At 43.5% G+C, this 144,179-nt stretch overlaps 1 protein-coding gene and 1 long non-coding RNA gene across 3 annotated transcripts; one reads left to right on the top strand and one right to left on the bottom strand.

Moving 5' to 3' along the window:
• Window positions 1-47,225: 47,225 nt before the first annotated feature.
• NKX2-3 (NK2 homeobox 3) lies at window positions 47,226-51,053 on the bottom strand. The gene is made up of 2 exons (XM_019459098.2): window positions 50,310-51,053; window positions 47,226-48,827 (listed from the first exon to the last, which is right to left on the bottom strand). The coding sequence occupies exons 1-2, from the start codon at window positions 50,668-50,670 to the stop codon at window positions 48,082-48,084; spliced, it is 1,107 nt and encodes a 368-aa protein (XP_019314643.1). The 5' UTR covers window positions 50,671-51,053; the 3' UTR covers window positions 47,226-48,081.
• Window positions 51,054-51,310: 257 nt separating this feature from the next.
• LOC109272752 (uncharacterized) lies at window positions 51,311-119,683 on the top strand. 2 transcript variants are annotated; one of them, XR_002082588.2, is made up of 3 exons: window positions 51,311-52,857; window positions 100,673-100,716; window positions 118,051-119,683. It is a non-coding gene; the product is annotated as an uncharacterized LOC109272752 (long non-coding RNA). The 2 variants fall into 2 exon arrangements; XR_002082589.2 differs by having other exon boundaries at window positions 118,048-119,683.
• The last annotated feature ends 24,496 nt before the right edge of the window (window positions 119,684-144,179 follow it).

Here is a 144,179-nt window from a genome sequence, read left to right as displayed (position 1 = left end):
CTTTTTTAAAAAACCATACAAGTTGTACATAGTTAATACATTCTTATAAAGCCAAACAATTCAGAGTAGGATGAAAAGTAAGACTTCTCCTTGACATTCTCTATAATTAAAGAATAAATGTAACAAAAGCATATTGGGGAAAAAAAACTTTGAGAGAAGAAACAAAATCTAGAGTCCTACCACTTTAATGGAGTAACTGGGAGTAATCCAGAATATTACTTTTTTCTACATATGGGGTGTTTTGTTGTGTGAAATACACTCAGTGTATTTTGCATCCTGCTTTCCTCCTGTTATGTCTTGGGCATTTCTATGTCATCTGTCTGGTCTTCTTATTCCTCAGAGTTAATGACTGAGTAACATGGAACTGAGAGCCAGAGTTTGCTTAACCATCCTCCTGCGGCTGAGCATTTATATTATTTCTAATTATTTGCTATCATCCAGTGTTCTGTGATTAAAATCTCCATGCATTTTTTTTTTCTTTCTCTAGTTTGGATTATTTCCCTAGCATTCCCAGAAAGTAGAATTACTGGGTCAAAGGGTGTGAACATTCTTAAGGCTCTTGATCCATAGCGCCAAATTGTTTTCCAAAAGCATTGAACCAATTTTCACTATTTGGAAGCTTGCTAGTTTCTCTGTGTGAGAAGTTCCGGGGAAAGACTTTGTTTAAGGCTTCTTATTCTGCTTAACTGAAATCACTACACTTTAATTTTGCTGTATCATACGGCCCCTTTCAAAGTCTGTTGACAGTGTTTGACCATCTGATTACTGGGTGGAAGATTTATACTGGTCTCCCTGTCTCCAGGCTCTTCCTGCCTTCAATCTGTTTTGCATACTTCAGCCAGATTCATTCTTTTGGAAACATCACTTGCCTTGTGCCGCTGCCCCCTCTCAGTAGCTCTTCAGGACTCTCTGTTTCCTCCGGGATCAAGTCCAAACTACTGGGCCTTGAAGACCCTCCATAATAGGGCCCCACCCCACCCCCTTCCCAGCTCAATCTGATCTCTTACCACCTTCAGCAGGAGCCTGCAGCCACTTCCCATCTAGTCCCCAGTTATGCTCCATCAGCTCTTCCCTCCCACCTGGAGTGCTCCCCCCTCTTTCTCCCGAGTCCAAATCCTCCTCTGCTTTCAGGGTACTTTAGTCCCACCCAGTCAGTTGAGAATTCTTCAAGAAGAGCCATGGAAAGTGGGGAAAGACCTAGAGTCAGGAATGCACAAAGAAGGGGAAGCAGAGGAGGGAGAGCAGTGGGGATACCATGCATGTGAGTCAACGGGGCCAGGATGACGCAGCGGCCCCCACATTAAAGGCATGAATGGATCTGGCAACAGAGATCAGAACCAAGGCAAAATTTGTCGTGCTATGGATAACATTTAGACTGTTTCTAATGGCCTAAAAAACGAATCTGTGAGGGAGCAGGGTTGTGGGCTGGTGCTAATAAAATGGTGATGACAATAATAATTATAGTATATTAGTTAGGATTAGCTTCACTTAGAGAAACTAAGACCTAAAAAATAATGGTTTAAATATGAGAAAAATTAATTTCTACTTTATGAAAAGAAATCCTCAGGAAGTCCAGAGCTGGAATGGCAGCTCCTTACTCATCAAGGACCCAAGCTCTTTAGCTCTCTGCAATCCCACCCTCGGAGTGCGACCCTCCTCCTCATGCTCCAAAATAGCAGTTGGGGCACAAGCCATCATGTCCAGAGTCTAGACCAGTAATAGGCAGAAGGATGATGAAGGGCATCTCCTCTATGTAGGGAGACTTCCTGGGAAGTCCCATGCAATGCTTCTGCTCAGAACTCATTGGTCTAGTCACATGGCTGCACCTACCTGCAAAGAAGTCTGTATGTTCAGTTGAAAATCAAGGTTATGTTACTAAGAGAAAGAGAATAGGTATGAGGGCACACAGGTAGCAGTCTGTGCTACTATTTATTGAAGCGCTGTGGTAAAAAATTTATATCTATTATCTCTTTTAATTTTTACACCGATTCTATGAGCAAGTACATGGTGGAAAGGAGAATAAACCTGGACTGTGTCTGAGTCCACAACCTGGATGGGCTTTTTTTTTTTTTTTTTCTTTTTGGGTTTCACGGAGACTTATTTTTCATGATATAAAATATAACAAAATAATTGGTAAATATCTTTTTTTTTTTTTTTGGCTTGGCCAAACACACACACACAGAGTTCACCTTTACAAGACTGAGTCTTATAACCTCCCCATATAGAACTCTGGAGTCCTTCCTCTAGTTATGTGTTAGTTATATTTTTTAGCATATTGTAGGTATTATTTGTGAAGGGTATATAAGATTTTCTCCATAGGTTGTAAAACACAGCAGTTCTCAATAAATAATATCGAAATGATGTACAAAAGGGAAACAATAGCAACATATTTCTGAGGACATTCAAGGTAAATAGTTCCCACGAATGAGAGGTTAACTACCAGTTGTGAATGTGAAGGAGGGTAAGAGAGATGAAATTCTTTCTCCTTCAGTTTGTATTGTTTTGGATTGTTACTCCAGTGTTCCTGTAAAACAAATGAATGGAAAGACTGCCAGATACAGAGGCTGGGCAGGTTTGCTAACGCTAATTTTGTGATTAATTGGTATCCATGACACTAGGAAGCATGAACCCTTGGAGTTGGACGAGTATCCTGGCTCTGGTTGGGAAGGCAAGGTGAGGGCAGGGCTGGATGGTGGGGGCAGGGGGCATATTTGATTACAAAAGGAAAGCTATTTGGCAAAAGAGTTTCATACTGATAGGGAATGCTGACAGAGAAGGAAGAGAGAGCCTAGGGCCAAGACTAGTTTAAAAAAATACAGTGGACATGGAAGCAGGGTGGGTGGAGGGGCCAGTTCAGGGTTTCAGTATTTGCAGGTAAGGCAGTGTCAGCCGTGTACCAGGGGCTACCCTTAGTTTCTCCCAAGGCCGAATTACAGTCAACGAGCACAGCTGAAGAATGATCAGGCCCAGTAAGTGTCAACATCTTGTCTTTGTGCACTGCCTTCTGTGGCTTTGTGAGCCTGAGTTGTCTGCATGCTGCAGTAAAGGGGCTTTTGCATTCTGGACGAATGACTAAGCCTGGGTGTTGCCGAGGAGGAGAGCCAGAGAAAACCACAGGGAAAGGCTAGTTCCTAGAATTTAGGCAGCTGGAGGTCAAGGACAATGTCAGTTTTGCTCTGTGCTATATCCCTGTACCAACCTCAGTGCCTGGTCCATGCTTCCCTCTACCCTTACCCAGGGAAGTTTTGGTGAATGAGTGAAAGAATGAATGAACGAATAAATGAATGACGGTGGCCCCAAAGTCACAAGCTAAGAAGGATCCATAAGCACCCTCCCTCTGGCCCTTTAAGATGACCAGTTGGGAATGTCAGGAAGCATTTTGTAGGAGGCCCTACTTCATTACACAGGCAGGCAACTGCCAGTCAACGCCAGGGGCTCGGTACAACAATGTGGTGGGTCTCCGGTGTAGGGTCTAGGGCCTCAAAAGGCAGAGACTGAGAAATCATTGAGATAGGATAAGGCAAAGACTTTGTACTTTGTGTCTCTTTTTGTCCTCTTCCTACCATATAGTAACCCCTTACTAAGCCTCAGGCATCATCCTAAATACTATATATGTATTATCTCATTTAATCTCCCTGTATTCCACAGAAGTCAACATTCACATCCTCATTTTCCAGATGAAAAAAGACTGGAACTTGAAGAGGGTTAAGTAACCTGTTCAAGGTATGACAGCTCTTAACATGGGAAAGCAACAAGCAACCCCCACTGTCCCTGACCCCAAAGCCCTCATCTTAACCACTTCACTTCCTGCCTCTATCTGCTCCACGCTGTTCCTCATGTTCTTGCTTACTTACCCAATCAGTTTGCAAAACATATTTTGTTTATCTAAAAAACATTTTATTTTGAAATATTTTCAGATATCAACAGATATGTTGCAAAAACACTATGAAGAATCCCCATGTACTCCCCATCCACATGCCCCAAATGTTGGCCTTTTACTACTGGGAGTAAATATTAATTACATTTTCTGACTGCCTTTTTATATTCCCTTGGGCTTAAATTTTCATTCCCTTTTTGAGGATGGCAGACACTTTCCAAGGGTGATGAGAAGGAGCAGAGTGGCAGCTGGCTGGTGGGCAGCAGGCTCCACCGACCATGTGTCAGCCCTGAGCCCCTGGAACAGATGTGCCTACTCCCAGCATTCCCCCAAAGGACAAGAGGGTCATCCAGTGACTTGCCTAATGGGGAGGCTTCTGAGGAATGTCCCAGACTGCAGGCTTGAAAGATTCCTCAGCTACAAAAGATGTCTAAACAAGGGAAACATTAGTGATGACAGCCCCACAGAATAATTCCGCCTCTTACTCCCTTGCACTGTCAATTCAGGGCAGAAAGACTTAATGTGAACCTACTACTCATCAGGACTGAATTTTAAGTGCTGGGGCGAATGAGAAGACCGTCCATGATGCTGCCCTCTATCAACAGGCAAGCAAGACAGTTGACTAGAAAAGACAAGGGAGCCTTGGTAGGAATTTCCCTGCTAGTAGTCAACCAGGGACCCTCAGTTGGAGAAAAATCTCACAACTATTTTGGAAACAAAATTAGAGGCTGGGAGGTTGGGGGAGGGAGGCAGGAGAAGATGGGGCAAGTTCTTGCTTGAAAACAAGATGATCCAGCTCCGTTTCCTGCCTAATGCTGGTGGTCTTTGGAAGGGGAGGGGGGGAGCTCAGGGGGAAGGGGGCCCTTTGGGTGTGGCCCCAGAAGCCAGGGGACCAGAACACGGCAGTTCCAAAGGTGGAACTGACTAGCAATGCAGGTAGAGCCCCAGTTCAGCCCCCAAGCAAATCTAAAAACTTTAAAAGGAAAAGGGGATTTGGCTAATGCTTCTGGGACAATATTCGCATGCAGAGTAGAGGCGAGAGCCAGTGGAGAGGGTGGAAGAGGCTCCACTAACCACCCCCACTCCCCAGTATCATTCATTGTCCCTCTAAGCCTTCTTGGCCTTTTTTTCTTGCATGTTTTCTGTGCCTCCCTCATGCCCAGTTTCATCCTGCTTTCACTGACCCCAAAAAACCCCAGTGGGGACCTGCTGAGGCTCTCAAAATCAGACAGATTTGAAGTCCCAGCTCTGCTACTACCCAGCAGAGTGGACACCCAACCTCTCCAAGCCTCAGTTCCTCAAGTGTAAATTTGATGTGACCATTGAAGGGGATTATGCATGCAAAGCCCAACACAGCCCCCTGAGAGCAATCTTCTTTCTGATTTCTCAAGCCACCTTTCCCTCACACCTCCCTGCCCCTGATCTCTGATAATACTGATGGCCAAGGTGCTACTTACTCTCTTATGGCCTGTTGTTTTTTTTTTCCCCAGGTTATAGTGGAAACAGACCAAGGGGCCTGAATCTGGATTTTATTCTAGGTTCTCTCACTTAACAGCTGTATGATCCTGGACAAGTCACTTAACCTCTCTGAGCTCTAGCTTCCTCGCTGGCAAAATAGAAATTGTACCCGCCTCTAATGAGATCATGTAGAGAAGTGCTTTACAAGAGTTGAAGCACTATATGAGATGACTCCCCTTCCCATCTTCCTCTACACCACCCCCACATCAAGCCCAACTCGGGTGGAAGGAGCACTGGACAGAGACTTAGGATGCTATGAGCTTGGATCCCAGCCCCATCATCAATTTGGAGTCCTTCAGCAAATCATGATCCTCCCAGAGCCTCAGTTTCCTCACATGTAAACTAAAGCATTTGAATAGAATATCCTTTATGGTCTCTTTTCCTATGAGCTTCCACACATTTGTTGTTGAAGGGGTCAGGAGTTTATTTTCCAACAAGAGACAGTTGGGCTTTGAGGACGTCACTGCTTCTGTGCTCAAGTCTGCTCTCACTGAATTCTTCTATTCATGTGACTGGGACCAGGCACCTCTGGGTCATATGTGGCTGGAGGGTGTCTCCAATACACCGTTTAGGGTAATTAGTCTTTTTGACCCTTAGCAGGGGAAATGTCTCCAGTTAGGGGGAAATGAAGTTGTCAAACATGGTCCTTAAGGAGAGGGAGATTTATAGGGGGTCACATACAAAAGCACAGGAATTAAACAAACAAACAGGGAAAGAGCACTTAAAAGCTCAGACCAAACAATATATACTGCACGCTATGCTCAGGCAGGTCAACCAGTGGTCCGAAGTCTCCCCAAGCACCACCCAGGCGTAACAGCCTGGACAATTGTTCACCTTCCAAGAAGCCTTCCCAGAAACCATAGGGTTGCAGGAAGGTAAAGCCAATGACTTCATCGAGGGGAAGAAACAGTAGTGGTCAGTACAGTCCTTGGGTGACCATTGGTTTTTAAAACTCGCCTTTGTGGAGCCCAAGATTTGGGCCCTGCTATTTCTCCTACCCCCGCTCATGGCACCCTGCCCACCCCCCCCCCCCCCGACTGCCCCAGTCAGTTGTTCTTCCTTGTGTCCCTCCACCTCTGCTCCCTCTTTGGTCCTCTGTCAGGTAAGGTCTCCATAAAACACAGGATGTTCAGTTATATTTGAATTTTAGGTAAACCACCTATACTTTCTTCAGTAGAAGTATGTACCATGCAGTATTTCAGACATAATTATACTAAAAATTATTCATGGTTTAGCAGAAGTTTAAGTGAGCATTTTGTATTTTCATTTGCTAAATCTGGCAACCCACTTTCAAGGCATTTGTACTTGCTGTTATCTCTGTCCAGAGCACCCCACCCCCACATCTTCCCTTGGCCAGCTCTTTGCCACTCAGTCTCCACTCAAATGCCTCCTTCTTCCGAGGCGCTCTCTGACCCTCCCTCTCAATTGAAAGTAGCAGCCCCGCCCCCACAGTGCCTCTCTGGCACATTCTCCTGTATTACTTTTGTCACTCTGGAATGAGTGTGTCTATCGGTTTTCTTGTGCAATGACCATTTCCTCCAGCTGGAATGGCAGACATTGCTGTGTTTTTCCCTGATTGCTCTCCATCACCCGAACCTGGCACATGGCATGCATTTAATAAAAATTGGTGGAGAGAATAAATTAGTGGAATGTATGGTTTAGAGTAGTGCTTCACAAACTTGAAGAAAACCCTAGAGATTTGGGGGCACCGGGGGGACTCAGTCCATTAAGTGTCCTACTTCAGCTCAGGTCATGATCTCACGGTTCATGAGTTCGAGCCCCATGTCAGGCTCTATGCTGACAGCTCAGAGCCTAGAGCCTGCTTCGGATTCTGTGTCTACCTCGCTCTCTGCCCCTCCCCCACTCACACTCTGTCTCTGTCTCTCTCTTAAACCAACCCTCAAGATTGTGTTCAATTCTGTTAAAATCCAGATTCTGATTCAGTAGGTTGGGCACTGGCCTGAGATTCTGCATTTCTAACAAGCTCCCAGAGACGCCGATGCTGCTAGTCCACAGGCTACACTTTCAGAGACAACAGAATTCTCTGTGATGACAGAAATATTCTATCTCTGCACCATCCAACATGGTAGCCAGCAGTACTGAGTACTTGAAATGTGGCTAGTGTGACTAAGGAATTGAATTTTAAATTTTACTTAATTCTAACTAATTTAAGTTTAAATAACCACATGTGGCCAGTGGCTACTCTATCAGATGACAGGGCTCTAGGGAAGTAGTTCTCAATCAATGGATACAGAGGCCCAGGGCCCACTCCAGACCAGTTAAGTCAGAATCTCTGGGTTTGGGTCTTTTTTTTTTTTTTTAAGTTTATTTTTGACAGAGACAGAGTGCGAGCATGAGCTGGGGAGGGGCAGAGAGAGAGAGAGAGGGAGAGGGAGAGACAGAATCCGAAGAAGGCTCCAGGCTCCAAGCTATCAGCACAAAGTCTGACGCGGGGCTCAAACTCATGAACTGTGAGATCATGACCTGGGCCGAAGTCAGACACTTAACTGACTGAGCCACCCAGGCGCCCCTGGGTTTGGGTCTTACAGCATTGGTTTTGTTGTTGTTGTTTTAACCACCCTCCCCGCCCTCCGCCAGGTTATTCCAAAATGAATCCCGAGTTGAGAACCCTGCCTTAGAGCTTTCGGATCAGTCATGCTTTCCTTTGCTCATTTAATCCTTGCCACAGCCTGGATAGCAGATAAAACAAATGTGACTAAACATCATCAATCCTGTTCTACTGGAGTTACTGAGGTTCAGGAAGATGAGGGCATTTGCCCAAGGCTACACAGCTAGTAACTCATGGAGCTAGGACCCACACAGCCCTCAGGTTTTCACATCTACTCTATGCCTCCAATTCTCTGTGGAAAAGAGGCAAATGTTTATCCATCAATTACCTTTGATTATTTTATTTTATTTTTTTAACAGATGTTTTTATTTTTTTTTAATTTTTTTTTAACGTTTTATTTATTTTTGAGACAGAGAGAGACACGCATGAACGGGGGAGGGGCAGAGAGAGAGGGAGACACAGAATCGGAAGCAGGCTCCAGGCTCTGAGCCATCAAGCCCAGAGCCCGACTCGGGGCTCGAACTCACGGACCGCGAGATCGTGATCTGAGCCGAAGTCGGACGCTTAACCGACTGAGCCACCCAGGCACCCCTTAACAAATGTTTTTAATGTTTATTTTATTTTTGAGAGACAGAGAGACAGAGCATAAGTGGGGGAGGGGCAGAGAGAGAGGGAGACACAGAATCTGAAGCAGGCTCCAGGCTCTGAGCTGTCAGCACAGAGCCCAACGCGGGGCTCGAACTCATGAACTGAGAGATCATAACCTGAGCCGAAGTCGGCCATTTAACCAAGTGAGCCACCCAGGTGACCCCATCAATTACCTTTGTGAAAAGAGGCACATGTCTGTCCTTCAACTAGACAGTCAGGCAAGCCCATTCTCTTTCCATAGCTGCCACCAACTTCGATCTGCCTTTAATGCCCCCTTTTTTCAGACTTTGTCTGGTCATCATTCCTCAGGGTGGCAAACTGATTAAGAATCCTCACCCTGTTTTCATCAATGATCTATAAAAGAATGGGTCCTCTCGGGGCGCCTGGGTGGCGCAGTCGGTTAAGCGTCCGACTTCAGCCAGGTCACGATCTCGCGGTCCGTGAGTTCGAGCCCCGCGTCAGGCTCTGGGCTGATGGCTCAGAGACTGGAGCCTGTTTCCGATTCTGTGTCTCCCTCTCTCTCTGCCCCTCCCCCGTTCATGCTCTGTCTCTCTCTGTCCCAAAAATAAATAAAAAACGTTGAAAAAAAAAAAATTTAAAAAAAATAAAAAAAATTAAAAAAAAAAAAAAAAAGAATGGGTCCTCTCTACCAGAGAGGAAGGAAATGCCACTTTGAGTGGAAGAGGGCACCTTGCCGTGGAACTCACCGCTCCCAGGGTGGGGCTTCAAGTGGAACAGACCTGCCTCTTCCTGCCACACCTGCCCACAGGTGCAGACTGAGTGGTTTTAGAGAAAGAAGCCTACAGTGACAACACGGATGACCCAGGAGTATCTCCTGAAGAGTTTACAGACTTGCCGGGGTTTCTTGTGACAGAGATCGGATACCACTGCGGGGGGGGGGGGGGGGGCATACGGGGAGAGTGGTTTTAGATGATCCATGGGAAAACTTTTAAAATGTTTAAAACTTGTGTATTTATTTTAATGTATATTGGGAAAAATGCAGCTCATCAAACCTGCAATTTCACAGATAGTTCCGACATAGTTCCTAACAAAATTAATTTATTTAAGAGCAAGGGGAGCACATTGAAAGCAAAATATTAAGGAAATAATAGGACAAGCAGGACAACATGGTGACAACGGCCTGGGTATACCCCAAGGGTGCAGTGGGACCAGGTAGACAGTATCCTTTGTGTGGAAGGTCAGAGGTGGAAGGGAAGGCTTTCCTGAAACATTCTTGTCAACAGCATGTCTTTCCACACTAAAGAAATACTGTTGCTGACGAGAAGGTCATTGTCTCGGAATCATGGCCAGGAATGAAAACAGCACAGCCTCAAGCCCTCATGGGCCTATAGCGAGGTCCAGCTGAGAGAGGGAACTAGCAGCTTCTGCAGCCCTTTCAAGCCCCAACGAGCCTGCCAGAGACCGCACTCAGCCCAACACCTCAGTGCTGCTGCAGACTCTGCGCTCATTCAGGCCCAGTGTCTGAAGTCAGGTCCTAGTGCAGGCCAGAGAGCCTGATCCCAGCTGTCCAGGGACAAGATCTCCTCAGTGTCACCAGTCCCTGCCTGGAGCCTGGGTGGATTAAGCTCAGAGTGGTTACTGCCTAAAAGGCCACACCCATATCTACAGGGCCCAACTCAGGTACAACTCAATTCACACCTTTGTCAGTGGGACTCAGTTCCCTGGGGTATGGAGGATCCTGGACCCTAGGATGGGGAAAGGATGTGTGTTCAGTTTAATGAACTGACAGTCACACTCTGACAATGAAAAGGAACTGGATCCAGTTTTTAGGAATGAGAGTTTCCATCTTTAAAATGTCCCAAGATGGGGGGAGGTGTGAATGGGTGAAGCACAGGTATTTTTAGGACAGTAAGAATAATCTGCCTGATACTATAATGGTAGGTATGTGTCATTATAGCTTGTCCCTAAACTATGGACCCTGGGTGAGTATGATGTGTCAATACGTATGCATCAACAGTAACAAGTGCCACTCTGGTGGGGGATGTCACTAAAAGGGCAGGCTATGCATGTGTAAGGGCACGAGGCATGTGGGAAATCTTTGCACTTTCCTCTTAATTTTGCTGTGAACCTAAAACAGCTCTAAAAACATAAATTCTTAAAAAACAAAAACGTCCCAGGAAAATCTGTGAACACCAAAATCCACTCAAAGTAACCTGGAAGCGAGGTGGGGAGGGCAACTTCCGGAAGACCCAACTTGATTGTGGGTATAACTGAGGCAAGCTTAAACTGTTTATATTTTCTGGGGCTTCCAGCCTCTAAGCTGAGGTCCAGGCCCAGGTGGCGCGGTGGGGGGTACTGCGGGCCTCACCAAGGCACCAGCCATCTGCTGTGAGAGCCACCTCTATAGGCTGCCACAGGACATACCTGGGATGCCCTGAAGCTGCTAATGTGCTTGTCCTTGAAGGATTTCCTTTCCTTTAAGAAAATTTGTGTTGACTAATATTAACATATAATCGCAAACTGTTAACACCAATGCTTGTTGGATGTGTGCCCTCCTAGGCATTTTCATATAGATATCTAAAAAAAAAAAGTGGGATTCTGTTTTACGTACTACTTTTTCCCACTTAATATATGATAGAAATCTTGCCATGTCAGAATACATAGCTCTATATAATCTTTTAATTTTTTAAAGTTTATCTATTTACTTATTTTTGAGAGAGAAAGCGAGCGAGAATGACAGAGAGAGAAGTGAGAGAGAATCCCAAGCAGGCTCCATACTGTCAGCACAGACCCTGATGCAGGGCTCAAATCCATGAACCGAACTGTGAGAACCGAACCTGAGCTGAAATCAAGAGTCAGATGCTTAACTGACTGAGCCATGCAGGTGCCCCATATCCTTTTTTTTTAATGCTACATAGAATGCAACATGCTTTTTAAAAACTGGTTAAGGAAGATTGAACATTTTTTCTTTTTACTCATCTACATTTGATAATTTTTCAACCATGAAGATATATTACTTATGTAAAAAAGAAATCACACACTTTTTACAAATAGTATTGAAAAGATAATGTAACCATACTTTAAAAGTGAACACAGTGACTTTCATTTTTGGTAATTATTTTCTAGTTCTTGTCTGCTTACAAGAACCAGAGCAAGTATTTTTTCCTAGATATAGCCATACTGAAATACTCCGTTAGCATGTTGTCTGAAACATTTGTCCATGTTTCTACAGAGCTTCCTTAAACACTTGTATCAAGGGGTGGAGGGCATGGGGGTGGTGGAAGGTGTTGGGCTATTCTACAGTGGACTATCTAGAACACAGCTCCAGGGACAGAGCCCTTAACAATCAGGTGAAGCCTCAGGACCCCTTCTCAGAATAATACTTTCCAATGTACAAAATAAAATATATAGGATTGCCAAAGAAACCAATTATACTGAAATACAATTAGCAAAATAAAAATGCATAATATATCAATAAAATACTTCTTTGTGTATTAAGGAAGTCTAATCGGTGAGTCTAATTTCTATCGTAATTTCAAAGTAACGATGGGCACAAACATTTCATGAGATCTACAACACAATAATGTGATTTGAAAACATCTGTGATTTCTATCAGTGACAAGTCTCGGCTTCACCAATATAGCTGGTCTGTTGTGTACATTCTGTAATTGAAGGAAATGCTGCATTTCATTTTATGTTGGCAAAAAATAAAGATGTCCTGAATTCTACAAGGAATAGTAGGTTCTACCTCAATGGATATCTGCTCCACAGAATTTCTACGTTTAGTAGCCTAGGAAAGGTGAAGGGAAGAAATTATTTCCAAATCTTTCCCTTTTCATTTTTTTTTTCTATCCGTTGTACCCATACCACCAGCTGCTCCTGCTCCCCTGACTATGCAATCACTCAGAATTAGTTTAGGGGTTTCTCTCATCTCTAGCCATCAGCCCAGCCCCCAGCCACTTCCCCTCCCTGGTCATCCTCTGCACATACACAGAAAGAAGCTCGTCTTCCAACTCGACACGCTTCATATTTGCACTAGATTTAACACGTACATCCCTCCCTCTTCCTTCCTGACAGTTAAGAAGTCGTCAAACAAGTCCAGTCACTTCTGAACGAAGGAAGCTGGATAATCTGCCTACTTATTGGAGGCTGCCTAATCCAAAGAGATGTTTTTCATCACCGAAGGTATGTTCCAGGACTCTGCAAATCCAGAGGATCAGTCTCCTTCCTTCACACAAGCATCAGCACTGGATTCATTTTTGAAATCACCGCCACCGGGTTTCAGAAATGATCTGCAATTGTACTTTCTTTTCCTTCCACTAATAATTATAACATATTGTAATTGTGCGGCAACTTATGGGTCTCAGAGTGATGTTCATGTACAGAGTACTGTTATCCCAGAGGCAGGATGTGGACCTAGAATTCCGGATTCCTAACCCAATGTTCATTCCATGATGCCACGATTCAGTGATTATTATTTCTGTTATGTAGCAATAAACTTGTGTTCTCCTTAGCTAAACATGAAAATCGTATGCTTTTCTTTAATATTATTTGAAGATTTAAAATACTTAAAATATTGTGGCTAAAACAAATCAAAGCAATGGGGATTTTTAAAATAAATACTCTATTTTATTTTTTTTAAATACTACTCTTATTTCTACTCATTATTCTTATACTACTTGCTTTCATTGCCACACCTGTGCTGCTCCACAGAGATGTGGTCCCACCCCACCAGGGCTACACTAAATGGTCACATTTAGCCAGATAGAAAAATTTGATCAAATATTCATTTCTCTAAATGATTTTTATAATTAATTTAAATGCCAGAATGCTTGTCTTCATTGGTTGTAAGCATCAGAAACCAACTCTCTCCAACTTAAGTAAAAAGAAGAAGAAGAAGACAAAAAAATTTCTTTGAAAACTGTGAAGTAGCTCATAGAATCCAAGAAAACCTGAAGAATAAGGGTTTGGAATGCACAGGAACCAGAATAGCCCATGGGATTTAGGTAGCAGGAATTAATGGGAAACAACTTTAGGGCAGAGATTAGCAAACGTTTTCTGCAAAGGTCTAAGTAGTGAGTATTTTAGGCTTTGTGAGACAGTCTGTATCATAACTACTCAATCTTGTCACTGTAGCATGAAAGTCATAGACAACAAATAAATGATTTTGTCTGCGTCCCAATAAAACTTTATGAAACTTTCTAGAGAGCCAGTTTGGTCCATGGATATAGTTTGCCAACTCCTTCTTTAGGATATACCTTTGATGTGGATCTTCTCTATTTTCAATCTTTACATCACTTAGCTCAAGATTCAAATTCAAGGGAGAGAGCATCATCTGAGAGCAGAACTTGGGTCACTTGCTCATTCTTTGGCCAGGGGAGAGGGCGTGCCTTCACTGGCTAGACTTTGTTCAATTAGGAGGGGTGATTCCCCAATGCAAAATTAAGAACAGTCACCAGAAGAAGGGTGAATGGATGCAGGCAAAGCTGAAATAACAGGTATCTATCTGTTAGTTTCTACCACTTTACTCTCTAGGGAGAGTCGAAGAAACCCAGAATACAGTGTTTTTTTCAATCAGCACTTACTGAATGAACTGTGTATGCCAGGATCCCATTTTTTCCAGTGTGGTGCTTAGAAGCAAGTCACACCTGGGGAGCCTGTTCTGTGCTTCTTTATTCTAGAAGCAAAGCGTTCCCAGTCTCCAATGTCCTGGAGTCATCCTACCTTGTGTTTCTGTCTAGCTCTATTATGACCACCACCCCCACTTCTCCTCTCCTTACACCTTCCCCTTCTTGGCAGTGGGAGGGGGGTTCTTTGATCTTGGATCAGGTGGAAACCAGAGGAAATCCTAGATTAGGCTCTGATGGACAAAGAATGTCTACAAGCCCTGGCAGGGGGGAAATCAACTGGAATGAGATAAGAGCATGGATTTTATGTATATGAAAAAAAAATTGCATATTGTGATATATCTATAAAAGTTGAGCTTATCAATGTAGGTGCTGAGTAGTGTGGTTTTGATGGAGGAAAAAAAAACCACACACTGCACATGGCAATAGGTTAAGGGTGACCAAACATTGCAGTTTTCTCAGGACTAAGGGATCTTCCAAGACTTGGGACTTTCAGTGATAAAACCAGAGAAACAGTCACCCTACGGGTAAACAGTAACAACAATTTACTGTGTCAGGCACTGTTCTAAACATTTTACATTCATTTATGTCTCAACCAACTCAATGAGACAGCTACTATATTTATTTCTGTTTTACAAATGAGGAAATTGAGGATCAGCTAAGGCAAGTAACTCAGCTAAGGTCACACAGCTAAGTAAGTATGGAACTGGGATTGAAACCCTGGTCTATCTGACGCCCAAACCCATGCTCTTAACCATCATAATGATTGTGTTCCTTCAAATACTTATGAAAGTAAACATATATTAGCCTTTTAGGGATTATTATGTTGAATTAGGAGGTTCTAGACAAGCCACATCTCTCTATGACCATTCCTCAAACTAGGAAAAGGTTTATAAAAAAAAATTTTTAACACATTATACTGAACAATTCTTGTAAAAAGGGTGCCTGGGTGGCTCAGTCATTAAGCATCTGACTTTGGCTAAGGTCATGATCTCACAGTTGGTCCCACATCAAGTGAGCACGAGTCCCACTTCACCAGCCCCCTTTGGATGAGCACGAGCCCTGCTTCATGTAAAAACACGAGCTCCAGGTGAGCCCCACTTTCCTCTCTCTCCCTCCCTCTCTCTCTCTAAAAAAAAACAAAAGACAAAAAACAAAAACAAAAAAAACCCAATTCTTGTAAATGAAATAAAATGTTCAGAAATGGGACAATTAGGTAGCCATCTGGAAACAAAATAAAGCTGGATCCTTATTTCACACTTCATACTGAAGTAAATTTCAAATGGGGTAAATGTTTAAGTGAAGGAACGAAGAAATCAAAGGAATACTTGTAGGAAGTATGGGAGTAAAGGTGTTCTGAGTATGATACAAAATTCAGAAGCCATAACAGAAAAATTGACAAATTCAACTACATTTAAAAAATATTCTGCATGGCAAAACAAAGTCAAAAAGATAAAACCAACCAAGGGAAATATTTTCAATGCATCACAAACCAAGAACGATTTTCTTCGACGGATAAAGCCATTTGAACAAATCATAAGAAAAAAAAATTAATGGGGGTACTTTGCGGGGTCAGTCAGTTAAGCGTCTGACTCTTGATTTCAGCTCAGCCATGATCTCACAGTTCATGGTCCGAGCTCCACGTTGGGCTCTGTGCTGACATTGCAGAGCCTGCTTGGGATTCTCTCTCCAACTCTCTCTGTCCCTCCCCCGCTTGCTCTCTCTTTCTCAAAATAAATAAATAAACTTTAAAAAAAAAGAAAAAAATTAATGAACAATAGAGAAATGACAAGGACAAACAGTTCACAGAATAGATGGACTCCCAACCATTTGAAAATATATTCAGTTTCACTAATAATAAGAGAAATGAAAATCAAGGCTACAATATACTGTGTCCCACCCATGGGACTGGCGAAGATCCAAAAATCTGGTAATTCTGTATTGCTGAGGGTATATCTTGGTACAATCTCTTTAAGGGGCGATTAGCAAGATCATCACAGTTGAAAATAAACCATACCATACCTTTGATTTGACAATTCCACCGAAACACTCACATTTGTAAAGAAATGACCTGCAAAGATTTTTGTTACAGCATTTTTGGTTACTGAGAGCAACTTCTACATCCACCGAAAGGAACTGGTTAAATAATTGTGTTACATATACAGGGTGGAACATTAGGCAACCATGGAAAAGAACTATGTGGTGATAAGGAATCATCTATAAGATGTATTATTAAGAAAACAAAAAATTCAGAAAATTGTGTAAAGAATGCTACTGTTTGTATGAATGTGTCTTGAAGGAGGGCAGATAATACATTGTGTATATGTATGTTTGCAAATGAATGAAATCACTGGAAAGACACACAAGAAATGACTAAGAGAGACTGGCCTTCCCTAAAGACTTACTTTTTTTATCTTTTAAATTTTATAATATTTATTTTTTTTAGTATTTATTTACTTATTCTGAGAGAGAGAGAGAGAGTGCACGCAAGTGGGGTGGGGGGGCGGCAGAGAGAGAGGGAGACAGAGAATCCCAAGCAGGCTCCCAGCTGTTAGCGCAGAGCCCAACGCGGGGCTCGATCTCATGAACCATAAGATCATGACTTGAGCCAAGATGGAGAGTTGGAGGCTTAACCGACTGAGCTACCCAGGTGCCCCTAAATCTTATATTTTAATGTCTTAGCTATAAATAAGTAAACACTTTTTAAATGTAAGACAGCTCCAGGCCTGTCTTCACAGAGGTACAACCTGTGCACTTGCAAAGGGCCCTGAACTTGGTTTAATGCTCTGATGTTGCCATCTTGAAATTTTTAATAATTTTTGAGCAAGGAGCTCTTCACTTTCATCTTAACTGGGCTGTGCAAATTATTTAGCCAGTCCTGGAGAGATCCTTGGTTTACAAGTGCTATCTGAGGCAACTCAAAGACATTTTCATCTTTGTGCGGCCACTAATGCCCATCGTTAAGCAATCGGTGTCCAAATAAATCTTTGCAACTTCAATGCCAACAACCAGAATCCTCAGTATTTTCCTGACCACTGAGAGCCACACGTTTGTCAGCAGGAATACCTACTCTCAAAAGCTGAGGTTCGCTCTGCCCGAACCGAACCGGAAATGCTATCTGTAACTCTTCAAAGGCTACCTGACAATTCAGCATTTTGGGAAAGAAAGGTCTGCATGATAAAAACCTCATGTGGTTTCTGCCTGCCGAGCAGACCAAACAAGATGGTGGTTCTGTTAAAACACGGAGGTGCGAGGTATTTTGCTTCTAGGAATTCTGTTATGACAACCTCTGAGGCAAACACACACCACAGCCTTAGCTCCTACCTGGCCAGTGTTGCCATGTCTGCCCATCTCAAGTTGAAACAGTCTTTTCAATCTGGGCGGTTGCAGTGAAGGATGTTATCCACAAGTGAATGGGTTTCAAATATATTTTTGTGTAGGACTAGAATAAGTGCCAGAAGCACTAAAGCAAAGTGAAGCAAGGACAAAACTCAAAGGATAAGGAGGGAGGAAACTGGAGCTTGGGCAACCGAGAAGTGCATCTACTACGCATTTCGTGTCTCAGCTGTAAAATGGGTGCGATATTACCTACTTCACCAAACCATGCCACGGGTCCAATGAAAGAATGGATGTGAACATGCTTTGCAAATCGCTAATTAGAAGGTATCATCATCCATATTATTATGTAAGCGTATTATGTTGAGTGGGTATTTGTGTTTTTACTGCCAGTCCTGTTTGGAATGGGCAAGGGCAGCCACACTTCACACCCACAACACTAACTAAAAATACCCTTTTTCTCGGGGCACCTGGGTGGCTCAGTCAGTTGAGCAACCCACTCTTGATTTTGGCTCAGGTCATGATCTCATGGTTCATGAGATCGAGCCCCATGTCGAGTTTCTCTCTCTCCCTCTCTTTCTGACCCTCCTCTGCTTGCTCTCTCTCTCTCTCTCTCTCTCTCAAAATAAATAAACATTTTAAAAAAAAACCCTTTTTCTCCCTAAGTACAAAAGTAATACAGGGCCCTACAGTATAAAATAAACACAACAACCCGGAAGGAAATTGGGTGACAAGTGAAAGTTCCCCTTCACCCTTCTGCCACAAATCTTACTCCTCTGTTAACACAGTATGAATGCTTCCAGGAGATTTTTTTAAGTTTATTTTATTACTTATTTTGAGAGAGAGAGAGAGAGCACAAGGCAGACAAGGGCAGAGAGAGAGAGAGAGAGAGAGAGAGAGAGAGAGAATCCCAAGCAGGCTCTGCACCATCACCACAATAGCCTATGTGGGGCTTGAACCCACAAACTATGAGATCATGACCCGAGGTGAAGTTGGATTCCTAACCGACTGAACCACCCTGGTGTCCCCAGGAGATTTTTTTAATGCATGTGAATAATTTAAAATAAACCCACTAGCACTTTGTAAGATGTATCACAACCCCCTCCCTCACCTTACAGAATGTTCGTTGCTTCTCAGGGGATAAGATCCTTACCATTAAACCCTCCACAGAAGCGTAGATGACTCTAACTCCTAACCCTGCTTCATTAATTAAACTCAATAATGAAGTTGCAACTGCTTCCTGGCCCTTGAGAATATTCACAGTCATGTAAAAAGTAGATCCTGCCATTAAGTGTTAGAACCATTTAAAAAATTACTTTGCATATATATCAACTCTTCCATTTTTTTTTTTTTTTACAAAGACCCTCTAAGGTAGGTAGGATTATTGGTCCCATTTTTAAGATGAAAAATCTGAAGCACAGAGAGATCCAGTGGCTTCTCACACACGAGTAAGTGGCAGTCTGTACTTTAAAGCCCAGTGGTGGATGATCCTCATGCTGGGCTTTGGGGAAGCATGAACACAGCCCGAGGTACAGAAGCCAATGTTTCTCCAAGGTCACCTGCATCAAAACCCCCAGGGACTTTAAAAAGGCAGATTCCTGGGCTTCAGTCCACACCCATGGAATCAGTAGTGTGAAATGCTGCGCTTTAAAACTTTTAAAAAATTTTTTAAATGTTTATTTTTGAGAGAGAGAGAGTCAGTGAGGAGGGGGTATGGCAGAGAGAGAGAGAGACAGAATCTGAAGCAGGCTCCGAACTCTGAGCTGTCAGCACAGAGCCTGACACAGGGCTCGAACTCACAGACTGCAAGATCATGACCTGAGCCAAAGTTGGACACTAAACCGACTGACCTACCTAGGAGCTCCTAAAACTTTTTTAAAGACAGTTTTTCATTGTGCTAACATAAACATAACATAAAAACTTACCATTTTAGTCATTTCCAAGTGTACAGGTCAGTGGCATTAAGTACATTCACAATAATGTGAACTCACACTATTGTGAATGTACTTAACTATCACCACCATCCATCTCCAGAGCCTTTTCGTCATCCCAAACTAAAACTCTGTACCCATTAAGCAGCTCCCCATTGCCCTCTCCCCCAGCCCCTTATAACCACCATTCTACTTTCTGTCTCTATGAATTTACCTATTCTAGATATCTCATGTGATTGGAATCAAACAATATTTGTCCTTTTGCATCTGCCTTATTCTCATATGGCATAATGTCCTCAAGGTTCATCTATGTTGTAGCATGTGTCATAATTTCATTCCTTTTTAGGGTGGAATAATATTCCCCTGTATGGATATACCACAGTTTGCATATCAGCTCATCTAGTGATGGACACTTGGGCTGACTCCACCTTTTGGCTATTGTGAATGATGCTGTTATGAACATGGGTGTGCAAATATCTCTTCAAGATCCTGCTTTCAATTCTTTGGGATGTAAACCCAGAAGTGGACTTGCTGGACTAAATGGTAATTCTATGTTTAATTTTTTAAGGAATCATAACTCTTTTCATCAGCAGCTGCGCCATTTTACATTCCCAACAAGGCACAAGGGTTCTAATTTCTCCAAACCCTCCGTTTTTTAATTTAAAAAAAATTTTAATGTTTACTTATTTTTTGAGAGACAGGGTGAAACAAACAGAGCATGAGCAGGGCAGGGGCAGAGAGAGAGAGGGAGACACAGAATCCAAATCAGGCTCTAGGCTCTGAGCTGCCAGCACAGAGCCCGAGGTGGGGCTCAAATTCATGAACTGTGAGATGGTGACCTGAGCTGAATTCAGACACTTAACTGACTGAGCCCCCCAGGTGCCCCAACACTTGCTATTTTCTGGTTTGTTTTGTTGTTGTTGTTGTTGTTGTTTTAATGTGATACTAGCCATCCTCAGGGGTGTGAAGTGGTGGAATCTGTACTTTTTAAAACATGATCGTCCACATGATCCCTAATCCTACCGAAATCTGAGAATTGCTAAACAGTCTTTAGAAATCTTAGCAGCAGAAAGGGAAGGGGCAGTGAGCCTTCTAAATCTGAGAAGCAAAGAAGGGATTTGGCTACAAATGTCATCATCAATAGTAGATTGATCAGGAAAGCTTGACCAATTCCCAAATGAAAAAAAATAAATAAATAACACCTTTTAAAGGAATGGTGTGAAACCACTGGCTAAGAAGTTGGAGGGTTGAAGAAAAACAGGGAGGTGGTTTCTGTGGTAGCCATGCTGAGCTGGCTGTTTTCAAAGCGAAGAAAAGAAGTCCTTCAAACCAAAGAGTGTTCCACAGCAGCCTCGAGCAGTGCTCGGAAATAACGTATTACATTCAGCCATCCAGTCCACGAAGGGGAAAAAAGTTCCTTTCTGGCAACACGTGGCTGAGTAAGTATAGTGAGACACCACAGACGAGGGAAACTGAGGCCATTTATGATAGGACGAAAGGAGGCAGGGGAGAAGAAATCCATAAAATGGTGGAACGATGAGCCTGTGACCTTGGCTTTTGCTCCAACTGAAAGCTTCCTTAATACTTAGGTTCATACTCAACCTAATTTTGGGATGAAAAATGCACAGGTTAACAAGTTGGACGAGGCTGTCCAGTGATTAAACTGTGCCCCCTAGTGGTTGTTCTCTAGGACACTCGAGTCATTCAGGGTTTGCAGGCGAAGGTGAGGAATGAAAGGTGGTGCAAGTAACAGTTTTAACTTAATTCATTATGGTTGGCTGGAATGGGGACGATTTTGAAAATATTCCCCTCAACCCTACTTCCAGTGGTAATCTGGATGTTGGCAGTGCTTTCTATGGTGGAGAGTGACTGACATCAGCTGCATTTTGAGTGCTTCCATATCCTACCGCTCTCCTCTGTACAGCAGCGAAAGGTAGGTCTTATGATTGTTGTTACTATTATTACTCTTCCCATGTAAAGGATAAGGGAACAGAGGCTCGGGGAGATTAAGTGACTCTTCCAAGGGCATGGGCTCCACTCTTGAGCCACAGCTCCTCTCAACATAGAAGCACACAAGAACATAATGGAAAAGAAACTGTAAGATCAGTAGAAGGAAAATCCATATCTCCTTATTTGAGTTCTCTACCATGGCAAAGGGGAAGCAGAGATACAGACTAGAAAACAATCTTATGTAATTTTTGTACCACACAAATAATAAAATAATTTGTAGAAAAATTCAAAGATACAAGTAAGAAAATAAAAGAAAAAGAAAATTATTCATAATCCCACCACGCAGAGCTATTCACTATTTGCATTTTGGTGATGACTACCTAAGACTTTTTAACATGCATATATATAGCAGTAGAGAAATAATAGTCTTTTGTTGTTGTTGTTGTTCATTAAGGCATTGTATTGGTATGGATGTATTACATCCTTATAAAGGAATCCCAGGATTTTCTGGCCTGTGGGTTTTAGTGTTGCTTCCTCTTGGTCTATGATGCCATCTGAGGTCCTTAGCACAATGAAACCAAACTGATGGGATGAGAGCAGATTGTTCTGTCCTTTTTCTACATCACTGAATTGCATACCAAATCTGGGGTTGATCACTCCACACTGGTTTAACCTGACTATAGATTCACGACAATCCCCCCAGCTCTGTGATCATTAATGGTTTCACACCGACCAATGTAAGCACACTTCAGCATCAGTTAGAAATGCCTTTGGAGTACAGTCTAGTAAGAGCCTGGTGTTTGCCTCTCTTAGCAGCACTGATGCCTTTGAGAGCAGAGCATTGGCCAGGACGTTCATGCACATCATTATGGTAGCACGGAAAGACAGTAGAAAGAACATGACAGTTTTTTATACCCTACTATGCCCTTAACATATCACAACATTCTTTCTGAAGGCTGCCTTAAACTTTTTTGTAGTGGGTTTATTCATAATAGTCAAACACTGGAAAGAAGCCAAATACCCAAATGTCCACCAACCAGTTGAACGAATAATTTATGATATAAGATAAAATCTAGTGTTTACTAATCCAGCCATTTTGAGTGTACAATTCAATGGCATGAAGTACATTCACACTGTTGTGCGACCATCACCATCTATACAACTTTTCATCATGCTAAACTTTAACTCTGTACCCATTAAACAATAAATGTCTATCTTCTCCTCCTCTCAGCTTTTGGTAACCATTATTTCTATTTTCTTTCTCTATGAATGTGCCTATTCTTAGTACCACGTATAAGTTAGGTTATACAGCACTGCTCTTTCCGTGACTAACTTATTTCACTTAGCATAATGCCTTCAAGGTTCGCTTATGTTATAGTGTATATCAGCATTTCATTCCTTTTTAAGGTGGGAATAATATTCCATCGTATGTATATACTACCCTTTTGTGTATCTATTCACCCACTGCTGGACATTTGGGTTGTGCCTTTAACTTTTCAAGTTTCTTTTCTTGCCACTTATATAATTACAAAGCCATTAGAACATCAAGGAGTGATGTGTACCTCATTTGTAAACCTGCTATATGGTGGTGGAAAGACAACATTAAGTGAGTGCTTTGAGGAAGTTACCTCTTAAATCTTTACTGCAGGTTGAAAGAATCCTTCCTATCTTAGAAGGCGCCTGCTGGGCATTGTTGGAAAAACCATTAGAAGTAAACTGGAGAGTGTTCTGTTGATCTATAGCAGACTACGGTGCGTGTTGCATGAAGTTCTGACCTTGAGACCTCAGTGAAGCACAAATGAGTTGAAACAGTCCTGAGAAGGTGACTACTGGAAAAACCAAAGTTCCAGGAAGGCATGAGTATTAGGAGGAAGCCTGAAGGAACGTCTTTTCAAGTTAGAGCGATTATGACAAACAAAAGTATACAATGGGTAATAAAAATGTAGTGGTAGTTACCTTAAGAGGTAGCTGAGGTTAAACTTTAACTAGGTACTCGTTCATGTCTGTGGCACCAATAGATGAATGAGTTTAAATGTATCCAGGCCCATAATAAATCATCACCTACCACGTATTCTCCATTTTAAACAGTGTGTTCATCCTCAGTTCCTTATTTGGTTTGGTCCTGATAACAACCAAGTGAGTCAGGCAGGGAAGGGATCCCTCTCCTGACTGCACAGATCAGGAAACCAAGACCCAGGAAGGCGAAGTGATTTGTGGCATGGTGGAGGGAACAGAGTTGGACTCAGAGGCCAGAGTTCTCTGTCTGGGCTCTGCCACCTGCAGCCCTGTGACACCGTGGTATGGAGAATTGAGGAGCAGACCCCTAACCGTTAGTGTCTGATGTAGTAGCACAGAGTAACTTCCTCCACTGGGTGTCCCTAGAGGCCATGTCAGAGAAGCTCAACAGATGGACCTCGGCCCAGTCCTGAAGGCCACTTCTGTGTCCACAACACTTCCCTCTGCAGCCTCAGCGGTAAAGGTTTGCCTCTGGCTGTTGTCAAAACTATGGAGCGACCCCTTCTTTTCCTCCTCTATAAAAATGCTAGGTTGGACTCTGCGGGTAACCTTTAAATTTAAGGCTATAATTCATCTCCCCAAGTCTGATAATCTCTCCTTAAAACAGTTTAACATTTTTAAATCAGGGGTTATCTTACAATCAATGTCAAAAGAAACTTCCCTGCCACCACTTCCCCTGCTGGTGGGATTCTGGCTGGGCTTTCCAGAACTTGGATCCCACCACCCGTCTTTGGTGAGATAGATTCCTGACTGCTCGCCTAAGTCCCAAGCCAGGCTGAAACCTTTGTATGTAAAAAGGGCTTGAAGAGCTAGCTGTGCCACCACAATGAGGTACCACCTCACACCTGCCAGAATGGCTAAAATTAACAACTCAGGCAATAACAGATAGATGTTGGTGAGAATGTGGAGAAAGGGAACCCTCTTACACTGTTGGTGGGAATGCAAACTGGTGCAGCCATTCTGGAAAAACAGTATGGAGGTTTCTCAAAAAGTTAAAAATAGAACTACCCTACAGGGGGCACCTGGGTGGCTCAGTCGGTTAAGAGTCCGACTTCGGCTCAGGTCATGATCTCATAGCTCGTGAGTTCGAGCCCCATTGTCAGGCTCTGTGCTGACAGCTCAGAGCCTGGAGACTGCTTCAGATTCTGTGTCTCCCTCTCTCTGCCCCTCCCCATTCTCATACTCTATCTTTCTCTCAAAAATAAAATAAAAACATTAAAAAAAAAAAAAGAAAGAAAAGAACTACCCTACGACTCAGCAATTGTACTACTAGGTATTTATCCAAAGGATACAAAAATGCTGATTCGAAGGGGTACATGCAGCCCAATGTTCACAGCAGTGCTGTCAACAATGGCCAAATTACAGAAAGAGCCTAAATGTCCATTGATTCATGAGTGGATAAAGAAAATGTGGTATATGTACAATGGAATACCACCTGGTGATGAAAAAGAATGAAATCTTCCCATTCACAACAACATGGATGGAACTAGAGTCTATTATGCTAAGCAAAATAAATCAGTCAGAGAAAGACAAATATGATTTCACTCATATGTGAAATTTAAGATACAAAACAGATGCACAGGGGCGCCTGGGTGGCGCAGTCGGTTAAGCGTCCGACTTCAGCCAGGTCACGATCTCGCGGTCCGTGAGTTCGAGCCCCGCGTCAGGCTCTGTGCTGACAGCTCGGAGCCTGGAGCCTGTTTCCGATTCTGTGTCTCCCTCTCTCTCTGCCCCTCCCCCGTTCATGCTCTGTCTCTCTCTGTCCCAAAAATAAATAAAAAAACGTTGAAAAAAAAAAAAAAAACAGATGCACATAGGGAAGCAAAAATAAAATAAAATAAAAATAAAAATAAAATAAAAACAGAGATGGGGCAACCAATAAGAAATTCTTAAATACAGACAACAAACTGAGGGGTGCTGGAGGGGGGTGGGGGGGGGGATGGGCCAAATGGGTGATGGGAATTAAGGAGGGCACTTGTTGCGATGACCACTGGATATTATATGTAAGTGATGAATCACTAGGTTCTACTCCTGAAACCAACACTACACTGTATGCTAACCACCTTGAATTTATTTTTTTTATTTTTTTTAGTGTTTATTTACTTTTGAGAGAGAGAGAGAGAGAGAGAGAGTGAGTATGAGCGAGGGACAAGCAGAGAGAGAGGGAAGACACAGAATCCAAAGCAGGCTCCAGGCTCTGAGCTGTCAGCACAGAGCCTGACGCGGGGCTCGAACTCCTGAACCGTGAGATCACGACCTGAGCCAAAGTTGGACACTTAACGGACTGAGCCACTCAGGTGCCCCAAACCAACTTGAATTTAAATAAATTAATTTTAAAAAAGAGCTAGCTGTGCAAGGGCCATCCCACTCCCAGATACAGACATGAGAGACCTGAAAACATGTTCACACAAAAGTTTGTTCACAAATGTTCACAGCAACATTATTCATAACAGCCCCAAAGTGGAAACAGCCCAAATGTCTACCAACTGATGAATGGATAAACAAAATGTGGCATATCCATAGAATGGAATATCATTTGGCCATAAAAAAGGAAGTAAATTCTGATTCATGCTACAATATTAATAAACTTTGAAAACAATATACGAAGTAAAGGAAGTCAGTCACATAAGACGGCATATTGCATGATTCCGTAATAGGCAAATCCATAGAAACAGAAAGTAGATTAGTGTTTGCAGGAGCTGGGGGGACAGGGAATGGTAGTCACTGCAAATGGGTATGGGTTTCTTTTGGGGGGGTGTGATGAAAATGTTCTGGAATTAGACAGTAGCAACGGTTGCATACCTCTGGGAATACACTAAAAATTGTACATACTGAATTGTGCATTTAAAATAGTGAATTTTATGGTAAATAAAACCTCAACAAAAATTTTTTAAAAGGCAAAAAAGAGTTCTGTAAATAACTGTATAGGTTATAGCTTAGTTGAAAATGACAGTGGGGTGTCTGGGTGGCTCAGTTGGTTAAGCATCCAACTTTGGCTCAGGTCATGATCTCACGGTCTGTGAGTTTGAGCCCTGCACAGAGCCTGCTTGGGACTCTCTCTCTCCCTCTGTCTATGCCCCTTCCCCACTCTTAAAATAAATAAATGAACTTAAAAAAAATAATAGTAAAGGGGAGAGGGTCTTAGCAGCTTCCCCTTTTGACTCTGGAAAGTTGGTCAGGGAGTACCTCTTTGCCCAGAGGACAGAACAAATTCCAATAAAGCCAAAGTCTCTCAGGTTCCAAAGCTTCTAGTGGGGTGACCTGCAGTATCTGGAAAGATCCCACATTATATCTCAAGGTATCTGACATCCCTAGGTCCTTCCAAGAGAACACACTTAGTGACACATGAACGTACCCTAATGTAGCTTAAGGGTTCTCACGTGACACAGGGACTGGGCTTCTCAGTGACTCCAGTGGGCAGTCAGGACCAGTGGATGGAGTGACAAGAAGGCACAGTCTGGTCAACAAGAAGAAAGACTCCCGAGGGACTGGGGCCTTCTGAACGTGGCTCGACTGCCCGATGTCGGCTGCATTCAAGCAAGGCTGAACGAGCGCCGGGACCTGGTGTACTCATGCATTCTCTCAGCAGGGGACTCGACGATCCAATGCTGACATTGTAGGAGTGTATATGAAGGATGAGGGAGGAAAACCGGAAAAAAAGAAGCTGTGAAAGAGAGGGTCAGGAGGGGGCTGTTGCCAGAATTTATGACAGAGACATCACTGTGAGGCAGCTCCCTCTTAGTTGAAGGTGGCTGTTTCTTAGCAGGTGGGCACTGAGATGAGGAAAGCATAGCCGTTAGCAGAGCCAGACTACAGACTGACCCTGTTTGAGGAGAAAAGTGGTTCAAGCTCAAACCCTCAAATACTACTGGGAAGTCCCGTGTAGTGATTAAGTGCCAGGTGTCTGGGTTCAGCTGGTCCTAGATTCAAATCCTAATCCATTACTCATTAGTTATGTGACCTTGGGCAATACATTAAGATCCCTGGACTGGCTTTTTTTACTTTTTACCTCACGACTTTGCTCTGAGGCTTAAATAAGGTAAATAAAATCCTAAGCCCAAATATATATTAACAGGAACTGCTGCAAACTGACCTAAACACATTTAATTGTGAACAAATTATTAGGTTGTTTTTGGTAGACATTATGGGATCTTGACAGCTAGCTGCTCACCCCACAGCTTCACACAAGTTTTAGATCAAATTCCACCACATCTTGGGCATTTATTAGACACACTTTTATCAGCAAGTAGACACAAAATCTGTCCTGAGAGATAATCATAGCTCTTTCCTTCCAGGAGCTCTAACCAGACCTCTCATGGTTTGTTCTAGGAAACCCCATGATCTAGAAGCAGAATTAAGTTAACGCTAAGGCTTCAGGCAAATTCAATTCTTTGACATCATAGCTGGACACAGGACCATGTCAGAATGTAGCCTCAGGTACCATCCAGAAAGCTGAAATGTACAGGGCTCAGAAAATTCTTTTTTCCTACCGTGCAAGGTGGGGAGTGACTGTAAACTATCTTTGTCAATGTGCATATGTTCCATACCACTGATTTTAATGATGAAAACTCATTTCTAACTGGGTTTATTAACAAGTCACATTTTCCTCCCTGTGGATACCTATCTAATACACTTATTGACCTAATTACAATGCTCTGGTACTAACTAATGGGAGATATTAATGGCTGATGTCCTTACAGTAGCAGTAAACATTTGATCAAAAACTAGCTAAGCACTCCTGTCCTGTATATTCTTGATTAAGGCACCGACCTTCCCTGGAGCACAGTTTAAATGAGCACATATATACTAATCACATTATAGACCACAGACATCCGGGAGCTGACTGCATTTCTCCAGTGCCCCGATACCTCTAAAATAGAGACTTGTTTTAGTAGGAACTAACCACCTAGGTTATGGAATGCCTCCTATACGCTAGTCATCCCTTTCAATCCTTTAGCTCATTTAGATTCTCAAAACAACCCTTTGAGATGTTGGCCAGGACTCCCATTTCATCAAAGAGGAAACTGAGGTTCAAGTCAGGGGGCTATAGTATATTTGGCAGAAATAAAGTGAAGAAATAAGAAATAGGAATCTTTCTGCTATAAACATGGTCCTTACCTTAGATGAGGAGCAAGAAAGAGATTAAGTATGTCCACCAAGCCTGGCAGAGAGCCTTCCCATAGTAAAAAGAACCGCCCAACCTGTCACATAATCTAGCACATTTCCTTTATCTCCATTTGAGTGTTAATTTCATGCTTTCAATTGACTGCAGAAGATGCACTCTCTTCCTGCTGCCTGACTTGGGACCTCGATGGTCTGCTCTTGCTGCCCTGTCCACACCCAATCCCAGACCACCTCCATCTAGAATTACAGCAAGCCAACGGCTAGGGTTACTGCACTTAGCACTGAAAGGCTGCCTCATTCCAGCCTTTTAGAGCCAGGCAGCTAATCACTCATCACTTGCCAGTTGGCTGGTGTATTTTGGGCTTGCTTTGTTTCTATCAGGGCTGAAAACAAGCAAAGGGTGAGTGGCCATCAGGAATGGAACAGGCAGAGCAGGGCTGGAGGATCTGAGTGACATGGGAATTCAGAGATCCAACATCCCCAGGGTGTAAGGGCTTGTGGGCAGGTGTGAGTGTCTCCACAACTGACACTGTGCATGTGACTAAGGGCCTGTATGTATTGTGCCCAACTGGGATTACTGAGAGCCTACTATGTGCAAGGCATTTTTAAATGGGAACGTTGACACACTTTCGGTCTTTAAGGGAGCCCTACAATAGGGAGATTAAGTGTCCTCCTAATTTACTGCCCCCCCCCCCACTCTCAATCAGCCTCTCCAGTCTTCATGAAACATACTCCCATTCACCTTCTCCCCTAGTCCAAGAACCGGGAGTCACCCTGGAGTCTCCCCGCCTTCCTTCACCTCTTACATCCGATAAACTGTCACATTGTACATGTGCAATCTCCTTTTCTGTCCCATTTCCATGATCCTAGCTCATCATTCCTCACTTGGACCACTGCAGTAGTCCCCTCCCCGCCTCCACTAGTTTCCCTGACTCCAGGGTCAGCCCCACAACCCACCCCCTCCTCACTGTAGCCAAAGTGATCTCTATAAAATGTGCATCTGACCATGTTGTTTCCCTGCTAGAAATCCTTTGGCAGCTTCCCATGCCTGCGGAATAAAGTCTAAGCTCCCCATGCATTCTCTCACTCTTTCAGTGGATGCTTGATGGGCACTCTCTGTGGCACTATGCTAGGAACGAGTATATAGGCATGAATAAAACAGAAATGGTCTTCGTCCTCAGGAAGCTTGCAAACGAGTAGCAGGGACAAACAAAAGAAACACACAAGAACACAATATAACATCAAATTGTGATAAAGAGCTACCCAGTGAAGGAACTGAGGGCTAGAAGACAGAATCACAGTGGGCACCTACTGGAGACCAGGCATGTAGGGAAGGCATCTCTGAAAACTGAAGGCTGAGTAGGAGGCAGTCAAGAGTGGGCAGAGTGTAAAAGAGCATACTGGGTTTTAGAAACTGAAGGAAGGTCGTGTGGCTGTACAGTGATGAGCTAGGGGCAGATGCACAGAGAATTTGGGGAGGTTGCAGGGGCAGATCGTGCCTTGTAGGCCATGGGGAAGGGTTTGGGTTTCACTCCAAGTACACTGGAAAGCCACTGAAGGCTTTTAAGCAGTACGTAACTCGGTCTGACTTACATTTTCGGAAGATGACTCTGGTGGCTGCTTGAAGAATGGCCAGAGGGACACAGGGATAGAAGTAGTGTTATGTGCTGATTTGCATCCCCCCCTCAAATTCATATGTTGAAGTGCTAATCCCCAATACCTCAGAATGTGACTTTATTTGGAGAGAGAGGTCTGAAAGAGCTTTATTTTTAAAAACATTTTTTTAACGTTTATTTATTTTTGAGACAGAGACAGAGCATGAACAGGGGAGGGTCAGAGAGAGAGGGAGACACAGAATCTGAAACAGGCTCCAGGCTCCGAGTGGTCAGCACAGAGCCCAACGAGGGGCTCGAACTCACGGACCGTGACATCATGACCTGAGCCGAAGTCGGCCGCTCAACCAACTGAGCCACCCAGGCGCCCCTGAAAGAGCTTTATTAAGTTAAAGTCAGTTCCTCAGGGTGGGCTCTATGCCACTGTGACTGGTATCCTTATCAGAAGAGGCAATTAGGTCACAGATACACATGCATGGGAGGGAAGACCATGTGAAGACACGGGGAGAAGACGGTCTTCTACACAGGGAGGGAGGCCTCAGAAGAAGCCACTCCTGCCAATGCTATGATCTTAGACTTCCAGCCTCTGGAATTGTGAGAAAATACATTTTTATTGTTTAAGCCACAGATCTGTGGTACTTTCGTTAGGGCAGCTTGAGCAGACTGCAGGTGGGATGTGTCCTTAAGAGGCCACTGAAGAAGCCAGACTGGGAGAAAGAGGATGGTGGCTCGTTCCAGAGAAGAAGGACATGAGCAAGCGGGATGATTGCAGAGAGAGCTTACAACACAATCTGAAGACCTTGGTGATGGCCTAGATGTGGGGTGAGGGAGACGGAGGGACAAAGGATGATCAAATCAGGTGGCCTGAGCAGGGGAGGGCAGTGCCCTTGGCAGAGGTGGGAAAGGACTAGGGAGAAACAGGGGTAGGAAAGAAGCAAGGCTCCTTGTCAGACCTCCATGGAACATGGAGTTCCATGTTTTTGGTGACGATGAAGGTAACACTGTCCAGCTGTCCTGGCCCTCCCAAACAAAGTAAGTAATCTAACATGGGGTTTGTAAAACATTAATAGACTTTAGGGGCACCTGGGTGGCTCAGTTGGTTAAGCGTCTGACGAGTGATTTCAGCTCAGGTCATGACCTCACGACCTCATGGGATCGAACCCCATGTCGGGCTCCAGGTGGGGCGTGGAGCCTGCTTAGGATTTCTCTCTCACTCTCTCTGTCCCTCCCCTGTGCCCCCCCAAAAATTTAATAGACTTTAGTTTTTAGAACATTTTTAGATTTGCAGAAAAACTGAACAGACTGTACTGAGTTCCCCTGTACCCGTCTCCTCTGCACAGTTTCCCTTACTATTCCAACGTAAGTTTTAAAGCTAAAGGAAACTGTTCCTAGAGTCAAAACAAAACCTGTGCATGTCTACTTATGTCTCTGGAACACAGAGAGAGGGAAAACTTCATAGTGATACAAGTGAGCATCACTTGTCTCCAGCTCTCTTAACCCCCTCTCCTACCAACTTCCCACTTCTCCTTCCACAGAAATAGTTTTACTTCACTTACACTGACTAACTCCTATTCATGCCTCAAAACTTGGCTCATCTCCTCCTAGTCCTGATCCCTCCTGCTTGGGCTAACAGCATCCTGTGCAGCACACAGGTTATCACTTCCCACCTAGAGGGAGGGAAATGTCCTGTATGAATGCACTCCCCCCACCCTCCATGACACTATAACCCACTGGAGAGAAGGCACCTGCCTTATTATACCTGTATTCCTAGCGCCCAGCACAGCGCTTGGCTGCAGTAAATACTCCATAAAATTCGTTTTGACTGTACAGAAAGTGATTGGTGCCGTTGGAAAAAGAAAGAGAACTAAGTGCTCTGGAAATTCAGGACTTAATAAACTCAAAGCCAGTCAGCAATATAGCCTGCTAATTGCATGTCATAGCCTACCGGGGGAAGAGGAGGCACATGGCTTATTGCAGAAGGTACTTAGAGGAGGCAGAAGGGCGGACAGTAACAGGAGCTGTTGTCTAACATGTCAGCAAGGGAAGCGCTGGGTGTGTGCTGAGTGCTGAAAGGAAAACAGATCATTTTCTGTGTCCACAGCCCATATCTCTGATCCCTCCATTAGAGTGACATATTGTGTGTGAATGTGAATTTGACATGTAATCTATAGACTTTGGGGTTGAATCTGATTTTGTCCACCTGGTAAGTGAGTGTTGGTTTAATGATCTCTCTTCTCCCTGGAGCTCATAATTCCATTTAAGTGGTAACTGTGTCTTATTAAGCTCTTAGAATCCTTGGAGCTCCTATAGCATCCTCACATTATATACCCTGTGTTATATACTTGTGTTCAACAAATAGGTTCTACTCAAGGTTTTCCCATGAACTGGCTAGTGTGACTTTGGAGAAATCGTGTAACTTCTCTGGCCCTCCATTTTCTGTCTGGGGGGGCATTGACACGATCTATTCGCCTTCTCCAGAAAACTCGAGGTGGGGGAGGGAGAACCTGGAAACAAAGCAAGGAGTGTGGAGTAGAGGATCCACCTTCAACACTCTACAATCCGAAACCTTCCCTGCTGCTGGTCTGAGGATTTCCCCTTGATGCTAATCAGATGAGTGCCTCCTTGCTGGCTTCCTTCCCACCCTCCCTCCCTGGTACTGTAGGAACTCTGTGTGTGTGTGTGTGTGTGTGTGTGTGTGTGTGTGTGTGTGTGTGTGTGTTAGGGGGAAGCTTTTTTTTTTTTTAATTTTTTTAAATGTTTTTATTTATTTTTGAGACAGAGAGAGACAGAGCATGAGCAGGGGAAGAGCAGAGAGAGGGAGACACAGCATCTGAAGCAGGCTCCAGGCTCTGAGCTTTCAGCACAGAGCCCGATGTGGGGCTTGAACTCACGGACTGTGAGATCATGACCTGAGCTGAAGTCAGACGCTCAACCAACTGAGCCACCCAGGCACCGCAGGAAGGAGCTTTTCTTTATCAGAGATCACTGATGCACAGAAAAAGTACTATGGTTTATATACAATTTAACACAGTTGCTATTTCTATGAGAGAATTATGACTGGTTCAGGTTGTCTCATCTTTAAATACAAATAATAGAATACATAAGGCTATGGAGTACTCTTTAGTTCCATATTATAAGTCAGTTAGTGGATAAAAGGGGAAGTGAGGGAAGAAAGAGGAAGGGAAAGGGAGAGAGGGGAAGGCTGAACAACCTGCAGAGGTTTAGAGAGGAAGAGGCAGAGAGGGAGAGAGGCAGATGGGCAGAGGAAGAGGAGAGATGGGGAGAGGAGGGAAGAGGAAGGTGGAAGGAGAGAGAGAAGAATATATTCTAAAATGCCCATGATAGGCCTGCTGCTCACCAGGGCTGCCATGTCACCATGGGGTTACTTGTTCTTGCTTGCCCACAAGGGTAAGTCTCTAACTCATCACTGTCCGCAAGCCAAGTTTTCATCTAGTGATGAAGCTAGCTAGTTAAGCCTAGTTAGTTAAGCTAGCTAGTTAAGTCTAGCTTCTAGTAACTTAAGAATTAAATCCTCTATGGGAATTTCAGTCAGTTAAGGGACGAATTCTCCAGGCTATAGGGGCAGTGACAAGAACAACCTCTGTACCAGTGCCTGAGGATGTCAACAAACCCAGTAAGAGAGCTGGAGAGAGCTTGACAGAGGCCAAGTCACTTAGTTATTGCTTAATTTTTCCTGAAACAGTGATTGTCTGGATGTCCTGTAAAGGTGGCCAGCATGTCCATTCAGTGCCGTGTTACTCGGGGAGTACAGGGATTTGTAGATGTCTGTGGTACCTACAGGTTTGGTTGTGTGGGTTGTTCACTGAACAAGGGTGCTCAGTCTAAGAGACACCCATATCTACCAACCAGGCCAAGCACCTGGCAAAGCCATGTACACTTGGAGGAAGCAATGGCTTTTTCCAATTTGCCCAAAGGCTTCAATGGTCCCGTGTGACCCTGAATCCATTCAGAGCAAATCTGTTATTTATCTGAAAAAATTCTGAGAGACTGTGAGCCGCTCTGGAGGCTGGATATGCACATGGGCTCCAATACCATCAAGATGGCAGTGGGAGAGGAGGGTGGACTGCCTCAACCTTCACCCCCATTTTATGTTTGCTCTATGGCTTGATCCTCATCACATTCCTGTGGGGGAGATGAGGCAGATGTTTCCCACTGTCACATGGCCACTGTTGCTCAGAGAGACTGAGACCTACTCAACAGCACACAAGATAAGTACATCTGGGAACTTAGCACAATACCAGGCATAGGAGCATCAATGAACAAAGAACCGTGGACGCTAAGAATAGACATCAGTTTTATAGACTCTGAGTCAGATGCTCTTGCTGACTCTCTGAAGAGGAATTTGGGGCTGATGCCAAGTCCCTCTCCTACTCTAATTTTGGTCACTGTCAAGCATGGGTGGGTCTTGCTTAAAGGACTAGAAGGGGTGGAGGACCCAGAGAATCCAGCTCTTTTCTCAGTCCAGGGAAGCCTGGGAGACTTATGCACCTCTGAAGCCTGATTCCACATGGCCTTGGGTCCCTAGCCAACACCAGATCCTGCAGACAGGTCCTTGGAGTGCCTGAAAGGGCTGTGCATTTCCCTGTGACCACTAGAGGGCGCAGGCAGTGCACTGCATCATGGGATCAAGCTGCTAAACAGACGGGAATCAGAGCGAGAGCCAGGGTAGGGAGGCAGTTCTTAGAGGAGAGACTTCACCAAGAGCAGTTGTGGAGGAGCCGGTGGGTATCCAAATGAAGCAGCCAACACTTACCCGGTGTGTCTCAAAGCCGGTGTTTCTGGAGAAGGCAAATAAATCCATTCAATCCTCTGCTCTGATACTAGCTGAGTAACCTTAAGCAAGTTAAACTGAACCTCAGTTTACTCATCTGTAAAATGGACCTACTATGACTTGGGGTTGCAGAATTGCCATGAGCCTTCTAGACTGTCTAGTCTAGACACTGGCACTTGGGCAGCTGGACTATGGATCATTATAATAAAAATCCCACTATGTTTCTAGACTCCCAGGAATTCTGAAAAGATTTTTGAGCCCTAGAGAGAGCCCCTGAAGAGATTCCAAACTGTAACTTCCTGCAGGAGGTTGTGCTCCTCCCAAGCAGTCACACGTTATTAAAGTGTGTGTGCTCACAACCTCGGAGGTATTTTTTGTTTACATTCCCAAGAGACACTGTTGTACAGCATTAAACACAAATTGGGGGTATGCAGAGTGCAGAGCTGGGAGAGGGGATGTGGGGAAGGAAACCAGCCAGAGAGGAAAAAGGGCTGGGATGGCTGTGGGGACAGAACATTGAAAAAAGGGAGTCCGTGAAATACAGTGGGGGGGACGCTGGATTGGACACTGTCAGAAGGCCACAAAGAGGAGGGGTGACCTGGGACACTGTAAGACATTCTCCCCTCTGGGATCATTTTCTCATCCTTAAAATGGGGAGGTTGGGCTGATATCCTTCGAGCTCTGACATTTTCTCATTTCACATGGGAAGCAGGAAGAGAATCCCAAGGGAAGTGGAAATATGGGACAATGCCAGCATCTGCTCCTACTTATATCTCCAGTTCATTGTCAAATGTGTACCAAACATCCAGCATGTTCTGGGTGCTGTACTAAGGTGCCGAAAAAAAAAAAAAACTGAACAGACAAGTGCTCCTTGTCCTTGAAGCCAATGATCTAATGAACAAGGTAGGTGTCTCTCCCTCTTTTTTTTTTTTTTTTAATTTAAACCCAGTTAGTTAACATACAGTGTAGTTTTGGTTTCAGGAGCAGAATTTAGTGATTCATCACTTATATGTAATACCCAGTGCTCATCCCAACAAGTGCCCTCCTTAATGCCCATCACCCTTTTAGCCCATCCCCCCACCAACCTCCCCTCCAGCAACCCTCAGTTTGCTCTCTGTATTTAAGTGTCTCTTATGCTTTGCCTCCCTCTCTGTTTTTATCTTATTTTTGCTTCCCTTCCCCTATGTTCATCTGTTTTGTTTCTTAAATTCCACGAATGAATGAAATCATAGGATATTTGTCTTTCTCTGACTGACTTGTTTCACTTAGCAAGACACACTCTAGTCCATCCGTATTGTTGCAAATGGCAAATTTCATTCTTTTTGATGGCTGAGTAATACGCCATTGTATAGGTGCCTCTCCTCTTATACGTTCATGATGAGAGGGCAGGAAAGAGTTGTTAAAGATTAAGTAGGAGGAGGAAGAGAAGGTACTCTGAGTCTGGCTTTTATTTATTGAGTCCCTCAAGTTTATGCGGTTTGCTGAACATGCACCCAATATCAATCAGGTAATAAATTTTGCCAATGTCTGTGATGCTAGTATTTTAAAGAAGTATATACTTAACTTACATTACCCTTTAAAACTTTCTAAGCATTTTCTCCTAAATTTCATTTATATTTATTTATTTCATTTATATGTACTTCTGTAGGCAATACAAAAAAAAAAAAGCGTAAGATATGATCCTTATCCTCAGGGAGCTTAGTTTATTTTTAAGTTTATTTATTTTGAGAGTGGGGTGGAAGGGTAGAGAAAAAGGGAGAGAGAGAATCCCAAGCAGGCTCCCTGCTGTCAGCACAGAGCCCCATGGAGGGCTCCATCCCACAAACGTGAGATCATGACCTGAGCTGAAACCAAGCATCTGACACTTAACCAACTGAGCCACCCAAGTGTCCTCAGAGAGCTTACTTTATCACTGAGGATGGAGATAATGAGACAATAAATAAAACTACTTGGATCATCAAAACTAAGCTTTGCAGAGGAGACCATTTAATCTATGTTAAGAGAATGTGATATGTAATTGCTATGAGACGTGGGAACTGGAAAAGACTTCATAGTCAGGAGACAGTGGACTTGGGATTAAGAAGGGTGAGAGCTCAGAGGTTCCCCAAGAATGAGCACGGCAGATAAATGGGTTGGGAAGAGGGACAGTAAGAAGACTGTATACATCATCTAAAAATAATGAGACATTTGGTTGATTAGGCATGGTAATGAGGGTTCACCAGTCGTCTTGAGAGTACATTTGATCCTACATGCAATGAGGAGACACAGCATGATCGAGAAAACAAAGGGACCTTTAATTAAGAGGCATGTGAAGAAAAAGAATCTGATGCTAGTGTGAGGATGAGTTTTATCAGCAATCCGCCCACGCCATGTTGACAAATTAGGAGGCTGTTGTAGTATTTAGGCTTTAGCATCAGACTTTGATTTGAACCCTGGAGTCTGTCACTTAAGAACTGGGCAAGTCCTTGGGGCACCTGGGTGGCTCAGTTGTTAAGTGTCTGACTGGCTCAGGTCATGATATTATGATTCGTGAGTTGAAGCCCCATATTAGGCTGTCTGCTGTCAGCACACGGCCCACTTTGGATCTTCTGTCCCTCTCTCTCTCTGCTCCTCCCACCCCTCTCAAAAATAAATAAACTGTGTGTTGTTTTTTTTTTTTAAGAACTTGGAAAGTCCTTGAGCAAGGCATTTATACTCTCAACTTTTGATTTCTTAACCCATAAAATGGAGACCATGGTACTTACTTTGCATGCTGGTTACCATATTAAATGGGTCAGGATATGCAGAGCCCAGTGCCTGAAATGTATTAGGTTCTCCCGCTCCTTCTGCTCTACGTGAAGATGTTTAGGGAAATCACTCGTTGACTGATTCCAACCAAAGAGACGAGAAAAAGTAAAGGTGATGCCATTGGCAGAAGTTGAGATGTGAGTAGTCTGGGGACATGGTAATAAACTGGAGATGACAATGGCACAGGTACAAGTAGAATTATTCCCAAAGCATGTGAAAATAGAACATCAGAGGGAGACCAAGCTAAAGCTGTAAATTCGGGGCTCCTAAGTATAAAAGTGATCATCGACGCTGGATGTGCTGACAAGCTTTAGGACAGCAAGAGTGTAGAAGAGACTTGGAAGGTTCCATTAAGTGGAGCTAGAGAAGGAAGAAGAATGACTACTCAATGAGAAAAAAAAGCGATCAGGAAAGTACAGGGTGTCAAAACCACAATCAGACTTTCCAGAAAAAAAGTCACTATGCAAAACACTAAAGAGAGGTAATAAAGCACAAACCTGAGGAGAAGTCATTTGATCTCAAAGAATGAGTCTTAGATAGTTAAGGAGGAAATGACAGGACTTAACTCCTCGAGAGTGCTAGAAAAGGTAATCAGGTATCAGGGAAAGAGTTGAACCAGTTGACCACAAAGGTAACTTCCAACTGAGCATCAGTACCCCCCACATGGGAGGTAAGCATCATGCAGGCTGAAGGAAAGGGAAGGAGATGGTGAAGACATGTATTCACAAATCTGACCCAAAATGGGGAGGAAAGATATTTGAGGAAGGGGTACCAGTGTCAAGAGAAGACAATATGGCAAGATTGCAACATGTTTCAGGGTGAAAGGAAAGAAGACGGAGAATACTGAATTGTAAGGTGGGGGAGGGGAGCCCTGAGAACGCAGAAGAAGAAGCATTGTTTCTAGAAGTAGGAAAGAAAATATATCAAAGCTTTAAGGGGTAGTGTTACTTTATAAAGAATGGATGCTCATCAGGGAAATACAATTCAAAACCACCATGAGATACCCCCTTACACCTGTCAGAATGGCTCACATTAACAACTCAGGCAACAACAGATGTTGGCGAGGATGTGGAGAAAGAGGATCTTTTTTGCACTGTTGGTGGGAATGCAAGCTGGGGCAGCCACTCTGGAAAACAGGATGGAGGTTCCTCAAAGAACTAAAAATAGAACTACCCTATGACCCAGCAATTGCACTACTAGGCATTTATCCAAGGGATACAGGTGTGCTGTTTCAAAGGGGCACACGCACCCCCATGTTTACAGCAGCACTATCAACAATAGCCAAAGTACAGAAAGAGCCCAAATGTCCATTGATGGGTGAATGGATAAAGAAGATGTGGTATACACATACAATGGAGTATTAGTCGGCAATCAAAAAGAATGAAATCTTGCCATTTGCAACTACATGGATGGAACTGGACGGTATTTTGCTAAGAGAAAATAGTCAGAGAAAGACAAATATCATATAACTTCACTCATATGAGGACTTTAAGAGACAAACAGATGAACATAAGGGAAGGGAAACAAAAATAATACAAAAACAGGGAGGGGGACAAAGCATAAGACACTCATAAATATGGAGAACAGACTGAGGGTTACTGGAGGGGTTGTGGGAGGGGGGATGGGCTAAATGGGTAAGGGGCATTAAGGAATCTATCCTGAAATCATTGTTGCACTATATGCTAAGTTGGATGTAAATTTAAAAAATAAAATTAAAAAAAAAAGAACAGATGCTTATTCCTCTGAAGATGAATAAAAACATAAATTGAGGAGAGTGGCACCCATGCAGGACAGCCTCCCAGTGGGCCTCAGCCTTCTCAGAAGAGTAGGGGAAGGTGAAGATTTAAGTGTTCAAAGGCTTAGGAGGAGGGGACCACCTTGAGGAATACACCAGAATAGCCCAGCACAGAAGAAATGGGAGAGCTAGAGACCATCCACTGAAGAATGGCCAGGAGGCAGAGAATAGTCAAAGAAACTGAGGCTATTTCACCCGGAGAAAGAAGCAAAGTCAATGGCTGGCTTCACATATTTGAAGAACTGACACGCAGAAGGAGCGGACATCTGTGGGAACTGGAGGAGCAGCTGAGGGAAGCTGCAGGAGGAGGATTTCACGTGAACAGAAGGCAGAACTCCCTCACACATAGGGAGTAGAGAGGCGAGTGGTTCCCCCATGGGTGCTGTCCAGGAGACATGGACAGTTACGTGCCCAGGATCACATCAGGATTCAGCATCAGAAAAGAGATGGACTCTGGCAATTTCTAAGGCCCTTCCTACCAGGACAGCAGAAATCTATGCTGGATCTATAGGTATGTAACAAATTTAAAGAATCTCATGGCTGAAAGAATCTCAAAGCTTAAAGGTCATCTAATCCAATAACCCATTTGACTCTTGAGCCCCTTTTTTAGAGGCTCACTGCATGATCAGGGACTGTAAATCCCACCCAAACTAAGCCTGAATCCACCAGTAGCCACCGGGGGTACTGGGTTTCTAGTTACTTCTCGCATCTGGATAGAGAACTAATCTGTGGACCTCTCAGAGAACTCGAGATGTCAAGATGGTCCAGGTGAAACTTTCATGAGAGCCCTTCTTAATAAGAAGTACATGCAAAATGTTGATGAATCTTATACATAATTTTGAGTGGCTCTTGTTTATTATGTGAAAACCCTGTGTTATTATTCATATTTCAAAAGGATCCTTCACTTTACAAAATAATTCATTTTGGGATACTTTTAAGCAACAAATTCCAGGAATAAACTTAAAAATGTATTCAATTTTTCTCCCTCCCCACAAGCAAAAGGCTCTTTGTACACAACTTTCCAAGAATTTGTGTGTCACACAAAGTGAATTCCACTGTTATTACAACATAACAAACACTTCCTCTGCTTAACTAGCAACAGACAAGTGGTTAATGATCAATTTGGTTCTGTCCAAAGGGAGTCTTCACAGAGAACATCTAATTTGATTCAGAATTTCAAGATCTGCACCAGCCAGGGCTCTGTTTACCCAGGGAAGGGAGATAAAAAAACATCAGAAATGGTCTCAGTGGCACAGGCAGAAAGTCCTATTGGGGTTACTGCTGCTTACCAGCCGAGTGGCCTAGAGAAGAGTGGTTCAATGTCTCTCAGCCTCAGTTTCTGCATGTGTAAACAAGGAATACCTAACTCACATGGTTATTCTGAGGATTAGAAAGTCATACACACACACACACACACTGACACATAGTAGGCAGTTTCTCGCTGGCTCCTCAGGACTTACTTTGCTTCTCAGCAAACCGGTGAGGTAGCACACCCAAAGGTTGTAATGCCATTTTATACAAGGCAGAGCCAAGTTGCAAACTAAAACTGAGCCAGCATAAAACCTGGCTTCTCTGCCATGGCTGTAGCCTGCCTAACGATCTCATCATCTCTTCTGGTGGGATATTCCAATAAATAACAGTAAAGGAAGAGGGGCACTGATTTTAAGAAGGCATAACGTAACAAAGAATTATGGGAAATGGATCACCTCCAAACACATGGCCCCTTCGTAATGCCCTGCTAACCCTGGTCCAGTTTCTAGGGGAGAAGGCTGATTGTGTGGGAAGTCTGCTGGCAAGGGTGGGGTGGGGTAAAGGGTAAATTTAAGACCCTTATAACAACTCTCAGTCCACAAGAACCCCTCCAATCATCATCATCACCTTTACCAATGGGAAGTGGCAATTTTCATAATCTTACTTGAAAGTGAACAAAAGCCCCCTTTTAACTACATGCTCAGCACAATGGCTAAAATGAAAAAATTAAGAATTGAGGAGCATGTGGTGCTACTGCCCGTGGGAGAGAAAATAGATGCTGCCAACCTTACAAAACTGCTTGGTACAATCTGAAAGCTGGTATTCTTTCCCTATGACAAAACGTTTGCACTCCTAGGTATATACTGAATAGAAACATTTACCACAGTCATCAAAAGACATACTAGAACCGCGTTGTCCAATACATATGGCTCTTTATATTTAAATTAATTACAATTTTAATGAAACTAAAAATCTAATTCCTCAGCCAACCACATTTGCTCAAGAGCCAAATGTGACTTGTGGCTATCCTACTGGACAGCACAGATTGAGAACATTTCCATGTTCACAAAGTTCTATTAGATGCTGTTGGAGAATGTCTGTGCAGACAGTTCTGCAGAAAGTTCTATTGGATCCTGTTCGAGAATGTCTGTAGTAGCGCTATTCACAACACACACCAGAAACCACCCAAAGGCTTATCAGCAGCAGAAAGTATAAATTATTTCTGGTGTATTCATACAATGGGATACTCCAAGATCTACAAGTGCACTCAGCAAGATAGATACATCTCACGAACGAAAGAAGCCAGGAACGTAAGACTACGTACTACAGGATTTCGTTTATAGAATGTTCCATATCAGGCACAACTAATCTATACTGTTAGAAGCCACAACAGTGGTTGCCCTTGGCGGTGGGGATAGTGCCAAGAAAGGAGTCTGTGGGGACCCAGGCGGAAGGAGGAGGGGGTGGGGACCCGTAACGTTCTGTTGCTTTACCCCGGGAATGGTCTCTTGGCAATGTTCGCCTCGTGAAGAGTCAGGGAGCGGTAACACGTCTTTTCTGCATGCGTTTCATACTTGCATACATTTTTCTAAACGCCTTGTCAGAAAACTTTGCTGTTATTAATGTTACCGACAGTCTGGGTTAAAAAAAAAAAAAAAAAAAGCGCGTCCTGCCGGCAAAGCAAATGTGGCTTTGGGCTCAGTGCCCCCTCCCGCACAGACCTCCCCGGACTCCCTCCCGAGGCCTTCTGGATCCGCCGCACCCTCCCCGGGGTATCCTACCTGGGCGCCCAGGGCGCATGGTCGAGACGGCCGGCTGCGCAGGCTTGGGCGGTCACCGCGAGGGGCGGCCAGGCTCTCCCGGGGCTCGCGGGTGCGCTCCCGCGCCAGGCCGGTCCGGGAGGCGGCGCCCGGCCCCGCGGCACCTGCGCTGCCCGCCGCCGGTCGGAGGATCCTCCCCCTTCGCGCCCGGACCTGCCGCGGACGAGCGCTGAACTCCGGTGGCGGAGAATCCGCCGGCCTCCCAGCGCTCGGGCCCTCGAGTCGGGAGAAGGCGCCCGGGAAGTCCGCTGCGGGGCCCTGAGCCCTAAACGCCGGAGGCGGAGGCTGCGAGAGAGGCCCCGAACCAACCCGGGCCCCGCACGCGCCTTTCTCCCGGGAAGCGCCCGCCCACACTGCCCCACCCTTGCGGGGTGGCGCGGCCCCGCGTCCTGCTGGCGGCGCCCGGGAACAGCGGGGCGCGGGACCCCGGGGGAAGCCCTGCCCTGCCGAGAGGAGCCGGGTTTCCCCTCCCGACTCTTCCTGCCACGCACTGAGGAGCTAGAGGGGGGTCGCCGCTCGGCCGCAACCTCCTTTCACCTTCCCCTTCAGCCAAATTCCCCAAACCCAGCCAAGGTCCAAGCCTCTTCGAAGCTCTCCGAGCCCTGCAGGCCCCGCCGGGCTCCGCCTGCCCGTGGTGACGCGCGCCTGCGGTGTTGGGGTGGCAAATCCTCCCGCCTGCCGCCCTCCCCCTGAGGACCTGCGAATGCCGCAAAGGCAGAACAGAGTCCTGGGCTTCTAAGCATGCACAACAGCTAGCGCCGGCCTGGCCTACGCCGTTGATGCATACCAGACACTGTGCTAAGTTGCTTTTACAAGGATCACTTCATTTAATTTTCAAAGCCAAGGTGATTGGCACATAAGTGTTTACATATATAAACATTCATTTGATTGCACACTTATTTGTGTGTTGTGCTTCGGTAAAAGAAAAACCTAGGAGAGAAGTGTTACAAGTGTACCCACTTTATGGGGGGGGGGGAATCTAAGGTTCAGAGTGCTCTTAACTTATTCAAGTCTCTACGACTGGTTGTGGTGGCACTGAAATTAGAATGGAGAAAACCTGGCTCCGGAGCCTAGCTCTTACACCCCTTCAAGATGAGGCTTTGCAGAAAAAAGTTGCTGGCCTTAACCTATTCCAACTCTCTCACCAGTAGTACCTACCCGCTTCTTGAGCCCAGTGTGGTACCAGTCATGGGTAGGGAGGGATTATCGGTACATTCAGGGAAGTAAGGAGAGTTTGAGCCAGAAGTGACTTCTAAAATCATATGATCTATCCTTCTCTTCCTTAGAGCTCAGAAACCAGAACCCCAAGGGATGACTCACTTCACCTGCTCAGAGTCTCACAAAACAATTGAAAGAAGCAGCAATTTGGGCTGGGAGAGGATATGTCTTTTCCCTGCAGAGGGAGAGGGAGCTCAGAGGGAGGTAGCTGTGTTGGTCAAGGGTTGTCACCCTTTGATGGCCAGGGCCCTAGAACCCTAGCAACTAGCAGTAAGGAAATCCTTCAGCGAAGAGATAGGAGCTATTTATACGCGGGGACTTCAGGCTCTGGAGAAGAGTAGGGAGTAGGGAGGGAGGTGGTTCAGTCTGACTTAAGTATCTCGAGACACGCAATCTTTGTGGAAGCCAATCCATAGAACCAACTCTGTTTCCTCTACCACAGTCACACGCCTCTTTTCCAAACAGGGAGGATGCAGAGTAGAGGAAGATTAACTCAGGCCAGGAGGAAACCGGGCAAGGAAGGTGGGGATCTGGCGCTGGGAGCATCTAGAGGCCATGGCCTGCAGGATACAGACTAGGTGGGAGAAAAAGGAGCTGCTTACCTAGGAAACCCCCCGCGGAGTGAGGTCAACTGCTCCTGGAGCCTTGGGTTCCTAGAGCGCAGGCGACAAGATCCAGCCTCGGAAGTGAACACGCCTAGAGTGCAGGGCAGCATCTTGATCACCTACCATACCCTTTGCCTTGCAAATATTAGAGAAGCGGATTGGGTCCCAGATGCAGGTCCCAGATTCATCACACACATCTCGGCTTTCCACCCCTCTCTGCCCGAGTCCTCGCTCTCTTCCCTATCTCCGTGTCCCTCCCATGCCCTAAACTTTGTGCCCTGGTGTGTCAGGTCATCACCAAGTTCTCAGCTTCCTTTCCTATGGTTTAAACTGTAGGGTGAGGGGTGAGAATCTCTTGCAGGAAGCTGGGTCCCCAGGCACTATTGCAGGGTACAAAGGCAGGACATATCTCTGGGATCTGCATGGGTTGTGTGTCCTCTGCAGGCAATTTCAGGTGTCTTGGCCCTGCCCAGGTGGGTCAAGAGTCCAGCTCATCATTTCCCTTGCAGCCAGGACTCAAGGTCGCAGCTCCACATCACTGGGGCCACTGCATGTGCTGGGGAAGGTGGTGCTTAAGGACACTGGCCCCCTGATCCCCTACTTACTGTGTTATTTGTCCCGGAGGAAAAAGATGTCAACCTGGTCCCCCATGACCTCACTAGGACCTCATGAGGAAGGAGAGAAACAAATAACTCTTTGCAGGACACTATGTTGTGATATTGGAAAGTACCTAAGACTCTGGTGGCATATATGAGGGAGTGATTACCCCCACTTGGGTGGTTCAGGAAAGAAGCTTGGCCTTGAAGGAGGAGCAAGAGTTCACCAGAAAGACAGGGTGGAAGGTCCTTCCATTCCTTACCACCAGGAGGGCGAGTGCAGAGAGGTGGAGGTTACAATGGCAAAGCACTACTAAGACTGGCTTCCCTTTTGTCATTCAGGTATTAACTTAAATGTAATCTCAACTTGGCTTGCTCTGATCATCTACTCCAAAAAAACCCACTCCCTTCAGCATTTGGTTTTATTTCCTTTTTAAGAATTTATCTACTATTTTTCCATTTACTTGTTTGTTGTCTAACTCCATCCCCCCCATGCACACTCTTTAAAATAAACTCCACAAATATAAAATTAAATTAAATTAAATTAAATTAAAAACTCCACAGGCCTGCAGACATTGTATTTTTTTTCACCATCCCCAGCATTCAGAACAGTGCAAGTGAACACATATTAACAGGTGCTCAGTAAATACTGTTGGATGGATGGATGGGTCAGTGGTTCCAGGCTACAGGTAGCGAGAAACGTGTTAGGAAGTGAGAATTCCCTCCCCAGCCTTTACCCTAAGCAACTCATGGGAATGTAACAGCTTCAGAAGAGAGGGCTCCCTAGGAAGGGGGTTGGGGGCGTCCCGGCGGCTACAGGGGTGGTGGGAGGAGTTGCCCTAGCTCCAGGGAGGCGTAGGAGAGGAGGGAACTGGCGGCAAGGAGGTGAGGGACCGCCAAACTGGTGCACTATAACTCACGCTCAACTCCAGGGTTTTTCTGCCTCGGAAGAGGTGAAGGGAGGGAGGGTCTTCGCCCCTAGGCGCCGCCTTTCCAGCCTCCCGCTAGGCCTCTTTGGACTTGTCCAAGCCTCATCCTGGGCGGTCAGCGAGTTTTGGAGGATTCCCTTGCCTGCCTCCCTCCTTTCCCTCCTTTCTTCCCCTCCTTTTTCTTCCTCCACCAGGTCTCTGCAGATTCCCCAACCCGGCGGCCCCGCAGCAGCCAAGCAGCCCCCGCCCCCTCCTGTAAGGGCGAAATTGCTAAACTTGTAGCAATAATGACCCTGCATTCAGGCCGCCGACTCCCGCTGAACGTCTCCGCGCCGCGGCCGGCCGGCCTAATCAGTGCGCCCCTCCCTGCTGCCCGCCCAGCCCCCGTCCCCCCTTGCCGCTCCCTCCCCCAGCGCACAAAAAGTGGGGAACAAAACCCCCGCGCATTTCTCCGTCCCTCTGTTGAGCAGACTGCTACACAAAGCCCCCGCTCTGAGAAGCAATGGGGAGCTCGGGGGGGACGTCAATCCCGACGCGCTGGGGTTTTTGTTCGCGCAGGGGACTTCGCCTTCCTACCACACCTTTTGTTCGGGACTCCAATAAAAAGCCATTCTTTCCGCACCTTCCCGGCCCGGAGCCGTCTTTCAGCGAGGCCCGGCCCCACAATGGCGCGGCGCTCTGAGGCCTCCCCATTCACCCGCCTTGGCACGCTCACAATCGGCCGTGTGGCAGCACAGACCTCGCACAGGCATTCTCCGCAAGTGACAAGGAGCCGCATAAAGCCGCGGCCGCCGGGGGAGAAGGGAGGGCGGCCGAGGGGGAGAACTCGGCCGCGGCGGGGCGCAGCGCCCCTGGGCGCGCTAGAGGCCCCGGCGGCGGCCGCTGAAGGAACCGCCTTCCCGCCGCCTACAGCTGGGCCAGGGGGCGAGGTTTCCTTTTCCCTGGCGACCTTCGAGGTGGGGCAGAGTCTAAGTCTTGGTCTAACGCAGGCCCAAACACTAGCCCAAGCATTTGGGTAAAACTTGTGGGGATTACAAAGCCGGGACCTCAAAAGGCCCTGAGTCTCCGACCTGTCCTCCCACAAGAGAAAAGAGAAATTAATGAATAAAACCAAGAGGACACACTTGCAGCCCAGGGGCTGGCCCAGGAGAGGCCAGGCCTGCGATCGCCCAGGAAAGATTGCTTTCCCTTATGCACCTTTTCATTGCCTATCCTTCTCCCCCCGTTTAAAGGATCCCTCTCCACTTTGGGGAGCGAAACAAAGTCTGCAACCAACGGTTTGGAAATATTGCACCTTGTTTATTGACTCCTGTAGTGTATGGCAGCGGGTGTGTACACGGCGTGTGGATATAGTTATAGATATATTATATGTGCTGAATACAGAATATGAAACAGAAAGGAAACCTGGTAACACCTCCGGTGGGCCACCAGCTCCCGGATTTGTTCAGACCCCCTAATGTTTGATCATGCCTCGCTTGTTTATCTCGCAGAGTTCTACCCCCTGACAATCCGGAGATCCAGGCCGAGGTATCTGCTGCGGAAGGCAGGCGGTTGGGAAAAGGAAAATTGACTGTGGTGTGGCGCTCCGGGCCGCAAAAGGGGCAGAGGGGTGGGTAAGGCTTGGGGATTTCTCAAGCCACGACACCCATTTTTCTCTCCTTCATGCCTTTTTTTTTTTTTTTTTTTTTTTTTGTCCTTGGGTTTTCTGCCGACATTTCGCGGAAGCCGCGGGAAGGCCAAGGGGAAAGAAGGCCTTCTTGGTTTGGGAGAACCAAACGGAAGCCAGAGTCCCAGCCTCTCGCACTCACTTCGGGGCCAGAGTCGGGGCCATTGTCCTCCCCGGCACCCAGCCGGAGTTTCTGCCTCAGAGACAGTCTCCGCGACCGGTCTCGGGCATCCTCCTCGCCCCTCATCCCCCTTCCCCAGGCTTCGCGCGAGCTGTGCTCCGGGGCCCTGGGGATCGAGACGTGTCTTTTGTTGTTGTTGTTGTTTTGTGTGGCTTTTTTTTTTTTTTTTTTTTTAACGAGGGGACCTGGCCCTAAGGTCCAACCTTTCTCGCGCTTCAGTCCCGCGGTGCCAGGCTGCAGTGGGGCGACTGCCGCGTGACCAGCCGCGTGCCTACCAAGCCCGGATGCCCTGCAAGGTGCCCTGCGCGCAAGCAGCCCCGGTCGCCGCACCCTGGTGCAACGGCTGCGCGCCGCCACCGCCGCCAAAGCCGCCTAGGTTGCTCACGTTCACAAAGGGGCCGCCTCCGGCAGCGCTGCAGGCGGGCTGCATGGCCGCGGCCGCCGCGGAGGCCCCGCCGCCGCCGCCGCCGCCGCCGCCGCCGCCTGCCGGGTACGCACAGCCGTAGCTGCCGCTGTAGGCCGCCGCGGCGGCGGCGGCGGCAGCGGCAGCGGCGGCGGCGGCGGCCGAGTTCCCATAGCCATAGGCGGGGAAACTGTTGTAGGAGTAGGCGCCCGCACCCACGCTGTAGGGCGCGCCGTAGGCTTGCGCGCCCGGCGTGACGCACGGCTTGCCGTCCCGCACCAGCACAGGCACTGCCACGCGGCGCGGTGGCGGCGGAGGTGCGTGCGCGCCCAGCTCCAGAGACTTGTCCTGCCGCTGCCTCTTGCACTTGTACCTGCGGTTCTGGAACCAGATCTTCACCTGCGTGGACGTGAGCTTCAAGCTGCTGGCGAGGTGCTCGCGCTCGGGCGCCGACAAGTACCTCTGCTGCTTGAACCTGCGTTCCAGCTCGAAGACCTGGGCTTGCGAGAAGAGGACCCGGGGCTTCCGGCGGCTGCGTGGCTTGGGTCTCTCGCTCTCCTCCGCCGCCTTACAATCCCCGGCCACCTCCAGAGGCTTCTTCAGCTGGCAGCTTTCTGCGGAAGAAGCAAAACAACAGCGTCCCTTAGCAGTTCCCAGCCTAACCGCGGTTCCTATCCCAGTGCACTGTGGCCCTTTGGGCGGCAGCGCGGTGCGTGCGGTAGTAAATGCCTGGACTTTCTGGAAAGTTTGTGGCTGCTGGCGCCATGGGACCCCGCGACGTCCCAAGCACCCTCAGAACGCCCTTAGAGGGTGGAGGCACGTTCCATGGGGAGGGGTAGTTCGCCTTTATTTAGAACTTGAGCATCAGCGAGAAAGAGATTACTCTGTATTAAATGTGCGGCTCGGCGTGCTAATGACTGTCTTCAGGATGAAAGCTTGCAACTATATCATAACTATAGAGTATTTGCAAGCTTGTTAGCCTTCCACTATGTTAAGGATAGTCAAAGGTGTGAAGCATGTTGGTATTTGGGGGCTGGTGTGAGTTGCCTGAAAAATCTTTCTGTTAGAAAATGCTTGAGTGTAACGCTCCTATATTGCCTAGGAACTTTTTTTTTTCTTTTAAAAGACAACATGCCCCCGGCTAAATGTCTGCGTGACGATGAGTGTGTTACCTTTGAGAGAAAAAAAGAAATTTGATTAACTGATTTAGACTGTATTATGTGGATTTTAGGCCCAGGGGAACTGTCAGGAGTATAGGCCTTGGCTGCTGCCACATCAGACCTCCTCTTGGGAAAGACGTTCTTTGATTCTCTCCCCTCAGAAGCAGACACTTCCTTGGAAGCTATATTCAGTTATCCTGTCTTCCCTACCCAATTCACCTCCCATCAGATGTGAGCAGCTGGGATCTAGGACTACGTTCGGCGCGTTTTTCACTCACCCTGCAGCCCCACAGCCTGGGACACAAAGCATAACCTTATGAATCTTCAAAAAACTCTCCCGTGTGAACATACTGCACACGGAAATGCACTGGGTTCCCACGCACTCGCCCGGACTGTCCCTTCCCTCTCTGCCCGGTGCCTTGGGGTCCAGGACACTGAACTCCAAGCAGAGAAGTGAGGAAATCACTTGGCTGGTCTCTACCAAAGTTCCTGCGCCCTGCCAACACAACCTGCTTGGATCATCTTTTTTGGAGAAGAGGGGACCTCTGTCCCGGCCTCAAAGAACTCGTCTCATGCTAGGGGGAAAAGAGGAAGAGGCTCAAGCTGTCTCTCTAGCTGCTGGATCCTGACTACTGAACCCGTGTTGCTTATCGGCCTCTGGGCAGCAATTACTTTCCCTTCCTTCCCTTGGGGGCTTGCCTCTCCTCTCCGGGAGGCGGGAGGCGTAGTTGTCGGGGTCACCTCGTCCTTCTCCCTCTGACCCGGCTCGCTCGCAGGCACCTGCGCTTTGCGGAGCTGTCGTTGACCAGGGCGAGGCATGACCCCAGCCAAAGGTTAAAGGGGCGGGAAGCACTGCTGACAAGGTTTGTGGGCTGTTTGCGGGCGCTCCGCCATTGCTCCAGATGTGCGGGGGCTTTTCTTTCCCCCTCTACTCACTTTGGCTCCGGTCCCTCACGACCTCGGGCTCCTCTTCATGTTCCTTAGGCCCGCTACACGAGTCTCGCAGGACTGTGTGGACGTAGCTCTGGGGACAGAGCCCCGAGCCCCCGTGGCCATCGGCTGTGGCTAGTGAGTTCAAATAGGACAGTTTGTCGCCCTCTTCTTCCTCGTCTTCTTCCCCTCCGTCAGAAAATTGAGTCCCCTCGGTGGCGGCCAGCATGCACGGTGCGGAGTGGAAGTGGTGCTCCAAGTCCGCCTGCAAGTGCGCGCCGTGGAAGTGCTGTTGCTGCTGCTGCTCCAGATTCAAAATGTCTTTGACTGAGAAAGGGGTGGAGGTGACCGGGCTTGGTAACATCATCAGGGCCACTTAATTGTCCAGTCCAAATACTCAATAAATCCCGGCGGGGGCGGGGAAGTAGTGCAGCGGCTCCAGCTCTCCTTCTGGACTCTGCCGCTGCTGCCGAGTCGGGTTTTTGACAGACGCGGTCCCGCTCCAGTCTAAATCGCCTCCATTGGCCCGGACCTGGGGGTCTGGGTTTTGTTACAGCCACTGCAGGGACTGGAGCCGGGGCTGCGAAGCCTGTGTCCGGGGGTCGTGCGTCACGTCGGGGGCGGGGCTCTCGCCTCGGCCTCCCTCCCCATTGGCTCCGGCTCATGTGGACCACGCCCCCCGCATCCACTGTGTGGGGTGCTGTGGCGCTACCAGAAATAAAGGACTAGTATAGAGTCGTGAAGTCCAAGTCGTTGTGGGTAAGGCTGCAATGCCCCGGGTGCCCGAACTACCGATTCCCGCCCCGCCTGGCTGTACCTTCCCGGCCGGGGCCAGTTCTGGGAGGCTTCCTGTCCATGAGCCAACTGCCAGGAAGAATGGCCCAGGAGCGTGGCTTTTCCCAGCTGCTATGGGGCAAGAAAACTTCCTGGCCCGTAAATGCCGGCCACAGGATTCCCAAGAAGACGGATTGTTTTGTATATCTATGGATGGGCAACGTGTCTGTTCCCGACTTGTTGACTTTGCTTAAGCTGTTCCCTCCACTTGGAACGTCTTCCTTGCCCTTGTTTCCATGAATGGAAAGCTGTTCTCCAAGGCTCTGCTCAAATACTACCTCTCCGAGGAAGAGCTCCCTGATCGCCTAGCCGGAAGTCATCCCTCCCGCATCTGAACTCGCAGCGCGTGTTAGTAAAGGACGTTCGTGTCACTTATCACTTCTCACCCAGTAGTATATATTGCCTGCCTGGTGGCCCTGGGTAAACTATGAGCCCCCGAAGGAAAGGTCTCCGTTGTATTTGCCCTTGTAGCCCTTGCAGCTGCCGCGCGAAGCAGGTATGTGAGAGACAGGAGGATGGAGTTGTTAGTAAACTTGGTTGTCTGACCGCTCTTGGTTCCAATCCTGAAGTAGTCAGTGGCCTTGGGCGTTTCTAAGCCTCAGTGTCTTTGCCTACAAAGAGGAGGTAGTAATACTTATTCAGAGGTTGTTGCCAGGGATAAAAGACAAAACATGCCAGGAGTTTAGTGCAGGGCCCCACACATATTAAGTGCTCGGTACACCTCAACTACCACTATTCTGCATCAGAGATCAAGCAGTGTTTGTTGACTGCATTGGTGATGGCGTGGCTGGATTGCTGCACACACTGGGTGGCTTCTTACGATCTTGAGAGCAGTATCTGTGACCCAGCCATGGAGGCCTTCTTTTCTGCATATTCAAACCGGGAACTTGGATCTAGGCCCTTACCCTCGGAGGCGGCTTTCTAATTTCTCCAACCCATACGCCTTCTGGCGCCCTCGTGTGGCCCTGGTTGTTTTCTGGGCGAATCTGTGGGGTCCCCTGAAGGTCTGGAAACTCCGCGCCGGTGGGGATCATCTTCTGCACAATAGGCGCTCGCCAGCCACCACGCCTCGCCCAGTGAGGAGCAGCGGGAGCTACTGTGAGGCCCACAGAAAGACCTGGCTCAGCACTGGCCTTGGAAAAAACAGAGACCGGTTCCAGCCCAACCGAGGCGCCCCATATCCGGCCCTGGCCGCCCCAAGCATTTTTTTTTTTTTCTCCGCCAAGATGGTGGGAGACCGGTCTTAGCTGGAAGGGGCAGGTGGAAGGTGCAGGGACTGTGGACAACGCCCCCGGGCGCGGCACACACGGCTAGAGTTGGGGCGAGCCGTGGAGAGCTGTCCTGCGGGTCCCGCTGCGTTGGGAGTTGTGGGTGCCCAAGGCCAAGAAGAGAAAGGCGGGAGGGGAGAGAGGCGGGGCTGTTCGGCAGCCAGCGGAAATGGTGCGGGGAGTCAGCCGCTGGGGCCGCCCGGAGAGCTGGGATGCGGCGCGGGCCACGTGCACCCGGGAGTACTTAGGGTGGCGGCGGCCCGCGGGTCGTGGGGGAGACCCTCTGTGGGAAGAGCCTTGCCGGTGCCTCTCTTCTCAGAATTGAGACTATTGACGTCCCAGGCGGGGCCGGCTTCTCCAAACCAGGCCAGGGGCTGCAGGGAGAAGAATGCACCTGGTATTGCTGCGGATCGCAACCGCTCGGGCGCAAAGATCAAGAGAGAGAGGTGGGGGTGAGTGCGCGGCACTGTGGGGTGGGGGTCCTTGAGGGTGTGCGTCGCGTTGGCAGTCAAGCCTAAAAGAAGGAAGCTGCGCTCCAGCCCCACTCCTCCACTCCCATTCCCCGGAGCTAGACCATCTCCGACAACATTTCTGGTTCCCAAATTTTTCCGCCTCTTTGAGCGTTGGTTTTGTTTTGTTTGAGTGATTTTGAGTCAGGAAAAGAAAGAAAAAAAGAGAGAAAGAAAGAAAGAAAAAGAAGAAAGCTACCCGTTGCATTTCTCCTTCCTACCTTCTCTTGCTTCTCTGCAGCACTTCGTTCTTAGGCCTTCCCTAAGTCCATTCCTAAGAACCCCCATCTTAGAACCCATGGCCGGGGGTGCTGGGAACAAGTTCATACGCCCGCTGCTGCTGCCCGGAGGCCACCCGGTTGCCCCCTCACTGAGCACGAAGAAGGCTGTCTCCTCCCCACTCGCAGGTCCATGCGGTCGGCTCTCCCCCAAAGCCACTGCCACCCCTCTCCGGCCAGGTGCCCTTGTGCTAGGCCTGAGTGGTTCTCTCCTGCAGCTTCTGACCGCTTTGTTCCTGTCCCGGCCGCCCAGGGACATAGTTCAGTTCTGCCCGGCTGGAGGCGGGTGAGGATCCAGAGCGTGGGCAGCCCAGGGGAAGGGGCCTAGCCAGTGGTTTCGGTGCCCTGTCCCCCCCCTTTCTCTTCTCCTCTCTAATCGGCTCAGGGCTGATCTAGCTGGCGGGAGGAAGACTTCTACCCGCTACCTAGAGCTGGTTTTGGCCTTAAACCTCGGCTTGCGTTTAGGACGTTTCCAGCTCTGCTCTCCTGGTTGTTCAGGCTCCCTTTGGTCGGTCTGGTTCCCCTGCAGCAGAGCTACGTACCAGGGATCCCCACCAGGCCAATCCCGTCTAGGCAGCCTGCCTTTCCTGCGCCCGCAGCCTGGGCGACTGTGAGCGTGTGAGCCGCCCGCTTCGAGCTGGTGTCCTGGAAGAAAATGCCAGGCAGTAGTTACACTAAGTTACATTACCGCAGCGGTGGGTTCTTGGGAGTTACTTATCAGAATGTGGAATCTGGGTCCAACGCGGGTATTTAGTTACGATCGCATTCTGGGGCATTTGCGTTCTCTGGTCTGAAAAGAGGATCTTTGAAATCCTGGAGTTGTGCTCCAGTAATAATAGGTTTTCGTTCCAGTCAGTTTAGCTAATTACTGTCAGATAAAGTAAATATAGCTGCAACCAAGGACACATTTGATGTTGTTTTAATCGAGTGTGTCTGCCTACTTACCCTCGGCTTTTGTCACATTACACATTTTTGAATATCTCCCTCCTCCTCATAGTAAAATGATGGCAAAATCAATGAAGGGGAAGGGCTGTATAGACGCATAAGCGATGTATAATATTATTCGTTTTCTGGAGAAAAGCCATATGCTAGCCATCACAATAAATATATTATCAAATTAAAATGTGATGATTCTTTGAAACTGTAAAGTGTTCCCATAAGTTACTATTCTCTACACAAAAATTGCTTAATTAATATACATAGAAATAGAGGCAGATAACCAATCATTTTAATTATATATGACACTGCTTATGTTATTTCCTTTCAGCTATTCAAATAACCATTTAATGTAACCACAGTCACAAAAAAGTTTAAAGTTATCACGGCTTTCTACTCTAAATGTAGCACCACAGTCAGAAGCTCTATTAAAGCATGAGAAACAATCCCATGATGTACACAGCTAGTCAAAACTATATAACATTTCAGGTAGGTTTTTTTAAATTTACTGTTTCATTTTTTACTGCTTTCCCAGAAATTTCATTTTCCTTGACTTATGAAAGAAAGAAGGAAAGAAAGAAAAAAAGAAAGAAAGAGAAAGAAGAAAGGCATTTCTTCTTTTCCTGTAGCACTAAATATATTCCTGTTATTTTGTTTTCGTTGTTGATGGTGGCATGTAAGTATGTGTTTTGGTTGAAGGATGTTAGAAAGCTATCCTTTTCGTTCTTTCTTTTTTTGAGCAATCTAGAGGCACTCGTGTTTTGTGAAAAGAGTAAATACTTTTTCCACTTTTAAAGAAATGCCACCTACATAGGTGAGTCCCAGAAAGCATTAAACTGATCTAATCCCTTGAGAGGAATTTTCCCCAAGTTTCTGTAATTTTGTAAGATTTTAAAATGGAGTTTTGAGCATTTTAGTTTTTTTTTTTTTTCTCATGTGTTTGTATAAATGCCAGATTTCCCCAGAATGTGTTTGGAATGGAGTTTTCTAAGCAACCCACCACTTCCCTTCCCTGGGAGAAAATCAGTCCAAGTTCAATAATCCAAGTAGTTCTTCGTAAATTGCAGGCCCTTACTGAGGATGTGAGTTTCGATTTCTCAGGGAGAGGACCTTCCACATCTATCTTATGTGTATCTGCCCCACTCCAAAAAGTTTTTAAATAATGTAAATACAATGTAAATACAGCTTTTGTCAACAAAAGCGGTTCTGTTCTGCTGATAAAACACAAGGAAAAAAGCCAACTTTGTTGAATGAAAATTCAATATTTTAAAAAACAAAATACCTACATAAAGGATGCCTATACAGACATTTATTTATGCTATTTGCATGTGCTATTTGGAAGTGCAGTGAGCAATTTAACTTGGGGATTAAATTGGAATTCTGGAGGCATTCCTTACGTTTTATTATTTGTGTGTGTGTGTGTGTGTGTGTGTGAGAGAGAGAGAGAGAGAGAGAGAGAGAGAGAGAGTGTGTGTGTGTGTGTGTGTGTGTGTGAGTTTAACTTCCTTTAGCGAAATTTCAATGTCTATAGACCTTTTAAAATATAATCTAACTTCAGAAGAGCGGCTGCAGTCTTTGGCAGATTAATTCTGTTAAACCAGAGCGCCTGCCTGCTCGTGCGGATCTCTGAGCACTGAGTGTGGAAGGGCGGGGGGGATGTGGTTATCACGTTCCAAGAAGCAGAGGTTCTTCCTAACCCTTTCTAGCGCGATCTTTCCAACCCTATCTGCTCTCAACCACAAGCCACGGGACTCCAGCTTCCTAGAACGTAGAAATCTTTTCCCAAGTCTCACTGGGGGTCACGTTGAAGGGAATAACTTCAAACCGTTTGAGAACGAAAAAGACGTTTTTCTTTTGGAAAGAAAAGTTTGCCACAGTCTTGTCGCTTCAGTAGCGTCTTATCCTGCCCTCGCTGCGTCCAGCCTGGCGTTCCTGGTCTTTGGTCCGCACCGGGAGAGCAATGGCCAAGATCCAGGGGGAACCTTTGCTCTGTCAGTGGGCATCCGGGTCTGCTGGCCTAGCCGCCCACCTGCCCTTGGTTTCCTGAAGCTCTGGGGGTACCCACCAATTCCCACTACTCTGGCGACAGTCTCAGCTTGTCTGACTCAGCAGGAATGTTGGGGGGTGGGCAGCTGGCCTTGCTCGGAACCGATCAAGGACCCGACCTGGAAAGGACCGAGGTGCTCGAGGGCGTACAGCCACATGGACGGAAGGCTTGACTCGCCTGAGGAGCCAGGCCCGGGTCCACATCTCTGGGTCTCTGGGTTTCGAAGTCTCGCCCTTAGAGACGCCGGTGTGTCAGGTCGGAGGTCAAGATTTGGGCGGCACCGAGGCTGCGGGGAATGTAAGGCTGCCAGGCCTGACTCCGCCCTGCCAGCGTGGGCGCCGCGTCGCCAAGTCGGCGCACTGTGTCCGCGCGGGACGGGGCCGGGAGTGCTGGGCTTTGTCCCTGGCGCGCTGCTCCCCAGCCGCCGGCCAAGAGCCCGGACCCAGCAGGTCCGCGGGAGACGTACGCTGGGCCTCCGTCCTTGAACTTGCCAAAAGTTCTGGAACTCCTCTCAAGGTCTCAGCACTCCCGCCAATGGGAGAGAATTACCTTCTTACCTCTCTTGGCTCCCGGCATCCAGTCTTGGCAGAGCCTCCGAGTCTGGGACCCCAGAACTTCCCTGGCGGCCTCTTACCCCTTGCAGCCACCCCTTTCCCCCTTTCTGCTCCTTCCTCTTGCACTGGGACCATCTACATCTCCACCCCTTCCTTTCCTCACTCCCCCTTTCTTCCTCACCTCCTCCTGTCATGGGTCTCCTTTCTCACTGGGTCTCCACTCCTCCCTACCTGTTCCATTCTTCCTTATTTTTTCACTCTCTCTTCCTTTCCCTCTTATCTTATCTCACCACACCCTGGCCCCCCTCTCCACTCAGAAGCTCTCCTGCATTTTTGTCGTGGCCCCTGCAGGTGTTTGATGCTGCATAGGGCGGAGTTAAACCAGTGGATCACGGCCTCACTTCTGAGTCCCGGACCATCTCCCCCATTCTATCCTGTACTACTCTTATTTCAGGAGCTGCTCCTAATGATGCCCAAGCACTTTGGAGTTTGTGATAGGGACACTACTCTGCACCCTGCTTCAGCTTGTAGGACCTCTCCCACTCCCCAGTCCCCCAACCCCCAGCAATCTCTGCTGAGGGCCCTGGTGGGTGTGTGGGGCTCCAGGTGGCAGGCTTGGCCACCCTCCCTGTGGAAATCCCCGCTCAAGGCAGATCCTGCGGAGCCTCCGTTTCCTACTATTGTGGCAGTCTGGAGAGGATCACAGCAGAGCTGAAGGCGACCATAAGGCCCGGGCCCCAGGCATCCCTTGAGAGCACAGATGGGGGCTCCCAGATCAGGACTACCCCCTCCCCCACCCCACATGAGCAAGATCCAGCTGAACTGATCTTTCTTTCTGTTTCTTTCCTGCCAGCCCCACTTTAGATTCGGGGCCTTGAGATCACCCCAGCTGGGAAGTGTTTCAGGGACTGCCTTAAAATGCAGGGGCCAAATCTGGGAGAAGAGAGTAGGATCCTGGCTCATCCTAGCCAGCAGTTGCAAGGACTGAGCATTCTGTAGCTGTTCTAGGCCCACCTATACTCTCTTACCCTCCCCCAGCTACTGGGTATGGGGCCAGTGGGGCCACTGAGTCACTGGCCTCCAGAGAGGAGACGGGTCTGGGGCGCTCTCCCCTGTGAGTCAGGCTCCCATGCTGCATGGAAAGCAGCCAGCGACCTCTACCCTTTCCCATTCCATCTGCAACCACCATGTTTCTGAGGTTGATGACAGCTGTATCACTCTGATAAATACGGGTTTCCAACAGATGGACACAGGCCTGATATATACGTTTCTATGGACTTCTCTTTCTCCTTGAATGAAAAGGAAGGTGTTTTCCTGTGTGAACACATCAGTGCGTGCACATGTGCAAAGGCATGGGGAAGAAGGCTTTCAGGACTGTGCCCATAAGTGTAGACTCCACATTAGGGCTCTGCTCTTTCAGAGAGTGTGGTCAAAACGGGGGCTGGGCCAACACTCATTCTGAATCCCTCTCCCTCCTTTTTTCCTCACAATAATGTGATTGCTGGTAGTGACATGAGGTTTGGAGAGAAATGTTTATATGGTCCAAGAATAAAACCAGCTTCCATGACTATGAGATGCACTATTTCCATACAGGCAATTTATGGGATCATTACAATTAGTCTAGTACAAAGTGGTTCCACAGGGACCTATTTAAGCTGCAGTCAGAGAAGAGGGGATAGGTTTTATTACTAGGGTTGTAATCACTGTGTGTGTTCTTGAAAGTAATAAAACCACATTGAAATTATTCTGTAATTTAGACTTTTAAAAACTTTACATGCTCCTCCCCCATTAGGATAGTAGATGAGTGGCCTGGTGTATGTTTGTGCCCCCCACCCCTGCACTGAGTGAGCACAGATGTGGGCACAGATGAATGTTCACAGCACTCACAACCAGTAATCCAGTAAGTGTGAATGTGAATGGATGCACGCAAACATCACAAGCATGCAAGTGTAAGAGGTAGCAGGTATGACACCTTCTTCCGCAGGGAGAGCCCACAGAGTGGAGGAGGCTGGGTTTGGGGCATGGGGGGAGATGTGGCTTTCTCTAAATCAGGATCACACCTCCTGTCTCTTGGGCCAAGGCAGTGACCCTAGAGTCCAGCAGAGGTTTGGAGCCCAGTTCCGCCACTTTTGTAGTCTTGTGTAACCTTGAGCCGTCCCTCAGCCTCGGTAGGTGGCAGCTTTCTCACCCACAAAAGTGGTTTGGACTTTATAAGCCTGCTGTAGGATTAAAGAAATGATGGAAGGAAAGTGCTTACAGACCTCTGAGCTTAGAGAGGGACGTAGTAAATGTTGTGAAGGTGGACTCAAGGGGTGATTGTTAAACTCAAGGAGGGAAGCTCTGAACCTCTCCTCCACTGAGCAGAGATCAGGGAGTTGGACTCCCAGGCAAACTATCAAACTGTGTGTGTGTGTGTGTGTGTGTGTGTGTGTGTGTGTGAGTGTGTGTGCGTGTGTGTGTGTGTGTGTGTGTGTGTGTGGTTTTTTGTCCCCAAACAAGGAGACCAGTTCTCTTAATCATTGGAGTTTTAGGATATACTCTTGGAAGCACCAACAGCCTCTTCTTGGCTTCCCCCCTACCCACTCCCCACCCTCTGGAGCCACAGCAAACAAATCCCACACCCAGCCTGAGCTTCCCGCTCCCACAAATGCATCATTTTTTAGCAACAGTAAACAAATCCCCAAAGACTCATGTCATTGTTATCATGTTTAGATAAAGATCTGGCCAATTGGTGTCCACGCTGGAATGTAAATAAATCAGCTGCCCTGGACCTACCCCAGTGGGGGGTGGGTGTCCCTCTCCTACCCTGCCTCAGCCCACTGCCCTGCACGCCTCTCCTTTTCTCTTCTGGTGTGGGAGAACATCTGGTCTTCGAAATCGCATGGTTTCTAATCTCTTCACTCTGTCGCAGATCTGCTGTGTGACTTCAGGCAAATCCCTTATCCTCTCTGAGCCTGTTTCCTTTTCTGTAAAGAGGAGTTAATGATTACTGCCTCTCAGGATTGGGAAGGAGCAGCGGTAATCATAGAAATAATACTGCTGATAACAGTCACAATAATCCTCCCATCGGGCATGTGGATAACACTGCCTACCATTCAGGGCTTTCCTACAAGCACACCATAAGGCTCAGTGACCAAGAGCCTCCCCACTCACCAACTCAAACAGAAACAGACTGTGGGCAAGCTGCCTTGGTGGGCTTGGGAGAGTCCTGGGTATGAAGATCGGAGAATGGTACCAGGCCTATTGTAAACTCTTCTAAGTGTCCACCGTTGTTATTGTTTCTGCTTCCTGCAACAGGTCTTATCTAGAGCCGTATTAGTGTAACCCCTATATAGAGGAGGAAACTGAGGCTTTGGAGAAGGTAAGGCGACTAACTCGCCCAAGGTTAAGTTCCTTGCCTTCCACACTGAGCTCTCTGTCTTTGTTCCTCTCCCTTCCCTGGCCAGCCCCAGTGTTACCAGGCTGAGCATTTTGTGAATTCCTGCTGGGTACTGGATAGCTCATCCCCACCACAAATTTTCCAAGGCCTAGGCAGTAGTCCACAGGCTCTGGGATTTCCTTGAAGCTGCCTTGAAGATAAACATGCTTTGGCGGTAGGGCTGAGCTTCGTGTAGCCCCCTCTCCTCTTCTCCCTATCAGCATGCCTTCATAGCTGCTTCCTTTCTCCCCATCTCTGTCCTTTTTCACTTTCTCTTCACAAAGAAGAGGGCCTGCCTGCCCTCTGTTCTGCCTTCTGGGCACATGCCATGAAGTTAATATTAATCTTGATAATAAACCTTCTGCCGGTGAACAACGCATTCCACATGCATCATCTCTTCCCTATTGTTACGAGATCCCCATGGTACAGACATTATTGCTTTCTCCCCCTCATTTTAGAGTCATGGATATCGAGGCCCACAAAAATAAAATGACTTGTCCAAGGTCACAGAGCAAGTAAGAGGTGGATGCGAGACTTCCAGGCCTGTGTACTAGATGCCATGGCAAGACTCCAAGGCTTGGGTGGGCTGGAGAGAACGCCTTACTCCAGCCCAACTCCAGGAACCTGGACTCCATGGCCACCTGACCTCAAGGAGAACTTCCCTTGAGCAGATCTTCCCCCACAACGTGGGTCTGGGAGCAGCTCCTCCTGGCTTGGCCCGGGCGTCCAGTGTCTGCAGCTCCGAAGCCAGAGCAGGGCCGCTGAGGCCTCTGGGAGCGCTTTGAACCACCAGCTCCTGGGCTCCCAGAACAGGCCAAGGGCTTCTTTAGGCGTCTCCCCTCCTTCTTTGTCCCGACATCCCAGGCCACTCTGCCCACGCCCTCCACAGAAGTAGGAACTTCCCACTGGAAAATCACCACAGCCCGGCGGGGCCAGGGACTCGCTGGAGCCAGGCACGTCCTAATCTGAGCCAGTGCCTGCACTTCGGGTGTGCACCGTGCGCTTCCTGGCGGAGAGTGGTGGGTTCAAATCCTGTCTCCACTCTGTCCCTGGGTGAACTCATTAATGCTGAGCCCTGCTTTCCTGGTTTGTAGACCTGGGAGTACTAGAAGTACCTACCTCATAGAGGATTAGAGATCGCCTTTGTGAAGCACTTAGCGCGGTGCCCAGCTCACTAAATGTTAGTTTTTATTGACCCCGGGACTAGTGGAGGTTGATTTTTCCTGTTTCTAGGTGTGAGCTCTGCGCCCCTGAGCGCACCGAGGTCTCGATGGGGCAAGGTGGGGAGCCTGGTGGCACCCGGGGGCTGGACACTTAGGCGCGCGAATTTTGGAGAAGAGCCGGGTTGACTCCCTTCGCGCTGTGTTTGGGGCCGGGCTCAGGCGGTGACGTTAACTCGAGCCCCTGGTGACATGGCGTTCTGGGCGTGAGCGTCTGTCCCGAGCCGTGTGCATGTCCAGGCCTGTGCGTGTCAGGAGCCGGGTGGCCCTTGACGCGCCTGCGGGGACCTCACCTGCGCTGGATTTAGATTTCAGCGGGGACAAGGACCTCCGGTTTACCTGACAGATGCGTGGTGTCCACGCTGTGTACACAAACCCGAGTGAGACTGGAGTCCCGGGTGTTCCGCCTCCTGCTCATCGAACAATTTTCGCTATTAATGGTTATTTTATTTATATCGTTAGAATTGTCCCCCCGGGTCTGTTTACACCAACGTCTGGCCGTCCCGGCCGCAGTGTTTGGACAGCGGATTACACTAATGGATGGCGAGCCGGGAGGGGGGTAAGAAGGCGAGGCTGGAAAGGCGCTCCGGGCCGCCGAGCGGGGTGGGCCTCGAGGGAAGAGGCACCAGGCCTCTCCGGGGCTCGACCTCTGACCTTAGGAGGGAAGGAAACGTGTCTGCTAGCGATAGGAAGCTTCGGCCTCCGGTGAGGTGGAGGCTGGAGGTGCCTGCTCCTGGGTTGTATGTGTGGGGGGAGGGGGGACCTCTCTTCTTTCAAGGCTACTCAAAACTCGAGGTCGTCCCGCTTGGGTGCGCACACGTCAACAAGTAAACAAGACTTGGAGCTACCAGGACGGCGGCCGCTTTGATTCCCTCCTGTCGGTGGCAGCCAGCTTAGTGCTCTGGCCTCCAAATCCGGATTATGGCTGAGCCCTGGGCGCCTGGCGGCCGGCAGGGTTAGAGCTGCCTTCAAAGGGGGCCGCCCAGCAAGCGCACAGCTCCCCAAACTGAGTCCTAGGTGCGCACCCCCATGTCTAATGAACACTCTGGGGGCAAACCGAGGCCCGCGCCCCCACCAAGCGCAGTGGAAAGGTCGCCATCGCAAAGCTGGCAAGGGGCATGCTTCGGGGCCAAGGGCCAGTGAAGGTTTGGGGGATCTGGCAACCTTCAGTTTGAAAAGACTAAGCCTGGAGTTCCTGGCTTTAGAGCCAAATGTCTTTGCTACAGGACTAGGGCTGACGCGTAAAAATATCTAGCATTTGGTTAGCATTTACTATGCGTCAGACACCATGCCAAAGATTTGTACCGTCCCCAACAATCCTGGGAATTATGATCTCATTTTACAGAGGAGGAAACAGGCAGTTTAGGTAATTTGGGCAAGGCCTCACAGCTAGTGTGGGGGTTAGAACCCTAACATTCAATCCAGCCACAGAACTAGTGTGCCAGTTCTCAACATTTGGGGGTTGGAGCACCTGTTTGGGACCTGATGTAAGCCATGGACCCTCTCCTTGGGAGAATGCTCCTGGGCTCGTGCAGCCATTTCAGGGGCTTCTCAAAATCCCCCAGGCCAGCTCATGGCCATTTGATAATTTTGGCTTTACAGGTTTTACAAATTGCTTTTGATATAATTTCTTAACAGTGAACATAGACTACGAAGGTAGTACTTTTTATATACGTTTTATAACTGAGGATTCTTGGAGCTCAGGTCACACAGATCTGGGTAAATGACGAGTTGACCTCTCAGGTCTTTGGACTCCGTAGCGTCTTCCGGTGCGCTGCTTCTCCAGTTTCCCCAGACAGTCTCCCCAGACCCTGAGGTTCTCCTTTCCCTTCTCGCTTGGCTCTCACTTTTTCTCCTCCGCCCGGAGGATCTGGGTTTCTTGGGGGCCTCTGCAAGGTACTCCGCTGGTGGGGGCTCAGCGCCAGGACCCCGTTGCCCTGTGCTCTGTGGGCCGCGCTGCCAGGACGCGCGCTCCGGTAAACGGTTTATCTAAAGAGAACTTCTGTTTCTCGTTCGCTGTCGGGAGTTGCCCTGCAGCCAGCAATGAAAAATGCGCCTTTTCCCGAGACTCTGGCGCTGGTGATTTATGTGGGAACCGTCCTCACCCGCGAGGCCTGGGCTGCTCAGCCGGGCCTAGGGGTGGAGGGCCAGGGCCCGCCTGGAAAAGAAGCCGGTGCCTCTTCCCCTTCCAGCGCCCGCTTTTATGGCGCCCCCCTTCACCTTTACCTCCAGGACATTTTACAGCCGCTCCCCCAGGGAGCTGAGCGCTTTATCGCGGTAAAGTAAACACCATTATCCCAGGTCCATTAACACGGAGGTTTTGGCGTTGTAAATAGACTGTGAGAGGGAGAAGAGCAGCCCCCGCGAACTCCCTTGTAAAACGGTAAAGGTTCTCCAAGATTTATGGTCGCTGATTGGCACCCCAACCTCCTAAGAAATCCCAGTCTTGGACAAAGCCAGAAGGTAGGGCATTCCCCCAACCTAGGAATCCCTCCCTGGGTGTTAGGACTTCAAGGATAGGGAGTCCCCAGGTCGTGTCTAACCCAGTCATTAATTTCCTGTAAGCCACAAACCCAGGAATGCTGATTCCTTTCTGGCTGTGGATGCATGGATAAACTCCGCAGCTCCCCAGGAGCTCCTAGAGAGCAACCAGTGTGGATGGTGCCAGGGGCCAGGATGCTTGTGTTTCAGGCTTCTTTCTCATTTGTAAACCGGATAGTGCTTTCACCAGCTACTTAGGAGTCTATAAAGCACAGGAGAGTTATAACTGGTGGGCACTGCCCAAACACCCTGTCACCTGGCAGTCATTTTGCCAGTTTGTATGGTCTTGCTTTTGCTTCTCTTTCCAAAAGGGAATGCCCTCCTTATTCACTCTTGGGCCAGTCTGTATAGGAAATCAAGTAAGGATGATGGTGCTGGCACACAGCAGAGTAGACAGTCCTTGCTCTCTGCCTCAGTTTCTCTTTCTGATGACTGTCTAGTAACCTGTTCCAGGAAGTTTCTGTTCATCGAGCGTATGATTATGATTTTCTTACCCACTCAGGTCAATATTTATACTGACAAAACAGAGGACTTTGAACTAGGAGAGGTAGCTCTGGTTGATTGAGAAAACAAAGGGACAAATTCTCCAGGCCAAGGGAAGCTTCAGTAGAACCCAGACTCTCCTAATCTTTGCCAAGGTCATTTTCAGGACACAGTCCATGCCGGGAGGCAGCTCAGTAATTCTTGTGAGATCCTCCACCTGGCTAATGAGTTGGCTTTTGGGAAGAAAGGGCAATGAGGAAAAGCAGGGAGCAGAAGGTGCCAGAAATTGTTTTTGGTCTTTGGCATAACTAGCTCTATCTAAAGGAGCTTTTAACCATTTCTTTTTCTGTGCCAAGGACCTCTTTGACAACTTTGACAAAAGTTGGTCTGGTGAAGCCTATGAGACCCCCCCCCCCCGAACAATATTTTAAATGCATAAAAGGAAATACACACAATAATATTAAAATACAGTTATCAGAATCTTTTTTTTTTTTTAAATGGTGGTATATTGGGCACCTGGATAGCTCAGTTGGTTAAGTGCCGGACTCTTGATTTCAGCTCAGGTCATGATCTCATGGTTTGTGACATTGAGCCCCATGTCGGGCTCTGCGCTGATAGTACAGAACCCACTTGGTATTCAATCTCTCCCTCTCTGTCTGCCCCTCCCCTGCTGGTGCTCTCTCTGTCTCTCTCAAAATAAATAAATTAATTAAAAAACTAGTGGTATAGTATTATATGTGCATTTTTTTTTTGAGAGAGAGAGAGAAAGAGAGCAAGCAGAGGAGGGGCAGAGAGAGAGAGAGAGAGAGGGAGAGAGAATTTCAGACAAGCTCCACTCCCAGTGCGGAACCTGATGTGGTGCTGAATCTCACAACCCTGAGATCATGACCTGAGCCAAAATCAATAGTCTGACGCTTAACTGCTTAACCAGTTAAGCCACCCAGTCACCCCTGTGCTTCTTTATGAATTGATTAAATAACAAAAGCTAGTGGCAGGTCTAAAACAACCATAATTTCAAAGTAGTGATAAATACAAATTGCCTTCAAGGTCTGCAGCAGCAGTAACGTGCGGACAATATTAAGGATTTCTATTGGTGACAAAGTCACAGGTGCTACTAATACTACTGAGTTTGTTGCCTACGTTCGAAAGTAAAGGAAATGCTAAATTACAGTTAGAGCTAATAAAACATAGGGGTGCCTGGGTGGCTCAGTCGGTTAAGTGTCTGACTTTGGCTCAGGTCATGATCTTGCAGTTTGTGAGTTCGAGCCCTGCATGGGACTCTGTGCTGACAGCTCAGAACCTGGAGCCTGCTTCAGATTCTGTGTCCCCCTCTCTCTCTGTCCCTCTCCTGCTCGCTCTCTGTCTCTGTGTCTATCTCTCTCTTTCAAAAATAAATTAACATTAAAAAAAGAACTAATAAAACATAAAGATGTATTTTTCCCCCTTCAAGTTCGTGGATCTCCTGAGTGCAATCCTCAGGTCCCTTGGGAATCAATAAACTCCCAGGGTAAGAACCACTGGTCTAGGGTCAAAGTTTAGACCACTTAATCTCAAGAAGTGGTCTTTGGATCACCTGCAACAGAATCTTCTAGGGGTGTTAGAAAATTCTGGGGCCCCTCCTGAGATCTGGGTAGACCCAGAAAAGTGTGTTTTAAACTTAATAATCAGAGGACTGTTTTCATGCAAAGTATAAGAAGAGCTGCATCAGGGCCTCACTTTGGTTGGCTGCTCGGATGGTGAGAGGAAGGTCCCATGATGAGGGGTGGGACAGCAAAGTGGGGATTCTGGGTGGAAGCTCTTCCATGGAGACAACTTTGAGGTGGTGCTCATCAACTTAGGGGGTACAGCAAGCTGGGGCACAGGAGGACACCAGGGAAAGAAGCTGGAATAAGACATTTTGGTGAAGGGTTCCAACGTGATGGCAGAGGCTCTGGAAAAAATCCAGATATTAAATGGTCCCCCGTATTCCACATCAGAATAGAAACTTGCCAAAGGCCACATTGCTAGTAGCAGAAGTAGGTCTATTAGTCCACTCTACTGAAAGGCCAAGTTTAGTCCTCACAACTGCTGGTGTTGAGTTCAGGGCACAACACATGGTCAGCAGCAAACCACATCCCTGTGGCCCTATGTAAACTTCTCCATCAGCTCTCTTCACTGGCTTCCTTTTTGCTTCCAGTGCTCCTGAGTTCTGAGCTCCTTTACAGTGTCTTACCACGTTAGCATATTTGGAGGTTTCATTCATTCACTCACTCAATGAATGCTACAGACCAGGCCTGGTCCCAGGTAACTATAAAAGATACATAAATGAGTAAATAGATGACTACTATCCTTAAGAGATTTTCACAGACACCTGCTCTTATCACCACCAATCTTAAGTAACCCTGATAAGCAGCAAACCTCTTTTGACCCAGGTCTGCAACCACCAGAGACAAAAGAGGTCTTACTGAAAGGGAGGAAAAGCTTGCAGTATAGTGATTGGTTGGGGACCTGTCTTTTCTATTGTAAAAGGTGACTAGTTAGACCATGAGGTTTGATGAGCACCGGTATAATGTCAAAATGTTGAACCAAGTGGTTCTGAATGTAAGAAATGTGCAAGATATACCCAAACATGACACTTGAGGATAGTTATGACATTGCTGGCCCCAGATCAAGCAAGTGATTATAACAGACAGTGCAAGAGTGAACACAACTCTACCTAACCAATTTTCACCTGGCACGAGTTTCAACAGTAACAGTACTGTTTGCCTCACTCTGTATTCTCACACATGTCTTCATCAGGGTCTCACATCACACTCTCAGAGATAGCAGGTGGGTCTGTGTGCAGAATTTAGAGTTTGATAAAAACAGGAAAGAGTGGAAAGGGAATAGGGTCTAGAGTCAGAAGATTTGGGTTCAGTTTTGTTCTGTCACTTAGAAAATTTCTGACTTGGGCAAATAAGTTGAATATGAGTTTTCTCTGCTAAAATGAGTAGAACAATGCCTATTTCAGAAACTTGTTGGAAGTAGTCAGATAATGTATGCTAAAGGTGCTTTGTAAACTGTAAGCCACTCTACAATGTGAATAGTTTATTATATGCTTTTGGAGCCAGACAGACCTGGATTCCAAGCCTGGCATGGACCACTTACTTGCCATTTGTAGAAGTTATCTAACTTTGCAGGCTGAGTTTCCTCATCCATTAAATGAGGCTCATAATACCCATTTCTCTGGATCATTCTACTAAGAGTTAAATGAGATCATTGTGTGTGAAAGAGTATCCATCAGGGACGCCTGGCTGGCTCAGTTGGTGGAATGTGTGACCCTTGATTTCAGGGTTGTGAGTTTGAGCCCCATGTTGGGTGTAGAGATTACTTAAAAATAAAATCTAAAAAAAAAAAAAAAAAAAAAAAAGAGTATCCATCATATTGTAAAGCAGTCAACAGCCATTCCCAGGTTGTTAGCACTGAGATGGCAGTGACTGTGTCCTATTTATCTTTGTGTCCTTAGAATGTAGCAGAGTACTGCAAACAGTAGACTCTTAACTTTGGTTGAATGAATGATTAAGGAAGCTTTGTATATCTGTCATCAGGCACAGCATCAGCTATACTTACACAAAGTCCTCATTGACCAAGCAGAGCTACTTCTGGGTCAATTTCAACCTCAGTTTCACCCTAGTTGGCCCATTGCATTCACCCCTCTCCCTGGAGGAAGATGGGTCATGATGATACTCAGAGAGTCAGTAGTAGCAAATGGTTCCCGCACGTGGCTTGGGAAAAAGATACAAGTTTCTAAATTAAATTCATCAATCAAGCAGTCAAGCAAGAAATGTTTATTGAGTTACTCCTGTGTACTAATGCTGCTCTAAATGCTGGGCATTCAGCAATAAATAAGACAGACAAATTTTCTGTCATCAATCCTTTTATCCAGTACAAAGAGTAACACCTAGAGTTGCTGTCTCTTTACTGACTTTCTTTTTGAGATGAGTGCACTTGAGAATCTGGAGGTTGAAGCGCAGGAAAGTTGCTGTAGTGACTGTGCCAGGAAGGGTGGTCTTTGAGGAATTCAAGGGTATACAAAGGACTGGCGAATCAAGCATAATGCTGTCACACACACTAGTCAATTAGGACACAATTAACAGAGGGAAAAAGAGGAAGAGGGAGAGAGGGCAGAGGGAAAATTCAATTCATTTTCTATTGTTTCTGTAACAAATTACCACAAACTTAAGGATTTAAAACAACACAAATGTATTACCTTACAGTTCTATAGATTAGAAATTTGACATGGGTCTCCCCCAGGCTAACATCAGTGTTAGCTCTTCTAGACGTTCTGGGGGAGAATCAATTTCCTTGTCTTTTCCAGATTCTAGAGGCTACCCCCATTTATTGATTAATAGCCTCTTTCCTCCATCTTCAAAGCCAGCAATGACAGGTTATGTCCTCCTCAGCTGCCACCTCACCGGTTCTCTCCTGACCCTTCTTCCTTAGTCAAGTCTCACTCTGACCACACTTGGTAAGGTCTCACTCCTATTAAGGTTTCATGTGATTAGGCTGGGTTCACCTGGATAATCCAAGACAATCTCCCCATATCAAGGTATGTACCCTTAATCACAGTGCAAAGTTGCCATGTGAGGTACATATTCGCAGGCTCCAAGGATTAGGGTGTGGGCATCTTTAGAGACCATTAGTCTGCCTATCAGAGAGGGAGGGAGAGAGAGAGACAGAGAGAGCAGGTGCAGGGGGTGGGGGAGGGGAGAAAGAGGGGGGCAAGAAACATTTGCCTGGTGTCTTTTACAGAAAAATGGACTTTTTCTGTAACTGAAAGATGAAGAATTAAGAATGCATCAAAAAGACAAGACATAACAAGTGTTGGTGAGGTGAGGATGTGAAGAAAAAAAGAACCCTTGTGCACTTTTGGTCAAGAATGTAAACTGGTACAGCCATTGTGGAAAATAGTATGGAGGTTCCTCAAAAAATTAAAAATATAAATATTGTAGAATCCAATAATTCCACTACTGGGTATTTACTCCAAGAGAACAAAAACACTAATTCACACAGATATATGCATCCCTATGTTTATTACAGCATTATTTACAATAGCCAAGATATGGGAGCAACCTAAGTGTCTATCAGTAGACAAATGCACATAAAAAGATGTCACACACACACACACACACACACACACACAGGAATATTATGCAGTCATATAAAAGGATGAGATCATTCCATTTGTGACAACATGAATGAATCTAGAGGGTATTATGCTAAGTGAAATAAGTCATACTAAGAAAGACAAATGCCATATGATTTCACTTATATGTGGAACATAAAAAAACAAAATAAACAAATAAACAAAAAGCAGAATCAAACCTATAAATACAGAGAACAAACTGATGATTGCTAGAGGGAAGGGGGGGTGAGGTATGGGCAAAACGAGTGAGGAGAGTGGGAGATACAGGCTTCCAGTTATGGAATGAATAAGTCATGGAAATAAAAGGTGTAGCAAAGGGAATATAGTCAATGCTATTGTAATAGTGTTGTATGGTGACGTGTGTCCTGAGCATAGCATAACATATACAGAAGTTGAATCACTGTGTTGTGATCTAATCACCTGAAATTAATATAACATTGTGTGTCAACCCTACTCAAAACAAATTTCTCAAAGAATTAAGAATGCATCTAACATTCAACATTTTCTAGTAGATCATAGTTTACTTTTGCTACACATTCAGCGGCTGTAGACATAACGTATGATACTCAAAGCACAAGCCAGTGCTTCTACCCCTCTTCTCCTTCAGGAGTACTGTGCTACATGCGGGCTACCTTTGAGTGTGCAGGAAATCAACTCCTTGTTAATTACGCTTTATCTGTGTCATATTTCCAGGTTTCCATGTGATACAAGATGAACCCCAGGCAAAGCTGCAGGAGAGCTGATGTTTGTCTTTGGTGCCACTCTTGTCTTTACCATTAAACAGACTCCTCTGCTTAAAAGCCTATATGCAACTGTCTGAGGATTTCCCCCCCTTTTTAGAGGTACATATATGGAAAAAAGGCTGGAAAGAGTACTCCAAAATGATAGTATTTGTTAGGTGGTAAGATCGTGGATTTCCTTCTTATTTCTCTTTTAAACGTTGTCTACTGTTCTTTTTATCAATCAATATAAAGGTATGTTCACAAGTGTTAGCCATTTGATGGAGAGCTCACTTTGCAATATGGAATTGAGAGTTGGAGAGCAAGATTTAGATTTTATACTTTTATTTCTGAGGAGACAGCTGTGCCCAGAAGTGAGGAGTGTGAAGTCTGGGTTGGAGTCCTAATTCCTCCAATGTACAACCTAGTGGACCTTGTACAAGGGACTCAGTTTCTTCAGGTGTAAAATGAGGAAACTGAATAGCTTTTATCTCATGGTGTTGCTGTGAGAATTAAATTGCAAAACTGTATACAAACCACTTAGGCTGGTGTGCCTGGCACATACCAGGCTTTCAATAAACATGAATTGTTGCCTTTAGAGCTCGAACATTCCTTAATCCAGCCCTCAAAGCAAATAGCAAATTTAATATTAGAGACAGTGGGGGTGGTCATGTTCACAATTTCTGAATGTGGCAATTATGGGTAAACAGAATGTGTTTCCATTTGAGAACCTTCAATTTGGGTGAAAAGCCCATAAGTGACTTAATTATATAGACGAATCCTATTGGTAATGCAGGATATTAACGCAAAGAATAAAAAAATAGTATTTAAAATTTATTCACTTATTATTTATGGAGCCCTTAATATTTTACAGGCTCTCTGGAGGCATGCCTCTGTCCCAATAATTTATAGTGTACAAAGAGAGAGAAGAAATGAACACAGATAGCTACAGAAAGAGGTAGAATAGATAACAGGTAGCCTGGAAGGTTAAAGAAGGAGGTTTCCCTGGAGGGTGGAGAGATTTGAGCAGGGCCTTGAAGAAGGTGGGTTTTGACGAGGTGATTTGGTGGTAGGAGGACAGTCTGGGTTATCCTGCCAACCTTTTCAGGGTACAAGCTTTCAGGGTACAAGCTTTCACCAGCGCAAAGATTACGAGCATGTCATTCCCAAGAGCTATGGTTTTTGAAACAGGGCAGAGTTTCGATATACTATTATAATAGTTCCTAAAGTGATAAATACACAAAGAACTTAATAACATGAGATGCTTGTATTATACAGCCTCTCAAAAAAGGCGTGTATCAAAAATGTATTCACAAAATGATCTCAATGATGTAAAATGCACAGAAAAAAAGATGATGGGAAATACTTAAAAATGTTAATATTTATTGAATCTAGGTGTTGGAATTATGGATTTCCCCTCCCCTTCTATATAGTTATTAGTGTGTATGTGTACTAAGTACCCAGAAAGGAGTGTGCAAAACACACATGTATTAATAACAATAATATAAAAATTTATGAGCTCACCAAATTATAGGTGTCACAAAGTCTCCTGTGTGCTCATCCCCAAATGTATGCCTTCCTTTCCCCTTGGATAGTATTAACTATTTCCTTAGAGTTATTCAGCCTATGTGTGTATCCCGAAACACAATATTGCTTAATTTGGGGGAAAAACCAAGTGTCTAACAAATCTAGCTGTGTGAGAAAAGGACAACGTTGCCACTATTTATGAAGGCTCCCAGGAGGGAAGGTGAACAGTCTCTGGGTCATAGTCCTCCTATGGCTTTCTTATTTTTGAGAGAGAGAGAGAGAGAGAGAGAGAGAGAGAGAGAGAGAGAATGAGCATGTAAACACAGTGCAGGACTCAATGTAGGGCTCAAACTCGTGAACCCTGAGATCATCACTTGAGCCAGAGTTGGATGCTTAACTGACTGAATCACCCATGTGCCCCCTCCTATAGCTCTCTTAAAAGTTTACCTGAACCACCTGGAAGAAGTCAGTGGGCAAGACCACAAAGGAGTCCTGAACTCTAAGGGCTCTGGAACCAGGGAATCTAAGGGCTGTAGTATGAGATAGGGAGAGGATGTCCAGTAGATAAACATGCTCTGTATGTTTTGCTTCTAAGCACCAACAGTTTCTTTCTAATGCTCTGGATCCCAGAAGACGTCCATGGGGTGAAACGAATGTCTTCTGTTGGCGCGTTTGGCTAGCATGGAAGAGAGAACTAAGATTTGATCCACACATGACCAGTGCAGAATCTGGACCAGGCTTACCTGGGTGCTCTCTCCTCAGGTTAAAAAGATGATATAACGGCAGAGGAAATCCTGGCGATGCCTGTGCTAAGAATGTCTGGTCCTTGGATCTCATTGCTCAGCCTGAACTAGGATTCCTTCTTCATTGGGGGAAAACCGTTCTCTTGGGATCGCCAACAATTGGGGACCTCTTAGACATTCCATTCACCCCTGTCCTAGGTTGACTTACTGGTTTACTTTATCCCATGTTACTGCTTTATTTTGTAGGAGCCCTGTTTCAAAGAGCTTTTGAAAAAAGGGTACAAGGAAGGAAGTCAACAATTTAAGACATTGAATATCTTAAAATGACTCTTACATTCATATTTGATTCATTGCTCAAACTGTTTCTATCTGCAACTAGTTTCTATCTGAAACTAGAATTCTTTTTGGAAAATATTTTTTCTTCAGAATTTGGAAAACAATGCTTCATTGTCTTCTAATTTCCTTGTTAGTGTTGAGAAGTTCTCATCTTAGTCACCTGTATTTTCTCTCTGGAACCTTGTAGAAACTTTTCTTTTCACCCAGTGTTGTGAAATTCCACAATAATGTGCCTAATGTGGGTCTGTCTTCATCTATTGTGTTAAGCAGTTGGTAGACCCTTTAAGTATATCAATTTGTGTCCTTTGGTTTGGGAAATTTTCTTGGATTATTTTACTGATTATTATCTTCTCCATTTTTTCCTCGTATATTATTTGAATATTGAGACTTTCGGATTGATCCTCTATTTTATTTTTCTTTTCATTCCTCTTTTTAATCTCTGACTTTTTGCTTAACTTTCTGGGACTTTTTTTAATATATGTAATTTATTGTCAAGTTAGCTACCATAGAGTGTGCTCTTGGCTTCGGGAGTAGATTCCCATGATTCCTCACTTACATTCAACACCCAGTGCTCATCCCAACAAGTGCCATCCTCAATTCCCATCACCCATTTCCCCCCCACTCCCATCAATCCTCAGTTTTTTATCTGTATTTAAGAGTCTTTTATGGTTTGCCTCCCTCTCTGTAACTATTTTTTCCTTTCCTTTGCCCCATGGTCCTCTGTTAAGTTTCTCAAATTCCATATATGAGTGAAAACATATGATATCTGTCTTGCTATGACTGACTTATTTCACTTAGTATAAGACTCTCCAGTTCCATTCACATTGTTGCAAATGGCAAGATTTCATTCTTTTTCATTGCCAAGTAGTATTCCATCATATATATATATATATATATATATATATATATATATATATATATATATATATATACCACATCTTTATCTTTTCATCAGTTGATGGACATTTGGGCTTTTTCCATGATTTGCCTATTGTTGATAGCACTGATATAGTGATAGCACTGATATAGACATTGGGGTACGGGTGCCCCTATGATCAGCACTCCTGTACCCTTTGGATGAATTCCTAGTAGCACTGTTGCTGGGTTGTAGGGTAATTCTATTTTTAATTTTTTGAGGAACTCCACACTGTTTTCCTGAGTGGCTGCACCAGTTTACATTTCTGTGAATTTTCTTGAAATAGCTTGGCTTTTCATCATTGCTTTTATTTATGCTTTTAATTCTCAAGAGTTCCTTTTAATTTTGTCCTCTGAATATTCTTTGTTGAAACACACATCCATTCTTATTTCATGATTGCAATCTATTTTCTTATTTCTCTGAAGGTAATATTGATAATCTTGTTTTGTTGTGTTTTCTTTTGTCTGCATAACTGCTGTTTCTACCAAGTTACATTTTTTTTTTTTTTCTGCTTTAGGTTTGTTTGTTTGGCTCTTTGGTTTATGTTTTGGTCTTTGCATTTCACAACAATGGCTTTCCTCAGATGTCTGGTCATGCTTAAATGGTGGTGATTAGGAATGGGCACCTAAGATGCTGATCGGAGCTTCTGAGAGGAGTGGAGTTTTGGACAGTGAGCTTCATCATCGCAGTGATCTGGGTGAGCTGTCTGTTACAGAGGTCCCGTGTAAAAATCTTGAGGTATTTCCTCTTGGGCTGGTCAAATTCTCAGGGAAGAATCTTCCAGTGTCCTACCTAATGCTGCCCGTTCTGAGATTTTGAGGGATTCTGTGGTATAAACTGGATTGGTTCTCATCTTCCTCCACTGCTAGCTTGGGATTCAGTTTTCTTGATTCTGTTATCTGTCCCTACTCTTCCAATTGGGAGGTAAAAAAAAACCAAAAAACAAAAAACTAAAGCACAAACAAAGGTAGTACTATGGTGGGAGGTTAAATTCTGTATTTGACATCTAATTTTCATTTCAGAAAGGAGTCAGACACGAAAAAAGGATGCAAAAAAATCAATTAAAATTAAAATTATCTACATCCTAAATGTTCAGCTAACTCTTTAATCACCTGGGTGTAATGAAGAGACTCCTAGATTACCATAACAGCAGAAGGTCAAAATTGGAAGTCACTTTAGAACTAATTCAAGCCTGACATGTGCTGAGCCAGTCACCCTGTATTTGATCCAGTAAACATTCTCTGAGCCATGTTTGCTTGACCTAATGTATGGATAGCTTGGATCCTTGAGCACACATCTCCCAGGGGAAGAGAGAACTCCCAGAAGTCTGGATCTTGAGGGATTTCAGAGGTGATCAGGGCATCAAAGCAAGCTGTACACAAGTTGCCTCATTAGGTTTTGCCTCTGCGGTAAAGTTCTGAACATTTGGGAAGGACTTGGTCCTGGAGGAGCAGATGATAGTGCGATTACAAGAAAAAATGGTGGAGGAACATCTTACCTCCTGTTACCTCACCAGGGACAATTCAAAGCTAGAACCCCAATTTCCAAACCCATCATTAAAACCCATGCCATACAGTAAGTCAGTACAGAGTGTTGTTATTCCCAGTAGCCTCCATTGGTAAAATCATAGTAAAAAATAGGAATCAGAAACTTCTAAAATTATTTTTGATGCTATTGTGGTTGTTCTTTCTTTAATAATTTCCCTTACCTGGTAATGTACTGACTTGGTGCCACATTCTCTCTCTCTCTCTCTCTCTCTCTCTCTCTCTCTCCCTCTCTCTCTGTTTCATTATATTATGAACGGGTATTAAATTCACATTTTTCAAATTTCAAGATGTACGAGTCTCTTCTTTTGCAGTGTGCCCCAGCTCCTAGTGTCCTTGTCTAGCAGCAACCAGTGCTACATGCTTTTAAAATGTACCTTTAAAAAAAAAAAGTATCTTGGGGCGCCTGGGTGGCTTAGTCGGTTGGGCGGCCGACTTCGGCTCAGGTCATGATCTCGCGGTCTGTGAGTTCGAGCCCCGCGTCGGGCTCTGTGCTGACAGCTCAGAGCCTGGAGCCTGTTTCAGATTCTGTGTCTCCCTCTCTCTGACCCTCCCCCGTTCATGCTCTGTCTCTCTCTGTCTCGAAAATAAATAAACATTTAAAAAAAAAGTATCTTTCAGAAATATTTTGTGTACATACACATTCTTTTTTCTTCCTTTTTGCCTGTTGCACAGGTGGTAGCATTCTACAGTTTAACATAGTATTCCATTGTGTGAATAAACCATAGTGCTTTCTGTCAACTCATTATTGAGGCGGAATATTTCATCTCTACTTTTTCTTTTGAAGGTTTTATTTGCTGGTCTTTTCCTCACCTTCTTTTAAATTTCTGTTTTTTTTTTTATTTTTTAAAATAGGCTATAAACATTTAGAATTTTAATTGCCAAATTATACATTAAAAAGGTAAAAATAACTCTAACCAAATATATGAAAATGGCTACTTTGCTTTGTTCACAACAGCCAAAATATGGAAACATCCCAAATGTCTATCAGCAGTTACGAATGGATAAAGATAATATAGTATATACATACAATGGAATGTTATTCCACCTTAAAAAAAAAAAAAGAAGACCGGCTTTCTTTCTTTCTTTCTTTCTTTCTTTCTTTCTTTCTTTCTTCTTTCTTTCTTTTTTCCTTTCATTATTTTTTTCTTTTTTAAAGTAAATGCTATGCCCAGCATGGGGCTCGAACTCACAATACTGAGATCAAGAGTCACATGCTCTACTATCTGAGCCAGCCAGGTTCCCCAATTATTTTTTATTTTTTAAAAATGTTTATTTATTTATTTTTGAGAGAGAGCACACTCGTGCGAGTGGGGGAAGGGCAGAGAGAGAGGGGGAGAGAGAATCTCAACCAGGGTCTGTGCTGTCAGTGCAGAGCTCCATGTGGGGCTTGATCCCATGAACTGGGAGATCATGACCTAAGCCTAAATCAAGAGGTGGACACAACTGACTGAGCCACCCAGGTGCCCCTTTATTTGTTTATTTTTAAATAATGTTTTCCACAGTATAATTATACAAAGAATAAATGATCGCTAAATACAATTTGCAAAGTACGGAAAAACAAAATTAGACAATTAAAAGAAATAATCATAATCTCACCCAGCAACAACCAAGCTACAATCTTGGGGGAAATTTACTGCCAATGTTATAATTTATACTCCTTTATCTTCTTCTTTTTCTTTTTTTTTTGGAATAAATATGGTAACATACACTCTGTTTCTTAACTCACTTTTTAAAGTTAGTATCATATGATGAACTCTTTCTGTATTATTACTTCCTTCTCTGTCTTTAATGCATTAACAATTAAAAAATTTTTAAATGTTTATTTTTGAGAGAGAGACAGAGACAGAGACAGAGTGTGAGTAGGGGAGGAGCAGAGAGACAGGGAGACACAGAATCTGAAGCAGGCTCCAGGCTCCATGCTGACAGCACAGAGCCCGATGTGGGGCTCGAACTCACTAACCATGAGATCATGACCTGAGCTGAAGTCAGACACTTAACCAACTGAGCCTCCTGGGTGCCCCAACACATTAACACTTTTTAATAAAAATTTGAAACATGTAAAAGTAGAATATCATAATGAACATACACATACACACTGCCTAGATTTACAAATTATTAACATTTTCCCATTTCACTCCATTTGTTTCTTTTTCTTTGCTAAGTATTTAAACATACTTCTTGGCCATTATGAAATTTTACCCTATATATGTTTTTCTGATTTTTAAAAAGTGTTTATTTACTTTGAGAGAGAGTGTGTGCGTGCAGGGGAGGGACAGATAGAGAGGGAAAGAGAGAATCCCAAACAGGCTCTGCGCTGTCAGTACAGAGCCTGACATGGGGCTTGATCCCATGAACCATGAGATCATGACCTGAGCCAAAATCAAGAGTCAATGGTTCAACCAACTGAGCCACCCAGGGACCCTCGTTTTTCTAGATTTTAGTAAAACCATTCTTCCTCAGTTCTCTCCTTAATCTGTTATTATTCTAGGTGGTTTTATATGTATGTGTGTGTGTGTATGTGTGTGTATATATATACACACACATACACACACACACAAACATACATATATATAAACAATTATGTGATGTTATATGTGTAATTACGTGATGTTACATTATTTATCTATAATCTACACAACAGAATTATAGGGCTTCCCTGAAGCAAAATGGTAGACACAAGCAAGCTCATTGTCCTGAGGTACACAGCACTTTTGTCCTTTTTCTAGGGATCCTACAAAACCATTCACACAAAGTGGCTGGGAACCTAAAAAGAAACAATAAATAATGAAAAGCATGTAAGATTTTTTCTCAAGGGAACATTCTCTGCAAAGTACCTAGGGAAAACCTTAATCTTCTTATTTCATAGACCATAAAACCAAGGTTCCATGAAGTTGAGAACTTGCTAGAGGCTACACACTAATGCACAGGAATTCAAACTCATCTTTTTACTTCAAAATCAAATGTTCTCCCCCCCAGGAATTTTGTATCTTAAAAAAGGACCCTAAGAGGAGTGATGGCTTTACACACAGTGATGAGTCGGTAGTGTGGGATTCTGGGCTCTGGAGGAAGATATTTGGGGAAAGAACCACCTTTCCAAAGATCAGTTTCTCCCTGTTCCATCTGGAGTGGGGGGCAAACGCATGAGGTTCTTAGGGGAGGAAGCAGTTTGGGGAGATTATGCAAAGGGACAGCTAAATGGTTTTGGGGATTTACTTGATGCTGGGGAAGAGGAAGAGGCATCAGAGAAGATGCCAAGGCTTGAGCTTGGATGAAAGGAAGAATTTGTGTTTGGAGTTGATTTTGGAGAAAGGATGACAGTACCGTTGACTTTGACATATTACCTTTGGAAAACATCTAGATAAAGGTGTCGAGTGGTCATTTGGAGACTCAGGGTTGCAGGTCAGGAAAGGAAACTATTAGCCTGTAAAGTTAGGAATCACTGAAGTAGTGATAATGGTAGGTAGAGGTCATGGCAGGAGATGGATAGAGACAGTGGAGAGTGAGAAGAGGAGAGTGCCAAGGATGAGGTCAAATATAGGGTCATCAGGAGAAGGAAGGAGAAAACCAACAACAAATGAAGGAGACAGAGAAGAAGCATCAAAGAAGAGAATGATAGCGAGATGGTGTAATGTCACCAAAGTCTGATGAAGAGTCCCACCAAGGAAGGCAGGGCTTATGAACAGATCAAAGGTTATAGGATGGTGGAGGAGGATGAGAACTGAGAAAGGTCATAGGATGTGTTGAGAGCTGAGCGTTCATTACTGAGTTGAGTAGTTTAGGGAAAGGAAGCATCAGGTTAAAGGGTTGTGAATGGATTGAAGTATGGATAAAATAAACATGTATCACTCCATCACCTTATGCTCCTCTGGATACATAAGGGGTCACTGGCTCAAACCAGGACAAAGTAATGGGACACTCCTTTCTGTCTCCCTCCAGTGCCAAGTCTCAGCTTCTGTTCTCTTGCAAGTACATATTACATTCAAATCTGCTATCGTTGTTCATTTAAACTATCTTCCTCCTAAATAAAAGTACTGGCAAGAGGTTATAAAACAAAGTTCTTTGCCCCTCACCCCCTATGTCCTACATAGTTTGTATGCTTCAAAATATTTATACTACCATAGTCCTGGTAATAATGAAAGGGAGGGAATGAGAGAGGGAAATAGGGAGAGGGAGAAGAGAGGGAAAGAAGAGAAAGAGAAGAGATAGGAGAGAGAGGAGAGAAAGATAATGTGTGTGTGTGTGTGTTTAAATAAGGTATGACATTCACATAGGACAGTGCATACAAGTGTACAACTTAATGAATTTTTGTGCAGGATGTGCCTGGGTAGCCACTATCTACATCCTGATATAGAACATTTTCAGCACTCTAGGGGTGCCCTCAATGCCCTTGGCTGTGATTGCAGAGAGCTGGCCCAACTCCAGGGGTGAAATCATGGTAGGGAGAAGTCCTGACTTCAATGTTTAACTGCCCCTGAAGAGCAGGATGGCAAAATGTTGGAAAGTGTGGACACTGGGCTATACCGGCTTGAATCTCAGTTCCATGACTTACCAGCTCTGTGACCTTTGGCAACTTACTTAACATTTCTGAGCCCTGATTTCCCCTGTAAAATGAGGCAATAATGGTACCCACTTAAAGGGTGGTGGTGAAATGAAATGAGGCACTGAGAATACGGTCTGGCAGATAATAAGCACTTAATAAATGTAAGCACTTTTTAAGCCCTTGGTGGGAATTCCACACACACTGCCAGAGCCAATGGAGCATATATTTGGCAGTGGGGGGGCATGTTGACCCTTCAAATCCCACGCTTAGCCATTTCCACTTGACAAGGAGCCAGGGCTTTCCACTGTGTCTCCCCAGTCTCTCCATAAGGTTTCTGTTTTGTCCTATGCCTGGGCACTGCACACACAGCTGAGGGAGTAGAGACGCCAAGCCAGGCTCTGGTGGTGACCTTATCAAGAATTTTCCATCATACCCACTGTGTCATCGGAAAGGCTTGCTCACTGTGCCGGCTAGTCAGCTTCCAGGGAAGTCATCAACAGGCTGGAACTGGGGTGTGTGTGACCCTTAGCTGCTCCCAGGGCTTTCCCCTTCCTTCTCCCCACCCTGGGCTCACCTCTGGAATTAGACCAGTTCTCCACAATCGCGGCCAGGGTGACAGCAAAGTGTGATGGATGGACAAGGAGCTGTGGAGTGGCAGGGTGCTTGGTCAGGAACCCAAGGCTGTGTTTATGAGAAGGAAGAGGCTGTTTCCTGAAGCAAGCATAATGCAGCTCTAAAAAAGGCAGGGGAAATACATCATGCGAGGGAGCGTAACCCTGGGAGGGCCACTGGGAATCCGAGTACCACAGAAACCCTGGCAGGTCAAGGTGCCTCTGACAAGGCCTTTTTTATAGGCCATTTGCGTGAGGGTTTGCTGCTGTTCCCTGCAGAGCTGACAGCCACTCAAGGTCTCAGTGGGGAGGTTGGAAGCTAATCTTAGCTGTCATTTTCCAGACCTTCTCTACTGGCCCTGCTGATGCATTTAAAAAAGAAGTAACAAACTCTATTGTTTTTTTTTTCTTAACTACAAAAATGATAATTTTGGCTGTTGACTCTCATACTGCTACAAATAGATTATTAGCTCCTTTCCCTCCTTCCAAACCCAGGGCAAAAGAAGGTTTAATGGGGTACCCCCAGTGGTCAAGAGAGGTATGAGAATGAGTTTCCCTTAAAGAGTGCTAATATTTCTGTTTATCTCTATGGATTTGTATCCCTCTGACTTCCCTGAAGATCATGCTAGGCTATAAGAAAGACTCAGGATAAAATAAGCACTCTGTATTAATTTCCTATAGCTACTTAACAAACTACAAAGTTAGTGGCTTTAAACAATAGAAATATATTCTTTTAGATTTCTGGAAACCAGAAGTCTGAACTGAGTCTTATGGAGCTAAAACCAAAATTCCAGGAGGGCTGGTGCCTTCTGGAGGCCCCAGAGGATAACCCAGTCCTTGTGTCTTGCAGCTCTGGTGCTGGGTGGGAGGCCTTTCTTGGCTCGCAGCCCCTTTCTCCATCCTCAAAGCCAGCAGGTATGGCATCTTCTCTCTCTCTCCATCTGCTTGCCTTTGCCTTTGCTCCGTGGTCAAATCTCCCTCTGCCTCCTTCTTTTCCCTCATTTTTTTTATCGTGGTAAAATACACATAATATAGTTTGACATCTTAATCATTTTAAGTGTAGAGTTCAGTGGGATTAAATACATTTATAATGCTGTGAAACCATCACCACCATCCATCTCTATATCTCTTTTCATCTCATAAAACTCCATACTCATTAAACACGAACTCTCCATTTCCTGCTTCTCCCAGCCCCTGGCAACCACCATTCTACTTTCTGTCTGTATGAATTCAACTACTCCAAGTAGCTTATGGAAGGAGAATCATACGGTATTTATCGTTCTGTGACTGGCTTATTTCACTCCGCGTAATGTCCTCAAGGTTCATCCGTGTTATAGTATGTGTCAAAATTTCCTTCCTTTAAAGGCTGAATAATATTCCATTGTATGTGTAAACCACATTTGGCTTATCCATTCATCTGTCAATGGACACTTGGGTTGCTTCCACGTTTTAGTTACTGTGAATGACGCTGCTGTGAACATGGGTGTGCAGGTATCTCTTTGACACTCTGCTTTCAGTTCTTTTGAGTATATATCTAGAAGTGGGCTTGGATCATATGGTGATGCTATTTTACTTTAATTAATTAATTAATTAATTAATTAATTAATTTTTGAATGAGAGAGAGTACACACGCAAGCAGGGGACAGGCAGAGGGAGAGGGAGAGAATCGTAAGCAGGCTCCATGGCGAGCGCAGATCCCACGATTCCGAGATCATGACCTGAGCCGAAAGCAAGGGTCGATCACTTAACCAACTGAGCCACCCAGGCACCCCTCTGTTCTTATTTTTTTTTTGAGGAACAATCAGACTGTTTTCCATAGCAGCTATACCATTTTACATTCTCACCAACAGTGTACAAGAGATTCCTTTTTCCCACATCCTTGCCAACACTTGTTTCTTTCTATTGTTTTGATGGGTGTGAGTAAGGTGGTATCTCACCGCCGCAGTTTTGATTTGCATTTCCATAAATGATCAATGCTATTGAGCAAGGTGCTTATGGGCCATTTAAATATCTTCTTCGGGAAAATGTCTATTCAAGTCCTTTCCTCATTTTTGAATTGGGTTCTTACAGGACACTTGTGATTACATTGAAGGCCCATCTGGGTAATCCAGAATAATCTCCCCATTTCAAGATCCTACAAAGTCTCTTTTGTCATATAAAGTAACATTCACAGGTTTCAGAGATTAGGCCCTGGATATTTTTGATGGCCATAATTCAGCCTATCACAACTTGTAACAACCATAGGAATTTATGGAGCATTTACTGTGTGCTAAGTATGATGTTACCTGTCTTAATGCAGGTTCCCTTCTAATTCTCCAAATCTATAAAGTATGTACTGCTCCCAATTTGCAGACAATAATAGCTAATGGTCATTGGATTCTTAATATGTACAAGCTTTCTTGGACTTTGGATGTATTAACTCTTTTAACTCTCACAGCAACCTATGAGGTAGGTGCTGTTATTATCGCCATCTTAGAGATGGGGAAACTGAGGCATAGATAGATTAAGTAATTTGCCCAAGATCTTCTAGTATTAGAAGCAAAACGGGAATGTGAACCTAAGCAAAGAGCTACTAAACCTTCTGCCAATTCAGCTTTGTTCTTCATACTTCCTCACAGAAGGTTTACTTGACTCTTCATGGTCTTTACTCCACTGTTGAGGTGAAAGTGGTAATGTGATCTGAGGGTCACCTGGAAGGTCAACTGGCCAAATATTAGGTTTTTTTTTTCTTTATTGCCTGGGAATATTCCTTTGCATTTGATATTGCCCCAATGCCCCCTTTGAAATTAAACATTCTTAGAGGAGTAAGATACTGAGTCATTAATATCTATGTGAATAGGTCTACTGGGTAGTTTTTCTAGTAGAAAGAGAAGCATGAACTTGGAATGTTACAGAAGAGAGAGATGGGATGCTGGGGTCAAGAATCATGGAAGCGATGAAGGAATGGAGAATAAAATGGCCCAGCTTCTGCCCTGCTGAGGAGGGAGGGAGGATGTGAGAGAGCATGGCAGATGAGAGCTGGAGGGGTTTGAACCCACTGAAGCCAGGTTTGCTTCAAGACAGCCAGGCTGAAAGTGTGGAAATGAATGAAGAGCCAACATTGGAACAGGCACTTTACTGGGAAGCAAGGTGGAGAGAAGAGATGATAAAAGGGACTCAGTCCATCATATTTTTCAGCCCAATAAAATCCTGGTCTATCACTACAGTTTAGTACTTCAAGAAGTGTTCATTCAACTCTATTATGAGTATAATCATGAGGTAACACCTGGACTGCAAATTGGCAACCCAGAGGCCTAATTGTGGAAGCAATATATTTTTTAAAGTCTTTTTTTAAATGTTTATTTATTTATTTTGAGGGGGACCTGGGTAGCTCAGTTGGTTGAGCATCTGACTCTTGGTTTCGGCTCAGGTCATGATCTCAGTTTCGTGGGTTCGAGCCCCACATCTGGCTCTGTGCTGGCAGCACAGATCCTGTTTGGGATTCTCTCTCTCCCTCTCTCTCTGTCCCTCCCTGCTGGCACTGTCTTTGTCTCTCTCAAAATAAATAAATACTTTTTAAAGTTTATTTATTTTGAGAGAGACAGAGAGAGAGATAGAGAGAGAGAGAGTGAGCTGGGGAGGAGCAGAGAGAGAGGAGAGAGAGAATCCCAAGCAGGCTCCTCACTATCACCATGGAGCTCAACATGGGGCTCGAACCCACAAACTGTGAGATCATGACCTGAACAGTGTCAAGAATCCAGTGCTTAACTGACTGAACCACCCAGGTGTCCACTGGAAGAAATATTTTTGCCAAACAACATATAAAAAATTGAATTGGAATTTTTTTTTTTTTAAGTTTGAGCATGCCCTGTCCAGGTCACCACTCTTACTTCTCACATTCTGTATTGGCACAGTCCCAGCCCCCTTCAGCGAGTAATCATCCAGTCGCTGAAGGCACTTGAGTTTACAACCTTTGGGATAAGGCAGTTTGCCCTGTGACAGAGGCCACTGAACTTTTAGAATGAAAGCTGTTAAGCCAAAGAAAACTATGCTTACAATCATCTTAACTCTGGAAGGTCTCACACCTGACCTTTCAGCCTCATTTGTCCACTAAGTGTACTCCATTAGAAGACTCATAAGTCAAGAATTTTACTGCTAGAAATTATAGGGTCAGATCTTTCCTCATTTTGTCCTCTACCATTGGCTCTCCTGAGAGGCTGGAGGCCATTTTCCCCTTTGAGTAAATGGGAAGTGTTTGTCGCAATGGCTTTTAATGGATGGGCAGGATTAATCTTTAGGTTTTGCATGTACATGGGTTGTGTGGCAAAGAGGTAGTTTGGGCCAAGACTGGGACCCAGTTGCTATCAGGGGCTGGCAGGGGCTGAGGAACAAACACCGTATCAGGCGATTCTGCCCAAAGTGGCAGGATGTCAGAGCTAGAAAAGACCTGAGATTATTCATTCATTCAAAAAATATTTATCAAGTTCTAGTATTTTGCTGGGTGCTGGGGTCACCGCAGTAAAAGACAAAGTCCCTGCCTTCATGAAACTTACATCGAATAATGTAGCTACTCAGAAATCATGTCTGTAGTCTGATGCCTTTATTATACAGACAAGGACATCAGGATAATGGAGAGGGCACTTGGACTGCCTAAAGTCGTGTGGCTTCTTAGTGACAAAATCAGGACTGAAAATAAGGTCTGACACTGATTTCCAGACATTTTCTACTTTACCTCCTTTCTTCCTCCACATCCTTCCAAATGTTTTTCATCTGCCTTCATCTTCCCCAAAGTCCATCCCAAACCATCCTTCTTCTGAAGTTGGTCTTATTGAGGTCCCCTGAGTTTAATTATTAGATGATTCCATATCTTAAAGGATTCAGCCCATATTTATAGAGCAGATTCCCTCATTTATTTCCAGACTTTGTTCCTTTTCCCTTTAAGTTACATTCAAAGGCTTCACCACCTATAACAATTATTGTATTTCTTTTATTTTTTAATTTTAATCTAATGTGTTTATTTTTGAGAATGAGAGAGTGCGAGTGAGCAGGGGGGAGAGAGAGAGAGAGAGAGAGAATCCCCCAAAGTGCAGAGAGAGAGAAAGAGGATGAGAGAGAGGGAGAGAGAGTGTGGAGCCTAGAGCAGGGCCTGAGCTTACCTGATGCAGGGCTCAAGCTCACTTGATGTGTGAGATCATGATCTGAGCCAAAGTTGGATGCTCAACCAACTGAGCCACCCAGGAGTGCCCCAATTATTATATTTCTATGAAAGACTTAAACTCTTGTTTAAATGGGTCATTTTCAAGAAGAGTACATATTGTATGATTCCATTTATATGAAATTCTAGAAAATTGTAGGAAGGAGAAGTGTATCAATAGTTGCCTAGTGTCAGCGGTGGGGATTCACTACAAAGGGCATGACAGAGATTTCTGGGGTGATGGCAATGTTCTATCCTTTTAATATGGCAGTGGTCACATAAGTGTATACATTTGTCAAGTTCATCAAACTGTGTACTTAAGATGGATGTATTTTATTGTTTGTAGACTCTATGTCCATAATGTCAATTTGTTACAAAGGGATTTTTTGGAAACAGGCTTGCCTGTCTGCAAAGAGGCAGATAGGATCTGCCAGAGTAGAGGGCTGGGACTAAAAATGCAACAGCTAGCTGGTGTGGATGATTCTGCCCTGGAGGAAGTGAGGCCGGGGCGGTGAGTCTGCTCTTGGAGCCTGTGGTCTCATTTGCCAGGTGCCTGTCATAGGTGAGCACTGTGGTGCAGTGAGTGTGATCCTGGGGTTTAAAGATACCTCAACCGGTGAGGCCAACTATGTCTTTAGAGAAGCGTGTAAGTACGGGCACAGCTGTTCTACCTGATGGCTGATTTAAGGACTTTTCAAGCATAGTTTTTTAATCATATGTGATTTTTTTTCACCATATGAGCTAAGTAGAAACCTTATCTGCTTTTTTTTTTTTTTTTTTTTTTTTTTGGCCAGAACCACCATCTTCCAGTAATTTGCCACAATGACCAACACAAAGGGAAAGAGGATAGGAACCAATGATATGTTCTTAAGGCTTTTAAGGAAGCATGGAGTTGTTTCTTGGGTCACATACGTGGGAATCTACAAGAAAGGTGATATTGTCAACATCCAGGGAATGGGCACTCGTCCCACAAATGTTACCATGACAAAACTGGAAGAGCCTACAGTGTTACCCAGCTTGCTGTTGGCATCATCATAAACAAACAAATTAAGGGCATGATTCTTGCCAAGACAATTAATGTATGTGCTGAGCATATTAAGCACTCCATGTGCTGAGATAGCTTCCTGAGGCATGTGAAGGAAAATGCTCAGAAAGAGAAGGAAGCCGAAGAGGAAGGTACCTGGATTCAGTGAAGTACCAATCTGCTCCACCGAGAGATGCTCACTTTTATGAGAACCAGCAGAAAGGACCTGAGTTGCTGGTATCCATTCCCTATGAATTTGTGGCATAAAGGTGTTAAACAAAACAAAATGAACAGACTGTAACTATCCCATGGAAAAATCAACTCCATTAATTTTTTCTCAGCATGCTTGGGAGTAAAGAACAGAAACTGAATTCTATGTCTATCGCAGTCTATTCCCCCAGCCCCTTGAGGTATTTGACAGAATATTTTCCTGAGGTCTTGAATCAGTTTTCAAACTGAAAATAAGCATGACCCTTTCTGTGTCTCTGACTATGGGTGTCTGTGTGCATGTGCGCTAATAACTGGTGGCCTTGTCTTTTATACCAACTTGGGATCACCTCCAAACTCCTGGAAGTGAGAGGTTATGTTCATTTTTATAATAATATGATTATTTACAATGGTGTCTGTGATTACTTGATAAATACTTGTGAACCATTTGATTCCCTCTGCTTTTTTAACTTCAAATTGTAACTGCAGGTTAATTTTACTTAAATTTTATTTAAAGGGATCTGTTAAACATCCTTGGTGTGCAAATCTCCCCCATGGAAGCACCACAGAGCTGATGAAATCATCCCAGAGTGTGTGTGCAATAATTAGTTCACCTAAGTAACTCAGTCTTCTCCAGCCTTACCTCAACCTCTGGGTGATGGACATACTATTTTAGGGAGTGATACAAATAGGGCTTAGTCCTAATACCTTAGATTTGCTGGGCACTTGATGCATTTCATGGTACTTTCACATGCACTATCCTCCTAACCAGCCTGGGGATATATTGGGCAGACATTATCCCCATTTTATTGCTCGGAGAGAACATGAGATTTGCCTAAGGTCATATGGTGAATCATCGGCCGAGTTGGAACAAGGACCAACAGTCATGGACAATTAACAAAGACAAAGACAGAAAAGAAAACCTGTAGAGCTATCATAAAAGCATTCATCAGACAAATATATGAGGAAGGCAGCCACAATTTGCTGAGTACCTACTATGTGCCAGGCATTGCGAGAGATGTTTTATGTATATTACCACATTCAAGGTCATAGAATATGGGAGGTTGTAGATTAGGTCGGGGGGAGGGGACAAAGTTTTTTTATCACAGGATGAGTGATATGCTCAATGCACTCAAGTACTAGAAGGAAATCCATTCACCATCCCTTTTATAAAAATATCCCAGAAGGTAGAGGTGACTACGCCCTAGTCATTCCTCAGTCTCAGCTTCTACTTCCTTCTTAGCCTCCACCCTCATTATTGATCTTCATTTTCACTTCAACTTCATTTCTTCTCAATTGCAAACTAATTTTCAGTCTTAACTTCTTCTTCCCAAGATCAGGGAGAATCAGTCTCAGTGATTAGTAGTTGATGATAAGGAATTTCATTTTCCTGAGTAGCCCCACCTAGTCTCCAACCTGCCAGCATAATTTCTGACATGCCATCTTTCTCACGCCAGTCTGTAGATAACTGTTTTCAAATATTTCTATTGAGTAAGCTCGTATATTGTTTTCTCCATTAATTTGTAAGCTCCCTCAGGACAGGAATTATGGCTATTCTTTGCTCTCTAGACTAAGAAGATAGCATAGTTATTTTTGCATGGTGGGAAGTTAATGTACACTTGCTCCTGATGATGATGTGATTATACTTACACTGGGTGCACAAGATTTCCTCACCGATCATTTTCATTTGCTTTTTGCATTGATTCCAAAAGTTCATCACTCTTTTTATTTTCATTAAACATTGTTACTATTACCATTAGATTTTATTAAATGTCCTCATTTATTCATTCAACAAACACTTATTTGCTAGGTAACAGGAATAAAAAAAAACAAAACACAGCAAGACGGTCTTAGACTTCAAGTCCCAAGGTATCCACTAATAAATAATATGGCTGAATTTACTCTTTCAAGCAGCATGCCCTGTATTTCTCTAGCATTCAATCAGGCTCCTCTATCTAATTATTTCCTCTATATGAGGAAAAAACTTAGGTTAAAGCTTAGGATAAAAGGGGATCCCCAAAAGTACTAAGCAGTAAGATTCCAAAGAAACATTAGGAACAACTGTACCAAGTGAGAGAGAGAGAGAGAGAATGAGAGAGAGATGTGGGGGGAGAGATCTCTTCATGATTCATGATATTTATTTACTACCTTAGGATACCTCCATCTACAAATAGTTGCAAGATGCCCACGGTCAGGGAATATGACAGACTGGAATTGTGGGATTCTAACCCCATAGAATCTTGGTGAAGGATGTGTAGTGACATGTGCTGCCTTTTCTTCTCAGTGTGCCAATTTAATACTGGAGTAGGTCAGTGTATGAAAGAAAAGAGAAGTACAGGTTTTCCTTTCCTAGAACTTTCTAATTAGGAAGCTGTATTGTTGCATCTTTTAGAAGACGTCCAACTAGATCAATGTCATTTTGATTTTGAGAGCTTAAAAAATAAATTTTGAAGTGTCTCTTCCCTACATATAGCATCCATCAATGTCACTGTTTGATTATATTATCATTATTGCCATAATTATCACTGTCCGACATAGTTCACTATGGAGGTTTTGCAGTATAGATCAGAGCAGTAAATATTTCAGAATACTGAAGTATTGGATATATTCTGTGGTACATGCAGGTAAGAAACTGGTGAGCATCCTTCACCTCATTTCTTTACCGTTTCTTATCTCTTTGTTTTTCTAGATTCTTCATAATCAGAGGCTCCCTTATCTCCTTTAACTTATTTTCCATATGGTTCCTCAATTAAAACCCCTCTCACAGGTTAAGTCAAGTTTCCTTACTTTCATCCCTCCCCCACAGGATACAAATCCCTCCCTCAGTTCCCCTAGGGAGGAATGCCTTTTCTGCTTCCCAATCCTTTCCTTCCTCCAAGGTCCACTTTAGACCAATGTCCTCCATCAAAGTCCTCCCTGACAGCTCCTGCCCAGTTCCCTCTTCCTTCTCTGACCTCTTAGTACACAATGGCATGGGATAATAATAGCCCTCACTGGCCCAGTGGTTGACAAAGCACTGCACTAACTTGTGATTTTCACCAGCCCCTGAGGTTGGTAAGGAGAACTTTCTTGACCCTTCAGAGAGAATGAAAAACCATCCCAAGACCATACTGCAAGTGGCAAAACTGGAATGTCAGCTCAGATCCTGGAAGTCCAAAGCTTTTCCACTACAATCTTTTGGCTCTCTCTCACACTTCTATACCCCAAAGGTACCTGGTTCAGAGTTGAGAAAAGTTAGACACTCTAGTAACTATTTGTAGATTATTCTATTGATCTTGTCAAATATAAATCTTTCTTCCTATAGTCCAATTGCTCCCAACCCCAAATGACTGCTTCCACTTTTCATGAGCCATGAGTCTACAAAGCACCAGAAGTGGAAGTTCTCTTTCCATATTTCATCTGTGATGGGATCTGTCTCTGGGGAGTGGGGCTGGGGTTTCTTCTTCAGAGATGCCATCTGTGAGGGGCGTGGTCTCCCTGAAGAGCTAGAGATGGGGGGATATCTCTAAAGCATAGCAGAATGAGGACATGATTTCACTTGTTTGTATAAGATTTTTTTTTTTGAACCAAAGAAAAGAGGTCTTTAAAAAACACTAGCAGAGAAAATCTCTCTCCTTTGGCTGAGTGACATTTCATGCCTGTTCATATCGTTATGTCAGTCTTTGAAACATGAAGAGCTAAAGCAGTCTCTTTCCTCACTAGACAAAAGGAAGAACTGGGTGTTACCCTGGTAGGAGAGCCAAATGTGATGAGTGAGGCACTAGGATTGAGGCTGAGTCACTGGGAGGCATTGGGAGGGTGGGGGTGGTGGTCAGAGCCTTCTCCTGAGCTTTTAAAGCCAGCAAATGTACTTAGGGATGTAGTTACACACACCTGTTGGCTATAGCCAGTGCTAGTATTATCAGCATCTGGGACATGGCTCAGAGAAAACCTTCGGCTGTCTTTAGTTCTTTTGAAATTGACCTTTTCCAGATCATGTGGACTAGCGTTTTAGTTTTTAACGACTTAAAAAATAATACTTTAGAACTCAAAATTGCAAAATTGTGCAAAGAATTCCTGTGTACTCTTCACCCAGCTTCCCCCAATGATAATATCTCACTTAACCATAGTTGTTTTTGATGTAGCATCTAAGAACAAATAATTTATTATTATCAATGAGTTCCGTTGGTAGTTCTCATATGGATTCTTTTAGTTGCCATCAAATGGCAGCTGAGGCTAGAGCCATCTGAAGGTTTCTTCACTTATGTGAAGCTGGGTTTGTAAGGCATCTCTTTCTACACATGGTCACTCCAAGTGGGTAGCTCCAACTTTTTAGCACAAGGCAGTCTCAGGGTAATCAGATTTTTATATGATGTCTGGCTAGTTCCAGAGCAATTGTTCCAAGAGGTCTGGGTGGAAGTTGCAAGGCTTCTTTTAAAAAAATTTTTTTTTTATTTGAGAGAGAGAGAGATCTTGAGTAGGGGAGAGGGGCAGAGGGAGAGAGAATATCAGGAAGGCTTGATGCTCTGTGTGGAGTCCGATGCGGGGCTCAACCTCACCACCCTGGGATCATGCCTGAGCTGAAATCAAGAGTCAGATGCTTAACCGACTGAACCACCCAAATGCCCGTGGGAGTTGCAAGGGTTCTTAAGATTTAATCTTGAAAGTCCCAGAATATCACTTCCATATCATTCTATTGGACAAGCAAGTCACTCAGGCCAGCCAGATTCGAGGAAATAGGAATCAGACTCTACATCACAACAGAAGTAACAAAAAAAAAAAAAAAAAAGGATAGCTATCTTTAATCTTTAACTGCAGGGCAGTTGTGGTGATCTCCAAGTGGACAATCATGCTAAGGAAGAGCTCATTAGAAATGTTATTTATGTCATTGGAAGGATAAGTCCTATGTATGAGAATTTTCATCCAGTCATAGTATCACAGCACCAGTAGGCAGTATATGCTCAATAAATGTTGTCTCACAGAGCAATTGAACCATCTTCTAAACCCATATATAGTAAGCAGAAATAAATTGAGAAGTAGTGAATATCTCTGTGGACTTTTGGGTAAATCCTGTGATTGGCCTTGTCCTGGTATAGCTTCCATTCTCCAAATAGACTGGAATTTATCAGACATTTTTTGCTATATCTGTGTCTGTTATAATCTGCCTGGATTAGTTAAGGCACTGTACTAGGTGCTATGTGGGACACCAACATGGCTTAGGCATGGCTCCTGATCTCAGGGATGTTGATAACAAGTCCTCCCTACCTTTCTATTGGGGTCTTACTTTCCAGCCTAGGTGTTAAGCATGACTGGAAAAATGGAGAGGACCTGGGTGGTGAGGGGAGATGGTTGGGGGTATAATTGCCACAATTGTTGTGATGGTTAAACTGGTTATCATGGTTATTCCATGAAGGAGTGAGCAGGTTGCATCTCAGCATCAGCCTTAGAGAGTAGGAATGGGGGCTGGCAAGTTGGATCTTGACTTTTTTCCTAAAAAATGTACCCTCTTTCATATCCGGATGTCAAATTACCCAGAGGACAATTCTTTGTGCACGCACTGGCTGGGTGGAAAGAAATCTTCACCAGGGGATGGGGAACACCCAACTCACGTAGGGGGAAGTCTTTTAGGTAGGAGCACAATGGACTTTAACGGAAGCTGGTGAAGCAAGGGGAGAGCTAAGAATGAACCCCTGAGTCGCCTGAATTAAGGGAAAGGCGCAAACTGAACAGCTCAACTTGGTTTGTGTATTGAGCACGCTTCCTGTGATCCTCTTCCTCAGATTAAAGATGATTACACTTCCAGTCCTGGGGTTGTGGGGAGGAAATTCAGTGAAGAGGAAATTAGTTGGGAATCTAAAATGGGTGTGTCTGACAATAGTAGAAGAATTGAATGTAAGGGCTCCACCTGGTGGTAGCAGAAAAGTGAAATCGGGTGTGTCTGGATAGTGGTCTTGGGTCTTGAAGAAGAGAGGAGGAGGGTTCTTCACCTGAAGAGCTCTTCCAACTCTCTGGTAAGGAGTGGCAGAATTGTGGAGTTCTGAGTTGACAGAACGGACTGGAAGAAAATTGTGCATGTCTTACTGAACAATGAAGAGTGTTATTAAGTGTAAGCGGGAAAGGCTGCCTTAAGCATGGAGGTGGAGGCCAGGGAGAAGCTGTTAGACAAATTCCATGGGTTGGGCTATGGGAAGCCCCTTGGCCTGGGATTGCCAGTTCTCTGAATGTGCCATGCTCCTTCATACCTCCATGCCTTTTCCCTGTGGCTTTTTCTGCCTTGAGTACTCTCCCTTCTTCTTGGGCCTGAATGATATAAGGTTTTTAAATGCAGTGGAAGCTTCAGGACCTTTGGGGGACCTTTTCTGATCATTCTCAATTTGGATTAGGGACCCCTTTTCTGTGTCCCTTGTGGTTTGGGGTTTTCATTGAACATGAATATCATGAAGTTGGGATTGTGTCTGTCTTGCTTATTGTAACATTCCTGGTGCCTAAAACTTCTAAATTCTCAATAAATACCTATTTACTTAAAGGAATATCTCTGTTGTAGCAGTTATCCTATGTAATGAAAATGTATATAGGCTTCTCTGACTCTTCTGCTAGAATATGAGCTTCATGAGAACAGGGACCTGGCTTACTCATCTCTGTATCACCAGCACATTATCACAGAGTATGGGAAATAGAAGATGGCTTATCAATATTTGTTGAATGGATATTAGAGGGGGCAGGGGCCATCTGGGAGTACACATGAGGCTAGTCTGAGATTCTAAGCTCTGGTTCACAGAAAGATCACCAGAGAACTTTAAAAATACTGATACCTATACCCCACATCAGACTAATTAAAACAGAGTCTTTCAAGTGGGGCCCAAGCATCAGTATTTTTTTAAAGCTCCATAGAAGACTCTAATGTTGGAAACCCTGGGCTAGGCTCTAAAGGAGTGTAGGAATCTAGGCTACAAGAGAATAAGGGAACATTCCAGAAAAGAGTCTCTTTCTGCTGGAGAGGGAAGGGCTCTAGTTTCCTTGCAAAACTGTTTAAGTACTAGAGCAGAAGATTCCATCTTATCACTCGATGGATTTTCTCTGGGAGAACTGAGGTAGCTAATTTGCTCTGCTTTTAAGAAGTTAGGATGTTTCTGGGGCACCTGAGTGGCTCAGCTGGTTGAGCATTTGACTTTGGCTTAGCATGATCTCACAGTTTGTCAGTTCGAGCCCCACATTGGGCTCACTGCTGTCAGGGTAGAGCCTGCTTTGGATCCTCTATCCCCATCTCTCTGCCCCTCCCCCACTCATGCTCTCTCTTTCAAAAATGAATAAAAAATATAAGGATGTTTCCAAGAATGGTCTTCACCATAATTCCCAGAATCAGTACCACCCGGAAGCTTATTAGAAATGCACAATCTCAAGCCCCAACACTCCCAAACCTACTGAATGAGAATCTGTAGCATACGCTCATTCAAGTTTGAGATTGTTTGGAAGTAGTTGTTCTCAAAGTGTGGTATACCAGCATCATCTGGGAAAGGGGTTGTGGTGGGACTTGTGTTTCTCACACTTTAGTTTGCATCAGAATTACCCAACTGCTTTCTAATCTCAGATTGTAGGGACAACTCACAGTCCAAAGGGAAACTGGTAAACCCATAAACCACTTCATTCGGTAGGTCTAGGGTAGGGTAGGAGAATTTTCATTTCTAACAAGTTCCTGGTGATGTTCATGCTGCTGGCTCAGAGACAACTTTTTGGCTGCTTACAAATAAGGTTGCTATGACCATTCATGTATAAATCTTTGTACAGATACATATTTTTTCTCTTCTTTTGGGTAAATACTTTGGAGTGGAATTGCTAGATCATGTGAATTATATGTGCAATTTTTAAGAAACTGCCAAACTATTTTCGGTAGTTGTTGGACCATTTTACACTTCTACCAACAGTGGATGAGAGTTCTCGTTCCTTCACATCTTCACCAGCCCTTGGTATGGTCTGTATTTTAACTTTAGCCATTCTGATAGGTGCATGGTGGTATTTTGTTTTGATTTTAATTTGCATTTCCTTAATGATTAATAAAGTTCACCATATTTCCATATACTTATTGCCATCCATATGTACTCTTTGGTGAAGTGTGTGTTCAAATCTTTTGCTCTTTCCTTATTGGGTGGGTTAATTGCTTATCAACGAGTACTTTTCTTATTAAGTTTTGAGAGTTCTTTATTCTGGATATAAGTCCTTTACCATATTTGTAATTTATAAGTATTTCCTTCCAGTCATCCATGGATTGTCTTTTCATTCTCTCAGCAATGTCTTTCAAAGAGTAGAAGTTTTCAATTTTGATGATGTCCAACTTATGAATGTATTTTTTAATGGAATGTGTTTTTGGGGTGTGTCTAAGACATCTTTACCTAACCCAGGGTCACAAAGATTTTCTCCTAGGTTTTCTTCTAGAAATGTTATGGTTTTAGGTCTTACATTTAAATCTATAATTCATTTTTTATATGTAGATATTTTATTTTTTCATGATCCTATGTTGAAAAGACAATCTACTGAATTGCCTTCCCTTTGTTGAAAATCAGTTGTCTATAAATGTGTGGGTCTATGTCTGGACTGTATTCCGTTTCATTGATCTAATTGTTTTACTCTCATTGTCTTAATTACTGTAGCTTTACAATAAAATAATGTCAGTCCTCCCACTTCTTTTGTTCTTCTTCATTTCTTTGTATTTCCAAATGAATTTTAGAAGCAACTTTTTCAAACTAAGTTTTCATTTTCTTCCAGTTAAAAATATTTTTTAATACCCGTTTTGATTTCTCCTTTGATTCATGAGTTATTTACAAGTTGTCATTTAATTTCTAAATACTTGGGGATTTTCCAGAGATCTTTTGGTTTTTATTTATATCATAATTCATTGTGGTCAGAGAATATACTTTGTATAATTTGAGTTCTTTTGAATTTATTTAGACTGGTTTGTAACTAAGTGTATGATTTATTTTGGTGAATGCTCTATTTACACATGACAAGAATGTGGATTCTGCTGCTGTTGGGTGGAATGTTCTACAAATGTCAATTAGGTCAAGTTGATTGATAACATTGTTTAACTCTTCTCTATCCTGATTTTCTTTCTACTTTTGATAGAATTGATAAAATCAATGGTGAGAAAGGAGTACTTAAATGTCAAATTATAATTTAGGTTTGTCCATTTCTTCTTACAGTTCTATCAGTGTTTGCTTCGTATGTTTTGAAGCTCTGTTATTAGGTATATCAATATTTAGGCTTGTTATATTCTTTTGATGACTCGACACTTTTATCCAGTAATGTTCTTTGCTCTGAAATCTATCCTATCTTAAATTAACATAACCAGTCCAGATTTCTTTTGCCAAGTGTTAGTATGGTGTATCTTTTCCTATCTTTTTATTTTTAATCTATTTAGTTTAGTTTTGAACTGCATTTTTTATAGAACATATAATTGGGTCTTGCTTTAAAAATATCCAATCTAACAATCTGTGATTTTTAATTGAGCTATTTAGACTGTTGTTATTTACATGGTTAAGTTTAAGTCTACCATCTTGCTATGTGTTTTCCATTTGTTTCATCTGCTCTTTGTACCTCTTTCCTTTTTTTCCACCTTCTTTGGGATTAAGTAAATTTTTAAATGACTCTATTTTGTCTTTGTTGACTCATTACCTATAATTATGTTTTAGTTTAGCATTTGCTTTAGGGTTTACAATATACATCTCTAATACATCAAAGTGTACCTTAAAATGATATTATACCACTTCACAAATGGTATAAGATCCTTACAATAGTATACTTTCATTTCTCCCCACCTAACCTTTGTGCTATTGTTGCCATATATTTAATTTTATGTATGTTATAAACCTGTACTATATTATTATTTTTGTTTAGAAATTCAATTAATTAGCTTTCAAAAAGTCTTAAATAATAAAAAGAAAATTTATATAATTAGCCACGAGTTAACCATTTTCAGCTTTCTTTATTACATTGTATAGATCTGTACTTCCATCTGTTATCATTTTTCCTCTATCTGAAGGACTTTCTTTAATAATTCTCTTAGTATGGATCTGCTGGTGATTCTTTCAGCTTTTATTTTAGAAGGATATTTTCACCAGAGATGAAATTCTTGGTTGACAGTATTTTTTAATACTTTAATGATGTTGCTCCATTGTCTTTTTGTTTACATTATTTCCAAAGAGAAATCTACTGTTGATCTGTCTTTGTTCCTCTGTACAGCAGTGTCCTTTTTCTCTTTTTCTGGCTACTTATAATATATTCTCTTCATCATTGCTTTTCAGCAACTTGTTTATGATGTGCCTTGGTATAGTTTTTCATGTGTCTTGTGCTAAGAGTTCACTGAGCTTCTTGGATCCATAAGTTTTCCTAATGTTTGGAATTTTTTTTTGCCATTATTTATTAAACATATTTTCATCTCTCCCTCTCTCCTTTCCTTAGACAATTCTAATGACATGTATTTTAGACTCCTTGAAGTTGTTCCAGAGATCACTGCTACTTTTTTAAAAAAATGTTTTTTAATGTTTATTTGTTTTTGAGAGAGGCAGAGACAGAGTGCAAGTGGGGGAGGGGCAGAGAGCGAGAGAGAGAGAGAGAGAGAGAGAGGGAGACACAGAATCCGAAACAGGCTCCAGGCTCTGGGCTGTCAGCACAGAGCCCGATGCAGGGCTCCAACTCATGAACTGTGAGATCATGACCCGAAGGCAGATGCTTGACTGAGCCACCCAGGCACCCTGTTTTTTTTATATAAAAAAATTTTTTTAATGTTTATTTTTGAGAGAAAGAGAGAGAGAGAGAGAGTATGAGCAGGGGAGGGGCAGAGAGAGAGGGAGACACAGAATCTGAAGCAGGCTTCAGGCTCCGAGCTGTCAGCAGAGAGCTTGACCCAGGACTCAAACTCACGAACTGCAAAATCATGACCTGAACCAAAGTTGGACGCTTAACCGACTGAGCCACCCAGGTGCCCCTCTGTATTTTTTTTAATTACCATATTTCTTTCTGTTTTATTTTGTATAGTTCTATTGCTGTATCTTCAAGGTCCCTAATCTTTTTCCTCATGTCCAACATGCCATTAAGCTCATATAGTGTATTTTTTCATCTCACACATTGCTGTTTACATGTCTACAAATGTGATTTGGATCTTTTTCTTTTCAAAATATATGTTCCTCCTACAACTCAACAACAAAGAACTAAATAACCCAATCAAAGAGTGGTCAAAGGATTTAAATGAACATTTCTCCAGAGATGATATACAAATAGCCAATAAGCATATGAAAAATGCCCACCACCATTAATCATTGTGAATCAAAACCACAATGAAATATCACCTCATACCCATTGGGATACATATTATAAAAATGCAACAATAGAAAATAAGTGTTGGTAAAGATCTGGAGAAACTGAAACACTTAGGTGCTCTTGGTGGGAATGTAAAATGGTGCAACCACTATGGAAAATAGTAAGAAAGTTCTTCAAAAAATTAAAAATAGATTTAGCATGTGATATAGCAATTGCACTTTTGGGTATATATCCAAAAGAATTGAGAGCAGGACCTCAAAGAGATGTTTGCACACCCATGTTCATGGCAGCACTATTCATAATAGCCAAGAGGTGGAAGAAACCCACGTGTCTATCAATGGATGAATGGATAAACAAAATGTAGTAAGTACATAAGTGGAATATTATTCAACCTTAAAAAGGAAGGAAATTTTGACACATGCTACAACATGGATGAAACTTGTAGAACTTATGCTAAGTAAAATAAATCACAAAGAGACAAATACTATTTGGTTTCACTTATATGAGGTATCTTGAGTAGTCAGATTTAAAGAAACATAAAGTAGAATAGTGGCTGCCAGGAACAGGAGGGAGGGAGAAATGGGGAATTGTTGTTTAATCAGTATAGAGTTTTAGTTTTGCAAGATGAAAAAGTTCTGGATCTTGGTTCTAAAACAATGTGAATATATTTAACACTGCTGAACTGTACACTTAGAAATTGTTAACATGGTAAATTTTATGTTATGCATTTTTTACCACAATAAAAAATCCACAGCAAAACACAAAATAGATTATAAAGCAAAAAGATAATAAACAAGGAGTCTATTAACATAATGCCAAAATATTTTTGGAAAAAGTAAAATATTGTTCATCCCTGTAGTCTATTTTAAAAACATATTCTGGGGCGCCTGGGTGGCTCAGTCAGTTAAGCATCTGACTTTGGCTCAGGTCATGATTTCACAGTTTGTGGGTTCGAGCTCCATGTCAGGCTCTGTGCTGACAGCTGGGAGCCTGGAGCTTGCTTCAGATTGTGTGTTTCCCCTCTCTCTCTGCCCTTCCCCCACCCACGCTCTGTATCTGTCTCTCAAAAATAAATAAACATCGAAAAAAATTAAAAACATGCTCTTTATAAGCATATAATTAAAAATACAACAAATGGTACTTGGTTTTTTTAAATAAATATATCTTTCATGTCTTTATTTAATTTTTGAAACATGGGTAACACAGTTATAACTGTTTTAATATCCTTCTCTGCTAAATCTAACATCTATATCTGTTTTGTATCGGTTTTAATTGATTGTTTCATCTTCTCACTGTGGATTGTACTTTCCTGCTTTTTTTGCATGGCTAGTAATTTTTATTGGATTCTAGGCATTTGAATTTTATTTTGTTGAGTGCTGAATATTTCTGTATTCCTATAAATATTCTGGATCTTTGTTCTAAGATTTGGTTAAATCACTTGGAAATAGTTTGATCCTTTGGGTCTTGTTTTAAAGATTTGTTAATCAGGACTGGAGCAGTGTTCAGTCTAGGACTAATTAATCCTTACTACTGAGGCAATACCCTTCTAGATACTCTATGCCTCTTCCACCGCTCCACCCCTACCCCCCCAGCCACCCCCACCCCCCAGCCATACATGAATCTTGAGGTTTTCAAGTCCAACTGGTGAGGACAGATCCTATTCCCACACCTGTGTGAGTGCCAATCAGTTACCTGTAATCTTTTTGGATGGTTCTTTCTCTGGCCTCAGATATTTTCCTTACATGTATGTGCTGGTCAGTCCTCAGCTGAATCCTCAAGTGGGAACCCTCTGCAAACCTCCAGAACTTCCTCTCTGTCTGCCATTCTCTCCTTTCTTATACTCTGCTAGCAGCCCTGATCTCCTCAGACTCTTAGCTTTGTAATCTCAAGTGACTGAGTTTGCCTGGCTCTGCCTGGGTCCCCCTCTTTGCACTGGGACCTGGAAACTCCCTCAGTAAGCTGAGGCAACTGTGGTGCTTACTTCATTTGTTTCGCATCTTTCAGGGATCACTATCCTCTCACTTAATATATGGTGCCTTTCAAACTGCATTTCAGCTATTCTGTCAACTTTTTTGGTTGTTTCAGATGGGGGAAACCAGTCCTCTATCTTGGGACTTCCTGAATGGGATGTCTGTATTTAAGTTTCAAAGAAAGCTTTTATTCTGAAAGTTCTTTATATGTTTAAAATAATTAAAAAGAATTGATATTTGTATTTCTCAACTAAAACTTTTGTTTTCTTCACCTGAAAATGATTCCTGACCAAGTGAATTGCCCTCCACTCTCATAGCAATCCCATTGCTCACTCCAAGATGTTAGAATAGAGCTGCCTCTGAATATAAACCAAGCTGCATTAAATCACTGTGTGTGTACTTCACAATGACTGGCAAAACACAACTGTAGTTCTAGGTACAGCCACTTGAAGTAGAGCAGCAGCATTAAATCTTTGCCTCACTCAAGTATGGCCATTCTGTGGTTTGCTTTACAGCTGACATGTCAAAGACATTATGAGGAAGAAGATGAAACTCAAAGGTAAGATTTATAAACATAGGCTCCCTGCTCTTAGATTAAGTGTCCCTTAAGACTTCAACCTAAAGTGGATCTCTGTAAGTCAAAGTCTTGATCATGCACATGCTGATGTCTTCTATTTGGATGCCAGTGGGAATTGCTAAGTAACTATGTAAATCTGACGATAGTGAAGCACAAGCACTCATCTGACAGTGTTGAATGGGGGGAGGTGCAAAACGCAAAGTAGTAACAAATGAAAACGTCTATGCCTGTAGACATAGAGGAATGACAAGGACATTTCAGGCATGTACTGAAGTGTTAAAGTGTCAGTGCTCTATAGCAATGATGCAGACTGTAGGGATTCAGATCCTATCTGAATCAATGATAGGTTTTTTAAGTGGGAAAAGTCACTTACCCATCCTGTCTCAGTTCCTACCGTACTATCTCATAGGGTTTTTGTAAGAATGAAATGAAATCATATGTGCAAAGCATTTACAATGGTGTCTGCACATAATAAGCTCAGTATAATGTTAGCTGTTGGTATCATCATCATTATTATTGTTGATTTCAGAATGATGTATGCAAGAGCAGGAAGGAATGTAGACTATGGAGCATTGAGAGGGAAGGTCTCCTTGAGAAGGTAGAATCGGAGCTGGGCTTTGAAGCATGGAAAGAACTTAAAACAATGGGAATGGGCAGTGATTCTGGGTGCAGGAAACAGAATGAGCTGAAGTCCAAAGGAAAAAATGTTTGAGATATGAGGAAGTCGAGCTGGCACGTATGGTGTTGCTGGGCAGTTGAAGAGTGGTAAGCCTAGAAGGGAAAAAATTTACAAGGTTTGGCAACCGTTTAGATATGACAAGTGGGGAGGAAGGGGGTGTCGTGTATAACCCAGGTACAAGCTGGACATCCACATGACCCAGTCTCAAAGCAACTATCATCTGAAAAAAGCCTACCAAACAAAATTTTTTTAAAACTAACCAAGAATTTTGCTTGCCATTCTCTGAGAACATTAAAAAGCATACCATTCATAAGCTTTAAGAACAATTCTTAAACATCACTTTTGTCTTCTCAGTAATTCTTACATTTCATTAGCTCTGGAGTGTCTCATTCTCTTAACCCTTCACTTTCCATTTCTCCTGTCCTGAAACACTCAACAGTGTCAGCTCATGAGACTCTGTCTTCTATTCTCCTCGTCCTTTCCTTCTGTCTTGTCTCTGTTTATCCACTCTCCCAATTTTGAGTCATGAGGCCTAGGGGCCATCCTGAGAAAGGCAGAACTCTCCTTACAGGGAAGGCTTAGCAAAGCCATCAAAGACAATATTCTCTTCATGAGTAGATGGCAGAGAGGTTTATGCGAGGGCAGAGAAGTTATGTATTAACATTCTTGTGTCAATACATTTAAAAAATCATCACACAAAGAGAACACTAAAGTTTCGAGCCTTGGTGGTAGGACAGTGAAAGGCATATCATCACAGAAATGGGGAAGCCAAGGGATGAAATAGCACTGGGGCAACATGTCGAGTTTAGAACTGGGCACGTACTGGAGCTTCAACATCGCTCCGGGTGGAGATAGAAAAAGAAAGAAAAGAAAGATCAGGGACTTAGATTTGGGCATCATCCCCCAAAATGTGATAGTTAAAGAAGTAAAAGTGAATGGGAAGGGATATATAGAGGAAATAAAGAGAAAGATGAGAACAAAAAACAGAACTTTAGGAAACACTTACATGTCAGTCAGGGTAGGAGTTGGCAAGAGGATTCAGAAAAGGAGAGAGAAACCCGGAGAAACCCTGGGCCTCACCCAGACCAATTCCATCAGACTCTCTGGAGGTGGGATTCATGCACTAACATTGTCGGCAGCTTCCCAAACAGTTCCTGGGCAGCCAACATGGAAAACCATTGTTCTAGAGGCTTATGTGATGCTTGATGCATTTTAAGGTTGGGCAGGAAAGCAGTTATACAGGAATAAAATCCTGTTTTATTGGATTTAAAAACCAGAAACTCTAATATTCCCATTTTTCTGAGGAACCTGAGGCTAAAAGAGATTAATTTTGTGACCTTAAACAAGAAACTTAATTTCCAACCTCGTGCTTTCCTCTTACTGTCATAGACACAAACTCATCTCCCTCATGTTCTCTCCTGTCTCCTCGTCACTTTCAGCTCCAGTTCTCTACTGCCCCTGTCCTGAGACTTTCTGTCCCTTGTTCCACAACTGTGCATTCCTTTGGAAGGCTCTCAGTTCAGACTGAGAACACCTATAGTTCTGTCAGGTAAAAGACTCACCTGAGGTACCTTCTGCAGACCAGACCACCCAGGGCAGAGGAAAAGCCTTTAAGGAGCTCTCTCATCGTTTTGTGAGCCTGGAGGGAAGATAAACCTCTAGAAGAAAATCTAAGTAGGGGACATGCTCTTTTCTGAGGTGCCGGAGGTGGAGCTGCCTGACTTCTAGTACAGCCCCCTCCTCAGAGCTCCCAGCAGCACCCTCTGTGCTGTTTATGAATTGGCGTCAAAGTCTGGGGCTGTGGTGGTGAGCCTGCCAGAGCTGATGAGGCCATAGCATTTGTGGGAATTCTGTGACTCCAGAAGGCAAAAGGTCAGTTTCTTTTCATTGACAGTGTTCTTGCTGCCCGAGGGTTTATCTCTGGGAATCTTGACTGGTTTCCAGGGTCAGGCTTCACCTCCATTGTTATCTGGAAACACAGGAACAGCCTTTTTGTCGGGCTAGACTGGGTTACACATTGGACCCTGTTCCTCACGGCTCTGTAATCACGCCCTTCCCCCATGAGTAAAGTTCTACCCTCTTCCAAAACAGCGGGAAGAGATTTTTAAAAAGACTCAAACCTGCTCATATTCCTCTCCTACACATATATTTGAGCTTGATTTATACTCCCCTCTCCTTTTCTCTCTGGGCGCTTCAGAAGTCCCCATGAATGTGATCCAACGTTGGAATGCACTCTGGAGTTTGAGGACACGCCCGAGATACCCTGCAAACACTTGTCTTTCACCCATCCTCATACACAGAAAGGATGTGCCCATATAACCCCTGAACTCACACATGACTCCACCAGTCCACAGCCACACTAAAAGTGGGTTCGAGTTACACATGTGCTTTCTTACACCTCAGCTCACACACTCCCACCTGGAGGCTTATGTACACAGGGCCTGTTCATTCCCAGTAGAGCCAACATCTGTGTTCACAGCCACATCAAAAACACATCTTTGGGTTTCTAGGAAACAAATGGCAATAGAGAAGGGAAACAGGGCATCTGAAAGAATGGCTCTGCTCCTTCCTCTTCTGTCCTAAAGCAAAGCAACCAGGATCTTTTGGGCTAATTTGGTGTGCTGGGCTGCAGTGTAGACTCTTACAATAGCTCTGATCTGACTCCAAGACTAAAAGCAGCAGTCTCCTTCCCTGCCATGTCTGCTGGGTGCCTCCAGCTGTCCTGGGTGATTCTCCCCAAACACAAACTATTAGCATTTCCTGTTAAAACATTTCTAATAAATAAATGAATACATCATCTTCCCAACCCGAAGCAGGTCTGAAAGCTACTAGGAGCTCCTCCGAGCTAAGAACGGACATGGACCACCCAGCACCAGCCCACTGGCTTAGGGCCAATGCTGCTTTTGTTTGAATTCCTGTATGAGTAACTGCTCAAGCTGACGCCAGCCAAACTCAGTGAAATATTATTTTTAATATTAAATAAATAGATGGTGGGATGTGTTGATCTTTTTTTTTCCCTGTAAGTTGCAGCATCACACAACATAGAAACCGGCTCTTGTATCCAGATTTCCTCAGAGAGCAGAAAGAAGGTTGACATTGTCTTTGACCTTCTTCATGGAGCCTTTCCCCCCACCCCAGGAGACAGAAAAGACCCAGTTGGTGTTGACAGGACCCTATTTGGAGTCAGCTGGGACTTTAAATTATAGCAAAGCTTGCATAGGATCACCAACTATTTTTGTTCATTTTTCTCACTTACTGTTTCCTTCCAATAAACAGAAAGCACATGTTCTTTATATAAAAATCAGAAGGCACAGATCAATAAGAGGCTGCTGAAATACCACTATCCACGAAGAGATAATTACTGCTAAATTTTGGTGAATACTCTTACATTTTTATATGTATATATCCCACTCATGAATGTTGATTTCACAAAAAATGGGCTCACATTGTGTGTGTGTGTGCGTGTGTGTGTGTGTGTAATTTTTACACACAATTAATTTGGGGCTTCTATTTCATAGTCCCCTAAAACTCTACTTGTAAGGACTGCACAACGCCCCACCGTTTGCATATGCCACAGGATGCTCAACCAGACTCCCGCTGTTGTATATTAAGCTTGTTTCCAAGTTTTTGCAATACAAACAAACTCCAGTAAACAAATCCTTGCCTAAATCTTTGCTTACATCCTTAATTATTTTCTTAGGATAAAGTCCCCAAAGTAGCATTTTGAGACTTTGGGTACATACTGTCAAATTTCCCCTCTGGAATGATTATACCAACTTACAGTGCCAACTAGCAGGAACTCCAAACCTTCCCCTGCTTGTTGTCATGCTGCATATTCTTCTTCTTTTTTTAAATGTTTATTTATTTTGAGAGACGGAGAGAGAGAGACAGAGTGCGAGCAGGGGAGAGGCAGAAAGAAAGGGAGACACAGAATCCAAAGCAGGTTCCATGCTCTGAGCTGTCAGCACAGAGCCCAACCTGGGGCTCGAGCTCACAAACCAAGAGATCATGACCTGAGCTGAAGTCAGATGCTTAACCTACTGGGCCACCCAGGTACCCCTGCATATTATTCTTTAAAAACAATCTTTGACAATTTGTTCGGCAAAGAAACCAAAAAACAAAAACTGATCAACCTTAAATATTTAACATGAGAGGTGAACTGTATGGAACTTTTTAAGTCTAGGAGGTGGGTCCTTGTGGGTGGCTGCAATGTTGGGCAGTGAAGGGGACAGACAGAAAAGGACTGGCTGTGATGGCCTTGAGGAAGGCTCAGACAGGTGAGAAGACTTTAACATCAAGCAATACTGGATGAAGTCAGTTCTCTGAAGTTCCAGGGTGAGTCAAGACAAGAGGCTCTACCATGAGAGGATTCCCAAAATGCATTCTCAATGAATTTCATTTATTTGGAGGGAAAAGACACTGAGGTCAAGGAGGTTTGGGGAACGTTGGTATAAATCAGGCTAGACCTATTTTTTCATAACAGGATTTCGCCTGTAAAATACTAATGAGGGATGCGGAAGCTCCAAGCGTGGAGGGGTGGTTGTATACAATGGTTCCTGGTTCCTGAGCTTATTTAAGCACAGATCCAGACCCACCTTGCATCTTTTTTATTTTCCACAGTACATCTCATGAATCTAGCACTTGGTGGAACATCCTTTAGGAACCACAGACTGATGCTGTAAGTGGAAAATAGTTTTCACACAAAGGGCAGAGAATGGGAGATGGGACAAGAAAGAGGGGATGGGGGAAGAGACAATGAAGAAAACGAGGAAGCAGGAGAATGGAAGGAAAATGAGAAAAAAGGGACAGAACAGAAACACAAAGGGGAAAGGAAAGGAGAATAGGATGTAGAGAGAGAAGGGGAAAATTTAAGAGAATGAGGAAAAGAAAGAGTGGAACAGGAAGTACCAGTAGAGAGGCCCCCTGGGACTAGAACCACATCCCCACTGCTTTTAGGAGAGACCCAGGTGCCTGTAATCTCCTCCATGCTCAACTCCTGTTCAGGCCACCCCAGCCCCCCAGCATGTCACTCTCTATGGAGGGTTCTCTCTGGCATTGTTACCCATCTTGCAGCCCCTTGTTCAATGGTTGGTACTTAAAATGCAATAATTCATTAGCAAGGGAAACTCAGAATATAGAAATAAATGGTGGCTCCTAAAAAAACCTAGAAAAAAAATAATACATAGAATAAGAAAATCCAAAAATTACTACTTCTCTTATTGATGTCGTGTAGCTTCTTGTAGCACAATAGGATGTGACCAAAACTAAACAAACATTCTCTACTCAGCCAGGAAGTCTAGTTGCCTAAAGAAACTGACAGCTTTTAAATGCCAGCTGAGCCTTTCACCCAAGAGAGCCTGCTTTCAAACAAACTGAAAGTACCAAAGTGGTAAAATAAATTCCTAAAAGCTTAAGTGCAGTGCATGTACACAGTGCTGAATCCTTTAGAATTCCCCAACAAAAAGATATTTACTTATTTAATGAAAGCTATTTGCTATTAAAAAAAAATCTCACGTAACACAGGCTAAGATAGAAGTAGGCATTTTGAAATAAACTCATAGAGTCATCCAAATTGAAAGCCTCTAGAGTTCTCAGTAAATTTAACATCAGATTTCATTAGAACAGTGATTCCCAACCTCTTAATCACTGTGACTTTTTTTTTTTTTTTAGGATTGTTCTTTGAAGCCAGTCATTTATCTTAGGTCTTTGCTCTATTCAATTCCACAGTTATTCATGAGTTCCATGCTGGACTGTCTGGTTGGCCAATGATATTCCAAAAATTTCTGTAATTTCAAAAATGTAAGTTACAGTGACTAGTGTGATACACCTAGGGTCAGTGAATACAGTTGATACTATTCTATCCAATAGAAAAGAAACTTGGCATTTAGTTAACCTAGTCAACCCCATCAGAGGCAAGGAGTTGGCCCTTCATACTATTAAAAATAAGACATAAACCATTATTACTGATTTTATAAATACCCCACCAATCCAAGACCCCAAGGGTGAAAATCCTTGCATTTGAGATTTTTCTGGAAACCTTCCAGCTTTCAATATTTGGTGCATACTTAAGAGTTGACTCATCTTAGGCCTCTAAACCAGGGGTGGCCAGTGACAGCACATGTGTTCCTGTTCTCACTTTCTGTGCCTGTCGCAGGCGTCTCTAATCCATCTCTACAAACTTTCCCATTGAATGACTTTGTTGTTGTTGTTGTTGTTGTTGTTGTTGTTGTTGTTACTTCTTAATACAGTGTTTCAAGCAACCAGTGAATCAGAGCTGGTGCTGAAGATAAAACCAGCTTGTCTTTCCTGCTCTACCCCATGTCTTAGGTGATTTGTTCATAAGGCAAGTGCAGGGGATACAGGCTCAGAATTCTTCTGAACAGGGATACTTGAGATTCCATAATAAGGGTGGAAGATGTAGAAATGGGGGGAACTAAGGGATGCCAAGTCACAGAGAGTAAGATGACTTTTATCTCCATTGGCAGCTGATTATAAATAGCCCTTTATCATTCTTTTTGCTTTCTGTACTCCTCTTCCTAACACAGGTGCAAGGATTGGATAAACAGGTATGGAAATAAACAGGAAAGGTTAGTTTAAGAATGGGTTAGTCTAGGCTGGGGAAACTTCCAAAATGGTCTTGGAATAATACTGGTACCACCCTGCAGGGCCATGGCAATCAGAGTTTCCTGGTCTCCCAAGTCCTTTCTCTCACATTAATTCCTTGGAGCTTGCCAGCCCTGTGAGAAATGCAGAAAAGATGTCATGTTCTCTTTTTATTCATGAGGCAAGAGAAGATTAAAGAAGGTGAGTGGTTTTGCAAAGTCACATGGCTAGGAAAGGATGGAATTGGAAAAAGAACTCAGATTTGAACATTTCGAGGTCAACGCTCTTTCTGATGCATTTGTGTTACTCACATTGGGGTATAATGGGCCAGGATAGGAAGGGTAGGGCCAGGCGATTATTTCAAAGATTTGGGATGAAATGGCACTTCTCAAGATTTTCTCACATCTTGATATAAAAAATGTAAAGGCACATTATGAAGTAGAACACAGAATTTGCAAATTTTTTATGATAAAAATACAAGATTTTGAAGCTATTGGCTCTATGTGGACCCATTGTGGCCCTTTCCCAGACTTCTGATGATGCTTTCACTGTTCCCTTCTGGTGGTAACAAGGGAAATGGATTATCCTTCACCACACTACCTCTCACCTCTTTTTCCCTCCTCCTCCTTGCTCTTCTTTGTCATTTTTATTTACATAAGTGATGTTGCCATTCTCAGAGACCCCCAAAGGTAGCTTGCTTGTAATTCATCTCAGAGGCCTGGGGCTGCCATGGTCAGGCTCTGGTGAGGGTCTATCCCTGGATTACAGACAGCTGCCTTCCTGCTATGTCCTTATAGGGCAGAGAGAGAGAGAAAGGCTCTCTGCTGTATCTTCTTATAAGCACACTAATTTCATCGTGGAGGCTCTGCCCTCATGGCCTTGTCTGAACCTAATTTTCTCCCAAAGACCTCATCTTCAAATACCATTGCATTGGGGTTAGGGATTCAATAAATGAATTTGGAGGGAACACAATTCAGTCTATAGTGATCAGTTAGGATGATTTCAATTGTAAATAATAGAAGATCCAACTCAAGAGGCTTAAACAATAAGAGGCATTTGTTGGCCCAGATAACTGGAGGGAAATTAGGGTGAGCCCCAGGATTAGGTGATACAGATCCAGAATTAGGTGAACCATATCATCAAGGACTTTGATGGCCATAGTGTTGCCTTCATACTAACACTGTTTATTCTCTCAATGTGGGATGTCTGAAACTTTGGGCTTCCTGGTTCACCTCTGTGAACATGTCTCATTAACCAGAATTATGGTATGGAGTGATTCCCAAACCAGTCACTGTGGCCAGTGTGATGGACTTTACTGATTCACTTAAACCAAAGTTCACTCCAAGAGCTGAAGGAAGATTCTGAATTCCACAGCTGCTTCATAATCTAGGAGAGAAAGGAGCCAATCTGGGAGGTGACTATGGTGTCCACTACAAGTTCCTCTTAACAACTCTCCACTTAAACTGTTGACTGTAGCTGGTACATGGCAAGTTCTAAGTAAGTATGATCTGTCTAACTGACTATCTGCCTGTTTATTATGAGCTAGAGTGAAGATCCTGGGAAGGGTAATAACGGGATGGACCCTACAGAAAACATGAAGGGAAAGGCTATGAATATTAAGGTCAACACCCCTCTGGACTCTTATCTTGTGGCAACACAAAAGAATTCAAGAAAGGGATGGAGATCTCTGGTCCTGAAGACTGCATTTGGGGTTTCACTGGGTTCACACTTCATTTGCATCCACTCCTTTCTCCAGGTCTGGGAAGAGCCATATTTATATTTCTTCCACACAGAAATTGGCATCATATCATGTCAGCTTTCTAGGATCTGAGTTTTTATTTAAATCACTTTGCAAATGATTTCAGAATATATATATGAAAATATAAATATGAATATAAATAGATATTTATATATCATTAATATAATAATAAAATAAATATATGTATGTTGGGAATTCATGATACTAAGTGTAATAAGCCAGTCACAAAAGGAAAAATACTGTGCGATTCCACCTATGAGGTATCTGGAGTGGTCACATTCATAGAGACAGAAAGTAGAACACTGGTTGTCAGAGGCTGGAGGAAGACAGATGGGGAGCTACTGTTTAGTGGGGACAGAGTTTCAGTTTTGCAAGATGGAAGAGGTTTGGAGATGTGTGGTGGTAACGGTTTCACAACAATAACTACTGCTGAACTGTATACTTAAAAATGGTTAAGGTGGCAAGTTTTATGTTATATGTATTTTGCCACAGTTAAAAAAAAAAGTCAGGAGTCATATGTGGGCTTCGCTTTCTTTTACCTTACTGTCACCATCATTCTTTTTTTTTTTTTTTTAATGTTTATTTTTGAGAGAGACACACACATCGTATGAGCGGGGGAGGGGCAGAGAGAGGGAGACACAGAATCCAAAGCAGGTTGCAGGCTCTGAGCTGTCAACACAGAGCCCGACACAGGGCTTGAACCCATGAACCGTGAGATCATGACCTGAGGTGAAGTTGGGCGCTTAACTGACTGAGCCACCCAGGCGCCCGCCATCATTCTTTAATAGCCTCTTTTCTATTTCCATTATAAACATCTTACTTGAATGGCCAGCAAAATTTTTTCCCACCTCAGGCATCTGGACTTTTTTTTTTTTTTTTTAATGGTTAAATTTAGACTTTCTATTGAGGTACTCTATATTTCTTTCTAGATTTACAATGTTTTTTTTTTCTTCCCCTAAAACGTGCCTTTCCATTTTTACCCTCCGTGACAGTGGAGTTCTTTTGCAGCTTTTTTTCTTTTTTCTTTCCCAAATAAGCTAACTTTAGTTAATTTTAGCCTAACCACATTTTGGGTAGGATTTAGCAAAAGCCAAATTCTACCACTTATTGGGGCTGTAGCCTGAATGTTCCATGCCCCCCTCCCCGGGTGCTTTCTCAAGGGTTACTTCCTCTGCCAGGCCCTTTATGAACATAATTTCACTGGGTTACCCAGCTTCCCTAAGAGGTCTGTATATCACCACCATTATACACGGGGACACTCAGAGGGAGTTAGGTAACTTATTCAAATCTCTCAGGTGGTGTCTTTGGCTCCAAAGCTTTGTAATGTCTTTCTTTCTGTACTACACTGCCTGCACCCTGTCTTTTCCTTCTACTCCAAGGCATTAGGATATCTCTATTTCCGACCCCTTGGAGCACTGAATCCCTTTGTGGGGATTGAAAAAGCCTGCTAGTGAGAGCTGGCAGTAGAGTCCTCTGCTGTAGAGATGGGTCATCAGAGCTTTCGGACTCACCCCTTCTGTCTCCCCTGTCCAGCTGCCCAGGTCTTGCTCTCACCCCAATTCTCCAGCAGCCATCACCACACCTAACCCAGTGGACACTTCGATCCTCTCCTTGAGCCAGCCTGGGTGGAGACAAATTCCCATCTTCCCTGTTTTGAGCAGAAGCAAGGAGAGAACATATCAAAAGTAAAGGCACATTTACTGTGAATGTAAGATGAAACCAAATCAAATTGCAACCAGGAAAGACAAAAGGGGGATCTTTTTCATAATTGAACTGCAGTCCTTCCAGAGTGGCTGAGGATTGATCTGGCTGCAGCTCTATTCCCCATCTGCCCTCCAGATCTCCTCAAGGGGAAAGAAGCCAAATTTTGACTCCTTCATCCTTCCTGGGCCAACAGTGGGTCTGGGGCCAAATGGACCATTGCTCCTAGAGCCAGAACCCTCACATCTCTCCAACATCAAAGTGACGTGATACCTGGAACCTACTGCCCTCTCTTGGAGGGGAACTGGTAAAGGAAACTAACATATTGAGCATTAGTGTGAGAAGAGCATGGGATGTGAAGACATGCCCACAAAAAAGGCGTTGCAAGGAAGAGTTAAGAGTGTGTTCAGATTTCCAGCAGCATCCACCACTAGTGGTGAGATCTCAGGCTGGGCAAATCATTCCACCCCTCTGTGTCCCATTTCCCTCTTATGTTGGGTATCTGAGAGGACTGAAGAGGTAAATGCACACAGCACTCAACAACATCCCAAAGTGTTCACTTTTATCAATGACCCTATGCATTAGGTGTCAGTACTCCAACTGCACCAATGAGGCAGCCTTTGAACGCAGGTCTGCTGTGGTCAGGGCTCACATTCTTTCCATTTCCCTATTGCAGTGGCCCTAGTATGAGGACTTGTTCTCATACTGCCTTGCACCATTACCAAGCTGCACATTTGTGGAGTCCTTAACAGCCCTAAGTAAATAGCTGTTTGAATTGAATGCATGAATGCCCATGTTAGTGAAAGGAGAGGAAATGATTTGAATTTGAGAGACAGAAAAAGCATTTATATCAGAAGCAAATAGATTAATTCATTTAGACAGTCAGTTGGTTAATATTTACAGAGTATTCATAGGATACCTGGCCCTATTCATATAGGTTATACCATTGGGGATGCCTGGAGGAAGTGGGGCAGGTGGGGAGGGGGCAGAGGATTGGAGGCATGGGGAAAGTTGGTCTAAAAAAATAAAAGTCTGAATTATAATATTTAATATTAATATTACTTTATAGTCTTCAGGCAATTGTAATCCTCAAACTGAGCTAAAAAAAAGTGTTAGAGAAAGTAAAAACTGATAATGTGACTTATAATAACTGTATTAATAGTTGTTATATAAAAATATATATGTCCTCTTCTATCCCCAAATCCTGGTTACATGAATGCTTTGTATAATCTCTCAAAGCTAGTGATTTTAAATTCCAAATTAGCACAGACCCCAGGTGAAGGTTTTTATTGGATTGCTGCTATGGGCAGAAAGTACTTATAAAAAAGACACCATGCCTTGGATTGAAGGACAAGATTCTAGAGAGCAGGACTTTGTGTCTTTTAAATATTTTTCATTAACTTATTTTTAATTTTTTTTAACTGTTTATTATTTTTGAGAGAGAAAGAGAGAGACAGAGTGTGAATGGAGAAGGGGCAGAGAGAGAGGGAGGCACAGAATCTGAAGCAGACTGCAGCCTCTGAGCTGTCAGCACAGATCCCAACATGGGGCTTGAACTCACAAACCATGAGATAATGACCTGAGCTGAAGTTGGCCACTTAACCAACTGAGCCACCCAGGTGCCCCAGAATCTCATGTCTTGAAGGAGGTTTATGTTCCTTGATTCAATCATTCATTAGATTTATGAAGAGGACAGGCAGCAAATAGGAACCTCAAAGGTCAGAGGCATGTGCAGTTAGTTGGGGGTAACACCACCATAGCTGGGAAGGCTTGATGTAGTTAGGGTTGTGGGTAGATTGGTGGAGAGGGGGGAAGAGAGAGAGGAACCTGGGCCACAGATCCCTCAGTGTGGGCATCTGCAGGTTCAGACAGGTGAGGGAACAGACAGGTTGAAGCAGGTTAGATCACAGGTGACACAGGAAGAAAGGGCCCTTGGGAGTGGCTCTCAAGCATGAATCCTTGAAATAAGTGTTGAAATAGAAGTGAGATGAATCTGGAGACCTCACTCCTCTTGCAGCCAATCTTGAGTCACTAAATGGATTCTGGTTGTTGCAGAAAGGGGACTCTCGGAGGAAGTCTAGTAAAGTGCCTCCAAGCATATTTGAATCCCAATCTGTCACAGGTTGAAGAATCTTGGTGAATCACTTAATCTTTAGGCTTCTACTTCCTCATCCATAAAGTGGGGATGACAACAGTATCTGCCTCACTGGGGTTACGAGGATTAAAGAACTTGATGAATGTCACAAGCTCACCATTGTCCCCAGCACCTTGGTGCTCCATACCAGGCAGTGATGATTATTATTGCACTGGAGAGACCTAGGGCTATCACTTTTGGTTTGTGAGCCCCGCAAGGGCAGGTTCTATGGTTTTATCTTTAAGTACTATTAAATTACTTAGTTGATCATTGTTATTGTTGCTAATAAAATAACATTTAGCTTTCCTGAAACATGGCTTCTGCCTCTAGTGGTGACTAATACCTGATAACAAGCAAACTCTCTGGAATCAACTCTTCCAGGGTTTTTTCAACCAGAAAAAATAGATGGCTGAAGAATAGCCATACAGTTAAGCTGTCATGTGAGTTTTCCCCACTCCCATTGCTTGTCTTCACTTTATTCCCTGAACCCCAGATCCCAATAAAGGAGATAGCATAGACAGAAAGAAGAAAGAAATATGAAAGCAAAAATAGTTTTTGACTCAGAGGGTTGGAAGGCATTGAAGGTTCTCCAGACCAACCACCTCACAGTCAACAAAGAGTGATAACAGTGATGTCAAGAAGGAAATGGAGAGAAGTGGAAGGAGGGAGGGAGCCCTCCAGAGAGAGGCAGGGGTAAAGGATATAAAGTGGCTGGACAGAAGCTTTGCTCCTAATTACAATGTTAACAACTGATTGGTGTCATGCTGGATAGGCTGAGATCCTCGGGGAGTAGACAGGAGGTCTCTTCTCCCTATCTTCTCCCACTTAAATTTCTTAGTACTTGATGCATCTTTCCATCTTTCTTTGCAATCTTTTTCCTTTTGAAATGTCTCTCTACATCTCTTTTATTCTGAGCATAAACTTTTTTTTTTTTTTTAGAAAAGTCCCTTCACTTCCTTATTTTCTCTCCCTCTGCCTCTCCAACTCTCTATCTCCTGCCCTTTTGCCCTTCTGTTCTGGTTGCTTATTTCCTTTTCTGTCTTACTTGCCATCCATCTTGCTCTAATGCCACATATGAGTTTTTATTCATCCTCAGCCCAAGATAACTCCATCCCTTCATGGAGAGGAAGATCTAGGAAAAATCCAGAGCTCTGGGTTCTGGCCCTTCTCTTATTGTGCAGCTCTGTTATTCCTTTAGTGTTTTTAATTCTCAGTCTCAGCATTGAAAAGAGAGAATGAGCTAGGATACTGCTCAGTACTGCTCTCCATGAATTACATTTCAACTAAAGGCTTAGAAGACACAGCTTCATTGTTTAAGATGCAAGATGTTCCAGCCAATGTTATGCCACTGATGTTATGCTTTTATGGGATGAGATATTCTGGTGGAAACCCAGCCTCAGCTACTCTGCAGCCTACAGGCATTGGGACACTTTGTAATATTTGGTACACTTTGCTTTGGAATTATGGAGACTTTGGCAGAAAGTTCTTTCAAAGTCAATGTAGTCTACCCTGTCCCCTGATGTCTGCATCCCTGAATCCAGGGAAGGGGACACTCACTATTTCCCAAGACAGCCCAGTCCATTTCATGGCCAAGTAAGAAAGCTGAATTTTCAAAGAAAACATTCTCATGTTTGGTCATGGTGGTGGTTTGCTTAGCAAACTATCCGTCCATGAATGACAGTTATTCTCAATTCTCAGCAGCTACAGGTCATTCCCCTCCAATCAAGTTCTTTGCAAGAGAAAGGGCTCTAAAATTATCAGAATACTGGATTGTTTGTCTTCCTGAAATTTACAGATGTAGAGATAAAAATGTGTTTGTCGTGCAGGGATCCGTCCTCGTCAGCCTCATCATCAGGCATAATAATGTCTAACACTTCTGTAGACTTACTAGGCACAAGACATTATTCTAGCCATTTGTATATGTTAAATCAAGAAAATATGATTTCTCTAAATAACTTTCCTATTTCCTTCCCTAAAGGGGTTTGAATATAATGACACATCAACAAGAGAAGGAACCTAAATGTCATCTGGTCCAATCCCCAGCTTTGCCGATAAATCCCAGAGAGGTTATCTGCCTTACCTTAGGTCGCCCAGCTATAGTGGTAGAATGGGACCTCAAGTGTTTTAATAACAAGCTCACTATTTAGAGCCAGGATCAAGGAAGGTATGTAGGGAACCTGAGATTCTTTTTCTGGAATACTCTGCCTCATTCTGCTTTACCTGTGGCTAGTACTCAGCCATAAAGGTGCCAAAATCACCCTTCTATTTTTCCTACCTTCTTATCTTTTAAAATAAGCCCTTCTTTGAATCTCCTTTCAGCACTTGTATCATCTGTCCTTTCATTTCCCAGTATACTTAAAAACTTTTCGAATGTAGCCAAGTGAGTTTCTCTCCAGGTTAAAGTGAGATTTCTGGTTTTGGAACAAAACAATCATTTCAACTTCATTGCCATTGACTCTTATCAGAACAATTGCCAAACACAGTTTGGTTGACTAATTCAAGATCTGTTGGATCTTTTTCCTTTGGTGGCCTGTAGTAAAGGATATAAGAAACAGTGGGAGGGCAGGTGTCATGGAGAGGAGACCTTTGGGTAGAAAAGGAGATGGATAGTATCTTTTCTGGTTACATGTTGAACAGAACATCTCTCTGGAGGGAGAAAAGCAAGCTGCCTCCCTGTTTACTTTGATGGAAATCCATCTAAATTTTGCTTCTGGTACAACCCAGGAGCACAGTATGAAACTCCTGCCCAACTCTGACTGTGAACATTTCTTCCCAAGAAGCTCTATCTGTTTCCAATCTACATTTGGAACTAGGTCTGGCAATATTCATAAAGAGGAAAGATTTTGTCCTCTCAGAACACAGGAATATTCTATGTCAGCAGCTGCCTTTTTCTCAATATGAGTTTGGTGCATCAGTTATTTTAAAATCATACTTGCCTTCAAATGTTGACAACTTTATAAACAGTATGGACATGGACAGATAAATCAAATTCAATTTATAACTAATGCTAAGGTAATTCCCAAACGATTTTATTGTACAGAATATTATTCAGAATGTTTGTTGGGTTTAAGTTTCTCTTGTTTTTTATTATTTACTTTTATTTATTATTATTATTATTATTATTATTATTATTATTTTTAGAGATAGAACGCAATTGGGGGAGATGAGCAGAGGAAAAGAGAATCTTAAGCAGGCTCCACATTCAGCGTGGAGCCCGACCTGGGGTTTGATCCCACGACCCTGGGATCATGATCTGAGCTGAAGTCAAGAGTTGGACACTCAACCGAGTCATCTAGGCACCCCTTATTTTTAATATAGATATAATTATAGTTGTATTTGTTGGGAAAAAGTACTTGAGAGATTGGTTGGTTTTTAGTTAGGTTTTGGGCAAAAGTGTGTTTTCCTCAGTTGTACGAACTTTTCTCCACTTCCTAGCTAGAAAGATGGGGTTTGTGTGCATTTTAGGGTCACACATACCTGGGGCTGAATCTTCATTCTACCACTTACAGTTGTGGAAGTGTGTGTGTGTGTGTGTGTGTGTGTGTGTGTGTGTGATTTAGTCCTTTGAACTTCGACTTCCTTCTGTGTAATAGCACTTCTCTCACAAGCCAACCCGAGTGTCAAACAAGATATTTGGAAAGCACATGGAATAAGTTTGCATAGTGCTAGGTATATAGACACTCAGTAAATGTTAGCTTCCCTGTTTGTGTGTGTGTGTGTTTGGAGTGAAGAAGGGAAACTAAGTTGACGAGTAAAAATTGGAGGACCATTCCAGAAATAAACAATCAAACTAACAAAAAAAGTCAAACACAAAACAGAAAGGAACTGAGGGCTGAGAAATGGCAAAAACATTTAGAAAAATGCTATCAACAGGTATTTACTAAGCTATTTATATGTTTAGGTCCTTTACCAGGTGACCAACACGTGGGACTCAAGGATACACTCGGTTTGAAGAGATAAGATTTATTCATTTGTAAAATAGATAATGAAAATGCAAAGAAGTTGTTCCTCCTGGAGTTGAGAGGAGAGAGCAATCTCTGTGCTTATGGCATCTTTGGAGACAAGAGAGAAGTTCAGTGGTGCTGAGGGTGGGAGGCAAGGGCAGATGAGAAAACCTTGACATGACCAGCCTTTTGAGTCTTATGACTAAGGCTTGGGAATGGCTGAACAAGGTGAGACAACTGAGTTGTTGTTGTTGTTTAAATAGCAGTGGTGAAAAATGATCTTGATATTTTTTTGAACAACAGAAAATCCCAAACAAGCCTAAATGGGGCTGGATAGTCTCACTGCATTTATGCTAAGGGAGTGGTGGTGGGTGGACAAGCTGAAGCCATACAGTGCACACTCCTGGCTTCCTTATTGGGACTGAGAGATACCCATACCCTTTGTTGAGTTACTTATCCGGATCCTCCTTAAGCTCCCTTTCTTTTTTCCCAGCAGATCCCGGGAGAGATGTCCTTTCAACCCCGTGTCTCTGCTAAATGCCTTTTGGATCTAAGCAGTGGAGCCCATTGGATGACTGGACTAACTCAGAGACTATTACTGAGGCTTATTAGGCTGGCAAAAAGAATTCTAGCCAAATCTTCCAGGTTAGAAGAGAAATGACAGCTGCCCCCGAAGGGATTCCCAGGATGGAGCACAGCAACCATCCTACAAAGGGTTAATACTCCCCCTCCCCTGGCCCCCAACTTGCTGCCAGAGATCAGCTAATCTGATAATTACAGCAACAAACACAGTTTAGACAAACAAGACCTGACCCTGAGGGTTTGGAATGAAAACATTTACTCTCTCCCTCCCCAGAGAGACGGTGCCTGGAGCGTACACACAGAGACACTGGGAAAATACCCCTGTGCTGGAGCGAGGGGTGAAAACATCTGTGTTCCTGAGCTGCTTGGGAAGATAGCGTTAATGGGGAGGGGGTTCAGTGGGGGAGGCGGAGGAGTGGGCAGTGGTGCAGTGGGAGGGTGTGCAGGCTGGGAGCAGATGGAACATGTACCCATAACTGGAGCTATAAGCCAATTGTAATTGATTTTTACAGCAGAGGCAGAGTGCAGGGAGAGGTACATAGGAGACTCAGCGATTCAGAATTCTAGTGAAAAACCTGGAAAGTGGCTAAGTGGGGAGAAGCGTCCTACAACACCAAAATGGGGTCTATTTTTTTTTTATTAAAAAATGTTTTTAGTGTTTATTTATTTTTGAGAGAGAGAGAGGGAGAGAGAGCGTGCATGAGAGAGCGGGGGAGGCACAGAATCCAAAGCAGGGTCCAGGCTCTGAGCTGTCAGCACAGAGCCCGATTTGGGGTTCAAATCCATGAACCATGAGATCATGACCCCAGCTGAAATTGAGCCTTAACCCACTGAGCCACCCAGGCACCTGAGGATCTATTCCTGACAGCTAGAGGCGAGGAATATTCAAAACAGCCCGATTCTAAGTCAAGTTGACATCTGCCCACCAGGGAGTGAGGGGCTCATCCTTTTCTCACCCCCAAAATTTGGCTTCAAATTCTGCCGGCTTCAAAACATGTCAAACTATTTCCCCCCCTTTTACTTCTAAATGCTGGTTCCTAGAAGAAACCTTTCTGGGTTGCTTAAACGGGAGGGGCTGGTGTGGCTTCAGTCTGGAATTCCAGCAGTTACTCCTTCCCAACTCCACCCTCATCATTTCTTTCTTACACTTGGCTGATGGTGTGTCAGCCGGTAAATGCTTCCTGGCCACTTTGAGCTCTCCAAATTATGGTGAGGCATCCAAATGCTTGGGGGATTGCAGATCACTATATGGATTACACCCAGCTAAGAGGAATAACTGTGATTGATGATAGGATCAAGGTTTAAAGTGAATTCCATAAGGTGAAAGATGGTCTAAAATCAATAAGATAGGATGTGCCAAGAATGTGACGCACTGCATTAGGTCCAATAATCAACAAGTATGAGATGGAAAGACCTAGAAAACAATAGTTTATGTAAAAACAACAACAACAACAAAGCAAAACATGTTGTGGCCAATAACTGGTTCAATATGAGATGAGCATATTTGCTTAAAAAGTAAGTACTAATAAAAGTATTGTGATCACATTAACATTTTACTGGGTTCTTAACAAAGACTGAACAAATCTTTTTTCTTTTTTTAAAAATGTTTATTTATTTATTTATTTTGAGACAGAGAGAGAGAGAGCGAATGCATGTGTGAGTGGGAAGAGGGGCAGAGAGACAGGAGAGAGAATTCCAAGCATGCTCTGTGCTGTCAGCACGGAATCCAACATGGTGCTCAATCCCATGAAACGTGAGATCATGGCCAGAGCTGAAATCAAGAGTCGGATGCTTAACCAACTGAACCACCCAGGCGACCCTCCTTTTTCTTTTTTAAGTATAACTGTTGGCTGACCAAGCACAGTGGGGAACAATTTTATTTGTCTGTGCTTTAGTTTAATATCAAATTCAAGTCCCCTATCGCAATCTCTACAGGGTCTACTTTGCAGTTGTCAGTGGCTTCCATACCTTGTTCAGCTAGGTTCACTCGCCACATGGTTTGAATCTCCTGCAGGCCCTTGTAGGTGCTCCTCTGCTCATCTGTTGGAGAGCCCCCCAGTCCTCAAGGAGACATCCTTCTTTCCAAATAGGCCAGTCTTCTTATGGCTCTGCACACACGCTATGGCCATTTGCTCTTTCATTCATTTTTTCCTGTACCCCTTGGCCAGCCACTATGTGCTAGGCACTGTTGCAGGAACTGGGTGTTCAGTAATGAACAAGGCACGGTCCCTGCCCTCATCAAGCTAATGTTCTCATGTGGGTAGGCAAATCCTAAACAAAAACTAAAAAAAAAGATTAAAAAAAAAAGGTATGAAAAGTTACCAGGTACTTGAAAAGCCTTCCACTTGCCTAGACTTCTCTGAATGTCACCTCCTGCCTCCTAATCCAGCTCAAGTGTTTTTCCCTTGAAAGCAGAAAACTGCCCCAGCTCTGTCTTCCCTGAACTTCTGGTGCCCAGGGGCTTGTAACACATAATTAACACTCAACTGGTCTCTAATTGTTTCCCCAGCTAATTTTGCCTCCCAACAGGCTGTAGGAGACATAAGCTCTTTGAAGTTATAGGATATACCTTCAATTTAAATATATTCAGTTCATCTCTGTCTAGAGTGCTCTTTAAAGGGAAATGCAAAGCACAGTTAAAACACAAGGAGGTTTTAAAGCTGATTCCCAGATAACAAGAGAACTTCCAGTGTCTCTAAATTCCTCTAGAATAAGAATGTAAAGTTAGAACAATAGTTTGTTTATTTGCTGAACCTACCTCCTCCAAAGAGTCCTAGACTCTGTAAGGAGATCCTTAAAGCAACAAACATACGTTACATGGAGTAGTTGTCGGATTAGAGGGAACAGCAGGAGAGAAGCATCCACCAAGCTCAAAAAGGGAGGAAACATAAGGGCAAACAATGGCAAACTCAGAAAAATGCTCAATCCAAAGCTGAGGCCAAACAACATTCTTTGGGGCCCTCATGTTCTATAGAATAAAAGCGCCAAACTGCCCCCTACTGAAACAATACAAATGGCCATCAACGGAGGACCGCAAAGAAATAGTGGCACCTTCATATGGTGGGCCGGGATGTGGGAGGAGTAAAAGTAGGTGAAGCTACATACACTGACATGAAGAGATGGCCACTACTACTTGCTTTAAGAAGCAGATCTCAGAACAATGCAGATAATATGATCCTTTTCATTTAAGAACTATGTTTATATATGTGTAGAAAAATGCACATAGAAATATATACCAAACTGTTAACAATGGTATTTCTGGGGATGGGGTCATAGGCAATGGAGTGGAGGAGAGAGACAGGCAGGGGAATTTAAGAATTTTTATAACTTCTGGGGAGGGGCCAAGATGGCAGAACAGCATGGAAGTCTTTTTTGCATCTCATGTCCGTGAAATACAGCCAGATCAACACTAAACCATCCTGCACACCTAGAAAACTGATTTGAGGATTAACACAACAATCTGCACAACCTGAACCACAGAACTCAGCAGGTATGCAGCAAGGAGAGGTGAACTGACGAAGAGAGAAGTGGCAGAGGGCAGGAAGCTGTTTTTGCTTGCTGACAGAGGACGGAGACGGAGAGGAGAGTATGGGAAAAGCACCCCCCAAAAGCAGCTGGAGAGAAAGTGGAAAAGTGGAAACAGCCGCAGGGACTGAACAAAAAAGGGAGAAAAGAGAAAGCAGAGGGTTTAAGTTCCATGAAGACTCTATAAATAGGGGGAGTCCAGAGTCCGAAACACCACAGCTCAATACCTGGCAGTGCTCTGGTGAGAAGGGTGAATCCCCAGGAGCAGAGTGAAGTCCGGAGGTCTTTGGGCCACATGGGAGACAAGGTTCCTCTGCTGGAAGGACATTTGGTAGAAGCTGTGTGGCCACCCGGTCCCAGCAGACCCCAGAGAATGGCCGCATTCGCTGGTGCTGGAAGAAGGTCGTTAAGGGTGAAGACTGGTGCCAGATGTGTGTTGTGATTTTCCATAATCCCTGAAATTCTGCTGCTACACAATCGCATGAACTTTTTCTGGGGCGGGCTGGCACCCAGCCTTAGTCTCTGGGCGTCAGCAGCAGCATGGTCCCGTAAATGTTCCTGAGTGCAGCTTGCACCTGGCCTTTGCTCGGTGAGACCCTCCCCCAGAAGGTCTGAGTGTTTCAAAGCCGCGGTCCCTCAGAAGTAAGGGGTCGGGAAACACAGCCGCATCTGAGATAAAACTCAGGAGGGAGGTGCTGCCTGGCAACCTGATGGCTTGGTCGCGGAGAGTGTAAAAGTGTGGAGTGACTGGAAGCCGGAGACAAAAGACAGGTGTATGATCACCGATCGCGGAGGACAGAGATACTAGAGACTGGGTAGCTGGGTGTCGCCATTTTCATCCCTCGGGCGCATGCGCACAGACACCTACAAGCGCGACAACAAAACCACCCCAGTAAGATAAGCAGTGCCATCTAGTGGAGAACGGAATCATCACACTAAGCCGCGCCCAGCTGGGTCAACCTCGCTCTTCATGAACACCACAACTCTCTCTGCCTGCTTAGTTTGTGGACTATAAAGTGCTTCACAGTTTGACTTCTCGGGGAAAACAATGTAATTTCAATCGTATTTCAGTCTGTTCGCTGGTCCATCTATTCAATTTTCTCTCTTTTTTTTCCATTTCATTTCTTTTTTTTTCTTAATCACAGAAAGAGAAAAAAATCATTTTTATTTTCAATTTTTATTAAAAATATTTTTCTTTTTTTTAATATATGAAATTTATTGTCAAATTGGTTTCCATACAACACCCAGTGCTTATCCCAAAAGATGTCCTCTTCAATACCCATCACCCACCCTCCCCTCCTTCCCACCCCCCATCAACCCTCGGTTTGTTCTCAGTTTTTAAGAGTCTCTTATGCTTTGGCTCTCTCCCAAAAATATTTTTCTTTAATTTTTTTCTACTATATTTTTTACTTTCTTGTAAATCTTTCAAACTCTATTTTACTTCCAACATTTCATATTATTCTATTTCATTGTATTCGTTTTTTAAAATTTTCAAATGTTTTCCTTTTTTTTCTTTTTCTTTTTTCCTTTTTTCTCTAATCTATCAAGCTCCTTTCAACAACCAGACCAAAGCACACCTAGGATCTAACGTCATTTATTTGAATTTTGTGTGTGTGTGTGTGTTGTTTTTAATTTTTTAATTTAATTTTTTTTACTTTATTCATTCCTTTTCTTCCTTCAAAATGGCAAAATGAAGGAATTCACCCCAAAAGAAAGAGCAGGAAGAAATGACAGCCACGGACTTAACCAACACAGATACGAGCAAGATGTCTGAACCAGAATTTAGAGTCACGATAATAGGAATACTAGTTGGGGTTGAAAATAGATTAGAATCCCTTTCTATGGAGATAAAAGAAGTAAAATCTAGTCAGGATGAAAAAAAAAATGCTATAACTGAGCTGCAATCTTGAAATGATGCCACGGCAGCAAGAATGGATGAGGCAGAGCAGTGATTCAGCAATATAGGGGAGAAACTTGTGGAGAATAATGAAGCAGAAAAGAAGAGGGAGACTAAGGCAAAAGATCACGATTTAAGAATTAGAGAAATCAGTGACTCATTAAAAAGGAACAATATCAGAATCATAGGGGTCCCAGAAGATGAAGACAGAGGGAAAGGGGTAGAAGTGTTATGTGAGCAAATCATAGGGGAAAACTTTCCTAACCTGGGGGAAGACACAGACATAAAAATACAGGAAGCACAGAGGACTCCCATTAGTTTCAACAAAAACCAACCATCAGTAAGGCATATCATTGTCAAATTCACAAAACACTCAGGCAAGGAAAGAATCATGAAAGCATCAAGGGAAAAAAGTCCTTAACCTACAAGGGAAGACAGGTCAGGTTTGCTGCAGACCTATCCACAGAAACTTGTCAGGCCAGAAAGGAGTGGCAGGATATATTCCATGTGCTGAATCAGAAAAATATGCAGCCAGGAATTCTTTATCCAGCAAGGCTGTCACTCAAAATAGAAGGAGAGGTAAAAAGTTTCCTAGACAAACAAAAAAATTAAAGGCGTTCATGACTACTAAACCACCCTGCAAGAAATTTTAAGGGGGAGTCTCTGAGGGGAGAAAAGATGAAGAAAAAAAAGCAACAAAGACAAGAAAGGACCAGAGAACACCACTAGAAACTCTAACTCTACAGGCAACATAGTAGTAATCAAAAATCTCCCCAAAAACAAGAGTCCAGGGCCAAATGGCTTTCCAGAGGAATTCTATCAAACATTTAAAGAAGAGTTAACACCTATTCTCTTGAAGCTGTTCCAAAAATAGAAATTGTCTTGAAGCTGTTCCAAACTCTTTCTATGAAGCCAGCATTACCTTGATTCCAAAACCCCACTAAAAAGGAGAACTATAGACCAATTTCCCTAATGAACATAGAAGCAAAAATCCTCAACAAGATATTAGCCAACTGAATCCAATAATGCATTAAAAAAATTATTCACCAGGACCAAGTGGGATTTATACCTGGGATGCAGGGCTGGTTCAGTATCTGCAAAATGTGATTCATCACATCAATAAAAGGACAAGAACCACATGATCCTCTCAATAGATGCAGAGAAAGCATCTATTGACAAAATACAGCACCCTTTCCTGATAAAAAACCCTCAAGAAAGCAGGTATAGAAGGATCATACCTCAAGATCATAAAAGCCATATATGAAAGACCCAACGCTAATATCATCCTCAATGGGGAAAAACTGAGAGCTTTCCCACTAAGGGGAAACAAGACAGGGATATTCACTCTCACCACTGTTATTCAACATAGTGTTGGAAATCTTAGCCTCAGCAATCAGACAACACAAATAAATAAAAGGCATCCAAATCAGCCAGGAGGAGGTCAAACTTTCACTCTTCACAGATGACGTGATAGTCTATATGGAAACCCCAAAAAATTCCACCAAAAAACTTCTAGAACTGATCCATGAATTCAGCAAAGTCGCAGGATATAAAATCAATGCACAGAAATCGATTGCATTCCTATACACCAACAATGAAGTAACAGAAAGAGGAATCAAGGAATCGATCCCATTTACAATTGCACCAAAAACCATAAAATACCTAGGAATAAATCTAACCAAAGAGGTGAAAAATCTATACACTGAAAACTATAGAAAGCTTATGAAAGAAATTGAAGAAGACACACACACACACAAAAAAAAAAAAAAATGGAAAAAGATTCCATGCTCCTGGATTGGAAAAATAAATATTGCTAAAATGTCAATACTACCCAAAGCAATTTACATATTCAATGCAATACCTATCAAAATAACACTAGCATTCTTCACAGAGAACAAACATTCCTAAAATTTGTATAGAACCAGAAAAGACCCCAAATACCCAAAACAATATTGAAAAAGAAAACCAAAGCTGGAGGCATCACAATCTCAGATTTTTTTTTCTTTTTTTTTTTTTAATTTATTTTTGAGACAGAGAGAGACAGAGCATGAACGGGGGAGGGGCAGAGAGAGAGAGAGACACAGAATCAGAAGCAGGCTCCAGGCTCTGAGCCATCAGCCCAGAGCCCGACGCGGGGCTCAAACTCACGGACCGCAAGATCGTGACCTGAGCCGAAGTCGGACGCTTAACCGACTGAGCCACCCAGCCGCCCCACACAATCTCAGATTTTAAGCTGCATTACAAACTGTAATCATCATGACAGTATGGTACTAGCACAAAACCAGACACTCAGATCAATGGAACAGAATAGAGAACCCAGAAATGGACCCACAAACATATGGCCAACTAATCTTTGACAAAGCAGGAAAGAATATCCAATGGAATAAAGACAGTCTTTTCAGCAAGTGGTGCTGGGAGAACTGGACAGTGACATGCAGAAGAATGAACCTGGACCACTTTCTTACACCATACACAAAAAGAAACTCAAAATGGATGAAAGACCTAAATGTAAGACATGAAGCCATCAAAATGCTAGAGGAGAAAGCAGGCAAAAACCTCTTTTACCTCGGCCCCCGCAACTTCTTACTCAACACGTCTCCAGAGGCAATCGACACAAAAGCAAAAATGAACTATTGGGACCTCATCAAAATAAAAAGCTTCTGCACAGTGAAGGAAACAATCAGCAAAACTAAGAGGCAACCGATGGAATAGGAGAAGATATTTGCAAACGACATATCAGATAAAGGGTTAGTATCCAAAATCTATAAAGAACTTATTGAACTCAACAACCAAAACACAAAGAATCCAATGAAGAAATGGGCAAAAGACATGAATAGACACTTCTCCAAAGAAGAATCCAGATGGCCATGAAAAAATGCTCAACATCACTCATCATCAGGGAAACACAAATCAAAACCACAATAAGATACCACCTCACACCTGTCAGAATGGCTAACGTTAACAACTCAGGCAATGACAGATGTTGGTGAGGATGCAGAGAAAGAGGATCTCTTTTGCACTGCTTGTGGGACTGAAAACTGGTGCAGCCACTCTGGAAAACAGTATGGAGGTTCCTCCAAAAACTAAAAATAGAAAAACCCTATAACCCAGTAATTGCACTACTAGGTATTTATCCAAGGGATACAGGTATGCTGTTTTGAAGGGGCACATGTGTCCCAGTGTGTATAGCAGCACTATCAACAATAGCCAAAGTATGGAAAGAGCCCAAATGTCCATTGATGGATAAATGGATTAAGAAGATGTGGTATATATATACAACAGAGTATTAGTTGGCAATCAAAAAGAATGAAATCTTGCCATTTGCAACTATGTGGATGAAACTAGAGGGTAGGTATTATGCTAAGCGAAATTAGTCAGAGAAAGACAAATATCATATGACTCCACTCATATGAGGACTTTGAGACAAAACAGATGAACATAAGGGAAAGGAAGCAAAAATCATATAAAAACAGGGAGGGGGACAAAACATAAGAGACTCTTAAATATGGAGAACAAACAGAGGGTTACTGGAGGGGTTGTGGGAGGGGGGATGGGCTAAATGGGTAAGGGGCATTAAGGAATCTACTCCTGAATACTATATGATAACTAACTTTTATGTAAATTAAGAAAAAACAAATAAATAAAAAGAAAGGGGGAAAAATATTTCTGTAAAGGGTTTAATATCCAAAATTCATAAAAACCCCTGAAAATGCAACAGAACAGGACTGAACCAAAGACTTGAGCATGACCCCAGGACTGATCTAGGTGGAAGTGTGTGTGGGTGGGGGAAGGTACCAGCTCTCTTCTCTAGGATTGCTAATTATGAAGATGAAACAAACCTAGGGATGCCATGTGAGGAAAGACTGCCCCAGAGCAGAGCCAACAGAAAGAAAAGCAGTGTTAAGATGAAGAGAAAACTTAAGCCCTGAGACCATACTCCTTGAGCTGAAGCATGTCTAAAGCCAGCATTCCAATTAATTGTCCAGTTACATGAGCCAATAAAATTTTTTTTGTTAAGATAAAAATAAAAGATATTACACATGAATGACCCACAGATGAAGCTCTTCCTTCCACTGCCATATTGAATTGTGTTATTTAGCTTTCCTTGTGCCCCTGGCCTATCCCAGTGGTTAGTACCGTGTTTTGCATGTAATAGACACAGAAGAATGTTTGTTAAATTAAGTGACACCATTAAAATATCTTTCAAATTCTTTCCTTAAAAAAAGGATTTTTATAACTTCTGAGCTCTTGTACATTTTATATATATATATATATATATATATATATATATATATATATATATATAGTTTTCTTAGCATGAGCATCTATTGCTTTAGTAAAATAATAAACAGTTAAAAAAAGCAGCCAGAGTTTTCATTAATCTGTCTTTTGGAGAAGACACACATGTTGTAGAGAACTAGATTATTACTATGTTTGGTTTGCCCCCTGGAGAATTATAGATACTCAGAGTGGTTCCTGGATTTGTACCGGTGCCCTGATAGCACATGGAAGGACCTCTGAAGAGAAAACCTAAGCATTTGCCCACAGGCTGTACATGGCTATGCCCTAGAAGACATTCTTAAGCAGAACAAAAGCATATCCAAGCCAAAGATATGGCGGGGCACACAGCAGAGAGACGAGGGGGCAGCTAGAAGCCTGTTTCATGAGTTTGCTTCCTGAATGCAATTCAAGGATCCACTGAACTGATTCCTTGACAAGTTTTTGTTTTGTTTTGTTTTGTTTTTAAATGAATGAGCTACTGGAAAAATATGTACAAATAAAATTTTTTTAGGATTTTTTTTTTTTTTGAGAGAGAGAGAGCACGAGAGTGCAAGTGGGGGAGAGGCAGAGAGAGAGGGAGAGAGAGAATCGCAAGCAGGCTCTGCACCCAGAGGGGCTCCATCCCACTACTGTGAGATCATGACCTCAGCTGAAATCGAGTTGTACTCTCAACTGACTGAGCCACCCAGGTGCCCCTAAATAAAGTTTTTATATCAACCATAATTTTAGGTAGTAAGGGAAAACAATATTTAAGAGATGTAGGGGTCAAGAACATGGCTTTAGAAAGATAGAGACATTTTGAATTCTGAGTTTGCCACTTACTAGCTTTGTGATCTGGGGTAAATTGAGTCACTTCTCATTGTCTTCCTCTTACATCTCCTGAGTCTCTTCTGGGGGCTCTTCCTCCTCTTTCCAGCCCTGGAATGTTGGTGGTCCCAAAGCCCTGGTCTTCCCCCTTCCCTGGGTGATAGTATCTCCCTGTGACATGCACATCAACAAATCAGGCCACACCTCACCCTTCAGCTATGTGCTCTGACTGACACCTTTCAATGGATCTCCATTTCCCACACACTAACATCCTTTAACATGCAATACATGGCACCTCAAAATCTGGTTCTGGTTTCTCTCTCCAGTCTCACTGTTCACACATTGCCCTCTTCCCTCCCTGCTCCAATTGTACCAATCACTTTTCATTTCCTAGACTCACCATTGTATGTGTTCTCTTAACCCTGGGCCTTTATAACTACTGTCTCCTCAGCCCCAGCTCTCCTCTCTCCTCTTCTCTTGGCTAATTCATCATTCTTTAGATCTTCACTCATGCCTCACTTTTTTCGAGAAACCCTCCTTAATCCTCCTGGTCTAGGCTGTGTCTTATCACCCAACCCAGTGATTTCCTGGTACCGCACTCCTCATGCTTCACTGAATAACTTATTGACACATTCAGATTGTTCAACAGATCATGCACACAGTGAAAGCAAGGGCTGTGTTTGTCTTGTTTGTCACTGTATACTTAGAATATAATATATAACCCCCAATCCTGGCACTCAATAGCATTATGATAGATACTTGTTGAATAAAGCACTGTTACGATTGCTATGATAATATCAGCAAGGTGAAATAATGGTTGAGAATTGGTCTCTGGATTCAAACATAGCCCTACTGCTTAACAGTTGTGCAATGTTTGGCAAGTAAATTAGTTTGTATGTGTCTCAGTTTCCTCATCTGTCACTCCATCTAAAATGCTTAGGTGTGGGGCACCTGTGTGGCTTTGTCGGTTGAGCATCCAACTTTAGCTCAGGTCACTATCTCACAGTTCATGAGTTCGAGCCCCACATTGGGCTCTGTGCTAACAGCTCAGAGCCTGGACCTTGCTTCGGATTCTGTGTCTCCCTCTCTCTCTGCCCCTCCCCTGCTGATGCTCTGTCTCTGTCTCTCTCTCTCAAAAATAAACAAACATTAAAAAAATTTTTTAAAAATACTTAGGTGAAATGACAGACTAAATGAAATAATGTTTTTTGTTACAAAGCAAGTGCTCAATAAATACTGGTTATTTTAACACTTAGAAATACTTAGAGCAGTACGTGGCACATAATAAGAACTTAATAAAAGTTATTATTACTGTATTTTTTGTAATGATAAAAATAATCTCTAATTAGTTTTAAAAGTTTAGATTTTTGAGTATAGATTTTCTCAAACCGCAGCATATTGGCACTTAGCAAGTCAGAATGTCTAGCAGCTATTTTCCTCTAGGAAAGTATTTGACTTCTTGGATAGAAAATTATTAGGGACATTAAGAGAGTGAGGAAGGAAAACCAATTGTGTTCAGTGGTAATAATGTTTCGGATCTCAAGTTTTGCAGTACAATGGTTGGAGTTTTACGAGGCCTTTGTTCTAAATGATGGTTCTCAAACTCTGGTGAGTATCTGCATCTACTGGTAGCTCGTTAAACTACTGATCAATCAGCTCTATCCTGTGGGGGGTTCTGGGATGGGGCCTGGGTCCATGGACTTGAACCAAGCTGCCCTGGTAATTCTGATGCACGCTGAAGTTTAAGAACCTGTGATCTAATAAAAATCAACTGGTTAAAATCAACCCTTATGCCTTGTGGCATAAGAGCAGGGGGCTCTTTGTTTCAAGTCTTTGTTGGGAGTTGCCTTCTAGGGGCTCTGAATGGCTGGTCTCTGGGAGATGTCTCTCTGCAGGGAGTGGCCTCTGAGGACTACTGTTACCTGAAGAAGAATCCTGGAGACAGCTAGCTCCACTTCCAATTGAAACGGCTGCTGAGAACCGGCTCTGGGCCTGTTGGCCAAGGGGGAGAGGAACTCCCCCCAAAAAGTGCTGGGAACACCTTTAGGAGCCCTTGCTGGAGGTGCTGGTGCAGGTAGCAACAGGGAGCAGCAGTGCTTCTCAAAGTGGGACCCCAGGATCACCTGCATCCAGAATCACCTAGAGAGTTTGTTAAAATGCAGATTCCTTGCACCCACTCACTCCAGACCTACTGAATCAAGATCTGCATTTTAAATGAACGTCACAGATTTTTCCAAGGCATGTTAAAGTGGGAGAGCCACTGACAGATGGTTGAAGAGACCTTGAGATACCAGCGTGTTCAGTCTCTGAAGTCTGGAGCACAGTGGCGTTTCGTTTCCTTTTATCACACTCCCTTTCCCAGTAATTTGGCAAAGTTGGAGGCCCAGACACTCTGCTCAGAATCTCAGACAGACTTCTCAGATCTTAACTGGTCACCAGCCCTCAAAGACCAAGAGGGTGTAACTCGGAAAAGGTTTTTGCTAATCAAAGCATAACTTCCTTGGAGTTATTAAGTGTTATGCACTTCTCTGAGGACTAGAGTGGGCATTCAGTTTCCAGGAGCTGTCTGGTTACAATGATTTTCTTTTGAGAGAAATCTCAGTTGTGGTCGGTGGGTCTTGTCTGGATCACTCTTGAGGGAGGGCCCTGCAAAGGGCGGCACGGCCGTCCTGGCTCACTTGGCTCAGGTGAGCAAAACGTTTTGTAGATGACATCTACTCTCCTTATCTGTCAAACACAGATAGATGAGCAGGGACTTGGTTGCCACAGGGGATCTTACCGCCTTGCTTTTCCCATCAAAGTCTGTCAGGATTTGTAACTTGAAGAAATGAAAGGGGGTTCAGGAGAGAGACAGTTTCTAACGAGCTGTCAGCAGGGCCCCCCTGTGGGCTGGAAGCCTTGCTCTGTGTCAGTCTGCCTCTGCACTGACTTTATTCCAATGCTATTAGGGTAAGATCCTTGAGTCTTTCTCAGAGAAAGTGGCCTGGGGCTGAGAGGGACAGATTCATAAGTAATTTCTCTCATTATACACTTGCAGTGCTTACTCACCATTTCAAAGAGGAAGAGCTATCCCAGCCGACTCTTGAGAATTTTTCCCTAGACAGGATGCACATCCCTCCTACAAAGGCTTAATCGGCATGCTTTTTGCAATTACCTAAAATGGAGGAGACCTGGCTCTCAGCAAGGCTCAGTTGTAGGGCCCTTCTGTCCTTAGTGACTTCTAGAGCTGGACAAGGGAGAATTTACATAGTGCTAATATAGAGACTCTTCTAGAAGTAGGATCTACTTACATGGGTGAGTTATCCAAGGAACTAGGGAGGTTGTTAGTGTCAATGCCAAGTATATCATTGGATTGGATGGTATCTAGCGAAGTCAGAACAACATAATTCCAGTAATCCCGGAGTCGAGAAGTGACAGGTTGAATAACAAAAATGCCAGGTGCCCTAGCAGTTTTTGTTTTGTGTAGGTATTATAGATATGTTTTATTTTTGTCAGCCACTATAATATTTATTATAAAATTATGCATTCAAGATTATAATATTAAAATAATAATTAGTTTAAATAGCCTATTATCCAGGATTACAAATGGTATGACAGCCAGCAGCCCTGGAATGTATTTTGAATACTTACACAAGTAGCGCATGGATACATTCTTGTAAAATATTTGGAAGCTTACACAGCGAAAAGCCCCTTACCCGCCCATTCTTCTTCCCAGAGGTAACCACTGTCAACAGTTTGGTAAGTATCCCTCAGTGATCTTTCTAAACATTTACATACCCATGGATGTATATATGCACACTTATCTTTTCAGATAAATGAGATCATACATCACATATTGTTAGGTAACTTTAAAGAATTTAACAATCCATACCTTGGAGATATTCTCATGGCAGTAGATATAAGTCTTCCTCATTTGCTTTATTCGTTGGCACAGTATTGCATTATATGGATGTGCCCTGCTTATGTGATCATTCACTAATTGGCGGACACTAAAATTGTTTCCAACATGTTTGCTCTTACAAATAATGCCGCAATGAGCCTTTGTGCACATACATCTTTGTATACATATTCTGGTAGAATGGATTCCTGAAAACAGAACTACAGCTATTTTTACATGTGTTTATTATACCCTATATCTAACTCTCCTCATCTCTTATTTATTTCCATCAATGATTCTTAACCCTACCAGTACATTAGATTTACCTAGGGAACTTTAAAAAGTTAGGGCACCTGGGTGGCTCATTTGGCTAAGCGTCTGACTTCGGCTCAGGTCATGATCTCACAGTTCGTGGGTTTGAGCCCCACATTGGGCTCTCTGCTGTCAGCTCAGAGCCTGCTTCGGGTCCTCCACCTCCCTCTCTCTCTGCCCCCCCCCTCAAAAATAAATAAACACTTAAACAAATTACATAAGCCCAAGCGTCACTCTAGACCCACTGAATCAGAATCTTTGGGAGTAGGACTCGGGATTTGGATTTTCAGAAAAAAATCTGAAAATTCTCACGTGCAGTAAGGATGAAAGAATTGTTGACCTATACATTAAACAAAATAAAACAGAACTCTAGGGTATTTTAAGATAGAACAACCAATTATTACAGAAACAGAGTCAGTCAAATAGGAGTAATCTTTGTTTACCTCTGAAAACAGCTTTAGTAAATCAAGTTATCTAGGTGAAAATAAATAATATTAAATCTGATGTTTAATAGTTGTATTGCATTTTTATCTCCTGAAAATGTCTTTTGTTATTATTGTTTTAAATCTCAGAGCATCTTCAATTCAAAGCTGTGAGCAAGGTGGGCTGGGCAGGAATGACCTTGTCCATTTTACATTCCTGGAAGCTGATGGGGGTAAAATGATGCTCCTCAATTTTAATGTGCTCAGAAAAAAATCTGAGGATCTTCTCAATGTGCAAATGCTGACTTAGTAGGCCTGGGGGTGGGGAGCTGAGATTTTGCATTTCTAACAAAGCATCTAGCTAGGTGATGCTGATGCCATTGGTCCAGGACCACACTCTGATTAGTAAACACCTAGATAAAAGGTAATGAGCTGAATACAATGGGGAACCCAATCCAATAGCAGACATGGGGTGTCATCAAAACAATGAACACATGACACAACAAAGAAAAGAGTGTAAGGAGAAGGGATGCAGGGTGGGCAAGGATGGAGGGCAAAGGATCCCTTCTCCTACATCCTAGAATCCCAAGCCCTAAACAGGGGCACATTTGTAAATCATTTAATAAAACCAATTAGATCTTTAAATTAAAACATATGTGTGTGTGTGTGTGTGTGTGTATGTGTACATATATATATATATATATATATATATATATTACTAATGGAAATTAGATTTTTCAATTGATGTTTTGGTGTTTTTGTCTCTTGGAAAAAAAGAACTAGAAGCAATAAGAAAATAATAAATTAAAGATATTATTTTTAATGGGCCATTTTTTCTTGAATACATTGGCTGCCTAAACGGATTCCAGAAATGTAAGCTTAATATGTGCAAGTTGTAGGATCTAAGAGGTGCTGCTGGGGCAGGAATTAGAAGATGGATTCTACCCATGCTGGAGGGAATGTTCTGAGAGGGGAAGAATCAGCCTCAACTACATTCATTCCCTCTATTATATACTTTCATGTCCCTTTTCCACTAAGCCACATAGCACTTACCAAGGCTGTGATGTTCATAATTTCATTTATGCAGTGTTATTATGTGTCTTCTCCATCAGATTAGAGAAGCCATGAGGACAAGGACTTAGCCTTTTTGTTCACCATGTTATCCTTAACACCTAGTGCAATGCCTGACGGATAGTAGATGGTCAATAATTATTAACTGAATGAATTAAATGCATGAATGAATAAATCATGAAAAAGAAAAGGTAGTATTATGTTATGATTTGAAGTTAAATTAGGGTTAAAACTAAAAAAAAACAAAACTCTCAAGAAGTCTATAGGTCCATTGCGTTAGCCACATGGAAGATTAAAACTCACACAATCTTTCCCCTCTAAATAATTTTGATCTTGTTATGTAATTCTTCTCTGTAAGCCCTTATGCCTCTTCCATTTCTAGAGCAGATGTCTTTCTGTTTAGAACTTGGAACCGTTGTATGGAAAGTTTATGATGTCAGAAAACAAATATAGTGACTTCATTGAAGGAACAAGGACTGCCTGTGGTCTTTTAAAACACAATTCAAGGGCGCCTGGGTGGCTCAGTCGGTTAAGCGGCTGGCTTCGGCTCAGGTCATGATCTCGCGGTCGGTGAGTTCGAGCCCTGCGTCGGGCTCTGTGCTGACAGCTCAGAGCCTGGAGCCTGTTTCAGATTCTGTGTCTCCCTCTCTCTGACCCTCCCCCGTTCATGCTCTGTCTCTCTCTGTCTCCAAAATAAATAAACGTTAAAAAAAATTAAAAAAAAAAAAAACACAATTCAAGAACTAATAATACATTTTTAAATTAAAGTAAATTAAATTAAATTTTATCTTAGTTTTATTTGTTTTGAGAGAGAGAGAGGGAGCACATGTGAGAGCTAGTGGGGGAGGGGCAGAGATAGAGAGGGAGAGAGAGAATCCCAAGTGGGTTCCATGCTGTCAGCGCAGAGCCCAATGCAGGGCTCAATCTCACCAACCATGAGATCATGACCTGAGTCAAAATCAAGAATCAGATGCCTAACCGAGTCACCCAGGTGCCCCAGTAATACATTTTAAACATTTAAAAAATATGCTCTACCTCAAAGGGATACTGCAGGATTAATTTTCAGGTATGATTTAACATAACACATTCTCTAGAATAAAAGCACAATGTAATTTCTAATAAGCATAACATCTAATTAATTCTTTCATTGGATAAATTTTTATCACGTGACTGGCAACATGGCACAGTGGAGCAGGGGCCCTGAAGCTAGACTGTCTGTATTCACATCCCCACCATTGTCTAGCTGTGCTAGCTTGGGCAAATTGCTCAAATGCTTTTTGCTTCAATTGCCTCACCTGTTAAGTGGGATAATAAGACTAGCTACTTCAGCTGTTACTGCAATTTGTTAGTGTTTGTTAGTGTTAGTGTTTGTAAAGCACTTAGGACAGTACCTGGCATATAGTAAGCACTATATGCACGGTTTTAAATAAACAACCCCCTGTAATGTGCCAGGCAGGTATGAAGCTCAAACTGGCCTCCAGGAAAGTAGTGAACTAGTACCTACTAAACACTTGTTATGTATCAAGCACTGATCCTTAGGCAATCTTGCATCAAGTCTTATGACAACCCTCATGGAAGTATTGTTCTCATTCATTCATTCAGCCAATATTTATTGTCGGGAACTGTTTTATTTACATCCTGGGATATAGAGTCCGGGATTTACATTTTTAAAAATCACTATTTTATCAACAAGTGATTTTTAATAGTTCTCTTGATTTCCAGGTTAGCTCTAAACCACCACATTATTCTTTATTAAAAGTAGTTTCTCCTAACTTCTGAAGTTTTAACTGACTATATCTGTCGTGCTTTGGAGAACTATTTTTTTCCGGTTCTACTTATTTATTGTTAGAGACTATCTTTTTTAAAAAATAATTTATTTAGGGGCACCTGGGTGGCTCAGTTGGCTAAGCGTCCGACTTCAGCTCAGGTCATGGTCTCACAGCTCGTGAGCTTTATTTCTGAAGGAGAGAGAGAGAGACAGAGAGTGAGCTTTGGATTCTGTGTCCCTCTCTCGCTCTGCCCCTCCCCTGCTCATGCTCTGTCTCTCTCTCAAGAATAAATAAACATTAAAAAAATTCATTTATTTTTATACTTTAGCTAGATAACATACAGTGAAATGGTTTCAGAAGTAGAATTCAGTGTCTCATGACTTATATACAACACCCAGTGCTCGTCACAAGTACCCTCCTTAATACCCATCACCCATCTCCCACTTACCTCCCTCTGTCAACCCACAGTTTGTTCTCTTTGGTTAAGAGTCTCTTGTGATTTGTTTCTCGTTCTTCTCTTTTTCCTTCCTCTTCCCATATGTTCAGGTTTTGTTTCTCAAATTCCACATGACTGAAATCATATATTTGTCTCTGTGATTGACTTATTTCACTTAGCATAATACATTCTAACTCCATTAACGTCTCTGTATTCTTGTGAAATCTCTTTCAAATATGTTATTTTTTTCAATAAAAACTTGATTTTTTACATTATAAAATGATACATTTGTTGGAAAGTGTCACTGTTCACGATTTTTCTATTAAAGCAACACTGCAATGCACAGCTGTATACACCTCTGTACCTACCTATCTTGTCAAACTTGTATAAGTGTCTTTAGGATAGATCCCTAGAGAAGAAATTGCTTGGTAAAATGGTATGCCTATTTTAATTTTCACCAATATTGCCAAGAAAAACTTTCATGAATCAACATCCTTACCAATAGTGCATGAAAGTGCCTTCTCTCCTGTACTCTCAACAATGTCATTTATCAATATGTAAAAATTTTTGTCAGTCTGGTGGACAAAAATGGGTAAATTGGTATGGTTTCAATTTAATAATAAGGATGATTTGGGTTATGTTTGTTTGCCATTTGTATTTATTCTTTCTTGATTCATTTTTTATATCCTTAATTCATTTTTCTATTGGTACAATGAAGCTCTGAGCATATAATAGATATGACTGATAAGCATGCTCCAAATATTTTTTCCAAGTCATCATATTTCTGTTTATGGTGTCCATCACCATACAAAGTCAGTTTTGTTTTTCTTTATGGCTTCTGAGATTGTGTCATGATTGGGAAAGTCTCTTCTACTCTAATTCTGTTTTTAAAAATCTCCTTTATTTTCTGGGGCACTTGGGTGGCTCAATCAGTTAAGCGTCCAACTCTTGGTTTCATCTCAGGTCACGGTATCACAGTCGTGGGTTTGAGACCTGCGTTGGGCTCCTTGCTGTCAGCACAGAGCCTGCTTGGGATTCTCTCTCTCTCTGCCCCTACCCCACTCGCTCTGTCTCTCTCGCAAAAATAAACTTAAAAAAATAAAAATCTCCTTTAGTTTCCATATTTTGCTAGTAGTTTAAAATATTTAAATCTTTTTAAAAAAAATTTAATGTTTATTTTTAAGAGAGACAGAGACAGAGACAGAGTGTGAGCTCTGAATCTGAAACAGGCTCCAGGCTCTGAGCTGTCAGCACAGAGCATGATGCAGAACCCATGAACTGTGAGATCATGACCTGAGCCAAAGTTGGACGCTTAGCTGACTGATCCACCCAGGCATCCCTAAAATATTTAAATCTTAAATCCATCTAGAGTTTATTTTTGTTTTCACTTGGTACAAAAGAAAAAGCCAAATTTTTTTTATCTTAAATGAATGTGACAAGATAATTAAGTTACTTTAGATGAAGCTCTGTGCTTGAAAAGATGCAGTTTCTAAAAGCACATGCTACCCTGAAAGAGTCCTAGAAGCACACATATCTATAGCCAAAGCAGGGTCTTTGGGGAGGACAGTTTCCCTCAATATGCCAGTCCTTACCCATACTAGCTAAATAAAAATGCTACTGTGGTACCATTAATGATTTAAAATAGTACTTTATTTTCAGTAATTAATAGAAGTCAAGATTCTGAAAATCAATTGGCAAGTGTTTATATTTTAATGTAATAGTTTCCTTCATATAAATGTTTAATTATATGTTAGATGCAAATGACTTGTGAATGCACTTTATAGAGGCACTGCCCTTTCTGGCATATGTTCCCAAGTTTATAGAAAATGACTCATCTGTGGGCTAGAGAGCCACTGGGACAGAATCTCTATGAGGGCAGGAAAGATTAAAAAGAGAGGACATCTTTTGCTTTCCTTGTTCCACACATCCCTAGCCACAGGGCCATAGTCCTATATCAGTTTCCTGTTTTTGTCCAGTCAATCGATAAAGAAGCACTTTGGACACCATGAGATGTGGAAGATCGTTTTGAAGAATTCTGGATGAAAAAGTTCGAGAAATCTGTTGCTCAACAATGTGCACACAGTTAACACCACTGTACTATACGTACATTTTAAAATGGTTGAGATAGTAAATGTTATGTGTTTTCTTTTTACCACAATTAAATAAAAAGTCAATTCTGCCTTTTAGTTCTTGTTTTTCATCAACCAACACTTATTTGAGTACCTATTATGTACTAAATATATTCTTATAGAGGATACCAGGAAGTATAGTTGATAGTTTCAGTTCTCAAGGAACTAACAAGCAATTGAGTTGGAGGAGAAAGTTAAGTACCCATGAAGATGAACCATCTCAGGTAATATAATGATACCACAGGAGGAGAAAAGACACACAGTCTTATTTTTAGAAAAGGCAGGAATCTCTTTGGGCTACAGTTATAGAAATATTCGTTAGGTACTTAAATGCCTTTCAAAGGGCTTTAATATGTAGTTTCTAAAGTGACCCTTTTACTGCTAGATCTAGAAGACATTATCTCTGTTTAACAGATGAGGAAACAAAGGCTCAGAGGTTGTAATTTTTCCAAGTTCACACAGGGAGCTGGGAACTAGACCCCGTCTTCCAGCTCTTACTCCTGGCAGAATTTATTTAAATTGGCACTGAAGATTTGCTGCCACAAACGTTTTGAGGGTTAGAGCAGAATCCAAGTGTGCTATGGACACTATGGTTATATATTTGCTGAAATTAAAGATTATTCTCTCCTCTGTCATCCTGCCAAGGAGCGTGAAGTAACTTTTAGTACAAAATAAGTTTTTTTTTTTTCTTGCTACTTACAGGATAGAGAAACTCAAATCATAGTCCAATAGAATGAGGACCAGCATACAAGCTTTCAGTTTCCCCACCAGATATACATAGTCCCTTAGACAGCTACAGTCTCATGAAAGACATTCCTTACCATCATGTCTGACATCATACTTTAAGGTCATAATACAAGTGGTATAACTGAGGTAGGTCTGATCTGATCCAAGTGTGACAGAGAGGAAAGCTAACTCAGACAGCAGAATAAAGTCAGTGAATTAGGATTCAAAAGCAGTTATCAGGGCTAAGCCCATATGAGTTACACACATTTTTAAAACCACATCCTGCTAGTTCAGTAGATTGATTTCTAACCAGAAAGTGCAGGAGAATTAGGTCTGTTCATACAATAACCCTATCTGATTGCACAGGGTCAAGCTACTGTTTATCTTTCCTAGGCAGAACCCATATCCTGAGCATACTCTATGTTTTTCACCAGTTACTTCAAGGCAATACAGGCTCTGACGTTCTTTCTACCTAACCACCTAAACAATAAGAAAAAGACTCTAATTTTTTTTTCCTCTAAAGTATTAGGTAAAAGTAAACACACAGACACTGTAGTCAAGAGTGTCTTTTATTTTCCTTCTTATGAGCACTCAGCCTTTTGCAAAAGAAGGGCAGTGCTGCCCTCTACTGCTGGATGTTGAAATGTCAGCAATACGCTTCTATATACCTCACTAGCTGCGTGGAATAGATTAGGACAGTACATTACACTGCTTTTGATCTCTTTAGGAATTGTTTAAAAAGAAATATGTTCTTGGAAAGCCCATTTAATGTTTCCTTCATTATCTCTTCATCTACCTTCATCTTGTATCAAGCATAGGACGTTTGAACATGACCCAATTTAAAAAAGAAAAGGAGGGGCTCCTGGGTGGCTCAGTCGGTTGGGCGTCCAACTTCAGCTCAGGTCATGATCTCTTGGTCTTGTGGGTTCAAGCCCTGCGTCGGGCTCTGTGCTGACAGCTCAGAGTCTGGAGCTTGCTTCGGATCCTGTGTCTCCCTCTCTCTTTGCCCCTCCCCTGCTCATGCTCTCTCTCTTTCAAAAATGAATAAATGCTAAAAAAACAAAAATTAAAAAAAAGGATATCCCAACCTGGGTGAGGGGTTAGGGAGAGGGAAGCTTAAGACCTTCTCTAGAAGTAAGAGGCTGTATTTGTCATGCATTTAGGGAGAAACAGGACAAGAAGAGGAAATTTTCTTATGACTTAAGGTCTACAGTCTTCCCACTCTTCTGTTATTTGAAGTGTCTTCATTTGCTTTTTGCTAAGTCTATCCATTTCCTTTTTGTTAAGTCTATCAATTTCCTTTGTGTTTTTTGACAGGAGACAATAGTCACCTTGAAATGTAGAGGGAATAGTGGAACAGTGTTTCTAAGACACTTTGTATTCTTCAGAAAGAGATAATATGGAAACACAAAGAGTTATTATTAACATTGTTATATTTTAATTAAATATTAAGTATGCTGTCTTGTTACCTTTAAGTTGCTTTGAGATTTTACAGATATCTACAGAGACTTTTTGGAGGACTCTAAATATTTAAAAACTTGTGTTCTCTGCTTTCTTTTCCATCTTTAAAAAATTTCAGAGTGTATGTCTGCAAGAGGCCAGGGCAGAGAGATTTCAGAATTAGCCTAACCATTACCCTAGAGCTACACAGGGACCAAAGTATAACTATATAACAACAACAACAACAACAACAACAACAACAACAACAACAACTTCTACAACTGTGTTAAAAGTGTGTGTGTGTCAGCACTAAGCAAAAATCTTTTTGTCCCAATTTACACTCAGCTATGTTAAGAGATTTACTCCCAAGTTTCAAAACTATTAAGAGGCAAAATTAGATTTTGATTGTGGGTGCAAAGCCTATGCATTGTTCTACTATGCAGCTCCTCATTCAAATCTCAAAGACAAGTGCTTGTAAACAACATCTGTGACGATGATGATGGTGAGAGCGAACATACTGAGTACTTACTGTCTTGCACGTCAGTGTTTTAAATTCATTTAATTACATTAAATCATCTAATCTTCACCTTGTGAGGTAGAACTATTATTATTTCCATGTTACAAATGAGGAAACTGAGGCATACAGAGGAAATCTAGTTCCAGAGGCCATGCTTTTAACCATACGCTATATTGCTTCTTAAGTACAAAAACTATATAGCACAACAATTTCTACATTGTGGCCTGGAACTTAATTATGTTCACCAAGTGGATAAAATCATCAATAGTTGTCACCCTATTGATGTCTCTGTTATATAAATCTCAGCAGCTTTAAAAAAAGTTCTGCTCATGGAGGTGCCTGGTTCAGATGCTAATATTAGACCCTCAGGCCTTACTGGACATACCCTTCTATGAATTAGGAAGCAACAACAGAACTTCACTTGGTCCAATCCTTGTATGCTGGTGGGGAGACGAGTCATACATATGGGAGGGAGGAGAGAAATGAGGGATGAGAAGCAAAAGTAGATGATAGTTCCACTAAGTCATGCCCAGGAAACAAGCCAGCTAATTTGAAGGAAGAGGTTGATAAGCAATCACTTTCCTTAACAACAGTGAACTCAATACAGTGAGAGAACAGCACAGCCTTAGGGTCTCTAAGCTTATCTTATTGCCCACTATTTAGCCACACAGTGGCTTTTTTTCAAGTTTATTTATTTTGAGAGAGAGAGAGAGAGACAGAGAGAGAGAGAGACAGAGAGAACGCGAGCGCACAAGATGGGGAGGGGCAAAGAGAGAAAGGGAAAGAGAATCCCAAGCAGACTCCACACTGCCAGTGCAGAGCCTGATGCTGCGATCGAACTCACAAACCGTGAGATCATGTCCTGAGCCGAAGTCGGACGCTTAATGGAGAGCCACCCAGGTGTCCCTGCCACACAGCGATACTTGAACAGATCTCCTCTTGCAGCTTTGGTTCTTAAAGAAATGCTTGTTCAGCACACAAGTCAGCTTCTAAATAACATCCTACCCTTAGTAACAGCATACACCTAAATGTAACTATTCCAAAGCACTTTGCACTTGAAGTCCAAAGTGTGAAAAACTCCTCCCTTATCTGATTTGTTCCTAAGTTTAGACCTCCTGGGTATCAGGGGCAAGATTGAGTACAACAAGCAAGTGCGGACTTGCTTAGAGGTTCATGGAGTGGCCATGGCTGGCCCAGCCTGGCCTGTCTATTACGCTATGGGGCACGCTGCTCAGCCCTGAAGGCTTCAGATTTCCCAGAGAGTATATTCTAAAGAAATTTATTCCAGGTGAATAATTGGAACCCAGATGTGTGGGTTCCAAGTTCCTCCCTCCCAATTCTTTTGAAGAAAAAAAGGAAGAGGAAAGCATCCAGGAGGAAGATGGTAGTGAGGATGCTTGAATAGACGTCATAGCAAACTCATAAGGCAGGAAGAATACTAGTCCTTCTTTCTTTTGACCCTATTGCCTTCTCCCTGGACACTCACTTTACCTGGCTGCCTGCTTGTCTGGGCAATGTTCGCCTCTAAAGAGTCTTTTGCTTGATCTATCCATTCAGCAGGGAGGCAGTGTTGCTCAATTCCAAGTCAAAGTGTTAAAATTAGCAATGGCCTGGAAAGCATTTTGTTTATTTCAAGATCGGCATTTTGTGTAGAGGGGTAGCCTGCAGGACTCAAGACAGAAGGATACTGAACATAATCTAAAAGAACCTAAGATTGCCAAGGAAAAAGTTTGAGACTTGGATCCCACATAATATGTAGTTCCCCTCCTTGCTACACCAGTTAACTGTTTGCTCCTTTCCAAAATTTGGAACAGATATTATGAAGACATGAAGAAAAACTGCATATGCCACTTTCTTTGCCCCTATAAGCGTTGACTTGGTTATGGAGCTGCTTAGATTGCCAATAAATATTTATTTGGACTTAGCTAAGTTGATGTTTAGGTGGCCATGGGTTGTTTTTTTCCTCCAGGGAATGACGTAAGAAATGACCATGATATTGTTGGCCAATGCTGTGAAACTCATGCTTTTCAAACTCTGCGGAGGTTGGGCTATAGGACACCAGTCTTGGCAGTTGCCCTTTGCCTCTGCTTTTGGCACCACTAAAAGTTCATTGTCATTTCACCTTTGGTGTTGAACTTGGAATCTTAGAGGGAAGCATTGTTAATGAAACACTACAGGCAGTTTACCTTTAAAAGCAGAGGCAAAGCTTCTGGAAAAAAGCAGGCGATACAAAGGTTGGCTGGTGTTGCACAGAGATTTCTTGGCTTGTGTTCATTACTTTGAATGGAAAATTCATTTTGAGATTTGTCGTATTATCCAGTGAACAGAGGCTGAGGTATTGTTTTCTTCTGTAATACCAAGGGAATGGATTCTTCCTTCCACCATTTATTGAACACTTACTAAGTGCAAAAAACTGGGGGATACTATATAGAGTATGATCTCTAGCCCAAAGAAGCTTACCATCTACACGGGGTGTGGCAGATGTGCAATGACAACAATAGCTAACATTTAGGGAGTACTTCCTATATGCAGCCAAACACTTTATATGTATTAACTCATATAATTCCCACAACAACCCTGAGGACAATACTATTATCTCCACTTTACAGAGCAGGAACAGAGAGGTTAAGTAACTTGCCTAAACCTGCCCAAGTCAGTAAATGACAGTCAGAATCTAAACCTATGTGGTCTGGCTCTAGAGCTCGGTTCTTAACTAGGGCATTTTCTGAAATGGTGATATTGTCAACAAGGTACAGAAGCACAGGAAATGAGAGACGGATTTTGACCAGAATGAGGATTAAGGAAAGTCTTCATGAAGGAGGCATTTACTTTGG

The sequence above is a fragment of the Panthera pardus genome, unplaced genomic scaffold, assembly GCF_024362965.1.
Source record: "Panthera pardus isolate Hobbes unplaced genomic scaffold, ASM2436296v1 HiC_scaffold_22, whole genome shotgun sequence".
NCBI lineage: Eukaryota > Metazoa > Chordata > Mammalia > Carnivora > Felidae > Panthera > Panthera pardus.
This window is presented reverse-complemented; position numbering and strand designations above follow the sequence as displayed.

What these genes read in the sequence shown, in the direction of transcription:
- NKX2-3 (XM_019459098.2), bottom strand. Translation starts at nt 50,670, where the DNA reads ATGATGTTACCAAGCCCGGTCACCTCCACCCCTTTCTCAGTCAAAGAC. An exon ending in CGTGAGGGACCGGAGCCAAA is followed by an intron (nt 48,828 to 50,309) that starts GTGAGTAGAGGG and finishes CTTCTTCCGCAG; the next exon opens with AAAGCTGCCAGCTGAAGAAG.